At 40.8% G+C, this 133,035-nt stretch overlaps 2 protein-coding genes and 3 long non-coding RNA genes across 7 annotated transcripts; 3 read left to right on the top strand and 2 right to left on the bottom strand.

Annotated features, from left to right (window-relative positions):
- The first annotated feature begins 19,738 nt into the window (after window positions 1–19,738).
- Window positions 19,739–24,584, top strand: LOC137468495 (uncharacterized). Its single transcript, XR_010995969.1, has 3 exons — window positions 19,739–21,418; window positions 21,748–21,851; window positions 22,414–24,584. It is a non-coding gene; the product is annotated as an uncharacterized lncRNA (long non-coding RNA).
- Window positions 24,585–28,787: 4,203 nt separating this feature from the next.
- Window positions 28,788–30,718, bottom strand: LOC137465874 (uncharacterized). Its single transcript, XR_010994869.1, has 2 exons — window positions 30,621–30,718; window positions 28,788–29,140 (listed from the first exon to the last, which is right to left on the bottom strand). It is a non-coding gene; the product is annotated as an uncharacterized lncRNA (long non-coding RNA).
- A 2,078-nt stretch (window positions 30,719–32,796) lies between these two features.
- LOC137465866 (uncharacterized) lies at window positions 32,797–36,260 on the top strand. The gene is made up of 2 exons (XR_010994866.1): window positions 32,797–33,047; window positions 36,140–36,260. It is a non-coding gene; the product is annotated as an uncharacterized lncRNA (long non-coding RNA).
- A 27,413-nt stretch (window positions 36,261–63,673) lies between these two features.
- ECRG4 (ECRG4 augurin precursor) lies at window positions 63,674–69,184 on the top strand. Its single transcript, XM_068180290.1, has 4 exons — window positions 63,674–63,792; window positions 64,285–64,332; window positions 66,811–66,971; window positions 69,003–69,184. The coding sequence occupies exons 1-4, from the start codon at window positions 63,705–63,707 to the stop codon at window positions 69,162–69,164; spliced, it is 459 nt and encodes a 152-aa protein (XP_068036391.1). The 5' UTR covers window positions 63,674–63,704; the 3' UTR covers window positions 69,165–69,184.
- Window positions 69,185–76,126: 6,942 nt separating this feature from the next.
- On the bottom strand, window positions 76,127–132,686 carry UXS1 (UDP-glucuronate decarboxylase 1). Of its 3 annotated transcripts, XM_068180287.1 has the most exons (15): window positions 132,487–132,686; window positions 120,229–120,256; window positions 117,521–117,569; window positions 115,362–115,405; window positions 111,814–111,874; window positions 106,899–107,079; window positions 96,105–96,209; window positions 94,666–94,725; window positions 92,452–92,573; window positions 85,297–85,416; window positions 83,226–83,269; window positions 82,124–82,184; window positions 80,660–80,717; window positions 78,225–78,328; window positions 76,127–76,959 (listed from the first exon to the last, which is right to left on the bottom strand). In XM_068180287.1, exons 1-15 carry the CDS (start codon window positions 132,581–132,583, stop codon window positions 76,828–76,830), a joined length of 1,266 nt encoding a protein of 421 aa, XP_068036388.1. In that variant the 5' UTR covers window positions 132,584–132,686; the 3' UTR covers window positions 76,127–76,827. The 3 variants fall into 3 exon arrangements, with proteins under 3 accessions (XP_068036388.1, XP_068036389.1, XP_068036390.1); XM_068180288.1 differs by lacking the exons at window positions 111,814–111,874; window positions 115,362–115,405; window positions 117,521–117,569; window positions 120,229–120,256; window positions 132,487–132,686 and adding an exon at window positions 107,670–108,043; XM_068180289.1 differs by lacking the exons at window positions 111,814–111,874; window positions 115,362–115,405; window positions 117,521–117,569; window positions 120,229–120,256; window positions 132,487–132,686 and adding an exon at window positions 107,670–108,041 and having other exon boundaries at window positions 106,899–106,981.
- Between the last annotated feature and the right edge of the window lie 349 nt (window positions 132,687–133,035).

The raw sequence follows: 133,035 nt of genomic DNA, 5'->3' as shown, positions 1-133,035 counted from the left end.
ATGAGTGAATTCTGCAGAGAATGGAGGGATTTGCCTTCTAATACCTAGTTTTTTCTTTAGGTGAATCGAAGCATGTACCGGCTATGGCAATAATATTAAGAAAGTCAGCTATATGTTGTATGAGCATTTTCAGGTTTGAGTGAATTGCTTTTCAGTCTTGTCTCTTGGTAGTATTTGCAAAAATTATATACGGGAATGGTTTACCTTTTCAGTAAACAGATTACTCTAATTACTGTTTCATGCCCTGTGTTCATTTTTTCGTGAAATATTCCCTATGTTTCCTGTTTCAGGAGCCTTCATATGCCTCTTGCAATCTTTTTTCATTTTTTTCTAGAGTCCATTTTTACAAGCTTTCTTAGTTCCTAACTCCTTTCTAATCTTAGTAGCTTTGAACTAAATCAAATAGATATCTGAATTAAGGTTTTACTATATACTTTATATTTTAATGGATTTATCAAATTTTCTTTACTTGTTTTTGTTACCTCATCCTCTGTAAACAGCTTCTGTGTCTTGAGGTGTAAATTGTAAAGTGCTTTGTTTTGGAAGGAGTTAGTTAGTTTATGACCTTTAAATTACTAGCTCAGGTAATTTCTTTTCTTTTTTTTTCATGTAAGTCTTACCTTGGTTTTTCCCATGCTGTATTTTGTCAGCATGCTTTCTGTTCAACAGAAACATTTCTGCTCAAATAATAGCTCTTCAGTTGTTCCCATCATTATTGAGATAGGTTCATACGAATTTTGCCACCTTTTCCTGCCCTATTGATCTCATTTGTTGAACTTGGCGTAAGCATTAATAATCTTCAGTACTATATGCTTCATAAAGAGGCAATAGATGTGGATTTATTATTATTTTCCTATTTAATATTCGCCTTTCAATTATTTGACAAAATCTCACCTTTATTTTTTGACTACTTAGAGCCTCTTTGTCAAAGCTTGTGGCGGGGGTGGGATTTTTTTTTTTTTAATATGAGCAGAGTCATGGTGACCTGAATTTCTTTTCTTACAGTATTCATTAAAGGCTCACATAATTTCTGATGGAGTAGAAGTTGTGATTTTTCTTTAGGGTGGTTAGTCTGGCTTTTGCTATCCTGATTCATACAGGTGCATAAGTTGTACTTTTAAGTACTATTCCTGTACAGCTGTTTTCTTGCCTTGCTGGTGTCTTTGGAGGAATGTGAATGACTTGTGAATGCATAACAGTTGCTGTACTTTCCACACATTGGCAGAAATTTTAGATTCATGTTTATAATCTTTGCTCTGGGAGCTTGATGACAAGCTCCCACTTACGTTATCTTGACTGTTTGTGGTATCACACATTAGGTGGGGACAAATTAGTAGAGGATTAATATAAGAGAGCACTGAGAACATGCCAGGTAAACTCACATGGACCTACTGTGTTATAAAAGCAAAGGATTTGATTACTCTTTTCTTTTGAGGAGAGAAGAGGCAATAAAGACATGCAGTTGATTATTTAATGTCATTGACTGCGTGAACAAACTCTGAATTCCCACACTTGAATGGTTCTGCTTAGTGTTCTCCATTCAGATCTTCATGTCTCATGAATGTATTTTAAATCCTAAAAGTTTACAGCTGTTCCTCCAAACCTTTATTGCAGCTTTTCTGTACTATAAAGTTTGGTGTCTGGTTTAATGGTTTCACTATGGGGAAATAGAGGTCTTCCACACTTAGAACAGTAACTTCTGTTATAACACGAAGTTGAAGTACTTTCAAAATGCCACCATACAATTTCACCTATAAAAATGAGTCCGATTTTTGCTTAAATTATAAATAAAAAACTAGAAAATGGATTATAGGTCCTTTGAACTAGGTCTGACAATTTACTTGGCAGAAGCTACAAAATAACTGTAAGAGTTTTCATTTCTTCTTGGTCTTAAGATAGGTTAATTCAGTGCTTCAGAGGTAAATGAAACTTGGGCAATCTCTACAATCCGAATATGACAGGTTTTCTTTTCTTACTCCAGTGGGATGGGATGACTCATTTTTAAATGGAAACTTGCTAACATATAATAAGCTGTGAAAATTGTATTACTGAAGTAACACTGATTTCTTAAAATGCTCTAGGAACTGTGAACTTTCCTATTAATTTCTTTTCAGTACATTCAAAATTCAGTGCCTTTTTTATGAAGTGGAAAAGTGCAAGCCAGCAAGAGTACAGCATGCAGAGTCCTGAAGAGCATTACCTGTACCATGTGAATGAAAGGATGCAAGTAAATGCTGACATTCATTCCCTATTTTTGCTAACAAGTAAATCAGTTGTGCAGTATTCTTCTAGAAAGTATACTGCAGTTGCAACCCAAATGTGCAGCAGCTTTAGTATGTGATAACAAGGCCTAATGTATTTTCTTGTGCCAGTGTCTTGCAAAAGCAATAGCTTGCTGTCTTTTTCTCTTTTTTAGGTGGTCTTTCATGTTGTTCGATGTAGTTATAATTTGTTGGAGAAATCAACACAATGTTTTTTGACCTAAATTGACGTAATGTGAAAAATAATTTATTTATGCTATACTTAAAGCTGTTGTATTTTCTGGTCTTTTGCGTGCTGCTGGAACCCTATGCTCTTTTTTATTTTAAAATGTAATTTTTTTTCTGGCATATTCTTAGTGTGTCTTTTCTTGTTAGAAAATAGAATGTTTCCCCTGTTGTTACTTGAACTATCTACCCAGGCTGATATAGAAGCCTGATATAGAAGCTGACTAATAGAAGTGGCATGTAGCCATTGACACATTAGACAAGTATTTCCTTGCATTTTCTTTCCCATGTGGTAATATTAAATGGTTTAAGAGTGGGAGGTTAAACAAAAAGAAAGAAGAAAGAAGACTCTAACTTGACAGATTATCTTCAGCAGTGGGAGTCCACAGTTTTGAGGAAAGAGCAACAGGTAAGAAATGTTCTTTTCTATTTTTTTAATGGATTTTGTTTGAATTTTAACTTGACATCGTATGGCATGAATGCATGAAGTAATACAAAGATTAACAAATTAATGCTGATTTAGTCCATTTTATTGAAGAAATGGATGGATAAAGTTGTTGATCTCAATGTCTTACTATAGAAAATAGTCTTCTTAAAAAGGGGAGAACTGGGATTTTGGGGACTGCTTTGTTGGTGGTGGGCCTTTTTGTTTTGATTTTTGAGGGAAGACTTCAAAAGAGGTGCCTTACTCCAGTTTTCAAGCCAGATTTTGCTTCTAAGCTTCTTCCCAAAAACCATCTCTTGAGTGTGGGCCAGGCCACAGGGAATGTGTTAAGTGGTATTATTCTCCCACCTGTAATTGAAGCTGGTGGTGAATAATGGGCAACTTTTTTTTTTTTTAATTTTGATCTCCATTAGATTGGATCCTACATCTATATGGTAATTAATTAGTGGGTTCTGTGGGTTACTGACTTAGTTTTTCACCTGGGTTCAACTCTCTCAAGTTGAAATAAGCTTGATGAGGTTTTTTTTTAATTCATTTTTATGTCACAGAACCAGTAGTGCATTCAGTGCAATTATAATTGGTAATATAAAGAAGCCCTTCAGTTGTGGGCAGCTGGTATGTGTGGAATACTAAGTCCAGAGATGATGGTGATGATAATACAGCCATAAAGAACTGCAGGTAAGGGCACCAGCAGACAGTTAGAGAGAACAGGCTTTGACATCATTAACCAAATGTCTTGGTCGTTTCTCTTTGTAGAATTAGGATGTTTATTTTCATTTGAATATACATAGCTAATTTGTAGAAGTTAAACTTAAACCTTTTTTCGGTGTACAGTGTGTTTATACGTAAGTAAATTCTCAGGATTTAGCACTGCAGGAGAGGATGTGAATGTTGAGGCCCCAGGAAAATTAAGTGTTCTGGTGTTTATGACAGCTTTCCCAATGAAAATCCTTGCAGATTTATGTCCCAGTGAAAAGTGGGGTATTACTTCATGTTCTTTGATTTTGCACTGGCATTGACCTGTCTTTGTGCTGCCACAACCTGTCTCCACCAAAGACAGGGCAACTGATTATGTTAAAGAGATTTCCATAGTGTCAAGGCTCTTATGCAACTGGCTTGGGCTAAGCACAGAGTGCAGTAAGAGAAGCACAAGGTGTTGAAGAACCCACCAGGAATGGGTGGGTGCCACAGAGAACTCATTAAACCTAGTCATGTTTGTCCTTTGCCCTTACTAATTCAGCAGTGAATGCTGACATTGTCAGTGTTGGATGTTTGGTGTTAATATGTCTCAGGGTTTTTTCTTATGCTAACAGAGATCAGATGTGTCACTTCTCTGGCTTGTCTCTGTATAATCATTCTGTTATGAAGTTCAGAGTAGTTTAAGACAAATTATATCTTCATTTTAGCTGGCATTTCTGGTGCGGCATGTAACCATACCTATGTTGTCAGCCTTCTGATGCTCTTTAGTTAAAAATTTGAAGCCTGAGCATGTTTCAAAAGTTATCATTCTCAACTCAGGCCTTTGCCATGTGATGGGCATTAGATTAGAAGTCATGGGCCCCTCCATGGCAACATCCCATATTGCTGACAGTGGTCTTGGAGACTTGTCTCCTTAAACTAACATCAGATTTGTTTTTTGTTTGGTTTTTTTTTCTCCAATATTTTTCCTTAGAAATACATGTGCATCTGTCTTTACAGTCTTTTTAGTTCCTGGAAAGTCTTCTGGTCGTTGACTGCTGTTCTGGAACTTTGTGGATCATTTGGAACAATGGCCTTTCCATCCAGTGTTGGCTTCTTGGGAAATAATACTCTTCATGATGAATTGCATTATCTTGTGTTGGGGAAATAAGAGCCAAAGGTGCTTTCCTACTTCATGATAGTTCTGGGAAGCACTTTGTCCTAATAGAATGAACTCTGGCCATTCTTTAGAAAAGAAACAAAAAAAAAAAGGAGGAAACAGGTTACCCTTCCGGTTTAAATCAAATGCTTTATAAAAGCTTGCAAATCATTCTAAAGCAAATAATGGAGGAGCTCATTATATAATGCAATGTCAGAAACTACTTTGGTTACTTATGGAAGGAGAAGAAAGCTACTGCTTTCTTCAGCAGTAGCAGGATGTTAATTCTGCAATAGTCTGAGAATTTCTGAAGAACAAACCTAACCACCTTCAGTAATATATCGGAAATCAAGCTGTGCATATTACAGATCTGAATCTTTGAGGGTAGGGCACCACACAGTCGCCTAGCCTGAATTTTTATTATTTTACTGTTAACCGCAATGATTTTGCTTTTATGATTACTTAGATGAATAATTTTTCTTGTGTTTTTCCCAAGTGCAGTTGCATGTGATCTGGCATAATTTTCATTGAAGCTGGTTGAGCTTCCAGGAATCCTGCTTGTCTTGTGCTTTATTCATCTGCATTGTCTTCCTGCCTCATTTGTGCTTGGTCTCCTACTCTGCTTTTTTTGCTTTTCTCACCTGTTTTCTCTTGTGCCCTAGAGCTGCATCAGTTTTTCATCTCCTTGTGTTCAAGTATTTCTACCCTCCCTTCATTTGCAAGCTTTAATATTCAGAGCCTGTCTAATGAAGAGGAATGATTGCTTTGCTCCACACTTCTCCCTTACACCCTCAGATTGCAGAGGAGCATGCCCACTTCCCTGCATGGAGCTGTATTTTGCTGTGGGAACATCAGGGAACAGATAATCAAGCAAATAACTATATAGCCTGAGCAAACCTGTTCTTACAGAAGTGGTTGTTGGACAGTGCAATGCCCACTTGAATCAGCAGCTTGACTTCGGAGCTTCAGTGCATGTGTTCTCACTGTGGAAGGTGCTCAAACAGGCTAAGCGTCTGCAATTCTGAAAAGGTTAGTGGGAAAATACATGGCCAGTATTTCTGCATATTTACTACAAATGCCACACAGCATGCTCATCAAAACAGGGGCAGTGAAATTCTTATGTTGGTATTTGGGAGTGTTGGCCCATCCCTTCTTTCTTCCTTGCTGAAGTTTCTTCTTGACCTCCTGGCTGGTATTTTCCAGCACTGAACAGAGAGAATAGCAAGGAATCCTCCAAGAGAGTTGCAATTCAGCAGTAGCAGCTTTTGAGATGTGATTTGCTTGAATGCATCGATCCATGTTTAGGCCAATATAGTGGAGTTGTTACACTGGGATATAACTATAACACTGTGTTATAGCTGTAAATGCCAGTTTGTGCTGTTTATTGGGACTGTTAAAATTATGGTGTGTGCTATAAAATCTTCTTTCAAAACCTGATCTCATAAACAAAGCCCTTTAATTGAAAAGAAAAAAATAGCCTCCAGCCCACATACGAAAGGAAGGAACAGCTCAAACTTGAAAAGAGAAGCCAAAGTAATTGTTATGCACTGTACAGTGATGATGGAGAGCAGACAAAGAGCATACACCAAGGAGCCGTGGAAGTGAAGCAGCATGAAAGGACTGGTGACAGCACCATTGGGAGTGTGCTCACCCACACGAATGGAGTGATGTATGTGTTTGCACCAGTGAGCTGGAGTGGAGTTCAAAATGATTGCATTTTGAACAAAGCATTTGCTAAGGGACTAGGCTCAGCAGGCCCAGGCCAGAGGAACTTCAGTTTCACTCTAAAGAAGTTTGTGCTTTTTCCCTCAAGATACAGAGGCGGGATATAAATAGCAGTGGGCTTGAATAAGCAGTCGGCCTCTGCAGCAGGAAATGGAGACATCTAAGAAATCCCCTTTGTCCCAGATAGATGTGTGTGCATGTTTACTTTCCCTCCATTTGAAAGACTGCTTCAGATTTTATTTGTTTTAGAACTAACTCATTTCTCCATTCCCAATCTGTGCAAACCTTTCCATAGCTGACTGGTCTCCAGGGAAAGGTTTGATTACCCTTGAGCATGAGTGTAATCCACATTGTCCCAGACTGCACAAGATTGCCTCGATCCTTAGTGGTAAGGTATCCTTAATACCTTAGGAAGGGAGAACCAATACTTCAACAATTTTAGTAGGGTACATAATTGCATTAAAAGGCCTCTGCTCTTCCTCCTTCCCCACCATAGCCATGCCTTGGGGACACATACTCTTTTGGCTTCTATGATATGTTTTGCAGCCCTGATACCTGAGCAAGTTGTTGTAAGTCTGATACTTGGGAAAAAAACACCTTGAACTTCTCACACCAGCCTTTCCCATTGAAAATGGAAAACATCTGCACTTATGTAGTCATACCCATGCCAGGGAGTCTCATTGCCCGCTGCCATAAGAAGAATGAGAACAATGTGTTGCCTGCCATCAGTACACAGAAAATACAAGATTGCTCCATCCCTGGTGGAGGAGCAGTATGAAGCTATCTGTCAATACTCAGTCATTTCACATCATCATGGATATGAGTTGGATTGGGAGCTGCTGATGCATAAAACTTGATGAGGAGAGGTAACATATAGTGTGTGTCAATTCTGAATCATCTCTTTTTCAATGAAGAGGTCTTAATGTCTGTGCTGGCCCTCCTATTAATACAGTTGTAACAGTAGACTTACCGGTACACATACCTGAGGGGGATGCAAGGCCTTAAAAACACTGACTGACTGTGATGCTTGTTTTTAAAGCAAGAGAACATAATTGTTGCAAAAGCAGTGAATCTGAGCTAAAATACACCTTTCTTGTTAGTGATGCTGGCTGACCTGGTCTCTTTGCTGGTTCCTCATCAGTCCTTGTGAGGCTTTGTACTTTTGAATGGGATCCACCTCCTCCCAGTCAGTGTGGGTGCAAGCAAATTATGAGCTCTTAACAGGGTGCTCTGAACTGATTCTCCCCTGGGCTTTCAGCTGCTGCACTTCCCAGTCACGAAAGCCATCTTTTACTGGCCTGAAAAAGAAAGCAGAGAGTTTTTTCCAGAAGGTTTTATCTGTGTCAGCAGACATTAGAAAGAACAGTCTTGAAATTAAGTCACAGTAAATTGTGATCTAGAGAGCTGTAGATTTTTATGCTCATCTAAGATGATAGACAGGTACTGAAAAAAAGAGAAGTTAATGAAGATGTTATTTTTCTCTGAATGTCATTCCCCCTTCCTGTAATCCTTATCCTTGCCAGCTGATAGAGAAGTTTGACAGTACCCCCCCATCCCAAATTTCTTACCCTAGAACTCAGGAAACTGGCCAGTCTTGGTACTGTCTTCTGGTAAATGATTACACTCGCCACATGTTTTGAATATATATATTTGTTAAGCAAGCATGGCATACAGGCATGTTTCAGCAAGATTTGTCTGTCATTATGTGAGCACAGACAAAAATCACTGCTCTTCAGTGATGCTGCCTACACTGAGAAGCACACATGTACATTATCTGGCACCCTGATTGTTAGTTTGAGAATGCTTTTGTTTTTAATGGACAGTGGCCACAAACTGAGATGCAGAAAAAGGAAATTATTTGCAAAGAACCTCGCAACATTATGCAATAACCACAAAGAACATCAACATTTTCTTTACATGTTCTCCAAGGGCTTATACCAAGGCAGGCTGAAATTTAATGGAAAGATCAAAATGACTGGACTTGGCTTTGGATCAAACTCTAATACAATTCATTTCTTCCTGACTTCTGTTTGATATCAGAAGGTATTAAGGCACTTACACTTTGGATTTTAAGAGGCCTAATTTTAGAAGATATAGGGGATCAGAAATGTTAACTTGTATTCCAGAGCAGCTGACTAAATTATATATCTGTGTTTTCTAAACTATCTTAGGCAAGATATACTTACTTTACCAATCTTGCAAAAAGTATAGAGTAAAGATAATGCCAAACCTACAAAGAGAATGCTATATGAAAGGGGATTTCATGCTTACTTCAGTATGAACTATTGCACTGTTCTTTATCTGAATCTGACTTCCTAAGTTTTCTGTTGTAGAATTACTGTGGCTTTTCTCAGATTTTCTGGTTATTAAAATTCAGCCCTCCAACTTCAGAGCTCCCTTGTCTAATGTTATTTGATCCTACCTAGGGGAATGTGTTTTAAGTGTTAAATATTTTTAATGGATAAAACCTTAATAGTAAGAATTTAAAGAATATTATACTTTGGGACTTAAAAACCTCAAGCTGGAGAAAAGAAAATGTTATTTGTTTTCTCAGTTTATTTCACCTTTCAAATAATGTTCCAGTTCTTCAAGGAACACTATGATATTACTTGGACCTTACATTCCTATCCTATAGAGATTTTGCAAGTTTTCTTCATCTATAATAATCCAATATTGAAAATAAATTCTGCATGTCTCGCAGAATCACATAATGGTTTTGGTTGGAAGGGACCTTAAAGATAATCTCGTTCCAACTCCCCTGCCATGGGCAGGGACACTTTCCTTTAGACCAGTTTGCACAAAACCCCATCCAACCTGGTCTTAGATAATTGCAGGGGTGGAGCATCCACAACTTCTCTGGGGAAACCTGTTGCAGTGCCCCACCACCCTCACAAGTAAATAATTTCTTCCTAATATCCAATCTAAATCTACCATCTTTCAGTCTATAGCCATTTCCCCCTTGTCCTGTCACTACATGCCCTTGTGAGAAGTCTCACTGCAGCTCTCTTGTAGCTCCCTTTAGGTACTGGAGGGAGCTATAATGTCTCCCCAGAGCCTTCTCTTCTTTCTCCAGGTTGAACAACCCAGATTCTCTCAGCCTGATTTCCTAGGAGAGGTGTTGCAGCCCTCTGATTATGTTTGCAGCCCTCCTCTGAACTCCAGTGGCTCCACATCTTTCCTGTGCTGGATGCAGCACTCCAGGTAGGGTCTCACAGGAGCAGAGTAGAGAGGCAGCATCCCCTCCCTTGCCCTGCTGCCTACACCGCTTTTGATGCAGCCCAGAATCATCAGCTTTCTGAGCTGCAATGTGCATGTCACCCAGCCTGTGTTTGTGTAGAAGCATATTTTCCTCCAGTCTTTTGGAATTACAGAGGAGACAGTGTCACATATCTGCAGTTTCAGGACTTTCCTTTGAGATTGTAACTTGTTGCACCATTGTAGTGAAAAATTTTTCAGTGTATGAAAGAGCTTAAAAAGTAGATTAGGAATGATTGCTTTAAATTCCTTTATCTCATGGATCTTGATGTTTATCTTTGTGGTGGTATAGCACTACAACACAACTGTAGCTGAAGTTTGACAGTGTGTTCCTCTTGAGTTCTCTTTCAGCTTCTCTGTAAGAAGAAGCTTTAAGCTTGCTGCTTAATGATGTTCCTTTCTTCTCTACTGCTTGGAACTGGCTAGCTTCACAAGCTTCATATTGCAGTGATCATTATAAGATGTTTAGTATTGGAGATTGGCTACTTAAAAGAGCAGGAAGTTTCCAGGCAGAGATCAGACCCTGACAAGTGCTTTAGTTTGACAAGGGTTTTAGTAGACAAGGATTTAGTGAGGTTACACCTGTTTATCTGCTGGTCCTTTTTTTATTTTCTCTTGCTGCCATTTTCCCATGTCTTCAGTGATTCACAGCCTCCTACACAGCAGTCCACTGGGACTGCCAGAGATGACTTTGTTATTAGTTGATGTTTCTTGAATGACCCAAGTTTTCCTTGTAATCTGATCCCATCAAGGGGAGGGTGTTGGGCCTCTGGGATTTTCAGGAATTATTTGCATTGCACACACTCCAAGGAAGCTTGTTCAAAGTGACCTAAAAACATTAAAGTCTCAAAGGAATCACCATTTTTCAGTTCTGGGCTCAAAAACATGACTTCCTCAAATGCCTGTGCTCTTTTGGACAAGTGTGCTTGCTCCATGCTGAACTCTCCTTTTTCCTTTCCTCTAGTCCTAAACTCTGTGCAAGCAGGGTCACAGTCCTGCTTGGATGTGAGGCACCCATGTCAAATGGCCTCCTACGACCCCAGTTCTTTCACTGTTGTGCCCTCCTCTTGTATCTTTGTGCTCAGTATGTGAGATTTCTCTGTCACATACAAAGCAGAAATCTCAACCTTGGGCCCTACTTATGAAGCACCATTTAAAAAGCTTCTACAAACTTCATCTTGTCTTGAATGTGTAAAGGTCCATCCACCTTCTTGACAGATGGTACGTTTCCATTTTCTGAGAACAACAATGAATCACAAATATCGAAAAAATTACTTCTGTACACTGCTTACATGCTTTGTAGATGCCCTCAAAAATAGAATTAAATAAGGAATTAGAAAAATTAAATGGTACTGTGCATTTTCTGCCATTGGCTTGTTAGAGCTCCTGTTCTTCCACATGCTTTGCAGCACTGAGAAGTATAAAGACAGCTAGTCTCTTCCTTTTTCAGCACTGCTTAGATGGTGTATCCCTCTGCTACTTGAATTTATTGCCAGAGTTGCCAAGTGGCAAATCACATGGATTCATCACATGAATGGACCTTTGTTCCTGTGGAAAGGCCAGAGCCACACTTTAGGCTGTGAAGAAGGGTACAGAGGATATTCAATATAAATCTGAATTGTGCGATTCTCTCTTAAGGTACATGTTGTAAAGAAGGCAGGGAATTGATTCCCCTGCTGCTTCTGCCACAAGTGGGATTTAAGGTGAGCCAGGAAACTTCAGCTGATGCTCCATATTTTATTGTGTGTCAGGCAAGCCCAAAAACTTTCTTCATGAGGGCTGTGCACGCTCTTGACTGATGAAATATTTCACCTGCTTTAGCAGTGGGAGGTTGTTTAATTAAAGGGAATAAGTAGCATGTACTATATCAAACACTTTAATTCTGAAAACTTGGAAATGAGAATTAATAGATTCATGCAAAAGTATGCTTACAGGGGATTAATGACTGTTGTTAAGCTGGTGATTATTTATTTCCATTTTGAATATGTTGGTCTGAGAGTATTCTTGGGATCCAAAAAATTTTAAAATGGAGACATGGGGCCTTGGGGGTGGGAACTCTGGGGCTGAAGTGTATTTCCCTTCAGTGCCACAGCATTGAAACCCACTGGCTGATGCTTCAGGTAACTGTGACTGTCATTTCCACCCTTCATATGGCCTTGAGACTTTCTGCTCAGTTTTCAAGCATGCCATAATACTGAGGGTAAGGTTTAAAGAAAGCAGTGAAAATAAAGGTGTGGAATACTAGTAAAAACCCAATTTCATGCCGCTAGTCAAGGGGAACAACAGTGAAGGTTTGTAAGATTTTCACATGGGACGTGTGCTATCGCTGACATCCACAGTCCTCCAACAATCTCTGAGACTTGAATCAGACCTAGTTTGCCTGGATTATCAGTGCAACCTGTTTTCTCCCATCTTGCTTCATCCAGAATAAAAGAAACTGCTTCACAGTTCTAGGACTGGGATTTAAAACAAATGGGCAGTATTAAGAGTAAGCCCTTTTTAAAAAGGTGTCATGTGGAATGGTATTTAAAGAAAAACTGATCATGGGGAAGAACAAGAGAAAGCAGAGGTATGCAAGTGTGAGTTTTTCATGCAGCAAGCATAGGTGGGGGATGAGCAAGAAATATCAGGATGAAGAATGCATCTCCACTGATATTCACACAGAAAGGGAAGATAATTAAATCAGGTCTATTGATTGGCCCTGATACAAAAGTAATGCTTTTCTCTTAAGCAAAACTCTGCTGTCACAGCTTTTTGGTTACTGATGTGTGCTCCCAACAGAAGACATTACCTTTATACAGAGAGGTCGCTGTGAGCTGCAGGCATAACTGAGGCTGTGGCACATTCTCAAGCATGGTTACACAGACAATTTTTTTCTAGAGCATTTTTACATCTGTATTTTTCTCTCCTGAATGCTTCTGTTGATAGTGAGCAATTGTTATTGCTCACATTAAGTGGTAGGAGGAGGGAAGAGTAAAAACCTGAATGCTTATAATGTCCCCTTACAGTTGCAAAATCATTATTGACAAGTGACATCAACATAGGGGATTAGAGAACCCTCATGTACAGAAATAGTACATGAGGGGTTAAAAAGACAATATAAATGGCTGTGAAACATCATCTTCCCTTTCTCAAATGAAATGCTCTCATCCACTAACTCATCTATCTCAGTCCTCATTAAAGTTAGTGGGAGCCTTTCCATTAACTTAAAATGATATTGGATCAACCCCAGATCCTCTGTGCTGGGTTGTCCTGTGTCTGACTAACGGGCACAGTTGTTAAGCTCAGAGGTGAGCAGAGGGAATTTTATGACTGAAGAGTCAGTGTGAAATTTCAGCCCTCTTGAATCCACTGGTGAAACTCCCATTAACTTCATTAGTGCTGGGATTTTGCCACTAGACTCAGCACGGAGTGAAGTCAGTGTGGCAAGAGACAGCAGGATGTTTGACAGCAGAGATGCTAGCTGTGTTTTATCTGTGGCTGGAATGCTGAAGTGTAAACTGTTTTCTCTGTTAAAGTTTCATGCTGCCATTTCAGTGGCAGTAGGATAATTGAGCCTGACTGCAGCTGCCAGTCTTGTAAGGAGGGAAAATGCAGCATGGCACCTGGCATGGGCTTTCCTTCAGAAATGCTCCCTTGGGAGATTTCCAGTTTATCCAGAGGTGGCTGTATCTAATATGCAGCAGATAACTGGAATATAGTACACTTCCATCTAGCAACAGAGACCAAGTCCATAATCCCTTTCCAGGCAGAAGAAAGCATAAAGCTAGGGTTCCAATAAAAATATGGAATTTGGAAGAAAAGAAGCTTCTTAGAAAGTAATGAGCTGTACCCACCCAGCTGTGCTATCTGCAGGGAAATGATGTTTTTTTGAATTGGAAAGAGATACATGTGTGTAAGAAGGAGGAAAAAATGACTGAAAACACATGAGAATGGGAAGGATTTTCACCACACTCTCCCTGAATCTGAAGAGAAAGATGTCCATTATAATAATTGCAGTGTAAGCCTCGGAAATATGCTGCAGTGTGAGGCCAGATCCATCCCTGGAGGGCTTGCAGGCAGAGATTAATATAAAAAAGTCACAGGAGTTCAGGGATAGGTCAATACAATTATTTCAGTTTTAAAGCAGCTAGTACAGGGTTTCTAGAAAGGGCTGGAAATCTTATTTCCCTTCAGCAATTGTAGTTGAGCTCAAAGGCTCTTGAAATACCGGTTGCTTTCCAAGATGTTGGTGGTTATCAGTATCTAATTCTAGCTTGTTTCCCAAGCTGGGGCTGCCTTTGAAGTATCACCACTGAGAACTGCTCTGTGCTCCTCTCTGCCCTAGCCTACTCCCTGAGCAGGCTCTGAATGAAAGGGTTTGTTGTAGGCATGTGCTTCACCTTTTACTTCTACATGCTGTAGACTGGTATTAGCAATACCTTCCTCAAAAGAGATGAGGATGATAAAAAGGTGGCGCTTAACTAAGGCCCCTGAAAGGACCTCACTGGCTTTAGGCTCTGTCTGCAGCCACCAAAGATCTGTCCTTGGGGAGAACACGTAGGTGCTGCATTGTAGTGCCTGCATTTAGATGTGCTGCCTGTAAGTCTGACTCCTCCTGGGGTTAAATGGTTCATTCTTTCAAATATTATCTTATTGGTATTGCCATCGTGTCATTAATGTAGTGAATCATGAAATGGGGGATATTTTTCCTGTCTATTTTTCTCTGTGATAATGTTAAATGTGGTCCCCATTCCTGCCTCCAGCACCCACCCTCCACACCCCCCATCCATTTATCTTTCTGGAGCATTCAGAGTGCATGACTTCATCTGCTTGATTATCTCCAGCCTTGGGAATGCTGGCTTTGTCTCTGAAACCACCAGAATGTGCTGAGCAAACACCGCTCCCAGTCAGGCTGCATCAGGGCTGGCAGTTAAAGCCTCCCATGCAAGAAAACTTGCTAGGAGCTGCTTTTCGATGAGATCATCTTTAATGATAGGGGATTGTCTTTTTCTGGGGAACTGGATTGTACACGAGGGCAGTATCAGGGCCAAATAAAAGAGCTGTTGTTTCTGAATGTTTTTGTAGCTTTCTAGGATTGCATTTTTGCACAAAAGTGGACATTCATTCTTAGTTACGTTGCAGTTTCATCTTTCTTACTGACAATGTGGTTTCTGTCATTGGCAGCAGTGCCAGTAGAATCTGTGCCAGTAAAATCTGTGCCAGTAAAATCTACAATGGATTTTTAAAGTGTAGTTTAGGAGGGAGTGTTTTTTCTCTGAGAAGCCTGAAGAGCTGTATCTCTGACAATGCAAACTTCTTAAGATCTGTGCTGTTCACTCAAGTCTGTCTGGCTATAGAGCATTGTTTTTCTTGTGCATCAAGCAGCGGAAGTAGGCTGAAGCAATGGAAAGGGAACGATTGCTGTCAGGTATCTAATGGGAGCCATTTCATGGGAAATCTCATGATTGGAGTGCAGGAGCTCTCTGTGCAGCATCTCCAACTTCTTGAGGCGTGTATTTGCTGCCACAGATGTTGATGTGAAGAACAGGAAATTAGGATGGGTTAGATATCACTGGGATACAAGGAAGAATATTATGTTTCCATGTTAGCTGATAATATCTAAACTATTCAAATGCAATCTTTTATGGTCTGCAGATATCTCCTGCCCTCCATGAGAAAGATAAGTTTTTAGAGCTTGCTCAGAACTCAAGCTGCAGCATTACATTGTCAGAAGTGATCCAAAGGAGGGGGAGGTAGTGTGTGAAAAGAAATGGACAATGTGAGTTGCGTACCCTGACCCCACAGTCTGTGAAGGCACATCTTGAATTTCCTCCTTGAATATTCAAAAAATGTGGGCCTGCCAGTGTTTTTACACAGCAGAGGCAAATAATGTAGATGGCAATTACAACCACTGTTCAAATCTTAGTCAAGCATGTGCTTATTAGTTTGAACAGTGTCAAGGTTCCAGCTTTCTCCCTGTCAGGCAGTACAACCCCCGCAGGTTTAGGAGCTGCCAGTGCATGTGAGGACATTTGCTGTTTTCTGTCACTGTTCTTTGCATGTATATGAAGTTGAGTGTTACCCTGGTGTTACAGTGATTGCTTCCAGCACAGTTTTTTTGGGGAAATAAATAATGCCAGTCAAATTAGGAAGTGATCCAATATCTTGCTCATAACACAAATTAAGTAAAACAAAGCTTGTATTTTATTCTGGTTTAGAAGAGGTTTAACTCTTTGGCATGAAGCCCTCTCTACTCTCTTCTAGTCCATCACACAAGCATCAAAGAAATTGTTACAGCTTGGCTAGAAATGCTTAAAGATGTTCTAGAAAAGAGCTTATTCTCACTGAGCTGAGAAGATAAGCTTGTGCAGAGCTGAAACCAGCTTTCAGGAGCTTTGCAACTGGAAGCTTTGACTGTCCAGCCAAGAAGCTGGCTCAGTTTTGATTGTTTCTATTAAGATTAATTCTCAAGACAGTGTTAATATACAGTTTTGCATGGCCTAACAAATAGAAGATGTACCTTTATCACAGATGATGAAATTGAAGTCTTTTCCATTGACATAGAAGCTAGAGAAGGTTACTGTGGACAACTGCTGGCTCTGAACATTTTAGAATTCTTAAATCCAACAAATTTGTATCCATGAAATTTTAAAGACCTGGAGACAGGAGCTCAGTTGATCTCTGTATGTTGATTTTTAGCCAGTGAGTGGAAAAAAGTATACAGCTAACAGGCTATGAAAATGGAGGGCTGGTGCTAAGTATAGGTCTATCTGCTTGACATTGATCCAAAGCAAAACAATGGATCTACTGAAATTGGAGTTCTTTATTAACAAATAAAGGGAACAGCTCTTTGTTAGCATCTCTCTACCTGAGCCTAAGGAAAATGGATCTTATCAAATCAGCCCGATGTATTTTACTTTACCAAGAGTACAAGCTTGCCTGATAAAAGTTGTGGTAGTCGCCCAAGCAGGCCTTCTTCACATCTTGATCCAGAGAGAAAATGAGCAGTGTCCAACAGAAAGTGGTTTTGATCCTGATAGATCTCCAGGTGGAGATGGATGGAGAGAATCATCTCTGAGCTGTTGGTGTATATCGTAGGGTTCCTTAGGGGTCATTTGCTGGCTTTTTACTATTTAACACTTGTGTCAGTAGCTTGCTAGAAAACATGAAATGATTGCTGCTACTGTTTGTAGATGTGCATGCAGGCCAGACACAACTGAAGGAACAACCAAGTCACCTCACTGTTAAGAGCTATCTACATTATTTGATAAACTGTGAGAACATAAGAAACACTTATGTATTATTTGCCTGGTACAGGGTCTTCTATTTAAACTCAAAACAGCAGGTCTTGAAGGGGCCTGAGGCTTTGGTCCAGCAGAGCAGCAACCAAGGGGCCCTGGTGGATGGAAAAGGGAGCATAAATCCCAACACCCTGCCAGGTTGTGGGGTTTGATAAGGCGCCATTGTGGATGTGGAAGGAAACATTAGAAAACTAAACTCAGTATTGGTAAAAAGGAAGTGGGTTGTTTACAAAGTCACTGTACATTGGATAAAATCCACTTTTGTGCAGAGGGCTAGCACAGATGATATCAGGGCTTGGAATGAGATTTTCATCTTGGTCTGCCTTTCAGTGCAGAGGTGGAGTTTACCCTCAGTATGTTATTGTGCTACATCAGGATTTAAATTCCTTTTTTGCTGTTTTCTGGCAAACATTTAGGTAAATACTGCATTAAGTAGACATTTCTTTTTAATAACATTGATATTTATCTCGCTTTTATCCTGACATTTTTAGCATCTTCACAGATAGCTAAATAGCTATTTCTGTTCTAAAATTTGCAGTAATTAATTGCTTTTCTGCATATCTGTGGGAGCAGCATCAGCAAAGAGAAAGGGAGGCACTCTAGTTTCACATCCTTTGATTAAAAGTAAATTGAAATAATTAAAGGTGTGGTATTTCATGTAGAGGCTTTAGGGCTGAAAACTAGCATCCTGATACCTGCTAAGAAATAACTTACTCCACAAATAATCTCTGTTCTAGTGATTCCTGCCATGGCTAAGGCTAGCATTGGAATGTAGCCCACAATAATTACTGTTTTGAGACAAAGGGGACACTTTCTGTTCACCCAGAAATAAATCACTTTGATTGCTCTTCTCTTATGGCAGAGTGCTGTATGTATAATTTAAGATGTACAGTGCAGCAGTGGAGCCTTTTAGAACTGGATCATCCCACTGGTCAGCAGTAAGAAAGCTGATGCAAATGATGGGTGAGCAGATAAACACTAACAGTTTTGGAAGCTGGCAAGTGCCAAGGATGCTACACATACAGCTAAGAGCACTGCATGTGTTTCAGTCTCTGGTATCAGCCTGTCTGGAGGTGAGACCCAGCTTGCCCACGTGTGGCTGAGCTGCAGGAATGTCTCAGGATTGCTCCTGGGGGATTGTCTGAGTGCTGAGTAGAACTGCAGTCATGTCAAAAAAACCAGTCCATCGTGTCAAGTGCTAATAACAGGAATTAAGTAGTTCTGTAAACACATTTTATGAACAAGTATAATCAGTTTGGTGTCTCTTAACAGGTTGGTATGTGATGACTTGGAACAGCTTTAGGAAGAGGAGGCAAGGCGGAGCATCGTCCCCTCTGAGAGGGTATTTGCTGAAAGTGTGGGGCTTTCTTGTAGCTGTAAGTGGGACTGCTCCATGCACAGCTGGGGGCTGACCTCACAAACACAGGGTTGTTTGTTTTTGTAGTAACCAGCCATCTGGGAAAGGCTTCTAAAACCAGTTCTTTTTTATTACTTGGTGAACACTCAAAGCAATTATAATAATAGCAGAAATTGTGATGAGCTTGTATCAATTTCCTTTTGATAATTGTCTTTTCTTTCTTTACTCTGGGGTCTGAGATGTTTTTGGAATACCAGGATCTTTGTCCCTCTCTTCTGTGGCTCCAGCTCATCTCCAGGCTGTGAAATCAGCTTCAGTCTCTCTGTGTGAGAGACACACTCCCTCATCCTGCTCTGAAGTTGTTGAACTTCTAACCACTTCTGTAGTCAAACAGCCCCTTCTCACAGTGCCACAAAAGCACATCTTGCTCTACATTCCCCCAGTTTGTGTACTGGAGGCACAGCAAGAACTGGAGGAATTGTCTCTGCCAGCAGCCACCCACCTCTTCCAGAGCTTTGCACCTGAGCAGGCAGTTCTTGGTGCTTGGTGTCATCCCTGCTCTGGCTGAGAGGAGAGGTGAACAGTGAACATCAAGGTTCTGTGTCACAGAGCATCTGGCAAAGTCAGTGAACCTGGACTTGATACCAAGCTTTGTCTTCAGGCTTAGCTGAAAGGCTGACAGAGAAATTTTAGTAAAACATGTTATGTAGGCACCCAGAACCTGCTACAGACAAGATCACTTCATTGTCTTGCATGTGTTCATCTGAAAAAGCAAATATATGTAGTTTGCATGTCTAATGCAACTAGAAGAGACAGAAAAAGATCAGAGAAGAGGTTGTTCTATTTCATTTCTAGTCATTCTACTTTTGTGTAAAATCAGCATTGTGATTGAGGCATTCTTATTATAATTTTACAGACACTTGTTTGTAATGGGAGGCATTGCCATGTGGTATTCTTACACCCCCTTTTTGTTTTGTCCTTTATGTAATCTTGTGTTTTCAGTTCTGAGTAAATTGGAGGGGTTGGATTGGCAGTTCCAGATGTAGATGCTCTCTGTTCATAAATCAGATCCTGTACAATAACAGAATTAAACTGCCAGTGTAGGTGTGCTTGAGCACCTCTGATTTGCTCTGAAGAAACCTCCATGCCAGCAGAGAAAGTTAGCAATTTTGTTTTCAACACAAGCATGAACTTTCATGATGCAGAAGTTATGCAGCTGACTGAAGTAAACTGACTGGTGTTATTGCTGCTCTTCCATCCATGTCACTACTTACTGATTATGAAACCCTGCCTCTTTACTCCTGTTGATAGCAGGTTTCATACCTTCTGCTTCAGTAACCTGTTTGCTGAGAAAATGTCCTATTGTCTAATCTTGAGCCTGGTGTTTTTCCCTACATTTTCTTTGTAATTACATTTAAAAGAGAAAAAGCAGGTGGGGGAGAACTTGGATCCTGACAGTGTTATTTAAGCAATGAGTCCAACTTGAAGGCTAAACCAGACCTTTTGCTTTTGAATCACTCTGTGGGTGGTGCTGCTTCTGTAAAAGCACAAGGTGCCCTTATTACATTTGTGATACAAAATAATTTCCAGCAATATGAGTGCAGATGGAGCCAATAATTTGTGCTTGTTTCTAGCCTCTTTCTACCTTCTCATGTAGAAAAAAAGATCTTTCTGATGCTCTTTTGAAGCTGAACATGATACAAAAATCAGGCCGACCTTTCATCTTCCTCTCTCCTGATGCTTACCATCTTCTCTGTTGAAGTGTGGGGGCAGTGGCATGTGTCTAGCATATGAATCAAGTCTCCTGCACACAGGGCTGGAGACAGACCACGGCTGTCTCTGTGGAGGGTGCCAACAAAGTACTTGTCCCAGCCCCGAACTGTGGAACAGTTTCCATTAGGTCTGCACATATCCCTTTTGCAGGCCTGGATCCCCATCTCTCTCTGGTCCCAGGCAGAATTTGGGGTGGGCTGTCTCCACACAAGGAAAACAGCACCAGGGTGAATGGCCCTTGCCTGCACCAGTTGCTATTAAAACATGGGGGAGGCTCCTTTTCCAGAAGCCTAACAGGAGATGTTTCAATCTCTTCTAACTGAGCAGTGCTGCAATACAAAATGCTGTTTGAAAATCAGTGTTCCTTTGTCCGCAGCTCTTCTCTTTCACCTCTGTCACCATGACCAAGGCATGGAGCTGAATAACAAGCCCTGCAGCATCTGGGTACTGCCTGACAGCAGGCCATGCTCACAAAGGGCCAAAGTTTGGTCTAGACTGGGGAGCAGGTGTAGGGAAAACCATCTCCTTTAAAGAAACCTGGCAGCTCCAACAGACTGACACAGTTCCTCTGCCCCTCATCCAGACCATGGTTAGCCACTGGTCTGGCACACCAGCAGCATGGTCTCCACACCCATCCTCTCTCTGCCAGGCACAGTCAGTCCTTCTGTGCTGACCACTGGAAAAGCTTGTAGGGGTTATGGAACAAAGGTTTGCCTGTCCAGCTAGTGAAGCAAGAAGTGCTCACTCTTGGATAGAAATGACAACAGTTTTTGTGGTTTTTTTTTAACCAAATTATTTGAATAGATGAAGCAATAGCTGTGCACTGTATTCAGAGTAATTTAAAACCAAATTAATGCCATGCACTCATAAGCCAAGGTATAGGGAGGCAAGTAAATCCTTCTTCCTAGTCTCAGGGGAGTTGCTTTTGCCCTGCAGCACAGGAGAAGGGCTCAAGCATGCTTAAAATGCTGTGCATGGGTTACAGAGCCTGTGCTGCTGTTCAGATGACACCACTGGCAAGCACACAGTTTTCTTCCCTCTCGACCTAGTAATGTGTGTGCCCTCTCATCATCATCCCCCATTTTATTTTAATAGGGAGCAGACTACACCAGCAGCATAACGATTTGTTTCACAGGGTTCTTCCTCATCTCAGGATGATCGTTAGGAAAAAAGCTGGGGTCGGATTGACAGATGGAAAATTGTTATACTAAAGTTGGAGTGCATGAGGAGTATGGCCTAGCCCATCTCCATTCAAAGGTATTGATGCTCTTGGTTTTCTAGGATTTTGGGGATGGAAAAAGTCAAAGCTGGATGCAGCAATGCTGCTCTTTTCAGCTGGAGGTGCAGGGAGAGGTTTGCTGCTCTATTATGTACCATCTGCTGTTGGGCTCCTGGAGAAGATGACAAGTAGCTCCAGAAAACCACCTGGGTAGGGCATTTTTCAGAAACTACCTCTGGGATTGTCCTCAACCCAAATACCCATTAAAATCAGTGTTAGACTGATGAACAGGGATTTCTGCTCATTGCCATAAAGGCTGAAATGACTGGATAGAGAAAGTTATCAGTTTCCAGTGCTCCTTAAGCAGATATTTCTGCCCAGGATAACACCTCTCTGGGGGTGGAGAATTAATAGAAATTAGTTATAGGGAGTTCCAAGGGAAGGCAAAAATGAAAGCAATTTAATCATAAGGTAAGTATTTATGTTGCAGAAATAACTAATCAGTATTTAGCAATAAAGATCTTAGGATATAAAACAGAAAAATGAACTATTTTATGTGTGGAAGTACTTTTGATAGATTCTGAATACTAGATTGTATACGGGAGTAAATTTATACCATTAGTTCTGTGCAGAAAAAAAAGAGATTTTTGTAAGGGAAACAGTAGCAGGATGTTGTCTCATAGAAAGGGAAGAACGGCTTTCTCTCACCCTACATTAACATCTGGAAAACTTTAGTTTTTTTCCTGTTAGTATCTTGACCAAAACCCCAAACTTTTTTTTAATGCATACTCTGAATGCTGCTTTGCACTGTACTGCACAGAGTAGGGGCAAGTGACTGAAACAGACCGATGGGGAAAGCATAAGAGTTATTGTACAAAGAGAGATTGTTTAGATATCTTTATTTAGCAAGAGAAGTACATTGCCAATAGGAAGGAGGAAAATGGAGACTCGGCTGTGTTTACCAAGGTAACAAAATTTTCCTGAAGTGAGGCCAACTTTGATATGAGCTATTAATTTTGCTTGATTTTTGCAGGGCTACTTCTGAATAGGACTTGAATGTCATGTTTTTGTGTGAGGGCATAAACATCTTTCTTTCACTTTATGTTAGTTTTGCATCTATGTTTCTAAAAACTGATGGCTAGTCTGGCACTTGAAGGCCCATGGCTGAGGTTGTAGAATGACCTGAAACAAGTTGTGCCCTGTGTACTTTTGGGAAGGGCTGGGATCCTTGTGGCACCAAAACAGGCTCTTGAAATAAAGCCAAGTGCATTGTGTTAATCCTGTATTTTTTGCCCTTCTCTTTTTCCATCTCAGCAAGGTTTTTCCTTGTGGCCCTGATCCAACAAGCCGTTTAACTGTGTGCAGGTGCAGGCACAGGCACAGGATGGGACCTCCTGGCACGTCTCACTGTGTGTTGAACTGTATTGTATCTTCAATGAAAAAACAAGGCAACTTCTGTGGCCACCTGTCCCTGCCAGCCCCAGTCTTTGTTAGTGCTGAGTACAGGCATCTTCCCAGAGCACCAAGGTCAGGGTGACAAGCCAGGAAATACCAAGTGAAGGTACAAGTCCCTACATTTCACCTGCTGACCTTCAAAGATGGGTGCAGCTGCCAGGATTTACCTGCAGCACTCTGGCTTTGTCCATGAGAGCAGTTTTTCTGGGCAGCACAGCAGGCTGTGCCTGGGTCTCACTGCTCCCTGAACACGTTTGTCTGAGCACAGGTTGGCTCGTCATGCAAGGCCACCTGCAGCTCTTGCACCACCAGTGATCCACATTGTGCCAATTGTGAGTGGCAGTGCAGGTAGTGATATCCTGGAGATTGCCATCTGTGAAACACTAGAGGGGGGCGAACATTTTTCTGCAGGGTTTCCTATGGATCACATTTTTTAGTGTTCCCTAGGCACAGCTATTAGTTGGTGGTTTTGATACCAGCAAACCTATGAGATGTCAAGTCTATTTCTACCTTCATCCTGCCTCAGATAAGTACCAGGCATGAGTGCCAGCACATGAATGTCCTTTCTCATCCCACTAGGCCACTCACACTCCTGACCCATAGAGCATAAGCCAAGTCTTGCTCTTTGGCCCCTTTTCTACTGCAGATGTGAGAAGGAGCTCTGAAGGCTCTCCTGTATCACACCTGCACTGATAACTACCCTTCCCCATTAAGAGGAGCCCTCAGCCTTCGCTTCCCAACTGATACTTTCCTCACAATTTCACCCTATTATTCCCTCATTTTCCCTTTGTTTCTGCCCAGAAGAATTTGTTTAACTTAAGTATTTTTTAGATTTTTCACTGGACTCAAGTTGCAGTGCCTCAGAGTGAGCTTGCCCCTCCTCATCACCCTTCTTAGCAGACCCAGGTTGTAAAAGCCTATCATTACTTTACTTCCTTCCACTCTCTGAGTGAAGAGGACACTTTGTAGGTATTGTTCAGGTTTTGGGCATGATGAACTATCCCACTGATTCAGTTGAGAAAAAGAGAAGAATTGAAGGCTAGAAATTTTCTTGACCTGCCCAAGCATGTGTAGTGTGACCCATTTGCCTGAGCTCTTGCATGTGTGACTGCCCCCTGAAGAGCTCAATTGTTTTGTCAATACAGTGTTGAATTGGCCATATCCCAGCAGGGAATTACTTGGTGCTACTTAAGTGGAAATGTCAGCAGGCTTGCAAGTATGAAATTATGACCATAATTTACCTATGAGCAAGTTCTGGTAGACTTCTATGCACTTCAAGAAAATTATGAATTTGTCTGTGGATCATATCCCCTGGCTTGCACAACTGAGCAGAGGTCAGCCTCATGGAGTTAGTTTTGGTGTTCACCTCATAATAATATTTTCCTCCTTTTGAGCACTGTGAACAATCATTTTGTACAGCCAACTTTGTGAGATTTGGGAGTTTTATTTCAAAGGACTTCTAGGTAACATCTAAAATAAGGTTTGATTTTAACCCTGAGGAGATAAATAAAACTAATGGGCATGACAAAATTCCCACTTAGAAAAAAAATCTACGAGCATCCTTTGACAAATGGATTTGAGTGAGGCTTAACCAAGGACCCTAAGCCATGGGACCAGATGAAGGGGTTCCCAAAGAAGTCTTTATGCAGCTTGTTCTTTCCTTTGGCAACCCCAGGCTTCCTAGGCAAATGAGAGCTCTAAATTTTGTTCCTTACCCAACCCAAAACCTAACCCTAGGCACAGACTAAACCCTTTTCCAAGGACCACAAGCTGTAGCAGAAATCAAAAAGCTATCATGGGAGAAATATTTTTACATTCTCCCTTCTCAGCCACAACACAACTGGAGTTCAAGGATTTTCCCCCTCCTAACCCTAAACATTGGCCTTGGCTGGGTTATCACAAGCCACACCAGTGATTAAATTTTCAGAGACAAAATCCTAATGAATCCAGTCCCTCCCTCTGCGGGATCTCCTTAATAGATCCACATCACATGCAGTTCTAGGCTTTGACATTGCCCTGAACTAACCCTAGCCCTCAACCTTCTGTGTGAACTGAGCATTTGCCAAAGAGATTAAGGCTTGGCCAAGATAACAAACTTGTGAGGGGAGAAAGCTCTTTGCAGCCTCTCCTTTGCCTTTGGCAGTGCATTAACAACCCCATGCCAGCTGGAGCTGTAGGACCTCTAAGTGTTGAGCTGTAACCCTAAGCTCAGGTGTGGGCTGCTTCACAGGTAAGAACACTCAGCTGTGGCTGAGATCGAAAGTGTAGCAGGGTGTTAAATTTTTTACTGTTCATTCCAGCCTTTTCCAAACCCTTTGCAGAACTTTGCTATCTGGAGTGCTAGGCTTTGTCCCTCTTCCATCCTTAGCCCAAAAGACTGAGGACAGCTGATCCTCAGTCCGGCACACAAAGCAATGGTCCAGATGAAAAAGCAGTCAGAGGAGACATATTTCTGTGACCTGCACTTCCCTTTGGAAGTCCCTCACCAGTGCCATGCTCATTGTTACTGTAGACTTTTTCCCTTTCCCAGCGTTGAACTCAACTCTAAGGCTGTGCATGAGGTAATCCTTTGCTGAGGAACCAAAGCCTAAATCAAGCAATTATCAAAGGAATGACCTTCTAGGAGACTGCTGCTTCTCCTGGCAGCCTGTGGGAAATGCAGCATCCACTGAAGCTTCAGGGCATCTCCCTCCTAAAGCAAAAGCCTGACCTTCAGTTAACTATAATTAGAACTAACCTGCTGTGGTCCCAACGAAGATGTCAGAGGAGCAATCTTTCAGGAAACCCAAACCTTAATCCTAAGACTAAATCTGAAATGAGCCCTGGGTCATCATTTAAATGAAAAAGGTGTAGGGAGGAAACATTTTTCTTTCCTCCTCCTTACTTTGGAATCCCCTTGGCAGCCCCATACCAAAAGAGCTCCCGTTTCTGTCCCAAACCCAACCCTGCCCCGGATTCTCAATCAGCTTACCTAGAGCCCAGGGAAAAAGGTTGTCCAGGGGTAATTTTATTTTCAGCCTATACATTGCTTTGGCAGTCCAATGCTAACTGGGGCTTTAGGCTTTGTCCGTTCCTAAACAATGTTACTGTAACCTGACTTTTATCCCTATCCCTAAACTGGGCTCTTCAAGAGATAATCACATAACTCCAGAGTTGAAATGCTGACAGTCTCCAGCCTTCCTTCCAGCTACAGTGACTTGCTTTTACAGTTTAAGCCCTGTGCTCCTTTTTGACTCTTAATGCCACAGCCAGGCTCAGCACAATTGAAGATTAGTAACAGACATGTATTGCTAGTGTGTTTGTGAGCCCCATTTAGGGTTGTTCCTCTCTAATGGAAAAAACCAAACTAAACCCAAATACCTCTGCCAGGTAGCACTGTTGTGTCTAATTATGGGGAGGTTAATTTTGAGGAGGATTGAAGACCAGATGACATCCTTGTGAGATGAGCATATTTGTCCACTAACCTGTGTAGACTGTGTGATGAAGTCGTGGGGATAAGAGCTTCAGACACCAGCTATCTTCCTGCCTGTTCTGGTACAGGCCATGCACTCTTTGCCCCCATGCTGAAGACTCTCCCCTGGCATCCAGTTGGAAGAACTGAAGGATCAAACCAAACTGAAGGATCCCTGTTCTTTTGCATCCAGCTCTTGCTGTTCCTGTCAAAAGCACCCAGAGAAAGACCACGTGTTTATTTTCATATAGTTTCCCACCCATCTGCTGGAGCAAGCCATGGATCCCTGTAATCTAAATCCTGCAGGCATTTCCCTCTCCTTCCACCCCCATCAAATCTGTGTGCCCATGTTGGAAAGTCACTTACTAATAAAATAAAAAGCTTCCCATATTAGCAAAGATTATTTCTGTAACTTCTGCTATGTGTTCCAATATTCTCAAGGACCTCTGCATCTTCCCTATTGTGCTTTAATGCTGGGAAGGATGGGGCAATCCCCCCCCCCCCCCCCCCCCATTTAGACTTTCCATCAGGAAAAGGAATGAGCCACATGTGTCTGGAAAATGGAACAGTGAACGTTAACAGGTCCTCACCCTGAGATGTGCTCTCTGGCAGTTATTGTTTCAGATGGCTCTGGGTGAGGGTTATCTCCTGTAGCTTCTCAGATCTTTAGCAAAAGAATAAAATCTGCTCCTTGAGATCAGCCTAACTGCATCTAAAGCTGTGACTGTACCACATCTCAGAGCTGTAGGATTGAATTTAGACTGGTGCAATGGAAATCAAGGTAAATGTGCAGCATGTGTGTTGCTTTTTCAGAGAGCTTGAGGGTTTGAGGGCAGAAAGGGAGGATAACTCTGAAAGTTGGAAGGAAAAAATGGAAAGAGCCACTGATAGGAAAGAAAATTGCTGTAGTAAAGATTTCTGTAGGCAAATACCAGGTCGAGTGCTGATGAATGGTAACTGCCCAAGCATAATTCATGAGATATTTTGTAGTGGAAAGTAATATACTACGCTGAGCATCCTCATTCAGCAGAAAGAGCCCTGCTGCATGTTCATGTGATACACAAGAGCTTACCTACACGTTTTGGTAGTGCTGTAACTCCATTTGTAGCAATTAAATCAGGACATCCCTCTGGCATGGGTTCAGTTAGACTGATGGGACCCAATTCCCACACATTTAAAAGAAGGCTGTGTGGCTGTGAAAAACTCCAAGCTGATAGAGCCACCACCTGCGCAAAAGTCTGTAGCATTGTGATGACACTGCCACTCAGTCACAACTCTCTACCCAAAGGTAAATCGCTAAAAATAAAAAACCAAACCTCTCTAACAAAATTTAAAAAAAGAAAAAGCTTAGCTTTGTTTTGCTGCACGTTCATCTTCCCAGCTCCTTGACACCGGAGACCAGAGGGATGCATGGACCCGCAGGCAGAAGAGGTGAAAGGCCGGGTGAGCCAGGGGTGGAAGGGCTGTCCTGGCACTGCACACTGACACCGTGCTGCTGCCAGCACCTCCCAGCTGTCGCTGTGCAGGGTAGCAGCCAGCAGGAGCAGGGTCTGAGGGAGGGTTTGATGAGGCTGCGATTGCCAAAGGGCTCTCCAGCTGTAGGACAGCGAGGGGGAAGGTGCCTAGGGGAGGGTACAAAGGTAAAGCCATTGGTGAACTCATGAATCTTCAGCCCTGGCACTGATCTGGCCATTTCATGTGCTGGCTAGGTCAGTGATGAAAGACTTATTCATCGAATCATTGTATCCTGAAATGTGTTGCAATTTAGTAGAAATAACACTGTGGAGCAAGATATATTATTTATTCCTGACCCTTTCACCTCAGCCAGAGCACTTTTTCATGTGATTTAACTGAATTAACAAGTAGACTGTGATCTGATGAAGCAGTGAATTCTGCAGTGGTGCTGCAGGACAGAGGTCTCCTGTCCCCTGGGCCTGAGGCTGTGACACAGATCAAAGCATCAACTAGGGGAAAAAATAAAAAGAGCTTAAAAAATCCTTTTTTTTTTTTTTTTTTTTTTTTTTTTTTTTTTTTTTTTTTTTACTGGGTGTTAAGGTGGTGTGAATGGGCAGGCTGGGGTGAAGTCTTTAGCTTGTCTTGCCGTGATGTTTTCAAGCCTGAGTCAGTGACTATGCAAAACAGAGGAAGCAGCAGAAATAACAATTTGCCATTATTTGTTGCATTTTGGTTGATTGTGCCCACAAAAGCTTACAGAAGGTCACAAACTGATCATGGGACCAAATTAAGCTGAGGAACATTTTTTTTTAGATTTGAAAAGACACTGAATTTCTTAGATTATATATCCACAACAAACAATAAGTTCATTCTCATTATAGAAATCAGGAAGTGCATTCCCAGCAGGAGGCATGAAGGACATGCATGACCACCACTCATGCAACTAGCTGAAAATGTACTTTTAAATTATGGTCCTTTCTGGTCACAGCATTTGGGGTGACATTTAGAAAGCCCAAGGAAACCTCTGGGCCTCTAAAATGACTAGCTGCATGGAGGTGGATTTTATTCTTCCAGGAGTAAGTGATTATTGCTCCCTATAGTTACTCTGAGAGGGGGTTGTGTTTGGTGTCAGGGCAGTGCCTTGTTGCACACAGAGTTCCTCAGCTCAGGGTCTTTTGCCATGCCTGAGAGGGATGCATTGGATGAAATGTGTTTACAAGTCTTCCTGAAAAAGTACATCAGGAGGAAGAAGAGCACCCCCTTTCCTTAGAAAATGCCAGGATTGGTCCAGGATGTGGCAGATAAGGATTAGCTTCCTCCTTTTTCCCTCAGGCTCCTTGGGCTCATCTCTCACACTTTCCTGTTGAAACTGCTTCCCTTTGTTTCAGTAGTCACCTGGCTAGAGAAAAAAAGAGCAAACACAAGGCAATTGCAATAATAATATTGGTAGTAGTAGTAGTAGTTGTAATAATAATAATAATAATAATAATAATAACAATTTACTCTTGACAGCTGCAAGAATCACATTGGGTTCTGACAATTTTTCTGATTAGTTACTTGTATCTCTGAGAGGACAGGGGTCAGGAGATTTGTTGGCCCTGCTCTCCATATGTAGAACAGAAGGACACTAAGGAAGCAAACCTGTATCTGCTGTCCCTTCCAAACACTTCTTACTCTCCAACACAGCCAGAAATGTAGGGTTACTGCCTGTTCAGCTCTGCCTGGGAGAGAACGCAGCTGATCCTCAAAAATCAGGGTGAATAATTCCTTTTGCACAAAAAAAAATCAAAGTGTAGGGAAATGAAAAGATGGAAAGAATATACAAAATTGCTGAAAATTATTAGTATTAGCAGATGCAGAATTTGCCTAATCAGGAAGGTAAATGACTGGGCAAAAGCAGAGCCTGAGCTTGAATGTGAATATTTTTCCAGCTTTGCACATTGTCACTCTGTATTTAAGGAGGGATCAGTCAGGGAAGAACTTGCAGTAGTGATTATCATGTCTGAAAGCAAAGCCAAAAGAACCCTCTTACAAAAATTAAATCTTGATCCCCATCCTGCCTTTACTCTCCCTCTCAGATCACTAACCATTGGCTGCAACTTCTCCAGGCTCAAAAGAGAAAATGCTGAACTATTATTGCTGGACAACTCTTCCTCCTCCAGGACATTTATTAAACTAACACCTTTATTATTCAAAATATTTGAACAAGTGGTAGCATGGTTACCTCCCTCTTTCAGAGGTCTGCTGACGCCAGCCCTAACACAGAGAACAAAGCAGAGATTTTGCTCAGCACACCATTTCTCCTCTCCCCTGTTCTCCCTGCACAAAGTGACCCCTGATGAAGGGCAGGCAGAGGCCTGGGCTTTAGAAGAGATTATTTTGTTCAACCTTGGGATTGAAAGCAAACACTCCCAAGTCTCCTTTGATGCCAGCTGACCTGAATCAAAGCTTGCAGAGCCCTGGCTGATAATGTTTACCAGATGCAGCAGTGAAGAAGGGTTTCCAATCTAGCTTCTCTGTTTCTAGGCATCCATACCCAAAAATTAAGTGCATGGACAGGAGTTTGGCATCTGACTGTTTTGAGGGAAGTCTTGTTGCAGAAGAGAAAAAGCAAATAGAAAATTATCTTTCTGTATAGCCCAGTATATTCAGGTACTTGACTAATAGCTTCTAATATTCCAGATAAGTGCAAAAGGCCTGTTACAGGTTCTGCAGTGGTGGGGGTTGCTGGCAGCTGGATCTGTACTAACATTTGGGGGAGTAGGGGGAGTACTGTGTGGCAAACACCTTGGCAGGAAGGCAGAAGTGAGTGAAGGGAAGGAACAACAAAAGCAAGATTATTTTTGCTGACAGAAGCAGAAGAAAGTGGAAAGTGTCACCTGAGGGACTCTCAGCAGCAGATACGGACTCTGGCAGGGCCTGATGGTGCTGGGGACACAGCGATACCTCGGTCACTTGCCACAGGGACAAAGAGAGATTACCTGATCACTACATGTAGAAGAAAACAGTGATGCAAGGAAGATATTACTTCATTACCTGCAATCATTGTGTCAGAGAGTCCAGTCCTGCCAGCAGCTCATTGATGACAAAGCAAAGATACAGAGGGAGGAATGAGGTGGTCACACAAGAAACTCACAAATGCTTGACTGCCAGAGGCTCAATCTATTATGCAAGAACTCCAGCTGAGCCTGTTGAAAATGGGAGAAGGAGAAGGAAAGGGGGAAAATGTAAGCATTCATATTCTGGAGGCCCAGCTGCTCAAAGCAAATCCAAACAAAAGGCACTGTTGTCCCACTGCTGGAAATAAGCCTGCAAGATCAGGCTTTGGGGCAGCAGGAGAGAGTTAAGCATTGCATGACAGGACATGTCCACCCTTGTGACAGCTGTTGTGCTGTACATACAGCTTTGTATATGATACAGAAAAATATTAAACAAAGGAAGAATATCCAGGCCCCACAACTCCCTGTGTGTCTTTGTACACATGAGTTGTGCCTGTACTCCCAGGACATGACAGCTTGCCAGCCCTGCAGTCACATCAGTTCCCTGGGGCTCCTGGGAATGTGCTGGCCATCCTCAGGGATGGACCCTCCTTTCAAAAACTGCCTTAAAAAGCAGCAGCAGGATGGGGGAAGGGAAAGCAGCCAGAGGATGTAAACCTTGTGCAAAGTCTGTGCAAAGTCTGATGAGAGCAGCCTGCACAGAGGAGCACAGCTTCTCTAGGGCTTGGGGCAGTGGCATGAGATGTGCCATGGCTGCAAGTCCTGCATACAGGGAGGGAGAACAGAAAACAGAGATAGATATGCATCCACAGGAATGCTCTCCTCTTCCTCCTCCTCTTCCTCTGTGTGTGGGTGCCAATTGCTGATAAATTACCATCCTTGACAGACCATATTAGGGTAGCTTGACATGGGCTAAGACCTCTCATCTATCTTTTTAAAGAATTGGGTCATAATCACCTCCTGTGGGCAGTGAGCTTCACGCTTCCCTCCTTCACCTGAGGCTTTACTTCTGAGAAACCATTAACTTACTCTCAGCTCCATGAGCTCTCACACACTGATAGGTGTGACAGCCAGAAGGCCAAAGAGCATGGCATGGGATGTATACATCCTCTCCAGGGGCTGAAGCAGCCACTGCACAGTATCTGGTCTCTCCATCACCTGCCAGATCTGCACCAGCTGTGTTACAGCTGCTGGGGTGCTCCCACACCCCTGTCCTTCATACATTATTGACACACAGGAGCCTTTTCTCCATTACTAGTCCCATACAAGTCCTACAGCCTTGTCCCAAAGATGTTTTTCCCTCTGTTGTTCTGCAATGTCTTTGCTTGAGCAAGACCCTGACATTTCATGATTCAAGTAGTAAATGACTCATAATTAAAATACATACATGACCTGTCATATGCTATATGATGGGAATCATATGCTATCCTATGGGAATTAACCCATTCTTCTCAAGCAGTGGCAGCTCTCCTCAACAGAGCTCATCTCTTGTCTCCCTTGTCTTGCCTTCTTCAATTTCCACCTTATTTTAGAGCTGCTAAAACATCAGTGGGATGTCTGAGCCAAAACCCCATAGAAGACCAGATTTTTGTTCCTCAACTCCTTTGATGCATCCCGCTGCAGCAGTTCACATGGAAGATGCAAGTAAAAGGATGGAGTAAAATGGACCCTCTGCACAGTCTGGTCCCCCATGGGCAGGGGAGAAAGAAGGTCAGGGCTCTCCCATGTCTGATCCTGAATTCTGGGATGAGGCCTGCTTGTGTTTTACTGTATTCTCATTCAGTATATATGTAGTCATACTGGGAATTTCAGTCTCAAACCCACTATTACCCTGGCCTGATTCTGCTCCCCCACCCCTCCCCGTCTGTTTGTTTCAGTCCTGGACTGGAGTCTGAAGTGATGTAATAGGTCTCCTACACAGGAAACTCGGGCTCAGGGCTGGCAGAAGCTGTAGGTTTGGGCAGTGCAGATGTGGGGGCTGCACGCCTGGCCCTTTCTCCCTGTCCCAGCAGCGCCAGCAGCACTGTGACTGCAGCCTTTCCTTCCCTCTTTCCTCCCAAAGCACTTTAGGGATGCCACCCTGGCACAGACCTGCCTCCTAACCACAGGGGTGTTTAAGATGACATGTATATAAATATTATTTAGCATGTGGTTTGCATGCTGTCTAGTCTTTGCTTGAAAGAGCAGTGTTTAGGGAGAGAACCAACAAGTGATGCTTTTTTATAGTCCTGGAAGAGCTACAAACCCAACACCTCCAAAGTAACACAAGCCACTGATGAAAGGAAAAGCCATGTGTTGGTACCACAGGTGAGCAGCCAGGCATCTGCTTTAACAAGAAGTGTTAAAAGGCCCCAAGGGAGCACACCCTTGCTCAAGTTCCTACCAAATGGAGATTCAGTCTCAGGAGGATTAATTTTTTTTTTCCTTTAGATGTTTTCCAGCCATATGGTGCCAGTCTTAAAAATTAATGTCTGAATCATTTATTTTTAATAGGTAAATATCTTCCTTCTGTCTCTTCTTTATTCAGGTTTCCTTAGTAGGACGAGAACCATTTTTTTTTCTTTTTTAATAGAGAATGAGCCTCCCTGTCTTGCTTCTTCAGATCTGTAGAAGTTTTTCCCTGAGAAGTTTTGCCAGAAGGGGAAGGTGGCCATGCTTGTCCCATCCCATGGTGTGGCTCAAGGAAGTGCCACTCTCACCTCATATGCAACACAGGGCTATGGACAAACGTCTCTGCTGTGGAGGGAAGAAACTGTGTTTATGTGATAACATACTTTTTTGACAATATATGTGTCCAGCTCCTCTTACAGACTTCACTGTCATTTTCTTTCTGCTGCTGTATTCCAGTACCTTCAAACAAACCTCAAAATCTCTTCAGTAGCCCTGTTGTTCCCCAGGTTGTTTACCATCATCTCTTGCAAGCTGGAAATGAAACCTTTTATCTCATGAAGGCAATACACAGATGATGTGTGTGCCTGGATGGGTGTGGGTTTAAGTGGGTCTCCTGTTTGGGGGGACTCACAACCTATGCAAGAAAACCAGCACTGCAACTTCCCTTCCCTGGCTACTCTCACTGAGCTTCACTGTCTTAGTGCTAAAATATCCCCCCAAAAGTAGACTGACAGCAGTGGTGGGAAGGTGCTTCCATGTCCAACCTGATGCACTCAGTCTGGGCTATGAAAGGGTCTGGATTACACCTTGCAGCTGGGTTGTTAACTGCAGCAATTAGATATGCAGCAAGTGGATGTATCCAACTCTGTGAGAGATTTTAAATAGGCAGCTCTGGCAGTCCTCTCAGTTTCTCTCAACATGAGGATTTTCTGCTTTACTGGTTTATTTTTGGATATGCAGGCTGCAGAAAAAGGAATTTTGTTAATAGAGACATGCAGTCTCATTTGTGAAAATAACTCCATAAGTATGGGAGAACATTGTGCTATTTTACTTAAATCGGCACTTGTGTTGCTGACTTAGAAGTTGGTACTGCATTTCAAAGACTAACTCACTAAGCCTGATTGGTGTCCTTTATCTTTTGATGTTTAAGAAGTTTTTCTTTCCAAAGTCTTCCTTTCTTTCAAGGCACTTCAATGAAAAGTCTTCTTTCGCCCACCTTCAGAACAGCACGTAACATCCTTCAATTCTCCCTGATTTATCTTCTGTATTCTCTTGACTCAAGGCAGATCATAAATTTACTCTAATTTATGATCTGATGCTACTTTTTTTTTTGTTTTTAATTTTTATTCTGCATTTTCTGAGACATTTTTTTCACCCTAATGAAAATAATGTATCTACTTGGGTATGCTTGTCCAGTATACTGTGGTGTCCTACCATGCCAATAGGGACAATAAATGCATCAACTGGAGGCAGAATCAACTTATTCCTTGCTGATATTTCATCAAGTATCTGGACCTTTTAATTTTTCCCTTGAACTACTACTACTTACATGTTCAAATTCAAAAAAAGTGTGTTTAAAAATAAAGTGAAGGGTCAAACTCTGACCTTGTCTTCTGTGGGAACTGCACTGATGTGGTGCTCAAGACCATGTTCTGCTCAGAATTCCAGAGTAGAAAGAAGAATATTTTTTATTTTCTTTTGACTTTTTTTTTTTTTAGGTGCAGCAATAGCTACAGGCTAAAAGACCCACTTATGTCTTGTTTGAAGGCTTTAGAACAAACCACAGTTTTTTGTGACAGTTCTAGGACTTGTATATTACTTCATTTTTCTACTTTTCTTCTAGCTTTTTGTCACCAAAGGTTTTTGCAGGAAAAGAGGATTATTATTATTAACTTTAAAGAGGTCATCTGCTCCTGCTTCATATCTCTCTCTCCTTAAACCATTATTTTCTGTTTGTGACATCAAATTGTTGCTGTGGTAGCATCACAAAAATAGAAGAACATGACATCATGTCAAATAGCAGCATATCTGGGAACTTTTAAAGGTGTCCTCATTTTCACTTTTTGTTTTCCCAAACCCTGATTTTAATCTGTTTGCCTGAAAAAATAATTTTGCAGGAAATAAGCCTCCTACCTAGCTACCTACCAGCCATGTCCCTTGCTAACATGTATGGCTACCCAGAGTTTTCTTGTTTCAATATGAGATATTCAACATTGGCTAAACATTTAGACTTCTAAATCAGGGTTTATCACAAAAATACAGCTAGATCCTCAGCCACAGATTCCCTGGCAAAATGCTCCATTGATTGGGACTTCTGCCAGGGTGTGGGATAAAGGTTAGTTCATTCTGTGTTCCTGATGGTCTTTTGTAGGACCCAGGGCACATCCCATCATCCTGTAATGCTCAGTTTATCCAAATAGGGGGAATAGGGAAGGTTTGGACAAGATGTAGTTCTTCATGTCTCTGACCTTCTGGAGGTCAGAGACTGGCTACAGCAGGAGGGAAGAAGGTGGACAAGAGGCAAAGCTTCTCCATGTAGGACCAAACAACCTCATGAGTGATGAGTCATCTCTCTGATCCTCAAACTCAGAATTGAGATGATCGCCAGGTTAGAAAAAAGAATCAAATCAAGAACCAAATCAAGAACCAAAGAGTTGCCTCTAAAGATACCATCTGGGCTTTTTCTACTGACATGCTTCTTATTCTGGCATTGTTTTAGGCCATTAGGACCCTTATTGCTATCTTTCTGTGGTCCTTTGGGGTGGCTGTTGCATACTTAAATAAAGTATGCACCAAATATCTTGATTTTCTCATGGATTAATGAAGTGTTTTGTGGCTAAGCAAGGAAAGGGTGTGGGTCCTTCCTTTATATGGCTGCTTATGACTGCCAAAGACTGGATTTAATCACTCAAAGGCTTCTTCCAGTTGTATTACTGATACTAGTAGTTCAGGCTGAGCTTGTAGGAGAATTTGGATTACTGCCCTGCTATGCTTTACTTTGCAGTCAGGCCTGTGTTGGGAGCAGGACTCTTGTAATTGGTTCTGAAAGTCGCAAGCGACCCAGAGGAAGGAGCTGAAGGGAGCTGTCTACTGCCTGAAGTCCACAGATGTAAAAGATTTGAAACCTTTTGACTTTTGCATCACAAACTCTTCTTCTGAATTTTATTTTTTAGAGAAAGTCTTTCTCATTCCCCATGCAGCAATGTCGTCTCTTTGCATATCACAGTCTTAAACCTGCCTGAGGCCTCTCGACACTTTAATCATGAAACAGAAATTCAAGAATCAACAGGAAGGACTTTTGGCAGACACCACAATCCTGCAGATACAGTCCCTTCCTTATTTTCTCTATGAGTTTGCTGCAGAATTTGGCTGAATTGGCTGTGTGACTATTCCTTCATTGACTGCTTCTCTGCTGGTGTTTTGGAGACCTCATTACAGTTCTTCTTATCATCCCCTCCATGATCCTTTGTTTGTCATGTCTCTTTCATCATCTTTCATCAGGCAGGATAACGCAATCTCTCAGACACTGTACAGGTAGAGGCATCCTCACCTCACAGACATTTAACAAATCTGCAAGGCTGCATTAGTATTCTGGCCAGGAGGCATTGCCCTGGCATGGGAACTGGAGAGCAAACAATCAGGGCACATGAAGGGACTGAGGGAGAGTTACTAAAGCTGCTCTTCAGAGCTTCGTCATGGATTCACATGGCCCAATGGGTCTGAATGCCACATCAACTATGACAGACTAGAGGTACCTCCTGCACTGCCCCCTCAGTGCCTCTGAGCGTCTTGGTGGCTTTTCTGAAAGGGAAAGCACAGGGGACTGTGCTGCAGTCTTCTCAAGGTAGCCCCATGGAAGATCTAGGGGAGATGGGAAGGTCCATGCTGGTCCCATGGTAATGAGCTCTGCATAGCTTCTGGAATAACTTACAAGGAAAGAAGCCACCTCTGTCTACAAAGAAGAGAAGAAAATATGAGTCAAAATGTTGCCACAGCAATTTTACAGATATATTAGAGGTATATTGATAGAAAAAGCAGGAACTAAACCCACACAGTATAATAGGAAATAGAAAGTTTAGAAAACATCTATTGTCCTGCAGAGATAAAGAGATGCCAGTGAATGTGTTTTAAAAATAGGAGCCTCATTTCTTTATTTAATAGAAAAGCTGATTGAATTCTCTTTCATATGAAAAATCATCAAATCATAGAATGGTTCAGGCTGGAAGGGGCATTAAAAATGATCTCTTTCCAACCCCCACCTTGGACAGGGACTCCTTCCTCTAGCCCAGGTTGCTCAGAGCCCCATCCAACCTGGTTTTAAACCCTTCCAGGAATGCAGCATCCGCAGTTTCTCTGGGCAACCTGTTCCAGTGCCTCACCACCCTCACAATAAATAATTTCTTCCTAATATCTAACCTAAACATGCCCTCTTTCAGTTTGAAGCCATTATCCCTTGTCCTATCACTACATGTCCTTGTAAGAAGTCCCTCTCCACCTTTCCCTTTAGGAACTGGAAGGCTGTTATAAAGTCTTTCTGGAGGCTTCTTTTCTCAAGGCTGAACAGCCCCAGTCTCAGCCTGTCTACACAGGAGAGATGTTCCAGCCCTGTAATCATCTTTGTGGCCCTTCTTTGCACTCATGTCAACAGGTCCACACACTTCCTATGTCCCCAGAAGTGGATGCAGCTCTCCATATGGGGTCTTACCAGAGTGTAGCAATGAGGCAGAATCCCCTCCCTTGCCAGCTGGTCACTGACATAGAGAGCAGCACCACTCCTTCATGTCCCCTGCTTGTCCCTCCTGAAGAGCCGTGTCCTTCCATTCCAACAGCCCAGTCATGGGAGCCATGTCGCCATGGTGCTGATAAGGCTGTAGCTCTGCAGGCACGCACACAGCCCCAGCTTCTCTCATTTGGTCCCCATGCTGTGTGTTTGAGCAGAGGTATTTAAGCTGGGCCCCCCAATAAAGATGGGGTGCCACTGGCTGGGGTGGTGCTGCCCTTCAGTTGTTCTCCTGATGACCTGTGATCCTTCTCCAGGCTCTGGGCATTTCATGCTGGCCTTGGCATCAAACTGGAAGGGATGATTGAGGTTCTTCTCCCTGAGAAACTTTATTTTAACAAACTTTAAAAACTTTGTTAATCTTCAAGTTTAATAAAGTCTTTAGTTTAAATGAAACAAACAACTGGAAAGGAGGGAGCGGTAAATTGTTAGCTGCCTATCTAAAAACAAGGGAGCTGCAAACAGTTATTCCAACGGCATTTTCTTCATCCTGCTCACTAACTTGTAACTCAAGTGGAATAATTAATTAATTTGAGGCACTCTGAAATGTGCAAATGTGTTTCTCAGCATCTCCTGTAATCAATCACTCTACAGGGAGACAATTAATTTATCAAAATTAGGAATAACTGATAGGGTTGTTTCACAGTTCCTGTACCTGTAGAGAGGAAAACAAAACAATTAATTAAATAAAAGGAAGAATTTCTCCAAAGCAATGACTCCCCAGCCAAATAAAATTCAACCTTTTGTGGTAATGAATTTATTTTGGGCTTGGTGAGGAAGGTGGTGATCTCCAAAGGTAAGCAGCTTCCACAGACACCAGTGCTCAGAAACTGTATGAGCTCTCAAGCTGCAGTGCTGTTGCCAGGTGTCAGCACTTTCTCCTACGCCGTTCAGCAACATTTGAACACCAGCTTCATTTTAGACTCATTGGCTCACTGATTAACTGCTGAGGTGCAGTTTCATCAAACGCCTGGCCCTGCGGCCATGTGGGCATGTAGGCAGCTGCTCCCTCTGCCCCTTGGTGTCACCTCCAGGATGTGCTGGAGGTCACAGTCCCCACAGCAGCCCTTTTGAAAGACATAACTTTTTCCAGGCCCTGGCAGAGGGGGAGCTACCAGGCCTGAGGCTGCTGGGGGCAGCCACAGGGCTCTGCCCTTTCACAGGCTGCAGCAGCTGTTAGGTGCACGTTCACTTACAAAATTTGATGTCTTGATGCTTATCTTGAGCTAAGCTCAATGGAACCCCAAGTCTGGGGCTTTTGAGTGATCCTACAGTGCAAATATTAGATACTAATTTATAGAAGTAAGAATAGGAAAATGAAGTAACCAAAAGCTTGTCTCAAACTCTCTTGAGGTTTTTCTTTTGAAGACATTAGGATTTTGATTTGGTTCTTGAGAAAAATATTTTTCTTCCATGAAAGAAACACTAAAAGTATGTTGTTCCTCCATTCAAGTATAGGATTCTTCCACATTTTCTCTGTATAATGAAGCATTATAGACTTATTCCTAATCAGTTTGCAGCAAGGAGTGAAGAGCAGATCCTACACACTAGGCTTTATCAGAGAGATAATGAAACCCATATGACATTTCAGGGCAAGCTTTGAAAGCCTTTTCCTTAGATAAGCTATCATCCACTCTGTAAGCAAAATTCTTGTGATTATGGGTTTCCCCCCACCTTGATTTTCATTAACATAATCATTTGCATAAAAAGCAAGATTCTTTTTTCTGAAAAGTCCATATTCTCCTGCTGCTTGTTTCCCCCCACACCCCCAAAGTTTTCTTTCTCTGTTGGCAACTTGATAAATCACTTCCACTAACTCAATTATGGTATCACCAACACAGCTTTATCACTTCAGGTGATAAGGAATAAGCAGCAAGGACAGCCACAAAACCTGCAGGAATACAGATTATGTTTCCATGTCATTTGCTCCATTAACAGCTTGTATGGAGTGTTTGAAAAAAATAGAAGGAACAAAAAGAAGGCATGATAGAAAGAGATTATATTCTTTACATATCTCAAATGCTTACAGCTGAGGTAATGCATAAATTATGAGCCTCAGGTAGGGCCTTCTGAGAGCAGTGGAAGGACTTTCATCAGCTCCAGTGAGTTTCAGATAGAGCAATGCATTTGGAGTGAAGCAGAGTGCCATTATGTAATGACAAAAATTAGAGGAGGAAAAAAAAGATGCAAGTGAGAAGAGAAGAAAGGCTGCAGGCATTTTGCTGACATGGATATGAAGGTTCACAGCATAAAGCCAAAAGAGATCCATATCTAAATGGAAATGAGGAAACCACTACATCTGAATGAGATTTTGCTGATCCAGTCTAATTAACCTGGTAAATGTTCAGATACTTTAGTAATTAAACTTTAACTTTAGAAGCTAAATTGCTTCTAAATAAGCTCCTGGGGTTTATTTTTTTATTTTTTGCATGGAGATCAACAGTATTCTTGTCTTCTACACTACAAGAGTCTGGAGCAGAATTCTGGCAGCCATCATTATAGTCCAAGCCACCACCAGAGACAGATTTCAAGAGGAATAGATCCATATTTAATTATAGTGAAGAAGACCTATGCAAAAAGAAAAATATTAAAGAATTGTAACTAGCAAAATTTCATCTAGTATTTAAATCACTAAGTGCTACAATCAACATGTGTTATAAAATAAAATGCATTGTGGGAAAGTTAGGGGATGAAACTACAGTGATAACGACAGGTTGCTGTGAAAGAATAATGTCTGGTTAATAGTCATCACCCAAAACATGTTTAAATATTTCTAAAATAGAGGCACATTGCCACTTGGAAAATATAAGGAGTGCCTGTAAGACAGGTGAATCTGTCCCAGGCAGGCTATAAGAGTGATTATGAATAGCCTTCTCAGCACAACTTCCCAGGGCAATGTTGCACAAGAGGAGCACCAAACAGAAGTAGTCACATTGTCTGTGCAGCATGCAAAAGACCACTCTGGAGAGAGATGCCCGTGTATGAGGTTCATGCTGCATGAAGAACAAGGAAACTGGGGAGAGCCACAGGAAAACAGTGCAGGTGACCCTCAGCCTGAGACCAAGCCTTCCCAGGTATGACTTGAGGCAGAAAGGCTGTCATTCTCACCTAGAAGAAATCTTAGCAGCCTTATGTTCCTGCAGACATAAAAATCTATCTGATAAGGGAATGGTGGAGTGGTATAAAGTTACAGACAAGGGGATTACAAGATCCAGTGGGTAGAAATTTAAGTCAGGTGAAGTCAACCTTAACACAAGAACTAATCTCCTGCTGCTAAAGTTAATGGAAAGTTGCAGAGCCTGAATAGGGAAGAAGGTGGGTGCCTCTGCCAGTTTGTGTTAACACATGCCCTTTACAACACACTGCTCTCTTTGGATCATCTGCACATAATACATACAGAGCCACAGAGTGGTGAGCAGGCAGGAGAGGCCAAGGCACGGGGGGTCAGGTGCAGAGGGAATATTGGGGCAGATTTGATCTTGTATAGGCACATACTTCTTACTTGCACTGCTGCAGGTGGCTGTGTGGATGAAAATGCAGTGATTCCTCTCTCTGGTGCCTCCTTGCTGCATGGATGAAAATACAGTGACTCCTCTCTTCGATGCCTTCTTGCTCCACAGAGAGGCTGGGGAACACTGCAGGTCCAGGCAGTGCCAGCATGTGTTGACAAGGCCATTAGTGCAATGAAACTCCCTGCATCCAGGCTTTGTGCAGTTGCCTGGAAGGTTCTGGGGGGGTTGTTTTTATCCTGCCAATGTTTGCCTACTGTATATGTATTTCAGAAAAAGGCAGAAAGAGGAAATTTAACAGGGCACAGTAAATCCAAACAGGATGGATCATAGCACACCAAGGCAATTGTTTGGTGCTCAGATATGATATCAACACCTCTTTTGCATTTTATTTAGCCCATTGACAGATACAGAATTGGGCCAGAAGAAACCTTTGAGCAACATCTGCTGATGTCCACCACGCTGGGGAGAGGCCACCATGGGTGTGCTGACTCCTGCTGCCCACTCCTGTCTGACACCACCACAACTTCCTCAGCTGATGGACCCCAGACTTTGCTTCTGTCTCTAAAGAGGAGAGTGCCACTGGGATGCAGTGCCATGGAGGGAGTCAGCTTGGGTTTCCTGAGCTTTGGGTACCTGAATGCTGAGCAGAAATGAAGAGGTTTCAGTTGGGAACTGGACTTCTCCAGCTTCCTGCTGAGCCTGGGTGCAGCCCTTTAATTAATGGGAAATAATTGCATTTGACAGAGGAAGAGCCTGTCAAGCAATATGGGAAAAATTACTTTTGATTTAACAGAAGTCATTTTAACCTGAGATGTCCTGTAGGAAGTAGGTGCAGATATGCATTTCTAAGAGCAGGATATGTTGTCTTTTCAGAAACATTCCCCCTTCACTGGAGATATGTCCTATTTGGACAGTGGCTGAAAGACAAGAGATGAAGGCTGCTGAGCCTGATGTTTCCTACCAGCTGGCACCACTCCACCTTCTTGCTGCATCAGAGGGATGGCAGCAACCAGTGGGGTGAGATCTGCCAGGGCACGTGTAGGCTGAAGTTGGACCTGAAGAAGGCTTAGGATGTGCAAAACCTCTTGACTTATTTGCTTAGCTTTCTAGAAGAAGCTGGCACAGACTGAGCTCAGCTCAGCCCCACAGATATCCAGGAGGAACTGGGCTCCTCAGTTCCTGGACCTCTTTGAAATTCTCAAACTTCCTCTCCCCTCCTGCCTCTGGGGCAGGGGCCATCTCAGGATGCTTACTTGTAACTTATTTCATAACGTAGTGAAATAATAATGATATGGGAGATCTTAAGCTCACTAAACTCCAACAACTAGTGTAATGTGGAGTTTGAAGAGTTGGCGATCATAAATGGTTAACTAACAAGTGTTTACAGTGCCTCATGATAGTTGCTGGCACTAAGACAAGGGCAGTAAAAAGTGGATTAGATGAAGATAAATGTGAGACACAGGCAGAAACAAGTACTCTAGCAGATGTGTGTGGAAATTAATGGGGTGGTGATAATAACAAATTCTGATTCGCCACACAGTAAATGTGTCTCTTGATAATTGGTTTCCAGCAGAATACCAACTGGGCATGCAGAAGACAGAAACCTAAATGTGACATCTCCACATTGCCAATGCATTGGATGGACACAGAAAAGGTCAAAAAAGATGGCTGGAAAAGTTGTTTTGTCCCCTGCAGTCTTCAAGATTTTATTTTCTGGATCTGTGACCAAGTCTCTTGACAAATAAATCCCCAGGGATACCAGGGAAAGATTTCTCCCAACTTGAGCTGAGATCCTGGCCATGTTCCAAGCATTGCTGCAGATATCCTGTCTGATGTGGGACGGGCAGCCACCACTGACCCCACATGTCTGCTCATCTGCCAAACTGGGATGTGAAAACTCCCACACAGCACAATGCTTTGCCAGATGTGTTATTGAACTTCATGTGTTTATGTTTGTGAAGAGAACATGGGATGAAAGGCATTGCAGAAATGCAAGATATGATTTGTTATGATTTAAAAGCCATTCTGGTTTAGCAATGTTGCTTTCAAATATTTGCATCCTGCAGGCATTTCTAGTTAATGACTCAAGCCCAGCTTTTCTTTTCCGGTACCAATTTTTTAAAAAAGCAGAGTGGTTTCCAAACCCTTTGGAAATGGAACTTTGAGCATGCCTGCTGCAGCCTGTATGACCACATGGACCAGGCTGTGGCTCCACAGGCATGGAGGCATGGGAAGCCGTCCTGTTCTTGCCTCTGTTCCCCACATGAACAGACCCAGTTTCTCCCCCATCTTCACTCTACACACCCATCCTTGCAGGCATTGCAATGAAGGGAACACAAACTGAGCAGGGACGTTTTGCCAATGTGTGTGGAGTTGGGGCTGTGGCAGGGCAGGGAGGGCAGGAAGCCCCGAGACTGGTGTCACTGGTGCTAACTGTAAAAAAGACCCACCTCAGCGCTGGTAACCAGAATTTCTTCACACTTACCTGAAGTGAGGTTTGCATGAATGTGAGAATAAATCCTGTGGTATGTCTCTGAGCCCCTGCTAAAATCCAGTAATTTGAATAAATATAGGAGACTAAAGAAAAAGACAATGGAATTTACGGATTTCCATCTTACATCCTAAAATAAATGTCATTTTCCATTCCCAGTGGAGGTAGCAAGTACCTCCCTGCTCAAAGTTTTCCTGCTGAGAACACTCTGGCCACATGTGATGGTGCTGCTCTCCATATATTCTGGCCCATGGCTCCTTTCTCCTGGTCTCCCCCTGTTAAGCCACACCAGTCCTGGGCCTCATTGCCTTGGGCTTGGGTAGTGAGGAGTCAGCAGCTGAGTGCAGTGCCCAAAAAATCCCCAAAAGGACTGGGTGGGGATCTGCTGACTTCAGGCTACCAACAATGCAGCCCAGTCAAATGCATCTAATTTCCCAGTCACTGCTTCTTGCACACATGACCTGTTAAAAGGATTAAATTAAAAGAATTCCCAGAGCTAATCTAGTGATGATATGATGAGAGACAGGAGCTCAAGCATATCCCAGAGGTGACTGATCGGGTTTCCTAGGATGTATTATTTATGTGGCCATCTGCTTTAGACAAGTGTTGAAGTCTGAAAGGGGAGGAGGATTTTGATGGAATTCACTCATTTAACTGGGACAGGGTGATGGTGTAAGAGATGCTGTGGTTTCTCACCACTCTCACCATCCCTCTCCAAAAAATGATGCTGTAGTTATTTATGGAATAAAGCTGGCAGCAGGGTACCTCTGTGTCAATGCCCTCAACAAAATGCTGCTGAGCTCTGTGAGCTCACGTGTGTCCTCACAGAAGGGGCCATTCATAGCAAGGTCCATTAGCATAAGGGAGAGAGGTGCAAATATGTTCTAGTCTGAGCTACTGGTACTGTGAAAAATACAGGAGTACCAACAGAGCCATATCTGGAATGTGAGGAGGTACAGGGGGTGGCCAAAAAGAGGCAGAGTCAGCAGGAGAACAGGAAGAATTTCCCCAAGATAGATGATTTAGTTACTATATAGCTCAGTAACTGCAGGATCTGTTTACAGCAATTACAGACAACACAAAGCAAAATCACAAATGTAAAAAAGGACACTGTCTTTCTTTCTGATTTAGACTGAAATGCTATTTAAATAACATGGATCAAGCAATCTGAAATAAAATATCTTAATGAACAGAATTCCCTTCTGTCCATCTCCCACAGTGCTAAAAGTAGCCACATTCTGCTGACATTTCCCCATCACATGTGCGTTATCAGATTTTTAAATATTGAAGCTTCCTGGGGGAAATGTCTAAGCCTTTCTTAGTGATCAAGAGTGAAAGTCCTGAAAGTCTCAAATCTTTGGTTGGGAAAGTTCTATTAAATCTTTACACAGAAATTTGCTGGAAGCTACCTGTCAGTTTGCTGCCCACTTTCCAGTAATTCAGACTAATGACTCGTCAACACCCCTCTTTTTTTTGCCTTTTGCATCTGTCTAGAAGGAGCTTTCTGCTCCAGTTACTGGTTTAATAACACAAGGCTATGTACTGAGGCAAAATTCTCACCCAATCTTACTTGATTTGTCACATGACTGTTTTCCTAATCCTTATTTTTCAGTTTTTGAAAAACATTATCTGAGCAACTATTTCTAAAGATATAAAGATTTATACTTCTGAACTGGGGTATTGCTTCAGAGCTGTTCTTCTGGACACTGGGTTTATGCAGGAAAGTTTTGATTGCAAAAAATGCAGTGTTAGAGTCACAGGCTATAAGAAAGGTGAATGTGAACATCAGAAATCCTTCCATGCAGATTTTGCTTAGCTGAAATTTCAGCTTAAATTTCAGTTCCTGTATTATGGAAGGTTTGTTGCTACCTATCAGTGTTTTACCAGACAGACAGGGAATTAGACTTCTGTCTGATAGATGGTGTGTTGTATCATCCGTGTGCTGAATGTTCAGGCTGGGGTAGGCAGCCTGCAGAAGGAGCCTGGATTAAGCCATTTGGCAGGATTGCTCTTGCTCATGAGCTTTATTGAGGTGCCTTTCTGGTGTAGCTGCAATCTCACTTTACCCTCGGCAGTGGCACACTGGGGCATCATCGGCCTCTTCTGACTGGAGGATGGTCATGGATCATCATGGATGGTCATGGATTGTGACAGCCAGGAAGAGGGAGCAACAAAGCTCCTCCATGAGTGGCCTTCAGCCACAAGTGTAACATCAGCTACCCTTCCTTGAGGGTCTGTGGCAAAGGGCTGGGTGCCCTCAGCATCCCCTGCTCTGTGGCACCTGGACAATGAGGGTCAGGGTGCTACGAGCTGCCTGTGTGCAGTAGAGGGAGTCACATGGAACCCCCTCCATCGGGCAATGCAGGCCTGTGTCCCTTGCATACTGCCAAACATCCATGAAGGCAACTCTTTGGCACATGCTTCAGTCTCTAAATAGCCAGCAAGGTGTATGCAGACAGAAACCTGCATGAAGATGAGTGCCTGGGGACAAGCAAGGATATGCACTCTCTTCTTGCTGCAAAAGTTGGAGTCAGCAAGGTGATAAAAACCAATCAAGCCACTGGAGTCCCTTTTTGTTGCTGTTGCTGTAAAAATAATACTTGGGACAGATTTGTCTCTCCACCTCCCTGTCCAAAATTGTCTCAAGGACTGGATTTCTCTTCCAGATCACTCTGATTGGCAGCCCTTCCCCTACTTCAAGGAAATGGCTCACAAAAGACCAGACCTTTGGGCCAGATGGAGGGACAGGGATTTTAAAGCCCTTACAGGACAAAAAACTGGAGTGGCTTGTCATCTGGGTGGCTTTTGAGCAGGTATCTCTGCAGACACTTCATTTTCCAGGAAAACAGGCTGAAATGTTATGAGAACTTCTTAAGGAATACCTACAGCAAGAAAACCTCCCTATGGGTTGGCACAGCCCTTATCACAAAGCGTCTTGCTGCTGCCACTGTGCAGTTAAAGCAGGGGTGAATCCTCCATTATTGCTGGGTTAGTTTTTGCTGGATTATTCTTCTGCCAAATTATTCTTCTGGTGACTTAGTGAGTTAAACTGTGCAGGTGAAGACATGATGTTGCTAAGTCAAGGCGGTATAGGCGGTGAGAGTACCTCCTGGAAGGGATGAAGGGAGAAGAGAGGCTCTTCTTGGTGGTGAGACGTCCCAGTGTGTCAGTCTCGTCTGACTTGGCTCTCAACATTGCATGGTGTTTTCCTGTCCCCTGTGTTGTGTCTCATTCAGTCAGTAGGAGGGTGAATCAGGAGATCAAGTGAAATGTTGGTAAGGTTGTTTCTCTCTTTTCTCTTGGGGTATTTGCTGCCAAAGCTGCTTCCCTGATCTGGAGCACTGCACAACTCTGTGAAGGGCCATGTGGGCAGACACAGCAATGTGGGGAAAAGCAGGGCAGAGTTTGCTTAACTCACCTTTGCTGTTAAAAAAACATTCACCACATTGGAGCTTCACGCAGATCAGACATGAAGCTAAATTTTATTTTTCTAAGAAGGCATCTCTTGAGTAAGCACTGATGTTTTCTGGGGAGTCAGCAAATAAAAAAAAAGGCTTTTGGTGGCTTCCAGGTGCTGTTCCTTTAGGTTTAAAAATCTGTGCCAAATGTATTGGGTTTTGCTGAGTCAACAGCAAGCCCCAGTCATGGTGCTTTTGAAGTCTGCATGATCATGTTATTTCCAAGTGGCGGCAGTAAGTAAAGCCTCTCCTCCCAGTACTCCTACATGAAGGTGGACATGTGGCTGGCTGCCTGGAGGTGAGGCCCCTGTGCAGTGTCTGGGCCCTCATTGATTGCTTACAGCTGCTTTGCCACTGTATGTCCAGGTATGTCCCATGAGCAGGAATATTCACCCTGATGTGGCCAGACATCCTGAAGTATGATCCAAAGGGTACATCCATTTCCACTGAATGTCTGGATATGTATCTTAGCCATTCTGGCTCTAAAATTATGTAATGTGCCTCCAAAATACAGCTGTAACTGCATCAAGTGTTTCTTTAAATTGATTGCAATTCCCTTAGGCCATTTGCAACATTACCAGGATACCCCACTGAAAAAAATAGCTTTTTAATATACAGATGCCACACTCATTGTCTATTCCTCATTAGCTACATATTCAGATAATTTGATGTTATTTATGTCCATCTTGTTTATTCCTCCTGGATCATCTGTAACAATAAGTTGAAACCACTGCACTTGTGGTAAAACACAGTTGCTGCCACAGCCTTGTGAAGTTCTGAGCACAATGGGTGTTTACCAGGAAAATGGGCCTTTATGAATGCCAGCCTTGTTTCCTGCAGTAAGGGGAGCCTGCTGGTCATGCCTTTGGCCTCTGGCCCTCCTGCTGACCCAGGTGTGCTGTCCCTCCTGTGTCTCAGCACTGCTGTACCAACACACACTGGTTCCCAGCACCTGCAAGGAATTAAAGAGCTCTAAAATGCTCCCTGGAGCTGGGCGCTCATCATACAGTACAGCTGACACAAAAGCTGAAATTCCTTTCACATGAGAACATGGGTACATCTGCTTGCAATCATCTTCCTCCAGGCAGCCAGCCTGATCAAGGAGAAATGTGATTCTCCACACTTGGTCCAAGGAGTGCTGAGTAGATGCTTACAGCCAAGGGGCTGGGATTTGGGAGAGGCAGAATAAACGCGCCTTTCACGCCCGGCATCCCCACCGGTCTCGTGGCTCCTACGCTCTCAGCTTTGGTCGCTTCTTGCCCTGCTTGCAGGAGGCAAGGTATGCTGAAATAAAGAGAAACTTGTTCTGTGGCAGGAAAGGTCGTTTCTTCTGGCCAGGCATTCCCATCCTGGAAAGGAGACAGGAAGCATATTGCATTAAAGGTAAACTGATAAAATATTTGTCTGCTGGAAGATGGGGAGGAATGTCAAAAACATGTCAGTGTTCTTTTGAAAAAATTATTGTGGCATCTTACTCCTTCCCTGACAACAGCTGTGGGGTGTCATAAGAAATGTTTTAGCCTTCAGTGATCTGTAGCTTCATGCAGGGCATTTTCCTTGCTGGAAGGATGCTCTTTGTCTGCCTGTGCACGCCTGTGTGTGTACACGCTGGGGTGTGAATGCGTGCTCTGCAGTGGAGGAAATGACTGAAAGTATTAGAAGTGAGTGGACATAGAGGGGATATTAGCAGAGTGTCTGGGAAATCTAATGTTTGTTTGTTATTACTTTCTTTGTTGCAGCTGACTAATGAGAAAACAACTTTAAAAACCACTTCTTTGATGAAATGTGCAGTTTGTAACACAGATGTCTTATGGTTTATGTACTTCTGTAGATTTGTCACATTCCATGTTCAAACTTGCTTTTTATGCTACTACACAAGAGAACTGAAGAAGTAATTTATAGGTACAATTAAGAATGCCATGTTTGGAGAATAAAGGGAGAGTGTCTGCAACAAAAGCAAGCTTGACAATTGAGAGGCTCAGCTTCACTGTGATTCCTGAAAGCAAGCTGAAGGCAGCAGCCAGAGTGTAATTTTAGTCTTCAAATCTGATCATCAGTCAATATGTTTGTTAATATGTTTGCCCCACCTCCTCAGGCTGGACTTTACTCATAGTCCAGATATCTGAAGATTTGAGCCAGGTTTGCAGAAGACATTAAAAACTCAGTGATGCAGTTGTAGCCGCAGTGCTCCAAGGGCACGTGCATCCCAATCCAGCCACAGCATCCCTACAGCTGGACTGATTAAAATGGTCAGAATTGACAGCTCACCACAATCCTGCAGGAAAATGCTGTGCTGGGGACACAGGACCTGGGGCAAGGCAGCCTGCTCTGTGTATACTGTTTGGAGGCATGTGGTTAAATCAGGCATGGGCTGCTCCTAAACTCTTTGAACTGAACTCTTGCTAAAACCTCCTAAGGTCTTGGTTTCAGCCAAGCTATATTCTTGGCCTCAAACAAGTGCCTAATAAAGAAAGCTGTTCTCATGAATAAGTCTTACTTTGGAATTTTTTAAGAATCTGTCTTGTTTAGGGAAGTTTTGGTAGGGTGGAAGAACACCATCCCTTAACAAGTGCAGAGAACAGTGATGGACATATAATGTTTAAAAAAAATTGGCATGCAGAGGTTCTGTATATTTTACCATCACAGTTTATTCACATACATTCATGTACACCAGTAGAGTTTGAAGGTGACTGTAGAATGATCTGTTCTAGAGCATGAAAATTCAAAGGGAAACATCTGTCATTAAAGAACAATAGGAAAAAGCATTTATTTAGCACAGGCTGAAATACAGAAATGTTTGCATGTTGTGTTTGCCTTGATTTACTATAGGGAAGACTTAATGATATAAAGAAGCATTGTCTGTAAGACACTGTGTGAGGTCTGCAGTTTTCTGGGGCTTCTCACATGAATGTTCATTTGTGTGTTCTAACATACTGACACAAAATCCACCACGGCGTTTTTAGAGGCCTCATACTCAATGTATTTTTTAATACGGCTTCATTCCCTGCGAATACTAATGTGGATATATAGAGATGAGAAGCTTTCTGATGACAGACAGATGGGCTGCCTTTAAGGCTGTGTCAGTGAGCTCTGAAAATATTGATTGTCAAGTGTGGTTACTGAGAAAAGATGCTGAAACCTTTGGAATTGAACAGTTAACAGAGTGTGCATCAAACCTGGATTTTCAGTTATAGGAAGGATAAGCCCTTACATTAGTCCTTCCCGGTGGCAGCCATTAAATCTGATGGTTGGGTCTTAGTGAAGCTATGGGAAAATGCACATCTGCATTCCTTTTTGTGAGTTTGCTGGCCCCAAGCTGGGCAACTCTTTGGGGCCTCCCCTGGCAGGGGAGACTTTTCTGGAGCAGTTCTGTGGACTTTTTTGGTCTTCAGCTTTTGTTTATTGTTATCTTATCAAAACTTTAGCACACTGTTTGCACTCAGACATTGTATGCGTGAAAACAGCACAAAAATGGTTAACAACTTCGTGTTGCAAGATCTTTTTAAGTTTAATCAAAAACTAAACTATCTAATTAAGAAGTGACAGATTATTTCCCTTTTTAACCTAATAACTGCCTCTAAAAAACCTGCAATGTAGATTTTTCTACTCAATTACAAGATACCACCTAAACCCAAGAAGAAAGAGGAAGAAGAAAGAAGAAAGGAACTCGAGACAGCACCCTATACCCTCCATCTTGAACTCATCTATAACATACTAAAAATTCTAAAACTTAAATTTCTCAGTCATGTAACATACTATACAGCTATCTACAATCTCTACAATCTTTTTCACACTTTTGTGGTTTCTAGTTTACTAGAAAACTAAAAATCAAAGTCAGTATTTTCCTAAAAATCAGACCACCTCAGAGCAAACAAGATATTCCCCTTACCCTAGGTTCCCACACTTTGCTTTGTGAAGTCTGTGCTTACAGAGAATATTCTTACCACTCGCCACACAGATTTCATCCACAGCAGGAGGATGAGTTTTCATTCTAGGCAGGAGGCACAAGCACAAGTCTTTAACTTTGGGGAGTAAATGGAATTTGTCAAGGCCTTGTAAAATCACTCTTGCCCGTCGGCCTTTCTAATGTTACACCAGTGCCCTTTGCCTCCTCTGTCTCTTACTCGCAGCCTCTCTGTTCCTTGTAGTGCTGTCATCAGCCACCAACCTTTTTCAGGTATTGCCTGAAGCTACTGCTGAGCAATTGATGGGAAAACAATATTGGTTAGGTTAGAGGAAAGTTGGCTTCAGCTGGCATTTTTGTATAAATTTGGAGAAATACATTTTTAGGTGACTTGTGAATATACAAACTCTACACTATCACCTGTCTCCTCCTTCCTTTCACATCCAAGAGAGATGCATTGATTTTAAGGCTAGATGACTTCACTCTGAGCTGACCACATGCATAATTCAGGTCCTCTGACATGCCTGCATAAAGTCATATTTCAGGATCAAGAAGAGTACCTGTGACAGAGACTGTCTTTTGACAAGGAGAAGAAAACCTCTCATTGATTAAGAAAGATCCACGTAGTCCAAGACAATTCTTTAGAAGTTGTTCCAGTATTGTTAACATCCATCTGATGTTTCCCCTTAGACTCTGAGCCCATTACACATCCAATTAGGTTAAAAGGGCTTCAGAAGGGAGGCTGCTCCACTACCTGCACATGCATTGTCCATGCACAGAATTCAAATATCAGTAAGAAAAATACATATGTTTCATAAGTGTAGTTTTTCTTGTCATAAACTCAGCCTCAGATCATTTGGGATAATTTGTTCCTGAAGCTGCCTATATAGTAGAGGAAGGAAATAGGAAGATACATTTTCCATCATATTTGCTATGCAGAAAATGTGCTTAGATCTTTGATTAATGTTCCCAGTTTGTTTTGTTTATTTACATATAAGAGTTTAGTCCTACGTAATGAGAGCTTATTTTGAAATGAAAATATATGATATTTAAGTGGAGACTGGAGATGAATAGTAGAGAGACAGCTCAGATGAAATAATAAGAGTTCGAATTTGTTCATTATGATACCAAAGTGAAGGTATTTTGTCAGCCTTTGTTTTAATCTGTTTCTTTTTTTTTAGCCTTGCCTGGAGTTGCCTGTGTGCTTGCAGGGAAATCAATCTTTGCCTTGGGATCTCTCCATGGCTAGGGACACTGATTGATTGTTTCATATATTGAGATTGTAGGTTTGATGGGAATTCTATAGGAATGGTGACAGCAGTGGAGATTTGAGGGTTTTGGCTTCTTTACTAAAATAAATACCTTACAACATATGTTCCTTCCTATCAGATAAAAAGTCCTCTCTCCACTGTGTATTTATCCCTTCTTTCTGGTATGTATTTCTCATCTCTTGTATATTTCTCTCCTTCCTCTTCAAATATCACATTATGGATTACGTATAATATAAAATTAGTAAGTCACGTAAGATTAGTATTATGGAAAAGCTTTTCCACGGACATATTTAGTGGTTTTGTAATGATTCAGTGATTTGATTGTATTTTTTGGTGCTTTTTTGGTGCTTTTTTTTGGTGATTTTTTTTCTAAAGTGTTAAATAATTTCTCATGACATGGCCAACTCAAACCCCATAACAAAAATTTCATATGAAGTTATCAAGGGTAAAGGATTAGCTTTACTAAACCCAAGGACAACTATTGTATTTTAATTAGCACAACCACAGATTTTCTTATCCTAGTGCCTAAATTTTGCACAGCAGCTGGTCAGGCCCAATCTCTGAAAATTGTGCTCCCATGATGGGTATGGTGTTCTTCAAAGTATGACTGATCTATCATTTTCTCTTAATTGAAAAAAAAAACCCAAACAGCAGAAACCTTTCTATTTGCTCATATCTCCTCCCTGATGTCCAGCAAAGCATTGGAGTCACAGTCCCTGGAGCTTTTTAAAAGATGCATGGATTTGGTACTTAGAGACATGGTTTAGTGGTGGCCTCAGTAGTGGAAGGTTTGTTGTTGGACTCCATGGTCTTAAAGGTCTTTCCCTACTAAATGTTTCTATGATACAGTGATCTTACCATGTCTGGTTAACAACTGAAATTCAGAAAGTTCTTCACAGAAAGGGTAACAACATTGCAATGAACTCCCTATGGAGATGGTGGAGTCACCATCCCTGGAAGTGTTCAAGAAACAGCTGGACATGGCACTGCATGCCATGGTTTAGTTGACCAAGTGGTGATTGGTCAGTGGTTGGACTTGCTGACCTTGGAGGTCTTTTCCAGCCTAAATTATTCTATTTGATTACCAACATCAAAGTAATATTGCTGTCCCTACATCTACATTAATCAACATAAAAATGACAAGTTTAAGTGACCATCTTTAAGAAGATGCTTCTATTCCAGTTATAAGTTAGTAAAAATAAACAATCTAATACCACTGTGTGGCATTCCCCAATCTATCATAGAGTTATTACTGTGCCAGTGCCATTTCTGTAAAGTAAAATAAATTCTCAAAGGTTTGTCTGTGTGTTTACTTACTGTTGTATGGCTAAACCCTAACCTGGACTCACACATGAGAGAAAGAGATTGGTGGCATCAGGGCATTACCAAGCTCAGGTCCTCCCCAATTCCAAACACCATTCAGGAATATGTACTACACTTGCAGCCCATTTTAACAAATAATTACCAGGTAAAAGCGTGTTTGAGTTGTAGCCATTAGGTGGTAACATTACCTCATAAAAAGGCAGTCAATGTCCTTCACTCAGGAGCAGTTCTTCAGATCTGCCATGAAGGATGTGAAAATGTGTTAAACCAGGACAAGGTTCTTCAAAGCAAAAATCACTGTGGTCCTCTTTAAAATAAAAAAGGAGTCAGACATAAAGACTTGTAATGGCAGATCTTGAGAGAGGAGGAGGCAAAAGAATTTTGTGTTGGCTTTGGTAAAAGTGATTGAATTGCTCATTCCTACATGAAGAATTACATCCTCAGAATTCCTCTCTCTGAAGCTGATTAACTTTCAGATTAAAGTTGGTATCTAGTCTGGCCCAGAAACTGAGTGATCTGACCAAAACCACGGCTGTCTTGCCTGCCAGGATATTTCTGATGGAAGGGAAACAACATACTGGAGATAGATGGCAGCATCTTATCTCCTTTGTGCCATCCTCTGTGGCAGGAGTTCCAGGGCAAAAGAGAAATTACGCCAGTGCCTCAAGGAGTGAGCAGGGACTCCGGAGGCCTGTCTACATTGACAAGTGCAGGCAGGTTCTTCTGCTTGGTTGATGGAGAGCCAGCATGGGTTCAGGAGTTGTGCAGTCCTACTAGCACAAGGAGAGCGAACGTTAGCTGGGTCAGGCCCCATGCAGTGATTTGGGATCAGAGCCTTCCTTTCTGTCGCTCACCAAACACAGGCTCATGACAGCAAAGAGATGGGGATGAAATGCCCACCTTTCCAGCTGAGCCATGCTTCTGTACAACAGTGTTTTGTGAGATCCAGGCAGAGAGTGTGGTTTAATCTTTCTCAGATAAATGGGATTCCTTAGGGCTCTTGTGATTAAAAATGCATGTGTGCACGAATACTTGCTGGGTAGGTTCCTAAATGGTCACAATGGGCAAAAAACCTCCCCTCAAATTTCCATAGCTTGCAGCCACCCACCCTTTGAAGTCACTGGCATCCAGGGACAGCTGGATGCAGTGGGGCTTCATGGGGGAAGATTAAAGATGTCACTATCTCTTACTCAGCAGCAGCACAGAGAGACTACAGAGAATGCATTCTCCTGGAAACAAACTGAACTGTAAATTAGAGAGGTAATCCAACATCAGATGAGCAGAAGCATGGGCTTATTCACAGGCAGGGCATTGGTGGAACTGGGAAGCACAGATACAAAGCAGAGCCAGCAAGAGCGGCCACAGAGCAGATCAAGAGGGGTGTAAGGTCATGTGTGATAAAGCCGGGAAGAAAAGTGAGGTTTCTGCTCTAATAACCTGAGAATCATGCTCCAAGCTGTGATGCACTGCATGTTTCTAAGGCTCCCAAGGGCTCGTTTTGACCCAAGGAGAGAACAATCACCTGCCCTCTGCTGTGGGTGACTCTGCCATATTTTGTATTTTGACTGTTTGGGCAGACGTTTTGCATCCTGTGGGCCTGCCTTGGGCAGGCTGGCAGTGCTGCTGGAAACTGCAGCCCCTGTGATCCTACCTGCCTGAGAAGGCAGGCAGGGGAAAGCATGTGGTTTTGTTTATGCTGAAAATGCCTGGCACACTCCAGGCAATGTTCCAGCTCCTCTGCTTTGAAACACGGGCTTCAAACTGAGCCAAGGGTGGCAGCAGTTCTCTGGGATGTTCCCCTTTTCCTTCCCCATGAAATTGCACACACTTTCTCCTGTTTCAAATAAAACTGACATATTTTTACTGAGCATGTGCTCAGTAGGCACGTGCTGTGTCACTGCAGGTCTCTGAGGCTCATGGCTGTGCTGGTGAGGTGGCAGTGGAGGGCACAGGGCTTGCCCTGCTGCCCAAGCTGCCCAGCATTGCTGCGGGCTCTTGGCGCTATGGGGAATGAGGCACAGGGAGGGAAACCTTGGCTAGACCTATTACAGATTCACCTGTCACCGTCTCGGGCTCTTTTCTCCTCAGAAGGCAAACCTGTTCTGCTAGTAAACTTCCTTGCACAGGCTGAAATCCACTCTGGAACGTGCCCACATTTTAACCGCTGTCATCGCTAAGATTTAAGATTTTTGAGATTTTGCATTTTTGAAGTTTTGAGTAGGTGCAGCTTATTTGTTGGGTGGGTCTGGATTTTTTTTTCTTTTTTTTTTTTTTTTTTTAATGAGTGTGTGTACATTCTGGATGTGAATAATAAAATAAGGCAATGAACACAAGTAAAATATTGCCCAGAAATAAGAAACATAAAAACTACGTATCCCAAATGACAGCAGTAAAGGAAAGAATGATTTGAATGAAATCAGGCCATTTCAGAAAAACAGGTATTAATGTACTACAGTCCCTCTCCATTTCCCTTCCTGTTAAATCTGACATACAGACTTTCTATATACTTCCAGGTTTATCCTAAAAGTATGCTGGAGGCAGTGCAAGAGAAAAAGGAGAAAGATTTCTTAGAGAGAGAATGTTTTTGTCCCTCTGTGGAAAAGAAGCAGCCATGATCTGATAATGTTGCTGAACTAATCTGCTTCTCACTGTGCTTATCACCAGAGCAGTAAGGTAAATTTTGCAGTGAGGGCAGCAAAGTACTGTCAGTGAAGGGAGGAGGATGGACAGACCAACAGACACCATTTCTTATCTTGCAGGCTCAGACAGAAGCTGAGAGAAATATCAGCAGTAGCCAAGCAGGAGCAAAAAAACTCCCAACAACTTTATTTTAAGTTATTTTCTATGGAAAATATGAACTCTAATATGTAAAATGGACCAAAGAAATACTGCAACCAGTTGAGATGCAATGGCTGAAATGTGTCCCAAACCTTGTGCCAAGGACAATGAGACTCTCAGCTGACAACAAATAAATTTTTCCTAAAGAAAAGATATTTTCTCTGGGTCTCGGGGCTGTCACTGTCAGGACATCTCTGGGGCAGTGGAAGAAATAATATGAAACTCAAAATATTGTGGAAAGAACTTGGAAAGAACTCACTGATGATTTGAATATTCTTCCCTCTGTTTGGAAGGAAAACATGGCTCCTGCAGTTTTCTTGGAATAAGCTGCAGAAAATTACTTGGAGTGCCAAGTGCCTCTACCCTAAGGCAAGCAACCTGGACACTATGGCTGGGAGATTTATGGAAACCTTATTAGCAGAAAGTAATAATTTTCTGGGTGTTAGGGACACTGTTCAGTTCTGCCATGTTCTTGATCAAATGGATAATTTTAGTGGATTGTTAAAATCTACACAGTGCTTATTTGTAAAAGACGAAGCGTCATCTCCTGCACACCCTGGCCAATTTCCAACTTATCTACTTGCCTATCAAGTTATGATGACATTGAGCCTCATTATTTTATTCTAAATCCCATTATATTTGATGGGGGGGGGGAGTTTCTTGCAAATCCAACTTTGGGAGCCCTGTGTTTATATGAACATTTAATCTACACTGTATTTAAAAGCATTACTGTGTTGAAACACTTAAAATCATGAATCCTAATAAAGAAAGAGGGAAAGAAACCAAGATCAATCTTTTAGTGTGTTTTTTGTTGTGCTTCGAATTACTGAATATCCTTGAATAGCCATTACTGATACTATCTCTTACATTTTAATGGACAAACCACAGTTCTCTCAACAGCTACTGTGATGAGAGGCAAAAGCAGTGGTGTCTCTCCTATTCAGAGGTCTCTTTGTACAAAATTTTAGGCAAAATGTAGAATATTAACTGTACTAATAATAGTAGTAAAACACTTTAAAATTCAGGATGTTTTGAGCCAAAGATTCTACACCCCCCCAACCTCCCCCCCCAAAAAAGCTACCAGAATTTCTTCAGTGAGCTCCTTGCCTTGCTCCTGCCTGTATATTCTTGAAGTCGGGTTCAGAATGGTTTCCACTGGGTTGCTCCCAAATTTTTGCCTCAGGCTTGCAAGACCATAGTCCTCAGTCTAACTCCATGCTGGAAAAGTAATGAACCCAACAGCTCTCTCCTGCTATCCCGCTGCAGGCTTCCCTCCAATTCATGGTCTTTGTTATGCTGAGGGGCTTGATGGAGCTTACACCATGCGCTCACTGCTCCTCATTCCAGAGCTGTCTGGGGAACAGCGCTGCTGACAGCATTAATTAACATCTTTCAATGAAATTTCGACATCAAGGGTCTACTACTGTCAGCAGTGGTGATGAAAGACATTTAACCAAACGACATCACTGATGCAGACTTTCTTACCTAATGCCCTTAAGAATGCTTCCCAACCCTGCCAGCAGAGAGCTTCCAGCCCTGGTGTGCCAATGGAGGCAAATCAAGCCCTAAAACAAGGCCTTAAACAAGCCTTAAACACCTCCATACACAGAATCACACAGAATCACAAGGTTGGAAGAGACCTTCAAGATCATCGAGTCCAACCCATGCCTTAACACCTCAATTAAACCATGGCACCAAGTGCCACACCTAATCGTTTTTTAAACACATCCAGGGATGGTGACTCCACCACCTTCCTGGGCAGACAACTCCAGCACTTTATCACTCTTTATGTAAAAAACTTTTTCTTAATATCCAACCTGTAATTCCCTTGGTGCAGCTTAAGACTGTGTCCTCTGGTTCTGTCAGCTGCTGCCTGGAGAAAGAGACCGACCCCCACCTGACTACGGCCACCTTTCAGGAAGTTGTAGAGAGTGATAAGGTCACCCCTGAGTCTCCTTTTCTCCAGGCTAAACACCCCCAGCTCCCTCAGCCGTTCCCCACAGGGTTTGTGTTCCAAGCCCCTCCCCAGCCCTGTTGCCCTCCTCTGGACGTGCTCAAGCGTCTCAAGGTCCTTCCTAAACTGAGGGCCCAGAACTGGACACAGCACTCAAGGTGTGGCCTCACCAGTGCCGAGTACAGGGGAAGGATGACCTCCCTGGGCCTGCTGGCCACACTATTCCTGATACAGGCCAGAAGCCATTGGCCTTCTTGGCCACCAGGGCACACTGCTGGCTCATGTTCAGCCAGCTGTTGACCAGTATCCCCAGGTCCTTTTCCGCCTGGGCACTGTCCAGCCACACCGTCCCCAGCCTGTAGCACTGCAGGGGGTTATTGTGGCCAAAATGCAGGACTCGGCACTTAGACTTATTAAACTTCATCCTATTGGACTCTGCCCATCCATCCAACCATTCCAGGTCTCTCTGCAGAGCCCTCCTACCTTCCAACAGTTCGACACACGATCCCAGCTTAGTGTCATCTGCAAATTTACAAAAGAAAGACTCAATCCCCTCATGCATGTCATCAAAAAAATATTGAACAGAACTGGCCCCAGCACAGACCCCTGCGGGACACCACTGGTAACTGGCCCCAGCTGGCTGCAGCACCGTTCACCACCACTCTCTGGGCCTGGCCATCCAGCCAGTTCCTAACCCAGCAGAGAGTGCTCCTGTCCAAGCCGTGGACTGCCAGCTTTTCCAGGAGTGTGCTGTGGGAGACAGTGTCAAAGGCCTTGCTGAAGTTCAGGTACACAATATCCACAGCCTTTCCTGCATCCACCAGGAGGGTCACTTGGTCATAAAAGGAGACCAGGTTGGTCAGACATGACCTACCCCTCCTAAACCCATGCTGACTGGGTCTGATACCCTGGCCATTCTGTAAGTTCTGTGTGATGACACTCAATATCAACTGTTCCATAACCTTACCAGGTACAGAGGTCAGGATAACCGGCCTATAATTAACAGGATCCTCCTTCCCACCCTTTTTGTGAAGGGGCTGCATATTGAGAAGCTTCCAGTCATCTGGAACCTTGCCAGTGAGCCAAGACTATTGGTAAATGATGGAGAACGGCTTCACAAGCTCATCTGCCAGCTCCCTCATCACCCTGAGATGGATCCCATCTGGTCCCATGGATTTATGAACATCCAAGTGGCTCAGCAGGTCTCTGACTGCCTCCTCCTGGATAACAGGGGGGACCATTCTGCTCCCTGACACCATCTGCCAGCCCAGAAGGACAGCTGTCCTGAGGATGAGCTGTCTTCCCACTGAAAACTGAGGCAAAGAAGGCATTAAGCACTCCCGTCCTCTCCTCATCTGCAGTTACTAAGTTCCCTCCCATCCAGTAGAGAGCTGAGGTTGGTCTTACTCTTCCTTTTGCCATTAATATATTTGTAAAAAAAAAATTTATTATCCTCTACAAAAGTTGCCAAATGAAGTTCCAATCGAGATTTGGCCTCTCTAATTTTTTCCTACATGCCCTAGCAACCCCCTTAAATATTTCCTGAGACACCTGACCCTCCTTCCAAAGATGATACATCCTCTTTTCATTTCTAAATTCCTTCAAAACCTCATTACCCATCCAGGCTGGATGTCTGCCTTGTCAACTCATCTTTCAGCACACAGGGACAGTCTGTTCCTGTGACCTTAAGATCTCTGTTTTAAAGCACACCCACCTTTCCTGAACTCCTTTGTTTTTAAGGGCTGCTTCCCAAGGAACTCTCTGAATAAGTCTCCTAAATAGGCCAAAGTCTACCCTCTGGAAGTTCAGTGTAAGAGTCTTATTGATGTTCCTCCTGAATTCACCAAGCATCAAGAACTCCAACCACCACATCTCCCACCAGCCCATCTCTATTTGCATACAAAACGTCTCGCATAGTCCCTCCCTTGGTGAGCTCACTTACCAGCTGTGAAAAAAAAGTTTTCATCCACACAGTCTAAGAACCTCCTGGACTGCCTCTTTCCTGCTGTATTAAATTCCCAGAAGATGTCTGGTATGTTAAAGTCACCTACTAGAACAAGGGCTGGCGATCCTGGTGATGCTGAAGAAAGGGAGGTTTTAAAGAGAGCAGTGTCACTGCTGATGAAGAGATCCAGGAAAACGTTGCAGTATTCCAGCTGTACACATAGCAACTGTGGTTTTTCATGGTAAATAACAGAAAGGGGTACTGCAGACATGTCAATAAACTTGTATATTCACTCGGGGGTAAATACTTGGAACAACAATGCAGTAGTTGCAAGTGCAGCAAAATACAAGAAAAATACATGTCTTACTACAATACTTGGGCAACACTGCCTTAAGTCCTTATAACAACCTGAAAATAAATAGAGATTGCTACTGGGAAAACATCAGTCACCTTTGAAAAGAAGTGCTGTTATGCTTTTTTTACTTTATGTCAAAAATTTCTGTCCCCTGAACTGAGAAAGTGACCTCTTCTTGAAGACACTGCACTCACTTTAAACCTGAGGGTTATAGTCTTCTGTCAATCACTTCTTCCATCACTAGAGCAATGAATTTCTACAATAACCTTGTACTTGAGACAATCCTTTCTCTGGGTTTCACAAGATTGCATTTTATCCCAGCAGTTTCTTGAGTCACCATGGTGTATCTAGTATCCAGAAGAGGTTCTGTGCTTTGTATTTCCTTGGCTGAGAGGCACAAAGCACCTGAAGTTCTGCAGAGCCCCAGCTCCCACACAAGGCTTGTTACAAACCAACCAGCTGAACAAAACACCCTTTGCCATTACCAGTATAGCAGTAAACCATGAATATTCAAGAATTATTGCTCTGGTTTTATAAATTAACTCCATCACAGCTTTTCCATGCAGTCTTGCATATGTGCTCTTCACTTCTGTCCCTTCTAGCTATATTCTGCAAATAGCTATCCCAAAAGCTCTGGTGGTTTTAGCAAACAGGCTGTCAGCGTTAACCTGATGAAAGAGCACATTGATTCAGGAGAAGGGGCGTTTGCTCCAACACACAGAGCTGTCTGCTGACACTTGAAGCGTGAGGCTACAGGGAAAAACCACTCGAAAACAGTGACAGAAAAGACAAACAAGTTCTGGTTCACATTTGCATGGGAGTTGAGCTGGGACCCCAGCCTCCTATGGAAGTGCTTCCATGACAGGGATCAGGAAGGTGCTGCTCCCTCCCGCTCTCTCTCTCTCTCTCTCTCTCTGGGGGAAGATGTGGCTCCTGCAGAGAGCAAGAGGCACTTGGGGTGGAGCTTTTTTTTGACATTGACACTGCCACTTGAACTGGGATAATAGAATCATAGAATGGTTTGGGTTGGGAGCAATATTAAAGATGATCTCATTCCAAACCCTCCACACCATAAGCAGGGACACCTTCCCAAAGACCAGGTTGTTCAGACAGCCCCATCCAACTGGGCCTTGAACACTTCCAGGGATGGGGCATCCAGAATTTCTTGGGCAAGCTGTTCCAGGGCCTCACCACCCTCACAGTAAAGAAGTCCTGACTAATATCTAAACTAGACCTCTTTCAGTTTGAAGCCCTTATCCCTTGTCCTATCGCTTAATGATTTTGGAACAAGTCCTTACAAAAACAATGAGCAGAGATGCCTGAGCTTTAGCTCAGAGGTGCTGGGGGATGAAGGACAGTAAGGGAAAAGCTTTGAGTGCAGATTCAAGTGATTTTTTTCAGAAGAGGAAAGATGTGTGGGGCAAACAGGAGCAATTTCCTGTAGCAGCATTCAGGCTGGGGCTGGGATGCTTCTGAGGGACCAGCCCACTCTGGTGATTCTTCTGCTTTTTGTAGGGCATGGTGAAGCCAGCTATGGGGTCTGGTCCCACCCCCAAAATCTGCTGTGCCTGTCTGTGTTCCGCGTCTCATCACAGGGAGCTGGCACTGCACAGCTCCCCCACCATGCACTCTTGGCCATGTGTATATATACACATACATATTCAATGTACATATTTATATACAACTGCGATATATAGAGTATACACTCTGTGTGTGTGTGTTTATCCATCTGCAACTGATCTGGAACTGATCCTTCTTTCATGGAGCCAAGGCCCCAGCACCTGCCAGATTTCTCACAAGTAGTTTACAGAGGAAGCCTGGCTCTCCCTTGCTCTCTGCTGGCACAGGTTCAGCGGGAGGTGAGATGCTCATTATGGTCTCCTGAGTGCTGTGGGTCTCTGCTGCAAGGGAAGAGAGAGGTTTGTGTCTTAGGATGGGTAAGGAATTCATTAGGAATTCATCTGGGGTGTTTCTGGCATCTACAGGGGAAGGAACTGATAGAAGATTAATTCACCAAGGGAAGGTTTAAGTCCAAATTAGGAAAAGGCAAGAGTAAGTTTAGGCACCATTAGAGTTATGGAACTGCTGAGCAAGGGCTCTTAGTTTGTGAGTTTGGCCTTTGGTCCCTGAGTTCTTACAATAAACTAAAACTGTCCATATGTAGAAAAAAAAAATTCAAATTATTTTTAAAGCTAATCAGCTAAAATGCATTGTGATTTTCTGCGGGTTTGGGCAGTGGGAGGAAGGAAGGCAGAGGAAATCCTGAACTAAGTCACCTTCAGTTAATTCTGTTTAGTTTTTCCATCAGGACAATCTCTCCATTTCCATGCAGTGGTTCAAGGCTCTGACAAACTGGGTTTATATCAAGAGCAATGTGAAATGACACGCTACAGACATTTTTAATTTTTTTTAAACTCCCCTATCAGAAAAGCCTGCATAAACCGCTGAAAGGTCTTTACCGGTCGCACCGGATCGATTACGTGTAAGTCCACTAAAGAAGTGCTCCTGGGAAGTGGCGGAGCAGACGGGTGGCTGCCTGGTCCTGCCCGTAGGAATGTCCCACGGCATCCCCGGGTGCCGGCGCCCGCCCGGCCCGGCCGCCTCCCCGCCCCTCCCCGCCCGGCGGGACGGGACGGGCGCTTCCCTCCGCTCCCGCTCCTCCGTCCCGCCCTCCACCTCCATCCTCTCCGTCTCCTCCCGCACAGGTGGGACTCCTCTCCTCTCCTCGCCGCCCCTGCCGCGATGCCGCCGCCGTGTCCCCGCGGGGCCCTGCCCGGGGCCTCCCTCCTCCTCCTCTTCCTCCTCTTGCCGCTGCTCTGCGCGGCCCCCGGTGAGTGAGCGCGGCGTGCGGGATGCGGGACACAGGGAAAGCATAACCCGGCACGGCCTGGGGAGCGGGAAAAAACCTTCCCTTGGCATCCCGCGTGGGTGAGAGCCTTCGGACGCTCCAAGCCTTGCGCGAGTTAGCCATCTCTATAAAAGGTGCTTGTTCGCCGGTGACTGAAGCGTTTCGGAACAGCCGAGCGCTGGCAGGTCTCCCGTTGCGCCGCCGGCCTGGGGGTCAGCAGCATGACTGCTTCCATGCGCTTTGGGGCAGGATGCCAGGCACAATTTTGGAGCAGTCTGATAGTTAGCACAGCCCTCACCCAGTGAGGGGCTTTCAGTGTTATCGTGCTGCTCTGGGTGCTGGTACTGGCACCAGCTGCAGTTTTCTGTTGAAAAATATAGTAATTTAGCAGTTTTTGAGAAATAATCTTCTGTTGTTGTTGTTGTTGTTATTTCCTTCTCAGTAAATGTATGTGTTTTATTTTTATTTGTCTAGATGTTTCAAGGGGAAATAAGCTTAAACTGATGCTCCAGAAACGAGAAGGTAAGTAAAGAGATAGCAAAGTGCTTTCCCTTGTTTTTCCTTGCAGTCAGTTGCTGTCAGCTGAAGCTGTTGATGAATGGTCCCTGTATCTCCAGCTCCAGGAAAGCAGATGGAGCAGGAGGCTACAGGCACAGGGCCACACTCACTATGGGCCACACCAAAACCTCCTGCTCAGGCAGAGCCTCTGCCTGCGTGCCTGTTTGGGATGTTGGGCTGGAGGCTCTTCTCACCACAGCTCCCTCTGAAATCTGGGGTTCCCAGCCTCAGGCAGCACGACTGCCTTTTGCTCTGCACAGAGCACAGCACCAACCTTTTCCAATGCATGTACGGCAGACGTGGCATTTATCTATTTGGGGAAGTCACAGTCTTTTCCAAGGAATGCATGGAAATACTACTGGCTCAGGCACAGGGAAGAATACGTGCAAACCTGGCTTGCCTATGATGCCTTGGCTTGTTCTTTTTGTCTTCTTGGCCCCACGTGTGCTTCCTTTTTGGAAGACTGCTCTCTTACGGGAGAGATGATGGCCAAAGGCCCAGCAGTCAGAAGCATGGAATGGCTTGCTGGTTGAGGGAAGGTGGTGGAAACTATGCCAACTGGGAACAAGCTGCACCACAGCAGATGAAACATCCCAGAAGTTTTGGCCACCTTTCCTCAGCCTGCTCCATGGCTGAAGCAAAGAATTTATACGTCCACAGAGGGGATTTCTACTTCCTGCCAGGCTTTCTAATTTTGTTCTGGGTTTTTTTTCTGGCATCACTCCACACCTCTTACCAGAACTAAAATACATATCCCACCCACCTCTGTTTTCCTTCTGTGTGGGTTCCTTATGTTACTGTTCTGCAGTGCTTGTGTGAAGATAGGAGTGAACCTTCTGCACCACAGTAGTGGCCACTTGTTTGTTCAGGTCTCCTGAGGACAGGGACTGCCTGGGGAGGGCTCTTGGGGCATGCAGACAACATGGCTTAGATCAGGACAAACTGCAAAATTGATCATGGAGGGAATTTGCAGCCTCTTTAATTCTAGCCTTCCTCCCCTTTTCTGGTTGGTTTCTAAAGCGAGCAGGCCAAGTGCACAGTACTGCTTCCCTTGCTGGCAGTGTCCCTTGTGTGAGGGCTCATTCATGGGACATTTGCTTAGATGTCTCTCCCAGCAATAACACCCAGTTCAAGCTCATGGTGAGTTATCACCAGCTCATCATTGCAGGACAGCCTACTGTTTCCCATTTACTACAACAACTCATCTATCACTTTTATCTTCAGAATATCCTTTTTTCTGTAGTCCTTTGCCTTCCTCAGCTGAGTCTGCCCAGCTCCTGCTTCAGTGGTTTTCTTCACATCTTCACTTGACTTCCCCGTCTACCCCACTCTCTTCCCTCACATCCTCCAAAAATCCCATGCACACCCGTGTTCCTGATTTCTCCCTCATTGAAATGAACCATCTGAAGGCAAGACTTCTCCTACTCCTACACACTTCTTGTTTCACAGCCAGATCAATACCATATTTTATCATTTCCGTGTGTGACCAAGGGCTGGAACTGAATCACGGACTCTAAGTTTAAGTCCAACCATTTACCCAGCAGAGCCACACTCACCACTAAACCATGTCCCTGAAAAACCATGTGTTTCTTGAACTCTTCCAGGGATGGCAATTCCCACCACTTCCCTAGGCAGTTTGTTCCAAAGCTTGACTACTCTTTAAGTGAAGGACTTTTTCCTAACATCCAATCTAAACCTTCTATGGCACAACTTGGGGCCATTTCATCTTATCTTGCTTAGTCCTCTCATCCATGTCCTTGGGAGGAGCATCAATTCCTCCAGCAGCCACAGCATGCTGCTCTTAGGCATGGAGCAAGCCAGATGGCACATCTGGGTCTGGCAGGTTGAGGGCATTTCCATGCATCCCTCACATCCTATGAAAACCTGATGGGCTTTTATTGTCAGGCATACAGGGCATTGAGTAGTACTCATCTAAATGCTACTTTTTTGCATATCACATTCAAAAATATTTTAAAATGTTTCTCCCTTCACTCTAATAGGTTAGCAGTGGTTCTCCAGCTTCCTTAGTCATTTTAACTTCACCTCTCTTTTTCAAGCCAATTTCTGCAACTGTAGCACTTAGGGCCAGTCTCCTCACCTGAAAGCACAAACACATAGCTTATATAATACAAATACAAATACATAGCATGCATAGTGTAAAGCTCATTGAGTTTGGGTGCTTTTATTTAAATTCCTCAGCTAGCTGCTGTACTTAAGCTCAGGAATGCTTTACAAGAATCCAGGAGAATGAGGGTAGCAGAGAAATCCTATTACATCGGTGATTCTTGGGTTTATTATTGTTACTCTGCTACAGGCATTGCACTGGCAAGCACAAAGGTAATGGTATGATGTGAGAATCATTTTCTTACTTGCTGCAAGCAGTACACTTCAGGCTGACCAAAAATTTCCTGGCATGCCTTTTGTGGGGGGGATTAATTTCAGCCTCTGCTGCTGCTGCAAAGCCTGAGGTGTCAGTGAAAGAAACGGTGGCCAAGGAGTTCCTGAGCAGCCTGAGACGCCAGAGGCGCCAGCTGTGGGACAGAAGCCAGCCCGATGTGCAGCAGTGGTACCAGCAGTTCCTGTACCTGGGCTTCGATGAGCAGGTCAGTGTAAGAAATGGAGAAGCCTTATAAAAAAAGAGGGAGAATAGACAGGGATAGAACAAGGAGGATTGGGCTTAAATAAAAAAAGAGATTTAGATATTAGGAATACATTCTTTACTGTGAGGGTGGTGAGGCACTAGAACAAGTTGCCCAGGGAAGTGGTTGATTCCTCTAAGTGTTGAGGGCCAGGTTTGATGGGACGTTGAGCAACCTGGTCTAGTAGAAGGTGTCCTTGCCCAGATTTCTTCTTTAAAATGGCAAATGTTACATGTTACGTGTTAGAGATCCTTGAATTATTTTATTAGTAGAAAAAAAAAATTACATTAAGGTCTTGTTTGAAGTTCCTGCCTGCTATCAAACTTAAGCTTAATAAATTGTAACTGGACATATGAACAAAATTTGCTTTGTAGAATAGGTGGCCAGACTCAAAGCAATCAATCGTATTTCAGGAAAGTAATTTCCTGTCAGCCTCAATCTGATCAGCTTTTAAACATGCTGAGAAATCCACACCAAGCTGGCTGTGACTGGCACTTCTCAGTGAAATAGCACTGACATTATGCACCCAATGCACACTTGTGCCTCCACAGCGTGGGCAGCTCCTGACCATCATGAACACTGGCAGCTGCCCCTCCACTCTCTATGTGAAAGGAAAACCTTTGGATAATATTCAGTTAGCCTCCCTTCAAATGAGGAGGACAAATTTTCTAAAAACACTTTATTTGTAAAAACCCTGCAGTGGAATCAAACTCTGCACAAAGCTCTTCTAAATAGATGCTGGAATAAGGCAAAAAAGTGTGTTTGGTTGCAGTCCCACATGTAGAATCATTTCTGCTTTTAATAAGAGGTAAAAATAGTTATAGATGTTGAATTATTGGCTTCTGTCAGCTGTATGAATATGTTTAATGAGATTGCATTGGCACAGGGAAGCTGGAGTACATTTTAAAGCTTCATGGTATGTGGATTGCTTGGAAGATGAATGCACTCATTTTCAAAGCTGCAACAATTAGAAAAATAATCCTTTGCTTGAGCTGAAATAATGAAGGTTAGTTTTTTTCTAAATTCTCCTGGATATTATGTGGATAAAAGTCACTTCTCAACTGCATAGCTACATCCCCCTTCTCTAATAGAAATAGGAAAAATAGGAAAAGTGATTTTATACACCAGAAGCTGAAGACTGGGGGAAAATAAAAAAAGGAACAAGGACAAACCATGCAGATAAAGTGAATTCTCCTCTGAACTCCTGTATGCATTTCAAAAACCAAAATGAGGCCTGTTGTGGGATACAATGAATCCACTTAGTGGATTTTCTTGAGTATTAAGACACAATCTTAACAATGAAATAACTGTTTGTACCAGCAAAGGACTTGGTCCATACTTAACCATTGTGTATTTGCAAAACTTTTTTTTTTTCCCCCAAACCTCAGCCAAAAATATTTCCAAAGAGTCATTCAGATGGAAAGGCTTAGACTTGGCAAGTATTTGATATCCTTGCACACTATTTTTCCTCTGCTGTTGTGAGCAGAACTGAAGTACTTATTGCATTTCCATAGCTGGAAGGCTGCATTGTACCTCTGTTTTTACCTGTGCAAGGTGGTAGAGAGAGAAAGCAAAAGGCTTTTGCCCCTAGTCAGGGACATTGCAGCTAAAGGCACATGGCAAGGGAGAGCTAAACATTTAGATTTTTAACTGTAAAATATTTACATAATTTTACAGTCCACCATTGACAATATAATCGAAATTTTAAAGGTGCCTAGAGCACATTTCAGATGAAGGCACTCTCAGTTTAAGCACTTTGCAGTGGAGGGGGTGGGGGCTGTGTCCAGGGTGGGGCTGGGCAGGACAATTCCTGCACACAGGATCCTGATAATCCCATAGGTACAAGCCAAAAAACTCATTAGATCTAAAGATTTTATTTATGACAAATGTGCAAAGGATCTGAATTTCTGAAAGAGGCTCTTGCACCACTTCTGTTTCATCTCATCACTATAGTTTCAGGCTGGAAAGCAAATGCTCGCTTTTTTTTTCTGGCAGAAATTTGAAGATGACATCTCCTACTGGACAAACTTGGGGCGTGCTCGTAATGAATACTACGGTGGGTACTACCAGCACCACTACGATGAAGATTCTCCGATTGGCCCACGAAACCCACACGCCTTCAGGCATGGGGCAGGCGTCAACTACGACGATTACTAATGCCATTTATCCTTCTCTAGCTGGGGCCTGTAGGGCTGCACTGGGTGAGGCTGAGCCCTCCCTCAGTCAGAACGACCCTGCTTTTTCTTCTATTCATGTCAAACAGCAAGAGTAAAGGAACTGCCCGACTTTGATGAAAGCAACATGACATTTTTTAACTATCATTACTTAGTAGTACACTATATATAAAGTGTTATAGAAATAAAGCTTTTTTGATAATCAGGTTGCCATTATTTAGTAGACTTCATAACAGCAAGTTTAATTCCAACTGTATTACTACAGATTCCTTTTTAAAGGGCTTTTTCTCTAGCTAGCTACAATCAATTGCAAAATTGCATTATATCATCTACTTTGGCATATAGAATACATAATATTAGCCAGTACATTTAAAATGTGCCTTCCCACTCACATTTCTATTAACAAATAAATCCTATTATTCTTGGGAGAAAAGCAAAAAAAGGTTTCCTGTCAGTTGAAGTGCTGCTTTGTTGCCTCCTCTGCCGTTTCCATACCCACAGCTTACAGCCCTCCAAGCCTGACATGGCACTTCTGCAGCTCCTGTTGGGTCAAGGACACAGATATTCACAAAAGCTAAATTCAGTGCAGACGAGCTTGCCTACCTACACAGCCTGTGAAAGGATCCTCCAGGGAACAGGCTCAAGGCAGGAACTTGACTTCAGCAGTAATTGCTGAGGCACAGAGCATCCAACCTGAGCAGCCCCAACCCCTCCCAGGCATGATAACCCAAAGGTTATCTCTGCTGAATACTCCCCTTTGTGTCCATTCCACTTAGCGTCAAGCTTTCAGCCTAGCTCAAAATAGGGAATAAAACAACAAAGTAAGCTATTTAAAATTAAGTTAGTGTCAGACAGCATCCAACGCAATCACTTGACATCATAATTTCTTACCCCAGTTCAGACTGAAACATGCATGTTAGCCTGAGCATCAAAATATATCAGAGACCAGGCATTGTTAGTGAAACACAGCGCATTAAAGGGGGATTGTTGGTGGCATCATGTAAGCTAGGAATCCCAAAACACAACCAATTTTTGTATCACAGCAACATCAGCCTGGAAGGGAGATTTCATCTGTCAGGGGCTTCAGGGGAAGCTGGGCAGAGGAAAGCACTGCTGGCACTTGACAAATGTAGAGGACTGGGAAGGGACAGGTGAGGAAAGCTGGCTTCTCTAACTTCTGGAACTAAGAATCAGAATAGAGATTAAATGTGTTCTACCAACTGTAGCAGTCAGTCAGAGAAGACAGCAAGATGCTTTAGCTGTCTCTCATCTAAACAAGAAATTTCCAAAGCATGGATGATGGCAACACCATTCTTTATGCTTCACTACTTTCTTAACTCTGAGTGTATTTCCTGATCTTTAGCTTAAAGCCTTTGTTGTGTGATGGACTGGTATCTATGAGATGCAGACAACACTACACAGCTCCCTGCAGGAACACTTCCCAGGAGACAGCTCTTTGCTGAGGTAGACAAACTGAACATGTTGGTCACTTCTTTGCACACACAGATCCACTCTGGCCTAACATGCTCCAAACCCTCAGCCTTTCCTAGGCTTAATCTCAGCAGAATCCTTAAGCCAGTTTAACTGGTTTAAACTAGTGTGTTTCCAGAATCCTTGCCAGTTTAACTGGTTTAAACTGGTGCATTCCCTTGGTAGAAGAACCTTTATTCCAAATACGGAATAATCACATTCTGAGTCAAGCACAGACTCTTTTGCACAGTTGGAAAACACCTATTCCTAGAAGAATACTTTCATTTTGTGTATTATCCAAAAAGTGCACTGAATTTGGCAACATTTGAACCATGTTGGTAATTTCCATCATTTCCCAGAATTTACAATTGGGAATTCAGACACGCTGAATAAGGAAGAATAAAAAAAGTGCTGTAAATAAAGACCATCCCTCCCTAGGCCTTTGTAAACTCTGTCCATTCCTGCAGGCTGACTCAGTCTAGCAGCTTTCTGTGCCTCGCAGGCTCACAACCAAATCTATGGTCTCCGGCTCCGCTCCTGAATTCTCTAAGAGGAGGAAAAAAAAAACTTTTCCATTATATTGTGTTGCAGGGTTAAGGAGTGGGACAGAGTTAACTTTCTACATAACAACACATATGACAACATGTTTTAGATTTGTGACTAAACCAGTGTAGGCAGAACACAAATGTTTTTGCTTTTGGTGAACAGTGTCTGCACAGCCTGGTTTCCACACTGTCCCCCAGCAGGAAGGCTATGAGTGGGTGAGAGGCTGGGAGGGTACATGGTAAGAGAGTTGACCCAAACTGGACAATTCCTAATGATACAATTACTTGCTCAACACTAAAACCTGGGAAGAAGGAGAAGAAGAGGGTGGGGGCTTTGCCTTCTATGGAAGCCATTTCTCAGAGACTGTGTGAGCACCAGGCTTGTTTGGGAGAGATGGTGAGTGGCCTTTGCATCACTTGGGTTTTCTTCTTTACTTCACTCATTAAACTGCTCTTACCTCAGCCCTCATGAGTACTCATCTGATTGTCTAATTCTCTCCCTTTGGGGCAGGCAGAGAAAGTGGCTGTGAGGGCACTTTGCTGCTGCCTGGGGTCACTCACCACAAAGCAATAGCTCTGTGAGGTGAGGGCAGCCTCCTTCTTGCAGAGGGGTGCACCTGCCTTGCAGCAGTTGCGATAGCAAGAAAGGATGAGCAATCAGGCTTGGGCAAAAGGAGGAAGATTACTGGGAAAAAAAAATTCATCAGATACGCATGGAGTGCTTCAAGTTTAATTTCCTTTGACTATTTCTGTCCCAAAACATAGAGTGAATTGTGCATCTCCTCTCAGCATTTCCATTCTGCTGTGCAGACAGCACAGAGCACTTCACATCAGCATCACCTTCAGCCATCGCAGCACTGACATAACATAACCTCTCCAGCAAGACAGAAGAACAGCAACTGTTCATTGTGGCTCCTTTCAGAGCAGGAACAGCTTGGCCATGCTCCACTGCTTCATATTTCAAAGCCTGATGCTGCAACATCCCCAAGTTTGTCCACGTCAGCCAGGCAGATCCATCAGACTCACAGGGCAGTGCTGCCTCCTTTGCTGCTAACACCTGCCAGCAAACCATTCTGCCAAAGAATGGAAGTACTATGTTTTGGGTTTTTTTTTTTTTTTTGGAGGAGGAGGACAGGTCATCATTCCCTTTAAGGTCCTACTTGTGACACAAACATGTTGGGGATACGGGATTGAGCACTTCTATCCCAGGACTGTTTCTCAGGTGAAAGATGTAGCCTTCCTTGCTTAAAACAGCTTTCTCTGCAGTGGGGTGGACAGCGCCCAGATTGCTGTGCGTGCCCTTGACAGCACTTAAGGCCACTGTTCCCTGTGACTTTGTGCTTTGGGCCTTCCAGCTGCTTCAGCTGTGGCAGGCACCAGAGTATTCAGAGGATCCTGCTCCTTGCTGAAGAGCATGTCAGCATCTAGGGAAAACACTGCAAGAATAAACAAGCTGGTGCCTGTCCCAGGCTGTACATGGCAACAAACCAAGATGGATAAAGACTTGTCAGATCTGCTATTATGAAATAAGCAAGAGAAGGACTGAGACAAGAAACAGAGAACCAAAATCTGGGTTTTTTGCAAGAAATATGAATTGTTATTTTAGGAAAGCCTCCCTGTTGATACAGAATTGCATTCAGGAGCTTCCTGCCACATAGAAAAGAGCCCTGTTTTGCTTCAGAACTATTGCTGCTCTTCTTGGCAGCTCTACAGAGTCAAGAGCTGCAAATAAGGTATTCCCTTCTGCCACCTGAAATCCCCTAACAGGGAAATGCTCACAACAGAGAAACTATGAATTTGTGGAAGCTACATTCCCAGCAACTTCAGGGAAGGGATGTATAGCTGTTAGGGCTAGAAGTGTTGAGTATACAGTTCCCTTGCTGTTAACAAAGCATCTCTTCTTCCTGTGGACCAGCCCCTAACAACCCTCAGAGACCTCCTGGCCTCAAGTAGCATGAAACTCAATACTAGCAAGGCTGGGGACTGGCTCAATCCATCAAACTAATCAAAGCCTTCTTTTGCCCTCTGTAGCCTGTTCTCTAAGGCAATTATGCCTCTTTCAACTTTGAAACTCAATTCAAATCCTGGCAAAAAGTGAAGGTTTTTTTTCCCAATATATTACATTTCTAAAAATTTATTGAAAAAAATAGATTTAAGACACATAAATACCCAGATGGCAGTGAACTCACTGGCTACTAAACCCACCACTCTACATAGGTTAAGGGAAGCTGCGAACACCTCAGACACAGAAAGTACCAGATCATTATTTCCTCATATAGCAAAAAGTTAGGCATGAGGCTTCTCTAAATTACATATTCATGGAACTATTTAAAATAAATTAGGTCTGCAAGCCCCTCTGTAGCTTGTCTGACGACTACCAATGTGGCTGACAATGCTCCTTAGCAGGCTACATAGAGAAATAAAGGAGAAGTACAACATGCTTGAAATAAATAATAAAATCCAACTGTTGACCTCATGCTGTAGTAACCTCCATCAGCAGGAGTGGTCCTACTTGTGAGGATCAAAGGATGTGCAGAAATGGGTGCCTTGCACACCTTTCCTTCTGGAAAGCCGGTCCCACTCAGCAGCACCAAGCTGGCCGGTTCCCTCTGCTGCATTGTGTATTTCCTACAGAGTGAGGACCTGCACCCAGCACCCGCTGAGCTGCCCATTTGTACAGATCACTGTGAGTAAATAGGCACCTCAAGTTTTACCTTGTTTGCCTGATCAAGTGATAGCAGAAAATTACAATTCTCAAATTTTCTAAAAGAAAAAAAAAATCCCGAGAGCATGTCTCAGCTTCATTTACTCACAAATTCTGTATTTCCAAGCTTTCAGTGCTGTATTCTGCTACCCTCCATCAAAAGTGGCTCTTCCGGAGAGGAAGCAGCTCATTCTTACCTGTGGTCCGCAAAACACTTGATGCCTCTTTCTCCTGCTGATATGTCTAACCCCAGACAGGAGCAGAGCACCAAGATGCAAACCTCCATCTGCCTTTTTGAAGACTCAGTTCAGACCAGACTACTTCAAAGTACCCCAGACTTTCAGTCTCAAGCATCAGCAGACTCTGAATATGATTCATGCTGTTTGAATGAGCCCCACGTCACTGGTTTCAAAACCTAAGGGCAACAGCTACCTCAGCTCCTGTTGCTGGAAGACACTATTGAAAAAGAATATGGGAGCTGAATCAGGGCCCTTCGAAACAAAATCCAGAAACAGTACAAGCAAGGAAAGTGGGAAATCCGCAGTCTTGTCGTTTGGAACCAGTGGGAGGCATCACACATACTTGCAGATGGGTTTTACTGGTACCAGCCACTTGGCCTCTCTTCCTAAAATTTACTCCTTTTATGAAGAAGTCAGGCTGAGAAGTAACGTAAAGAGCTTTTAAATCCTTCTCTCTAGTATCTAAAGGTTCAGACTTCCCAGGGGATTTTTTTTTTAACGCACACATATAGTGCAAGTCTGTAGTAGCATTCTTGTACCTGTACAAATTCACACACTTTGTACTGAAGTCACTGGATTACAAAAAAAACAGCCCTGGAAGTAACTGCTGGTAGCCAGAGTTCCCATTTATTCTCCATGGCTGAGCTGAATGTTGGACCAGGGGTATAACCATGTCCCATCTCTTTATAGACTTTGGTATTCAATGGCACAATCTACATGAGGAGTGAAACCTAAGGAGAAAGAGCATCATCCCCCAAATATAATCTCCATCTTAAGAGTTTTAACAGTTAAAACCTCTATGCTGGAAGCTGATTACAGTTCTCTCCAAAGAACTATTGAAGAAGTGGGCACTACTTTCACCCATGTCCAGCTGTGGCTTCGAGTACAGGGAGAGGCTGTGCTTTGTGAGTGTTTCAGTAATGACAGGTTACAGGGACATTTGGAGCAGCACACCCTGGTATACTTTTCAGGCAATTTAATATGGAATAATAACCCAGATAAAGGACCTAGAAAAAGGCTTCATACAAAAAGAGCAGATCTCAAGCTGCTTGGCTGTGAAAAGATGGAGGTAATGTATAATATCTAAATTCCACCTCTGAATCCAGACAGGGAAATGCACCATGGCTCCCCATCTCAGCTGTATGGCAGATTTCCAATGGGAGAAAACGTGCACTTGTGAGCAAGGAAAAACCCATTAGTCTTAAAAGGATCCCTGCAGCCCCACTTCAGGCAGGGCACAGCAATGAATGCAGCATGCACTGCTGGAGTCACTGGGAACTTTAGCAGACAGTCTGGATGGGACTCCAAGCCATGTAAGCACTGTGAGGCTCTGGCAGACAGCTCAGACAAAGGGGCCTAAATCCCACACTGCTCTCAGAGTCTTCCCAGGGCTGGGCATAACATCACTGCTACTGGTCACTCCCAGTTTACCATCAACCTAGAGATACTCAAAAGCTAACATAAACGTCAAGCTCTAATAAGATGAAGTTTGCTTGATTAGATTTAGTATTTTCAATTTTGACTGGCACTAAGCCAAAATACCTTTTAAAAACTATGAGAATTATTAAAAATAATTGTAGTTTTTTGGGGTTTTAGGGTTTTGTTTTTTGTTTTTAACATGACAGGCATAATTACCAAAATTGAAAGCATTTACTGGCACTTTGCTAACTGCTTAAAATAGAAACACTTCCTCAGTATTTCCTCAGGAAGGCTGAAGTTAAGCTCCATGGTTTAAAGAAATATTATATTCCTGCATCACTATCAACTACCTGAATTGGAATAAATCAGGATGGTTTTGCTGATCTATTTCAACAGACATCCTGCAGCCCTTACTATACATCTGATAGGAGATAAGCCATGCAAGACCTAAGTTATTAACTTTGAGTGAATTATTTACAGTCTGTTACTTCATATTTAATACACAATAAATCCACAGATGTGCAAATCCAGACAAATGCCCACAGTGAAACCTTGAAACTAGTAAACAGAAGTTTCAGTATTTTATTAAAATAGCATATTCAACCACTGTAACCAATAATACATTAACTTTATTCCCAGAGTATGCACAACACAGTAGTGATTCAAAATATCCTTATCCATGGTAATCAATGAAAATATCTCAAATTCAAGTGTACAACTAAAACTAAACCTTTGAAAAATCTCTCCTTTAAAGAATACATAAAGCTCTCATACAGAATTCTTTTAAACTCTTCTATATGCAGATGTCAGTGTCTCTCGCCTGACCAATACCACTAGTTTTTTTCTTATGCATAGTAGAACATCTCATATTTTATAGTACCCATTTTATAAATAAATTGGCATTTTTCATCCTATTTGTGTTTATCATCAGCTTCACAAAGAAACCAGTAAATAAAACTGTCAAGGACAGTCACAACAAAATGATCTCACATCAAGATATAAAACTTGAAGATACTAAAAGATGCTTCTACTCTATTTTACATAAAAAGACAGATTTAAAAAGTGCAAGGCAAGATTTGCAGGGAAAGGGAATATTTATGTTATTTTTAGGCACATCCACTTCTTTAAAGCAAGCTTCAGAATGAAATTCCAGTTCGTTCTTCATAATACCTGTTTTAAAGTCTCTCTCAAAAAAAAATTAAAAAAAAAATTAAAAAAATTACATCCGTCAAATGTCAATCAGGGAATTTCCTGTCCAACTAACAGTCTTCAGTTATGTCTTGTTCTTCCTTTTTTCATCCTTGCAGGCTTTGGTTTGGGAATATACTGATTGTTCGCCTGATACTCAAGTTCTTTACGGAAGTAATGAATTGCTTTATTCAAACCTTCTTCCAATGGGACCTGTTCCCAAAAGTGAGGAGAGAATTGTATCACTCTAGGTTCACATCAGCTCATTTCACAACAGTATCTTTTATAAAACAGCTATCACAAGGGAGCCAGGTAATCTCACTCTTAGCCAATTTAAGTATTAACAGCACCACATGCTGGTTACATCTCCTCACTGCTGACACAGCTGAGCTTTTAAACAGCACATGTATTTTCTGACGTAAGTCAAAAAACCCAACAAATTTAAATCTCACACATGGTTATGATGGGTCTGTTTAGTAACAAAACAGACATGCATAATTCTACTTTCAGTTCCTAATGCATTGAAAGAGACAAACACCCAGCATTTAAGTCCCTTCTGTTTGTAAGGATAAAAGATCCTCTTTCGCAGCATGGTATAAAGCTGGCATCCAGTATCTCATTTGATATTCTTAAATCCTATACAAATAATTGTAATCCTACAAACTGCGGTGCTTAAATACAGGCATAGAATATGGAGACAAGAACAACAGAGGGGTTGTTTTCTCAGGAGCCATATGCTCTGACATGCTTGCTGACAACCATCATCAGTACAGGAAGATAAAAACAGCAGCACAGAAACTGCTTGCCTTGCTGTACCAACTCTGTACTGCTACTTCAGAGCAAGTTTTCTTACTGCCTGTGCCAAACACAGAAGGTCAGAAATACAAAAGTTAAACATTCTGTGTTTGCAACAATTTGCTATCACCCTTGTGCTGTCAGACATGGCCTACCACTATCAGGTGCCTCTGTGAATCCTTTCAGAAGAATCTGGATCTTTTTCTATTATTAGGCTTACATTTACTAGGTAGGTTCACATGTTTACCAGAATGATTTTTGTCTGCAAATTTAAAGAAGGCTACAAACCATTGTGCTAGTTAGAATGGAGAGCTAGCTATGAAAGTCACACTTTTTCTGGCAATTAGGCAGATCTTATCTCTCCAAGCAAACCAACTCCTATTGCCAGCAACAGGATTGAGGATTGCAGCAACACCAGCAAACCCATTAGCTACGGATTTAATAATGTAAGTAACTATGTACCATATACTTTAAATGACTCACTGGACTTACAGAAAGGTAAACATCTCATAATATGCAAATGAAAAAGCTGAAATGTTAAAACTGTTCTGGAGATGGCATTAGGCAGATATTCCAGTAAGGGAAATGTACTGTTATCATGTGCCCCCCCCTCCAGCCCCCTCTGCCACCTGGTGTTTTACCACACAGCAACATTCATCCGTATGTAATTCATCTGTACATACCACGGGTTCCCAGCCAAGCAGTAACTTGGCTTTTCTGATGTCAGGTTTTCGTTTCTGAGGATCATCCTGTGCTTCTGAGAGAAACTGGATTTCACTCCCACTGCCTATTAAACAAGACACTGTGATTTATTATCTGCAATGCACTATGCTTTGCATTTACATCTCTTCTACCAACTGGAGCATCAGGTCTTTCTGCAGCTCTCTGCTTCGTAATTCAATCACTGAAATGCTTTGCAGAGACGCGGTTTGCACTGCATGCAACAACTGGGTGATCCACCTGTCCCACAGCAACATGGGTTCACAAAGCATTTCACAAAGATTTCAGCATGGATTCACAAAAATTAAGTTACACCCACAGACCAGTCTATTAACCTTCTACAAGGAAATGACTGTTTCAGTAGTAAAGGGCAGAGCAGTGGATATCACTTGCTCTGACTTTAGTGATGCTTTTGATCCCATAACACCCTCACTGAGTGCTGGATGAGCCATGAGGAAGACTGAAAACTGCACGGTCAGGCCCAGAGGGTGGTGATCAGTTAGAGACTGGTAACTCGTGCTATGCACCAAGGGTCAACGTTGGATCAATACTGAATTGCTGATACACCAGAGCACTTTGCTGCCATCCAGACCTCGAGAAAGGCAGCTGGAGAAAGGGCTCCAGGAACCTCATGAAATTCAACAAGTTCAAAGTCCTGAATCTGGGGAAGTACAGGCTGGGGGCCAAACAGATGGAATACAACTTGGTAGGAAAGGACTGAGGGTCCTGGTGGGCTCCAAGCTGAATATGAACCCATATGTGCTTGCCACAAAGAAAGCAAATGGTATCTTTGGGCTGCAGAAGTGCTGCCAGCAGGACAAGGGAGATCAGCTTTCCCACTAATCAGCACTGATGAGATCCATATGGAGAACTGGGTCCAGTTCTAGGCTCCCCAGTACAAGAGAGACAGGGACATAGACAGCGAGTGCAACAAAGGGGCCATGGTGATGATGAAGGGATTGGAATATGAAGAGAGGCTGAAAGACCTGGGGCCCTTCAATCTGGAGAAGAAAAGGCTATGGGGAATTTTAACCCATGTGTATAAATGCCACATTGGGGGGGGGGGGTGGTGGGGATTAAGAAGAGAAAGCCAGGCTCTTTCCAGTGGTGCCCGGTGACAGGATCAGAGACAGTTAGCACAAAATGAAACACATATGGCCCAAGGAAGATGTGGAGTCTCTACCCTTGGAGATACTTAAAAGCCATCTGCAGATGTTCCTGGGCCACTTCTGGTTGTAGGCTGCCCTGCCTGACCTGAGGGGTTGGACCAAGTGACCTCCAGAGGTCCTTTCCAACCTCAATCATTCCATGATTGTTAGCACTTCGGCATTACAAAAGGGCATTAGTTTCTTTTTGCCCATAATCTCCAGTTTGATTTAATTAACCAAGCATTTGGCTTTCCTCAGAACAACACATAGAAAGAGGCCAATTCTTCTACCCAAATCTAGCAAATAGTTTACATGCCATTTTAGAACTAAATTGCCTCCCTGAGTGGACTGGAAGACATCAAGTTCTTTGTGACTAGACAAACAGAGGTGACAATTAATCAATGTGTCTGATGGGTTTGGTGCTATGATTTTTCCATTTCCTTCCCTGATCTGTGAAGTTACAAAAGTTTTCCAGAGGGAACAGTCTTTTATTAGAAACAACACATGCATCAGCTTCTGTGTTATATGTTTGAACTCATCTTTTTCAGATCTGTCAGAAGCACTTCTGGAATATACAGACTAAAAGCCCTTGGCTAATGGCAGGAGGATGTTTCATCGCATTAGGGAGCCACACTAGAAGATCAAGCACAACCATTTCCTTCCTTTCTTGAGAGCTCTGATTTGGTACAGGTGTCAGAGCTAGAATGAAGAGGAAGCCACAGTGTTTTCTTCCCAGGTGCTGTCAACCCTTTCAAGAATCATTGTTAGAAACAGTGAAAAGAAAAGAGAAAGACTGTTGACACAGCATGAGGTTTTTAATGACAGTTGAAGAATCACAGCCTGCGCAACTGTGAAGAACCACCTTCCTGAAGAATCCCTATTGCAGCTAAGATATTATGCAGAACATTTTCATTCAAATATTTTACATTTCATTTATGTATTGTCCTTGTGCCAAAACAAACCTAAAAAATTGTCTAAACATTATAAAAATTAATGGGTACCGACTGCACAGATACGCAGAAAATTTATTCATTCTACTCTTCATGCAATAGTTTACAGACAATTGAGATTACTTGGATTATCTTATTAATATTTAATTTAATGATATGATTAAATGCCTTTGATAAAATTATTAAGAAATCCAAAGAATAATTAAATTATCCACATATTACACACACTAATCAAGTAATAATTATCTAATGACAATTAGTACTTCATAAACTTTACAAAGAATTACTAATCATACTCACCAACAAGCTTTTTAATTAACTGGGCAAACTCTAGGATAGTGTGCTCTTCTGGGTTTCCCTACAAATATAAGAGATGCTCATTTCAATAGCAATTAAACACCTTGCAACATGCTAGACATGGTTCCAACAGGGGCAGGTTAAACTCTGAGAAAACTAAACTTTAAGCTTTATTCTACTTTTGTTGAAAAAAAAAACCTACTTTGACAAGTTCCTTACTCATTAGAAAATTTACCCTCCATTATATTCATGTTGGTAATTCAGTTTATGTAGGTGGTGCTCCCTGCCTCCCCTCACCCCACCCCCCAAAAAAAGTCTATAAAGAGCTGTCAATCACAGTAAAGGCCTATGTCACTGAGCAGTCCACACAGCCACATCATTTGGAAATCTGGATTCAAGGATTGTGCCCAGTTGAGGTATCAAGAAGAAGTATGCTAAGTTCTTGGTTCATCCAAAGTTAGGAACCCAGACTCATTTAGCTGCAAACAATTGCCTCTCAATCTACTACAGCTTACATATCAGTAAATAAGGGCTATTTGCTTTCCTGTACAATATTCCTTTTGTTTTTAACCAACTTGCATATAATTTCCTGATCAGTATTTCACAATCAAATGCTGAACACTTTCTGCTAGCATTAGCTCACCTTCACCAGACTCAATTCCCTCCATCCCTAGCTTTCCTTGTTTCAAAACTCTACAACATCTTGTTTGACCAAAAGCTGAGCACTTAAGATACATATAGATTTAAATACTGAGTTTTCTGAAGACAAAGCATGTGACAGAGTTTAAACATATCAGTATTTGGATAGAAACACAGAAATTAATTCACAGCCACATGAGAAAAGGAAAATCTAGTGACAATTGCCCTGCAGAGTTGAGTATCTGATTTGGCAAAAGCTGGCACACACCAGAAATTACTTTGGATATGCATCCTTTTTCTATTCTTAAATTCACTACTAAGAAAAAGGTGACAACAAACAGGACAGAACAAAAATCTTACCAGACAAGTTAAGTTCCAAGCATTTGAAACAATTTTAGATAACTATACAAAAAATACTATCACATTTTCCTTGAATCCAGGGTAGTATGAAATTATTTCTAATTATCTAGAGCAAAGTATTCCTTCAGTGCTTTTTTTCGACTAAAATCAGTCTTCAATCACTGTCTTGGTGCACTTTGCATGTGTCCCTCACACATTTATTCCCTTTGTATTCCAATTACAGACATCTTCCTAGAACAAATGAAAAACTCCAGGAACTTTATCCTGTTCTTGGAACTGTAAGATCTCAGTATCTAGGGTCTCAGTCTTCTTATTTAGAAAGAGAGCACATGGGAGAATACATTCTTCATAATGGAAAGACCTTTTTTGTTCCATTTATTTTTTTCTAGAAATCAGTAACAAGAAAGAAAACACAGGTGGTGTTGACCAGTGCACTGTAACTCTGGAGAGTGGAGCACTCATACTCACCAAATTGACAGGACTGCTGACATTGCTGTTCATCAATGCCACCAACCCATTCACAAGATCACTGTAAAAGAGGGAAGAGCAGATTGGGGCAATTTCCACTTCTCTATAAATAATATCCTTGGTCTAAAAAGAGAGCTGGCTCCTAAGAGCTCCAGTAAAGCAGATCAGGCAGCTGAGGAATACTGAAATCAGATTTATATGTGCGCATGTTTTTTTGAGTGTTTGTATGAAAAAATTATTAATATTTCCTCCTCTCTCCTCTATCTAAATATATCTGGAGTCTGATTTCCAATGAATTTCAAACAGAATAGAGCAAGTTGTAATGCAGAGGAACATAACACTGCCACCTGCTTTGCAGCCTGCTCTTTGAATTGTCTTCTCATTTTCAGAATTTCTTAAGCCAAGTTTGTTAAAAAACAGTATTTTGGTGTTACTTTCTCCCAGCAATATAACCCAAAGTTATGTTGGATTATTAGCCACAGATGTAGCACCTTGGCCCTAGACATAGAAATCCAGATCCTTTTCATTATGACTTATAATCAAGAAAGGAATGGGTACTTTGACCTGATGGGGATTCTTTAACATCTATTACCACTGATACTACCTTCAGCAAAGGGAAAGAATATTTCCAAGCCAAGAATGCTTAAAACAACCCAGAAGTCCAGCAAGGGTTTTTTTAGCTTTTTTTTTGTGCACAGCACAACCACAGCAGTCCCAAGGACACGAGGTGGCAGCATTGCATTAAAATGCAAGGAGTGACAAACCGTTCAGCACTAACGGTTCGTCTGTTACTTGCTGCCTCTGAAGGGAAGCGCGTGTTAGTATCTCAAATAAAATTCTAAATCAATTAATGTTTTTCTCCTTGATATTTTTAAAAACTTCCATGTCTCCCTTCTGAAAGTAAAGCTGGATCCTAAGAGCTCCAGTAAAGCAGATCAGGTGGCTGAGAAATGCAGAAATCAGATTTCAATGGGTGCATGGTTTTTTGAGTGCTTGTATTAAAAAATTATTTTAAAACGTAAAGCAAATGCACATGCATACAAAGCTGACCAGGCTAACCAAACCATGAAGTAAATTATCATCCAGAACAAACAAGGCTTACCTGACATACTGGAAAGCTCTTGTCTGAGTTCCAGGTCCATAGACCTAAAACCATATGAAAAATAGGGAAGTTAATAAATGCAGAAGCCCTCTCTAGCCCAATTATCTTCTCTTTACCATTCTAGAAAACTGTCTCAAGAAGAAACACTTGAGACACAAGCTCAATGTTACAGGAATGGAAAAAAAAAGTGCTTGCAGAGCCTTTGGCAAAGTATCAGTTCATTGAAGGTCATCTTCCTCTTGGATCTGTCTCCAGTAAACATATCCCTAGACATTTTGTTAACCAGAACTCTACATGAAGGAAACCTTCTTAGGGGTGTAGGACATAGTGATGCTTTGTCCTCTTCTGGAACACTGAAAGAAGGTGCAGCCTGCACTCACAGCCAGAAAAGAGTGCCAAACATTTAAAGCGAACTTCAGACTACTAAGATGTGGTTATGATGAGCAGTTTTGATTTGCTCATTAACAACAGCCAGCTTCAAAGAGACCACTAAATATTAGTGGTTTCTCAACATTTTTTTTAGAAACAGTGCTGTGCTTAAAGCAATCGGGACAAAAAAAAATCAAAAATCATGTAGCTCTAAATATTACTATCTAGGGAAATAGAAGCACAGTAATTTCTAGATGATACAACTCACAAAGTGACCTGTACAGATTTGTATCAAAACCTTAGAGGGGAAAAAAAGAAGTCTCCTTATGTTACATGCTAGTACTTTGGAGCAAGTTGCTTAAGTTCAAGGAGACATTAATGTATATTTGGAGTGTACAGAATGGTATTTGATACCATTTTTTTTCACAGTTTAACCGAGTGCAGTACTAAAGTCTCTAGAACATGAATACTTCCATTCTGAAAGCTATTGCTAGGCACATTTAAGTGGTGAAAACATTTCAGTTTAACTGGGGACACACACATTTTGCCATCAACCTGCTGCAACAGAAAGGAAGGACAAAAAAGAAAGCATGCTTGTTTTCCTCGAGGTCAGAAAGGGCAGTACAATGGTACACAGGCCATCTGTTACTTGGTATGCCTTGTACTCTCCAAGGCTGATTCAGAGTCCAAAAGAATTCCTATTTCAGCACACACTGGGTAAGATCAGGGGTCTAAGATTTTACCCAAAAACTGATTCAGAGAGGAATGCACCAGGAGCACAATGACAGCCTGATGGACTCCCAAACAAACAGGAAGCATATATATGTATTTATGTAGAGGTTCCTGCATTTAGCTTTACTTTTAGCTTGTGGGATAAGTTTTACAGAACTAAGTTTTTGTACATGATTTTTGCAAGGTCACTCATGTGGTTATCCTTCCCATATATAGGCAATGGCTGGAAAATACAATATAGTTTCTATCTTTCAGTTTCTCTTAATAAATATTTCTTTTACAATAACAAAACAACTATTGTCATGTTTGCATAGGCCACGATTTCTACAACTCAGTGACACTGTTCTCTCAAGAGATTATTTACTCCATTTGAACAAGTTCTCTGAACTGAGAGACCAAATACTTAGAGTATCTAAAGAGATCAACACACTTGATATTCCTGTCAGCCAAATTCTGTAATGATATAAGAGTGATTTTCTTTATTTTTTTTTAGGTCTCAATCACTGCTTATTGCTACTAATTAATTTTACTTGACCTGGTCAGCTAAAGAACTCTCCCCTTACTTCTTTTCTCAGATCCAGTAATTTTCAACATCAGTTATTTCTGACAGAACAGTGATGTTGTGCAGAATATTTTATTTTAACCTCTATTACAATTACATTCTTGCTGAAGTTCAGTCAGTATGGCAATGATTGGATTTTGTTTATATCATCAATACAAAGAATTCTGAAATGTTTGTGCAAATTGCACAAATAATGGTGGCCTCATTTCTTTCTGGGAAAGATCAACCCCATCGACAGAGCACATATTTAGACATGTACTTCCATACATTTAAGTTTGGTATACTGGAACACTACATTTTGGAGGAGGGGAACATCAGTATTGTCTAAAATCTATCCTCATTTGCAACACATCAGGACAAGATATAAAGGTAAATGGTTCTTCATATCAGCAGGAAGTCATCACTTACTGTTAGTGGTTCTCCCTGGAGAGCTTGTAGGATAAAATTACTGACAACTCTTCCATCATTCATATGCATTCGAGGACCAAAGGTATTGAATATTCTGGCAACCCTCACTTCAACTCCTTCCTGTAGTCAAAGAAAAAAGAATTGTTACTTCCCTAATAAAAGCATCTATCTCCCTGAAAGTATTAAAGTCTACCCTGACAAAATGCTTTTTAAGAAACCCTCCTTCAGCTTTAACATGCACTATTTTCTGATAATGAAACACTTCAAATCTCTCCTCAGCCCTCCTGAAAAATGTAGTGCATACAGCAAGGTAATTTATACTAGTTCTCAGTATTTGTAATGCAAATCTAAATCAGTGCTAGAACAGCTCATGATTTCAGCACGTACATTTTCTTCCACTAGGAACTTTAAAGATGTTTCAATAATACCCTTCCGATAACAACTTATTTCACCTGGGACTTAGCTATTTTCTTTGCACACAAAAGTGAAGTCTCACAATCAGCAGATATAGTACCAAGGTCGCATTTCCACAGATTACAGAAATCCATACTTTAGAGAAGCTGAACATGTCAGAGAAGTATCTTTTACAAAGGCCATAAACTGGTTTTGTAACCACAGTCACAATGTTTTCTAGCGCCCTTCTTAGTAGGCTGTGGAAATGCATACATTACAATCAAAGTCTTCAATGGTGTAGTTTTTTCCGAGAAAATATTTTCATCATTTCCAGAATTTCTTTCTACAGAATATTTTGCAAATCTTCAAAGCAAAGTGCATAAAATATGTGAAATTGGAACCTTTCTGGACAAAGCATTTTAACAGTTAGAGACTGCACACTGAAGTAATCTCTCTTGAGTTATTTTGATTGACACATCCATTTGGACAAGCCACAGTTTATGATAAGGATGTTTGGCCCTTGTAAGCTAAAATGGAACACTGCTGAGCCCAGAGCAATATGGTATGCTGTGAACAGATAGATGCTACCATCTAAGAGTGACAATCACAAGGTAGGGAAGAAGGTATCAACCTCAGTACAGGCCTATGTATCCTCCTCATATTACCCAGTCCTCCCACCTCCCAGAAAAAGACATCCTTGTATCAGTTACTGGAAAAAAAAATGTCCGAAGTAAACTTTGTGTGCTTTGATTCAACTGAAATCACAACCAGTGTTCTGGAGTTGCAAACACTCCTTTCCTAATATTCCTTCAGAGGATACACACAACATCTTTTATTTTCCATGTATTTTACTAAGGCTTAGACCAATGCTTGCTCTCATCTTGGAAGAGGGTGTATGTGGAAGAAGTGTATTTTGAGTACATCTGTGGCTGAAAGCTGCAGCTTACAGACACTTCACTCAGAAGAGACCTGGAAACACATTTTTCTTGGAAATAAATGTAGCTTCACATACAAGAAGCACTTGCAGGAAAATGTGACCTTCTCTCTTAGGTCTCCAAGTGATTCATAAACAAATCCTCAAAGATGTCTTGTGAAAACTAGCTTTTTACAGGTGAAAGACAGGCAAAAGGGACATTAAATACATCAGCTATTACGTGGTGTTGAGAAATCAGAAACACTAGGTAGTACAGGTAAAGCCCAACACCTCCCAGTGGAGAAAGTCAAACAACATTCAATTCCATTTAAATGCAGGTAATATTTCATTTGTCATGATCAAACCTTGTTTGCAACTAAATGGTAAACTAATAGTAACAAGGGAGGTAACTATTGTGCCACAGGAAAAGATACACAGTCTTTGTCTAATAAGCTTGTATCCACAACAGAGGCAAAAAAATAACCTCACAACATCCACTGGGTCCTTCCTGCTGAAAAAGACTCTGCAAAGAGCAGAAGTCCCTTTCCATGCAAAATGCATCAGCTGGGAACATACTCTTTATTTCTTGCTAGCTAAACAAGTGTACAAGTGTACAAGTTACAAGCAGTGTAACATTTCAAATGTATACTTCCAGCAGCACATTACAGAACCATTCCCAAAGCCTTCACAGCATTTGGAAATACTCTGACAGAGCTGCTCCTTCCTTTGTTTTGCCCAGCACTTTATCTTAAGAAGGCCACTGACTTCTTCAGGAAAGGGTTGTATTTCACATGGGCTTCCAAGGTACTGCCTTTAATAACAAGTGCAGAAAATAAGACACTTGGAAGCTAGTATTCAAGATAAAAATAACTCATTAAACAATGCTGACCAAAAAAGACTCTCTTGCACTGCACAAACTACAGCAGCAGCCTTGTTTTCCAGTACTGGTCGGAAACTAGCAAGAGATCTAGAAAAGAAAAACAACACATTCTCTATAAGCACTTACACATAGTAACAATGAACCCATTATTTCTTCTCCCTCCTATTTATTCACCTCATCCCACTGTAATGTTGTCTTTTAAAATGAGTAACCTTTTATTTATAGCACCATCTAGCAAAACTTTTCCCTGCTGCTTTGAAAAATCTATTTTCTATGCAGCTAATTTTTCATTTGCCCCTTTAAAACTAGAATCTGTCTCCTCAAAAGAAACTCTTCCACTGACAAAGAGATTTTGGAGCCAGTAACTTAAAAATTGTCTTAAGTCTCCTTTTGCTGTTTCATGAAAATCTCATTTAAAGTGATGCTTTTTATATGCTGAGTAACTCTACTCCTTTTTGTATTAACTGTGTCTTAGCTATGTCCTGCTACTCTGAATATTATCAATAACATGTAGTATTGACTGAATACCTCTACCATATTCCTACTATCGGAGTCAATTACTTTCCCAGATTTGCAGCAGTAAGTCATGTACAGTATTTTATTACATCCTAGAGAAAAAAAAAAAAACCCTCTTTGGCTCATATTTATAGTACTAAACATAAAAGAGCTTGAGATTTATCCCTAATGCTGAGATAAAATGTGATCAACTGTCATCTGCCCTCACAGTTTAAGACAATGCCTTCCCACAGCAGATTGATCAGAAAGAAAATTCCTTGAGCAATCCAAAAAAGAGCCTGAGAGCAAGACCATAAAATGCAGAATTGTGGACTAGCAAAACACTTCAGCTCACTCTATTATTTATCAGTATGAATTCCTTCACAGAGACTGTGCCTGTACAGATAAAAAGAAACAGTAAAGAAGCAGGAAAGGTAGTTATTGCTTACAGAGATACCTCCTCTGAATAAGTACTCAAGACTATTCTATAGCTGTCAGTCAAAATGTAGTATTAATTATGCAGTCTCCCTTGGGAAACAAAGCTGTCCATGGTTTTCAGCATGAGTCTTTGCTGGTGATTTAGTTTTAGAGATCCCAGGTCCAGGAACTATCAGGGGTATCAAGGATGCTGTAATAACTCCTTAATTTAAAAAGACATATTTTAATTTTATAAGCTTTTTAAGAAGGGGTATTTCCTTGTGTGGACTATCTTAGAAAATAGATCAATACAATTCAAATACCAAGTTTCTTTTAACCAAAACAATTTGATATGGTATGTTGTGGCCGTAATTCACAAGGTTATCAGGCAAGCTTCTCCTATTAATTACCAGTGCTTCCTTCTTTGTAAAGTCTGTGAGTCTATCTAAACAGCAAGTATGAGTTAGACCTCCCTGTATAAAATATCAGGAAAGGAAAAGCTACAAATGTCTGCTCTCCAGCAGACAACTGGAATTTAAAAAAATCTGCTAGGGAAGTCCAGGAAGTAGCAGAGGTATCACTGTGACCTGACACAAATCTTTACCAGTGTATCAGCCAAAATTACTTAGATTGTTATCAGCATTCCTTGCTCTAATAGTCACTTTCTTACTGATTCATATTCTTTCCCATGTATTTCACAGATCATTAACTCTCAAAATTGTTCCCAAACCTCTGAAATGCAATCACAGCAGAATTACTAGCACCGTGTACACTGGATCCATCTACAATGTGTTTAAGCTACAATACCCTACAGTGAGGTTGGGTTCAAGGAATTTTATTTATATGTGCTGTCAATTGTATAAAAAAATGCCATTAACACTCTGTTATGAATAGATTTTTAGAATGATTCTGCAGAAACAGTGATGCTGACATCTGAATTACATAAACACTAAAGCTCCTAAACAAGCTAGGAATGACAGCCTCAATCATGTGACTCTATACTTTGGGCATAATGCATGTTCCTGAACACAACCTACAATTTTACAGCTGAGATGTTATGCTTATAGTTCAACACATCAGCTATTTTAAGGCAATTCCAAAACTATCACTTAATGTGATAGTTGTATCACAACCAAGCCCATTTCTTACCACTAAAGCCTTCAGAGTCATATAGCTGGTGTTAAAAAATGGATGAAGAAAGTGGAAGAAGAAAAATTGTCCTATAACATTCCCTAGCAACCTGAAGTGTTGCTTCAGCTCTGGAGAATTTCCTTACAGGTCAGTAGTATGAGAAAAAGAAATCTAGTTCACAAAACACCCTTAATATACACAGCATTTAAATTGGTGTGTATTTTTATTTACAGCACACGTATGCACATGATGCAAATCCCTGCCATGAAGGTTGTATCAGATTCTAGTCAATATTTAAATTAATACAGAGTATTGGAGCAAACATTAATACCAAGATTTCCAGGTAGCACCAGAATGCCAAATGCAATTTTTTTAAGATTGAACAGATAACTGAATGGCAAGTCCTGAACAAAGCACATAATTCACACTGTGATACTGCATGCTGAAACTCCCCTCCCACTGCTTTTTCACGTGATAAAGTCAAGAAATGCTTAATTCATAGGGTCAAAATAAGAAAACAAAACACCACCACTAGAAAAGAATGCACTGAAAGTGCCTTGGCCAGGACAGGCTACTGAGGAAGTCTGGCAACAGTAAATAGTCAACTTTGACTAGATTCAAAAACTACTCTGATTCAAACAGGCTGTCTGGAAGTGTAATGCAGAAGTTCAGTTTTATTTCACATTTTTTGGAAACACTATTAGGTATTTAAGGTACCTAACAATGTGCATGATGATGGAAATCTTTGTAAGAAATGACCAAAAAATGCAAAATAACTTTTCTGTTTTTTCTTTTAATCGAAGCTGAGAGATTCTGGAAATATTTTAGCCTGAAATACTGCAAATCCTACTGTTTGTGCCTAGGTCACTCCTACTAAAAATCCTCTTAAAAGCACAATGCTTACCTGCATAGAGAAAATCAGACCTTTTAAAAATGTAAGGTTTCCTCCACTAGTAAGAGCATATCACCTAAAGACTACCTGATAGGTTTTTCTGTGAGCTAGGTTTGATGAGTTTTTAGAGAATTTATTGCACTTGAGATAGCTTATTTATCTTGAATGGTATAAAATTAGCAGGATGGCTTCTGAGGTAGTGTTGGAAACAGAAGAAGTTTTAATAAAAGGCAAAATAACAAAACTCTTACAGAGAAAAACTTGAGCTAGGGGCAAGAGGTTTTTGCTCTTGCTAAAACACTCTACAAAAGTGATGATTTTCTTTGTTCTCTTCTTTCTCTAGTGAATTACTTAGGTGGGACTTTCTGGTCTCTGTCTAATTGGGCAGCCTCAGGTCTGAGGTGAAGTCTTAAAGGTCTTATGAGGTGTCTTTTTACTAAATTGAGGAGAGAAACCTCTGAACTTTTTGCCTTTTTAAGCAGACAAAGAATAATTTGGTCACTCCGTCAACAGAGGGCACATTCCTACAATTACCCACCCCTCTTTTTTCCCCACACCAGCTCAACAGCGTTTCAGAATACATTTCAGCATAGGACAAGCTTGGGCAGACCTCACTAACCCATAACAAAATATAAGAAATATGTCACAGGGCTGCCTCTAGGACAGACAGGTCATTTGCATCATGAGTTTTTACTTAATGTACGTGTGCACTGCAGTTCCACCTTATAAACCTTTCCTATTCATTGTAAATCCTGCATAAAACTTTTGAGATGTTATAATGACTCACTCTGTGATTTTAAGATATAGTCATGATTTTAAAAATTACCTACTCATGTCCTTCTAAAAGAATACTGCAGTGTGTACCACAAACCTGCAAAAAATGCAACACCCTCTAGCACAAGAATTTCTCATAAAAAACTGCAATCTTCAACTGCAAATGGGTTTCCAGACTGACAAGGAATATTTTGCTACAGTGAAATACTGGAGACATCATCCTGAACAAGAGCAGTATTGCATGTTGGACCTTAAATGACTTAAAACAAAGAAGACAAAACCTCTGCCTTCTAAGTCTGGTAGAAGAGATAAGACAAAATTACTACTCTATACTAAAATACCATTTCTTAAAGTCTTACCACTTCAGCTTGATTCTGTTTTAAAGATTTCTAAAGGTACTTAGAATTTTATAATTTAAAGGTTTAAAATTCAATACAATATACTATGTTTGATTTATACTTTTGTATATTAAGGCTACAAATAACAAGAAATACTGATACAATTTTCTTTAGTGTGCTGCATTTGCTAATTGAATAGTCTCCTAGAGCTTAGCTGAACCACAATTAAGCAAGATTTACTTACAGGTAAAGAGTCAATGCTATGTTAGTTAATGATGAGTTTCTACTTGCTGGTTAGGAAACACAAGGAAACTGGCATGTATGATTTCTTAAATGTATTTTAAATTGCATTTTAATCCTCATGTTACGGTCTTTGTCTGAAAACAGGCAAAGCTAGGCAACATACAAAGCTAGGTATTCATTAAGGTCTGTAATTTATACCTACATAATTTTAAGACATTTCAAAAGTGCTTAAAATACATTGCTTCTAAATAAGTACTCATTAAAGATCTTCCCCATTCTTACCTATATATTCTGATTTTGATTATTTTCCTTGAACATTACACATTTATCAGTAATGGCCTTATTCAATCCCACTGACTTCTCAGCACACTAAGGTCACTTCAGTTTAATCTGTTTAAAAACTATTTACTATACTGAAAGACATATTATACCTATTAGGAACACTAAAGCTTATTTTCTACAAGAAGACTGCTCATCTAAAAACACACAACAGATGGGAGCAATAAAACCTTCCTATTAAAAAAAGAGATTTTGCAACAACAGGATAAGTGTTCCTACTCAAGATGCTCTCTTTTGCCCTCCTCCCTCTAAATACACATATTCCAGTCTTGCCATACATTGGGCCTTCAGTAATTACAGAAAAAAACACTGATACAAGAATCTGATACAAGTTTAATACCTGCTTCATGTATGCATAGCACATGGTCTCTGCAACCCGCTTTCCTTCATCATAGCAGGCTCTTGGACCTATTGGATTCACATGCCCCCAGTAATCCTCATTTTGAGGGTGAACTTCAGGATCTATGAGGAAAAAAAACCACTTTAGATTATGATATATCAAAAAATGATTATATATGATGAAACTTTCAGCAGAGCATTTGCGTTATACAAGTCAGCATAGCTTCTCTCTGAATTCTGTACTTTAGAAAATCCTACATTTTAACACAACTTCTTTAAAGTGCAATCACTGGAACCATGAAAACAGCAGTGGCAGAAGATAAAGACTAATAAAATAACTGAGTACAAGCAAACAGCCAGCAACTGCTTTCCCTAAAAGAGTGTGTGAAAAGAGGGTGAAATTCAACTCTTCCCTGCAAACACAGACTACCTCAAGGGCATAAATACAACTTTTACCTGATGTGCTTCAGAGGAAACATTACAGGTTACGTAGGCAGCAGTTATGTAAGAGGCATTTTAAGTTATGTAGGAAAGTAAAGCATATTCAGATTTCATAAAGTAGGAAACAAGGAAAAAAATGGAGAAAATAGAGATGCACTGCATTTCTGAAAGAGGTAAGAGTGATGCACCACAAAGTACTTACATTTCTTCTATTCTTCCCTAAGCATTTTTACTAGCTATCACTGGGCACAATCAGGTTAGACAATCCTTTGGTTTGATCCAGCATAGAAGTTCTTGATTATAAAAAACAAACAACCAAACAACAATCACCTAGGAACCCTGATGGTGCTTGTTGCTTGAAAAAATGCAAACACTTGGTTAAATCTCCTCCTTTGTCATCTTTAGAATAATATAATTTCTACTAGGTTTGAAGTGTGCATACATTACTGCAGAACTTCCTAGCGTTGAGAGCTAATTTTTTGAAACAACCTTGACAGTCCGTTCTGATTAAACCTTACAGATTTTCTGCTGCTCAGACATGATTATGGATGAATTTGTGCCATATGAGAGCCACAGAACGAGGACAAATGCATAGAAGTTTTACATTGCTATAAAAGCTCATAACAATCTTAAAAAGGCCTGAAAAGGTGCTGTGGGAAAGGAGGTACTCCAGAAGGGAGAATGTTCAGTTACAGAAGAGTCCTCAGGGCTACCATTTTTCTCTAAAGAGCCTGACCATTGATAATCTAAGGCTTGGGAGGCAGTAGGGATGATGCACATGCTCAGGCCACTTCGGCTGGCCAATCATCTTAGTGATCTCTTGCTTGGGTATTTACTTTCAATCTTCTGAAGTTGCTCCACCAAAAGTGAACACCTAGAGGTGTCTTGTTTGTCCTTCCTCACTTTTTTGCTCACAGAGCTTTGTATCTTGTATCTTTGACCATTTTTTGTTTGTTTGTTTGTCCTTCCTCACTTTTTTGCTCACAGAGCTTTGTATCTTGTATCTTTGACCATTTTTTGTTTGTTTGTTCCTTTCAGCTGAGACTCAAATCTACTTCCAGTGAGCAGAGTACTGTGCCTGTGTATCCCACTGATCTTGCAACACTGCTATTATTAATTATGCAATAGTTCAGAACAGAAGAAGTTTCTCTAGCAGGCACAGGGTCTGTTACACACCCGAGGAAGTGTGTAAAGATTCTTGCTGCATCCAGTCACCATTCTATCCATCATTTTTCACTCCTTCACTTCTAACACTAAGAGGAAGATGGAGAGCATTGCCAAATATTACATTTTAAGAGACACCAGAAGAACCTGCATGCACAACCAGTAGTTTCTTAGCTTGGAGGTTACGTCCTTTGTCTCTTACACACCAGGGCAATTGTTAAATCTTAACAATACAATCCCTATGTGATGGGAAAGAGATATGCATATTTACTAATGAAATTATCTTTCTTCTTGGGTTTTCATTATGGCATCTGGGCTTCAGAGCACAACACTCAATTTCCCCACAAGCCCTTTGGAAAAAGAGATGTAAACCAGGACACAGGAAAGATACAGACAACACTGCAAGTCTACTGCCACCACTCTTGATTAGATACATAAAGTAAGCACTGTAAATGCCCTTCTCACATTTTAAACTGTAAGAACATCTCCTAAAAAAGCAAGCTAAGACAGTGATGAAAATCTATCATTCTGGTATCTGATAAAATATGTGTAAATATCCTTTTACACAGTCATATCTGAAGAGCTCTAAACACTGTTATATTCTTCTTACCTCCATAAACCTCTGATGTAGAGGCCAGCAGCAGCCGTGCTCCAACACGTTTAGCTAAACCTAGATTTTGGGCAATGGGGAAAGAAAAATGTAATTAGAGCAAGTGCAAGAATCTTTCACTCATGCTAGCTGTTTTAGTGTGATCCTGTTTTACCTGATTTAAAGAGAATTCGATTCCTCTCACTAGGCAAATTTAGCTGTAAATCACATCCACAGCTTCCACTTCCAAAACTAGAAAACTTAAGAAACAGCAGAGCAGCACTTGCATGTGATGTGTTTGCTTCTGGGACTAGCAGTTGCACTGAACCAAGATCCAAGAACTTAATCTATCACAATCTAAATAAAGGTCACCCCATCATAAAGTCACCCAAGGACAAAAGGCCAAGGAAGCATTCCACTTAGGAAACCAAGATCTTGAAACAATATAGTATATTATGATTACCAAATCCTTCCTTACATAGATTAAAGACAAGCTATGTAAAGAAACTTATACAGTAAAACATCTTATATGACAAAAATCAATCATTTCTCATTTATTATGCCCTTTTAAACTGCTTGGATGACCCTACCCATCACTTGAAATTATCCTGCACTCCATTTCAATGGCTTTCTAGTCTTCAAGTTGGTATGGCAAATCAAACAAATCTTTCACCTCTGTCATTCTGGTACCTCAACAGCTTCTGAATCACTTGATTCTCTGAACTGTACTCTCTAGAGTATCACTCAAATAAGAAACTTCGCTATGCTAATGCCCAGGAGCTTTTCTGACTCATAACAATTCTTAGAATCACTGGTACTCAGACTGCATCACACCAAATAGCAGAAAGATGGGAGGAAAAAGTAGTGAAGGCCTGAGGTCTTCTTTTCACAGACCTATTCCCAGCATCAAAACTAACAGGCAAAGCTGAAAACACTGCCTTGTAATTATCCAGCATGATGCTCGACATTAAACACTCTTTTAGAATTTGCTAGCCAAGGCATGCACAAGAGGGTGCAGTATTCCTGATGTCTGGAGTTTAAACTAGGGCAGTTCTACCTAGTCCAACATTTGCTGAGGTGGAAAGGAACACTCAGGGTAATTGTGGGAATGTTCCACAGTCACCAAAGTGAACAGCAGTCATGAACACAACTGTGCTATAAAAATCCCATGCTCTTAATTGTTCCTATTACTTCTGTAATTACTGCACACTCCATAGCCAACTTACAGGCACAAAATTCTTGTGCTTTGACAGCCATGTTATTAGTGTTCATATGCAGATATATTTAAAGGCAAATGACAATCTTCAAAGAGGGTAAAAACACCCCCAACCTTATCTTGTGTAAAGAAACAACTTTTTAAAACATAGAACTCATTTGCTTCATCCTCCCCTCTCCCCAGCAACTCTGTCAGGATTGTATGATGTCTAACCAAGTAAAGTAATAAAAAAAATTCCACTTACCCAGCATGTTTAATGTCCCAATAGTGTTGGTTTTCAATGTTTTTATAGGATTATACATGTAATTTGGAGGAGAAGCAGGAGATGCTAGATGATAGATCTGGTCCACTACAGAAAAATGGAGGGGGTAGCATTATTATTTTCCCACATAAGATATTAACTAAAGTCAAGAAACAAGTATTCCTTTGTGCACTTCCTAGCACTGGAACTCAGCACTTCCTGTATCACTACCTACAGATGACATGTACACAAACCTGTTGTAAATCTAAGAAAAACTTAATTTTTAGTAAAACTAAATGTAGAGCATAATGCAATATATTGACACTGTTAACATGGATATAAATGTCTGTGTTGGTGCTCACACTTTTCCACTTATAAAAAATTTAGCTGAGTATTTCCAAAATGTTTAGAAGCTGCAGAAGTATTAGCAACATTCCGTTACCCTCAAGTTTTTAAGTGGCTATGAGCTTCAGAGTATTTTTCTAAAATAGACTGTGAAGCAAAAATGGCAGAAACATTTTTTCAATATGAGGAGAAACTTTTTGGGAAAATTAAATACTGTATTTTTATTTCTAGATCATCTGTCAATGAAACATTAATCGACTTTGTATCATTTATATATTAAATACATATAGCAAGATACAAGCATGCAACTTTTGTCCTTTTTTTCCCCTATTACTTCTGTTACATATATGCAATGCTTTGGATAATGCAGTATCTTGGCTTTCATTAAAAAAACAAACACACAAATCAAAACCCAATACAGAGATTTCAACACACTCCTCCACTCCCTCTTATGAAATACAATTAACCAAGGAACTAGCTGAAATTCATTGTTTGAGATCATTGACGTTTGGAGGTATTAGAAACAAGAAGACTGTTGGAAATACATTTGTTAAATTATAATAAAAACAAAGCAATGAAAACTGGATTCATTGTCATAGGTAGTATCTGATATTCAAAAACTCAACCTGCAAGCCTTTCATAACACGACTGTTGTACATATGTTAATGTCTTTCTGTCTTCTACGTAACTTGAATCACAGCAAGCCAGAACTATCTTAAAAAAACCACCAATGGATAAGCAACTGCAAAAGTAAAAATTAAACATAAGCTCAAATGACATGTTTAAGAAAGAACAAATCCCCTACACCAAGGTCATTCAAGAAAAGCAATCAAAAGGTGAAGTAATAATTAGAATGGCCTGATAAAATAAAGGGAAAATAACTCCTTTGTGCTGTAGAAGAAAAGATAGGGTTGTTTTTTTTTTTTTTAAAGACTTGACACCGAAACCAGAAAGAAGCTGGAAAAGTCAACGCTAGCTGCTATTCTGACAGAAGAAAATACTGCATGGCATAAGGCTGCCTTGCCCTAGAACAGAATACTACTGGTCAAACAAACGTTTTCCTTCTATTTCCTTAGGTGTTTTATTATTAAAAAGCAATAGAAAAAAAAATCACAGCATTAAAAAATAATCTGTACTTTGACCACATGTTGATTTCTCATAGCCTTCTGTTGGGGCTTTAACTTTCACATTATCTGTGACACAATGAACTTTTTCCTACAGTGAAATTACTTTTCCTACTTAAAACAGGGTAGAAGCACCCTTGACTTTCAAATTTAAAAAAAAAAAAAAAACAAAAAAACAAAAAACAAACCCAAAAACAAAACCAAATAAGTTTTTCTTTTTCTCCATTTAAATACAACTATACTTGCTTAAAAAGCACAAGCTGTGTATGAGTTACATCTATTAGGGAAAAAAAAAAATTCATAAATGGTTTGAATTGGAAGGGACCTTAAAGATCACCTACATCCTACCACACATTCCACTAGACCAGGTTGATTAAAGCCCCATGCAGCCTGGCCTGTACTTGAACACTTTCAAGTGCTCATCAGGCATCCAAGTTCTCTGGGTGCCTCTCCACCCTCACAGTAGAGATTCTGTTTCCTACCTCTAATCTAAACCTACCTTCTTACAGTTTAAAGACATTTCCCCTATCACTATATGAAAATATATCAACTATGAAGTTATCACCTGTTTTCAACTTGCTGAGAACACTGAAATATTACGAGGAATGTACCTTGTGTTGAAGACTTCGTTCTCATTCTCAAATTTCATTTGACAAAGCAAGTACACAAACCTCTGCTTTCTGACCTCTTATATATTAAAAAAAAGCAGACTAGTAGGGCAAGAGCATAAATAAGTAGCTTGAATTATCCATGTGAAAGTCATCCCTTACTTTTCAACAGTCTATTGAGCAATGAAAAAATGAAAAGTAGGTAATCCTTCAAAGCACAAGTATCTCCTTCACATTAAAATATTACATTCTTTTTAAGATAAGCACATATTCTGGTAATAATCCTTTAAAAATACCAGCAATATTGGCATGGTAAAATATTCAACCTACTTTCCTTTTGAATCCCAAATGAAGTGTGCTTGTATATAAGTCAAGTTTTTCTAGGTTAACTGCTGTGTCTGTTGTCTACTGGGCAAGCTCCACACCTGATTTTTATCTAACACAGCTTGAATAAGCAGACACTGGTTCATTTGAAGGAAACATTTCAAAGTTCACCACATACTGCAGCCCTGCATTATCACTGCAACACAAGAAATCCTGCAAAACAATTTTATTCACTGATTAAAATCACAAAGTCAAGTGACCAAAATAAGGAGAAATTATTTCAAGCCATACCTCACCCCAGAGAACAATTACCTATCAACATAAACATAAGATGAGCTCCTGGAGCAAACTTAATGACTGTTACTGCAAGTTTTACTGTCTTGACAGAGTAATGATATTTGACAGTATGCTCATGCAGATGCCACAAATACATCTACTTATATGTTGCCATGCTCTCTTTGGTGTATAGCTGTTTATCTCTACAGAGCAGGGATGAACTGCTGCCTAGAAGATGTTAAAACAGCCCAAAAACTAAAGACAGACAGTTTTGGCAGATATGTAATGTTGTTGAATACTTATTCTCATAAAAATGTGCAGAAGTAAAATTTCATGTAGCAGGTTCTCTGCTATTTGTTGCTGAATGATCAGGAAATAGTACACCCAACCACTATCAACTCTGGTGCAGCATCAAGAGAGAGTCTGTCACACAAGGCACCTGTCATAGCAACACAAACAGCACCCAAAGATGACCTGACGCAGTGAGAGCTGGTGGAAGAAAGTTTCCAGCTCAGGCTTGATTCCAAGCCCTACCTGCACTGCTGATGGAAATGAAACTTGTAGGAGTCTATCTGCAACATGAAGCTAGTTACTTGTTCTGCATGATGAAGTCTGACATGGAATAACTACTCCTTACTTTGGTCACTGTGACACTGTAAGCTTAAGCAGTGAATAAAGCTGGAGTCAATGTTTGTGCTGGGGAAATAATGCAAAAAGGTAGCATGGGGTAAATTTTAACTGGTTTGCTGAACTTCAACACACTTCCTACAGATGGGTTCTTAACATGAACAAAATACATGACTGTCTCCTGTTTTGCTTTAAGTATCCCTTTCCCACAGCATGCTACTGTCATTAAACCAAAGAGAAGGGGTAGACTGGAAGCTGGGCAAAGGAATGCTCTGTAAAGATGCTGACTGATGCTTGCAAGGAGCAAGCACAACTCAAGCACAGTGGTGCAGAAAAATTAACAAAGTAATTGCTGAAGTCACCTACAGCCAATTCAAAGCTGAAGTCTGACCTGGATTTTACATTGTTTCTTTCTACCTATTCCTTCACAACCCTTTCTAAATCACATTTTTGACAAGCTGTGGTGGAATTTTTGGAAAGAGAAAAAACTTCAAAAGCCTTTTGGTCTGTTAGTAATTAACTGCCCAATCCTAATCTGTCAAAGCAGAAATGAACTCTTTCCTGCCTACCTCTCCATCCACTTAATTTTGTTTTGTTTTGTGGTTTCCTTGTTTTTTTTGTTTTTTTTTAATACTGCTAATTTTTGACACACAGCAGCCCATATAAGAATGGTTCCTTTAATGGCATGCGGCAATCCAGATACAAAAGGGCAAAAATTACCATTCCTTTTGCTCCACAAGGATACAGCTAGGTTTGTGATTATCCAAGTGGTCATATAACTGTTAATGAGAAACAAATCCATATAAAATACAGAACCCCAAAAACTCATTATAATATGCAAGTTTATTTACTTATTTTTAAACACAAAACTAAGTGCAAAATACAGTGCAAAATAAAGACAGAAAGCAAGAAAGCAAGCAAGAAAGCACTCTCCTTCTTTTGGTCCTTCATTCTTCCCTTGTTTCCCAGCTAGCGATTGTTTTAAATGAAACAAAGAAGGAGCTGGGGGTAAAAGCAAGGTTTTCCTTGCCAGATGTACAGTCTTGCCTGTCTCATTTGTTTCAATGTACTTTTCCCCCATGTAAAAAGGCAAAAATTGACCCCTGTATGGAAAAGGTTCAGCAAGAGCAGAACTGGCAGAGAGACAGAAGATGGGGAATTTGCCAAGTATGAGATGGCCATCTTCTGGATCAGAAAGACAGACAACCAGTCAGCTACAGGACCTCTGCCTCTTGCCTGGGAAGGAACCTTTCGTATATCAAGCCTCAGACCAATGAAAAATATCACCATTTTCCCAAAACATTTGAAGAATGCTGGACATTTCAGTAGGGTGAAAAGTTTCTACCATAAACTTCTCATATTTGATCCATCAAACTGATAACGCTGAAATAAGAATAATTGTTTCTCATTCCACCTCCCCTCAATTAACTGTCAGGTCTGAAAATACCTACTTTTTTTTTTTTTTTTCTTTGCAGAATTTCAGCAGGCCAGCTAGACAAAGCCATCTACCCAGCCTGGCTGACAACCCTGTGCGTTGTAGCACAAAGTTAACAGTTATTTAAGACAGCAGGCAATTTAACTCTGTTTCAGACAGAGCTGTGGAAAGCTCTCCAAGCTACAGCTTTTCAAAGGATTAACTGTTTGGGTGCCTGGGACAGTATCTAATGAAGGACAGAAAGAAATAGTATCTAGTATCAATCTAGTAATTGACCTTCACAACTCTTTCTTGTTACACAAGGTAAAGAAAAGAAGTTTTACAACATTTAATACAAAGCCTTGAGCTACCTTTGCAATAACGCCACAGCACAATTATTTGAAAATAACCATGTGAACAGCTGTGCATAGTGTTATGTTAAGGACCACAACAGAAGAACAAATTATAACAATAAAATTCTGCAGGTTTTGTGTGTAGCTCACATGGGAGAGTAGAACTTTATTAACTGTAAAGATGGCAGCAAGTAGTTTATCAAGCAGAAGATCACAGACTACTAATAAATAAAAAATAAACAAATCTTATGTTACAATTTTATTGAAAAAAGGCCAAAAAATCAAATTCATTTCAAAATAGCACAGACACAGAAGTTGGCATAAACATGCAAGCCAGGTACATAAGGTACACTGTGGCAAATAAAGAAGTCTGTGCTCAACATAAGGTTTAAGTAAGATACTGCAAGATAAACAGCAACTAATGTTTGCCAATTATGCCCTTCTCTATGTGAAAAGCTAAAAAAAAAATCCCTAAAATTTATCACACATAGTATCTGCAATACCTAAATTTGGACACAAACATTCAAACTTGTGTCATCCTTAATGCTAAACAAGAATGATCAGTAACACCACTTGTCCTAGGGTGACTAGGACAAAATACTCCATAAAACTCCAAAATACTGCCATAAAACTACTTTCCTTCATATCATCTTTATTTTCTAGCCCTAATACTGCATATGGTCTCCATGCTTCCTAAGTGAATGGTAAGGGAGAAATCTACCACCTTTCCTATGACAGGAAATGACCATCATCAATTTCTGCCTTCAATATGTGTCATGGTCCCAGAAAGGACTACATGGGTCACTAAGTCCACTAAGCACCTGCATCCATCACTGTATTTGCTAGTCAGGAAGCACTGAGCAGAAAAGCTTTGATCAGAAGCGTACAAATAAGTTTCTACAGCTTGAATGTATGGACTTTTCTTGTAAAAAAAAAAAAACAGCTGTGCCGATTTCATTACTGGAGGTCAGGCCAGAGAAGCTGACACAATGAAGTGAAACATTTCTATCGCCCTGAACTAAAAAAGACTATAAATACAAGTTCATTTACCTGAAGCTAAACATGTTGTCTGTAATGTCAGGCAAACTGGAATAACTTCATAAAGATCTGCCATATTGCTCATAGTGGAGCAGTTTTGGAGAGCCTCTCACCAGACCAAGATCACTTGCACTTGGCTCTGGACAAACAAACTAAAGTAGCATTTGTTACCCTCTGCCTTGCCATAGACTTTCTGGACCATACAATTCAAAACCATCAAGCTGAACATATTTAGCACAGAGAACAAAGACTAGGAAGGGAAAAATCTAGGATGAAAGTATGGAAGCCAAAGGCACTCTGTGTTTGTATTTGTATGCATTTTTAAATACCTGTGAGGGGACCTGAAGACTTAACAATTCTGGGATACTGTAGAACACTGTTTAATAAAATGTTACCATCCTGACATCTGGAAGGTTGTTATTCACAAGAAGGCTATAGACTATTCTTTTGACCTACTTTGTTAGACTGTTGGTCTTAGCCTTAAAAATCAACTCAGCCTACAACCCAGCAAAGTCCTTAAAAATAAAAGCGTTTTTTAGTCCCGGTCAAGAAAATTATTTAATAAAATTCTATAAATACTGTTACTCTACTTACGTATGTGCATATAACTAGCAACTACAACACCTCCTACAAACTCTAAAAGCCAATATCCTTGCCACTATGTGTATCACATGCTAATATCCTGTCTCTCAACTTGCAAAATGTGTTTTTACTATACCATTTTAAAAAACTTTTTCAGTAAGAGTCAAAAAAGCCAAAACTACCTCTGTGTTCACAATAGTCACTGAAATTAGAGCCAACATTTAAGAAATGATTTCCTAGAAACTGGACTGCTGGCATGAAGAATTAAAACAGAACAACAAACCAAGAGCAAAACCAAACAGCTTCAGTTAACTGAAGATCAGTTAATCTCTCAACATAAGCCATAAAACAATTTATTATTACCTACCACTTACACTTTACTTCTCTCTCATTTCATAGTATATTACTTAGGTACTAAACATGCACTTGTTTTAAATAAAAGTTTTTGAGCATCAGAGTGGAACCACTCTTCACTGCTCTGCCCAAAAAGAGTTTGGGCAGCAGTTTCAGCTGCCACAGACTGCAATTTTAGAAGTATCATACAGTATTTTTCAAAACATACTGTGCACCTTTGATTAGGGAAGTGAAATCAGTTAAACTGACTCAACTGTTTCCACTGTTGACTGTAAATCTGTGGCATTTTCAGGCCTGGTTTTGTTTCAAATTTGTGAAAGGTGTAGTAAAAACAAAACAAAACGACACTACCAAGCAATCAAAAAGAAATGCAGGGCCAAAGTGTGTTCCCGTGAAGTGTGAAACAGTTCCGCTGAGGACATCTTTCAGATACAGAAGACAGCTAGGCTTAAAGGAAATGTGCACCTATCACTTTACAGAAGATTGTTTTAAGGCTTCCAAAAGTTTCTGAAGAAGCAGGAAGAAGAATCACCAGTGGGAAAAGGATATGGGCTATGTATAACTGTCTGATGTTTTCTTCCAGATTTATTCAACTGCTGTGTGTGCCTAAGGGTAGTTGAAAACCAGACCTCAAGACTGAAAACTGAGAGGCATTTTTTCCAGCTTAGGGGTCCAGTTTGTGGAATGATCATGGGCCATCTTATGATATCACCTTGAAAGTGGCTTGGATTTTCATGTGAGCATTTTTGGGGATTTTGTGGGGTATATGGGCCGTGTTTTTTTTTTTTTTTTTTTTTAATTGTTTACGTGTATTTGTGGTTTTAGGTTGGGGTTCTTGTTTGCTTGTTTTGTTGTGGGTTTTTTTTTTTTGGTTTTTTGCCTTTTTTAAAACACTTATTTAAGTATAACAATATTTCACAGCAGAAATAGAGACTTGGGTGGCTTGAAGTGGTATAAAAACAAACACTTACTTTTTACTACAAACACAGAGTCAACTTGAATGCAAAGGTGAGTATAAACAAAACAGCACAAATGCTTATGTCTCTATGTAAACCAAGTACACTACTAATAATGTTCATTTATTTAATACAGAATTTCCTTTGACATTTTCTAATGCAATTTATCTATTATCCTAAATTGGGTTACATCACAGTAACACCAGATAAAGCATTAATTCTCATTTGTTTTCCAATTAACATCTGTGTCCTTACAATATGGTTTGTAGGAACACAAGCCACAGTGCTCTCAAGTGACTATCTTGGAGCACTTGCAATCTTAATGAATGTAGAAAATGAGGCAGAAAATAAGTAAAGGTGTATTTCTATTTTTTTTCTGATAATACTAAAAAGAGTGGAGATTCTTTTCTTTCTAGACTAGCCTTCAGAAAAAAACCCTCTGTCTTCCTGTACCAAAAAGTACCCATTTAATAGTGTATTAAAGCTCTATGTGAGGGGTTGGGCTGAAATAAAAATATCTTTAAAAAAATAGAACTGAACTATAATAGGAAGAAAGGGTTAATATAGCTATTTTCAACTTTTTTTTTTTTTTACTATTTTTCATCTTTCAAGATTCCTGAACTACTTTCATTCCACTGAAGAATTCAAAACCTTTTTTATTCTGCTTGAAAAAAACAAAGTGAAAACTTGTGCATTTCCCACTAACACTTCCAAATGCGGAAGCAAATAAAATCCTAGTAGAAGAGAAAGACATGCAGCACTAGAGATAACCACAGTTGTCACAAGGCTAAAAAATAAAACGTGTTTATGTGATTTATTATTGTCTCTGGCCAACCTAGATCAAGATCCAAGAATGCTGAGTCCCACTTGGTGTCATGGTTCAAAGATAATGACGCAGCCATGGCAGATTGTGCGTAGGCATCACTGTGAAGCTGAAAGCTACCCATCTTGAGACTAAATTCACTCTTCCATATCCAAAGAGAAAGCACTGTTCTTTCTAGACCAAAAATGAGGTCTCTTTCAAAAATAAAGCACTGATTATCCTCTCTGGAACTGAACTGTCAAACAACCTTATATAACCTGGTTTAAACAGGGCAGCAAATACAAAGAAATTCTTTAGATGCAAATGTACTTTTTATCAAGACTTCACAGTCATTCCAATTTCTATTTACAAGTAAAAAGAAGAAACTGGGACTAAGAAAAGAAGTATCTGATCTATATGCAAACTTGCTGATCTGTTAAAAAACTGTTCCCTCATTGCCTCATTGGACTATATACTCTGCAATGAAATGAAATTTTACCATGTTCTTAGTGTATTCAAGTTAATTTTATTTTAACTCTTAGCCATGCCAGCCTCAATTTATACTGTTGGAAGATGAAAAGACATTCAATAAACTACCCACTGAGTAACATGTAATAATTAGCTGTCAGTACTAAATAGGGAATTGGTGTCTTAATTACATAGGCCATAGGAAAGGTAGCTGAAGGATCTCAGAATTCCCATTCATTAGTGCCTAGTTAGCTGGGCAACAATATAGCAATGATGGTAATTCTCTGAGAAAGTCTCAAATGTAATCAGTCAGAAAGAAGGAAAAGAATGGAAAAGATTAGAAAAGCTGACAAATTGATCTGGCTGAGGTATGAGCTACCAGCACCTGGAGTCAGTTAATAAGATCCTTGTACCATTATCCTGTCAGTGGAAGCAGAAGTTTGAAACAACTTCTAAATAACAGGCAGTAACTGAAGCAGTGCATTGTCAGAACAGAGCAGGAGCACGTGTTTTTGCAGGACTGTTTCAGTAGTGTTGCCAGGAATTTATCACAAGCAATAATAGAAGATATGCAATTACTAGAGATATTTCCTGTGAAATTCCATCCACTAGAATTTGTCAGGAATTAAAAAAAAAAAACAAACCACTCAGTCATTTTTTTTCTTAAAATGAACAAGTACATTGCTAAAGAGTTTTAAAAGGATGGAGCACACCCACCAGAACTGCAGTGTAATCTGAGCAATGCTTTCACTGACTCATTATATGGTTAGATACTCTCAAAGAAGTCTATAAATGCATGTCTCTTTCCAATGTTAATGGTGCCTTAAAATCTGACTATTTAATAGTTTGAGGTTTATGATAGTCCAGATATTGAGCTACTACTTTAAAGAAGAACACACTTTTGTTTGTTTGCTTCTTTCTTTAGGATTGGTGTATTTTTCTTGTTTTTCTGTTGAAAACTAGGGAAATTCAGTGCTGCTGTTTTCCAACTCTTCAGTTTGTAGGATGTCTGTACCTAAAATGGGAGCAATGTTTTCCACAGAAGACACTGAAGGCACCTAAGGAAAGTTAATTTCCTCTCAATTGACCATACACAGCTGCAGGATGCATGTCTAGTGTAACTGCAGCCCTCAATTACACTTCAGTTCATGAAATATCTGGATCACATATTCTGTGTGCATAAGCCTGTACAGGCACATAGGAAAGTGGGACAATAGATGGGACAGACAGACTGACCCACTGCCATCTTGCCTTCTCACAAAATCAGACATATCAGGACGTTTTTAAGGTCTCTTTCCTCTTGTCCACTCAGAAAAGAAGAACTAATTTCAAAGACAAAAGTGCTCTGAACCTCTTACTCCATACTGGTCACAGAAAACAGGCTAATAAATAACAATGCATACAAATATTAGATAGATGATAGATCAACCCAGAACTTAGCATGTAAATTTCATTTCTTTACAAACACACACGCTTAGAAGGGAAAGGCACAAAAAAGTGCCAATACCAAAGCAGACACTACCTACCTTCAATGTATAGGGGCTCAACGACATCATGATTTATCAGTTCGAAGTTCTCATGACCAATCCAGTGCTCCACATTTCTTTTCCTGCCCGTAAAGAAGTTGTCCACAACTGTAACCTCATGGCCATCCATCATTAGTTTGTCAGTAAGATGAGAACCCACAAACCCTGCTCCTCCAGTTATCTGCGTTAGGACAGTTGGTATAAATTTCTTTTTCTTTTTACAGAAACACTAGACAAAGTCTACAAACATGAAGACAGAACAGTAGGTTTCAGACCTTTGCTTACTTCAGGGGAAACAACTCCATTTCCATGTATATTTTTTTTCCAAGATTTACAGACTTTAAAATTTTGAGACATACTTGATATGTTTCATCACTGTCAGGCTAGAAGGTCAGCTATCTATTCACATCAACAAAATCTCTTTTTCAGATTACATTATTTTCCTTTTTTTCCTTCAAATTGGATTGTGCTCTTTTTTGTAACAGCAAAGGCTAAAGAGATGCAGAAGGGTAATAGGCGAAATTTCTGCAAATCCCGTTTTTCAGAAGAAAAAGGTATGACAGCATGCCAAGTTATTTTCATGTCAAAATTATCAGACATGTCAAACCCAGCTTCTGTCTGGTTTACATGGAAGACATGCTGGGTGTCCTAAGTAAGTACTGTAAGTTTTCACTCAGAAAGGAGGAAGGGTATCCTACGAAGACCTTTCATTTGAAATATCTCCTAAAACCAAAAACATTCTTTCTGTGTCTTGATGCATCCATAGAATACATCATCCTGGCCTGAGGAGGTCAGTCAGTTGGATTAGATGATCTTTGCAGGTCCCTTACAACTGAAAGAATGCTATTCTATACCATTAGCTTTGACATGCAGTAGTTGCCTATCTTGAAACTCTTGATGTTCTGCTGCAAAGAAACAAGCAGAAATAAAATATATAAAACCCTGTACTCCTGTTTAATTGAAGAAACAAGGAAGTTCATTAATTTTCCCTATTTGTACCACAGACTTTAACAGTAAACAAGCAAACAAAAATCACTTATTCAGTACTGAAGCAGTCGGCACAATAAGCAGAACTGCAAGTTGTGTGACATACCCACACCTATCTACAGAAGCAATTATTTTCTCTGCATTTCATAAACTGTTTTCAAAAACCAAGACACAACAATCACATCGCTCGAAAAGTAGAATTGTAGAAGACCTGTGTGGTATCAGCTACATCTGCATGGTCAAATTCACATTTTCAAAGTGATTCAGCTGTTATGTCAATTCTTCAGCTGTAGTGATAACCAACTAAACAATGAAAGGACAAGGTGGAATCAAGCAGGAATCTAGTGTACTGAAATGACAAAGTGCTGTGTGGAAAAGGATGAGATGCCTGAAGTTCTTTTACTTTGGGTTAATCAAAGACTAAACAATTATCCTGTCCACTACCCTGCCATCCACTGTTTTAAAAAGCAAGATTAGCAGATTTTTTTTTAAACTAGAAAAAAAGCAAAGTAAAACCTCCAAAGATTAAAAACAAACAAAAAAAAAACCCATACAAAAACAACATCTGTTTTCTTTTGCAAAAACTTTCATGTCCACTTCTTGTATTCTCATTCTTTCTTTTCTTATTAAAAATTCAGGGGCACCAGTGTGTCAAAACACTTGTAAATAGCAGTTAATGAAAGAATCATTTAGTTGGTCTATTTAGTATTCTTCTGAGCTTGTCAGGGCTTCCTTGTGGCAGATTCACATCTTATTCAGTTCCCTGACAAACTTGAAGGAGAAACAGGATTTAGGAGAAATCCCCTCTGGAATAAAAGAAAGAATCTTAAGGCTCACATTATGCTGCAACAGAGAGGAGGGAAGAGCAGGTTTCTGGCAGAATGCTGAGAATGAGGACAGAAGACCAGTAACAGAGGGAGAACAGCCCTTTGCCATGTCACCACTTCCCAGAGGGAAAAAACTAAACCCACTCATGGCAAACTTAATGCCATGAGTTTATCCTGACTCACAAGCAAGGTGAAGCCTTGCTGTATGTTCCAAGGTTTTCTTTTCTGTGGTGACCAGGACAAGACTTTGCTGTAGAAGACCTGAACCTACTCCTTCAACTGAGGCCCAAGGAAATCTCCTGCTGCTACTTCTATTTCCAAGATTCTAGAGAAGATAAACTCAATGCTTGCAATATATGTCTCTGGCGCAGTAAAAGGAAGTGTCTTCTTCCCAACACCCCTTTTGAAAAAAAAAAATAAAAATCACAAAGCCAACCAAAAAAGGCAAAAAAGCATAAAAAACACAGGAAAAAGGCACATACCCAATAAGAAGATAAAAAGCACAAAAAAGGTAAAAAAAGCACAAACCAATTCTGTCTGGAAAGAAGTTTCCAATTACTTTAAACCTACAAGTAGTTTTTATGATGAATCTAAGCTGGCTTTATTAACATATCACTTCCATGGGTATTAGAAAAAGAACTTAAGAAATGATTGAAAAAGGAGTTGAATTTCCCCTGGAAAAGTAAAAAAAAACTATATAAATCATGTTTTTTAACATTACTTGATGCAATATTAAAAAAAGAAAAGATGATTTATCACTGAAGTTCTTTGTACAACCTTCCTGTAATTACTCATACAAGCATCACTTCTAAATATTACTTCCTGCAAATCACGATGACATATTAATCTACGTAATTGTAAGCTGTACATTAATCATATCCATATCAGAACTGGAGCACCAGCACTTGGGTCTTAAAAAGGAATTCTTTATTAAGACAACATTAATGAAAATATTTAATTACTTAGTAGTGTACATATGCTTGGTAACTTCAGCACCTAGTAAAAGGCACAAATATTACAGACCATTATCTTCACTAGAGTCACTTACAGGTTTGTCTATTTATTACACAGTTCTGTTGTCTGCAAACAGATTCAAAACATCTTATACCCCATAAGGAAATGATATTTATCTTTTTGTATTCTGCTTTTATCACTCTACTATATTCAATTCAGAAAAACAAAACCAATAGATTGAACCAATGGCAATACTATCTTCCACATAACAGAATTCCTTCTCTTGCATATGAAAGCCTATGGTCTAGTCACTTCAGAGAACTCAGGAAAATAGATAAATCATACACAAGGTGAAGATCTATTTCAATGGAAGTGACAGGATATCTGGTCTCAGCTGAGATACCATTACTACTAGAAATCATCTCCAGAGAGATGCTGTTTAATAAAAAGTAATTGCTAGAACTGCTGTCTTGTCAGGACAGTGCTGTGGGGATCTCCAGGCTTGAGCTGGAGACTGCAGTCAGAATTAAAAAAAAAAAAGTTAAATCGAATTAAGAATGCATTATAGAAAAAATATGTAATATTAACAAATACAAAGCAAAAAAAATGATCTAGCAAGATTCACTTGGCTGGCCAATTTTTGAGAATTTTGAAGCATCATGCAACGTGTTTATGGGAACTTCGGCTACTCAAAAGAACATGTATTATTTCCCCCAGGATTACGACAGTAACACTGTAACAGAAGGGAAATGCCCATATGGGCAGGAGGCCGATGAATGCCCACCGGAGATGGCAGAAAACTAGTCAGAACAACCTGCCACTTTTTGGCCAGCTTTCTCTGTAGTCATTTAAACTGTACAAAATACACAGGGAACCAAAAATTATTCACCTCCAGGTCAGCCGAAAACACTCTTATTCCAACTACCTGCCATCTCTGTTGAAGCATGAAATTTCAAAAAAATATCCAGTATTCTTCAGTGGCAAAGTCTGGAAGTGAACATTAAGAGCTCCACAGCCTGTTAACAGCTTTCACTGACACTTTTGTCAGAAGTACATTCTCACTTACACAGAAAATATGACATTAAGATTACTTTACCCTTGCAAACACACAAAGTACGCAATTTAAGAATTTTCAAAATTAATCTCTCTGTTTTCCTCAGTTTATTTTCTATATTCAACAGGGGCACTGGGAGTCTACAGGTCTCCCTTCTTCAGACTGTCATAAAAATGACAGAACACCATTGCAGAACTAAACTAATTTGGTAACACCTTGTGAAATTTTGCAACAGCAATGAAGATTATTACCTAACAATGCAGTAAAATAATTTTTTCTGCATATTTTCAGTTTTTTTATTCAAGATTTTGAAACCAAATCAAATAAAGCACCCGCTAAGTTAGGCACGTTAGCAGGGTTTTGTTGTAGACTTTACCTTCATTACAACAGAAGCAGAAGTTCATAGTCTATTTTACACATGGCAAGTAGCTATACTTTCTATGCCTTCAAAACATAGGGACAATTTCCCGCCCCCCCCCCAGACAAACAGAAACAAGGAAAAATCTAGGTCCCAGACAACTTCAAAAGTGCTTGCAGACAAAACTGGAAAGCTGATTTCCAGCACAATTCACTAAGTTTAAGAATGCCCTGGACAACTACTTGCTGACTTAACTTGCCATCCTCTTCCACCTTCAACTGCTTATGATGCTTCAAAATAACAGAAACCACAGAGAAGATACAGGGAGATGAGCATTCCCTGCAGAGCAACTTCTTTTCTAGCCTTATGACCAGATTTTTCCCAATTTGGTCACAAAAGGTTCCTGTTAAAATGTGCTTAAAAATTCTCCCAGTCTTTGAAAGTTTAAGCCATTTGGGACTCTTTGGCAATGTGATCCTGAGAAGTCACAGGGGAGAGCAGTTTAGTTGGAAAGTCAAAATTTAAAAGCAGAGTCCACATGTATTGTTCATATGCTGAATTTGAGAACATCAACACAAATAAGTGAAGCAGCGCCCTAAAACTTTTGCAACACATATGACATCCAAGGTAATTCCCTTCATCCCTTCTCATGTCCTTAATCCTACAAAACAGATTACATTCCACGGATTTTTTTGGTATTTCCCCAAAACAACTTCTGAGTAAACACAAACTTACCAGGATTCTTTTACGATCCTTTTCTGATAAAAATTTCACTGGTGGGTATTTCTGGGTGAAACTACAGAACATTTCAAAACAAAGAAGAAAAACTAAGTCAGTTTCAGCCTGGTTTCTTTCACATACCTGTCTCTGATACATGAGAAACTACTCTGAAAACCTTCCATTCTTAAAGTTCTGCTAAGAGTATATTTAGTCCTTTATTCTAAAAAATAATCTGGGTCAACACAAGAAAATGCTTATGCATGGTGAAATATCAAAATTCATCTGCAAAGAGTACTTTTAAAATGTCTTCCTGTTTTTATATAATGAATCACTTGACTTTTGAGAGCAGAACTAATGTCAGGCATAACATCACAAGAGAATAAAACAATAAAACATTAGTAGTAACTGGACACCTTCTTTTTAAAGTTTGAAAAGGCAAACAACCCTCTTAAAAAAAGCTGTGGAACACAAAGCAAATTTTGTTGGCTTACCACATTGACTTCAAACACTTCTCCTTGAAGTTTCAATGTGAAACTTACAACAAAGTTTTAATTTGCCTTAAAGTTTTACAAAAACCAATATAAAGTTTACAATCAGGATGTTTAAAAAACACATTTTAAGATATTTCAACAATTTCTACAAGAGAGTTTATTCAGTATGAAAACTAATCTTAATTTTCTTAGACATGCTAGACTGCCATTTATTTGATGGCCTTCAAGATAGTAATTTAATTTTTGCATCTTCTTTACAAGAACTTCATCAAACCAAAGAAACCATAAAATAAAATTATGTAACATATGAATCTTAAGTGCTCTCTCAAGCTCTTCATGCTTCAAACCTTCGAAAAGAACTTCTTTCTCTCCCTGGCATGCATTCTGCCAACAAAGTCCTCTGAAAGGAGGTGTGAATTTTATTTATTTATTTCAGTAATTAGCCTCATAGTCTTGGCAATTTCATAGCTCAGGTTTTCCTTAACTAAATATCAGTGTGACACTGCACAAAAATTAAACTCTTCTCCTCCAGTACATACACAGGCTAGAGATAGCCTGGTGTAGCATGCAGGAGCCAAAAATGCCAAGAGTTACATCTTCTTCTACTCACCGACAGCCGCTGATTGAACTGACCCTACAACTGTGATCCTGAAGCACCACCCCGCCACTTCTATCCTGCAGTACTGGCTGAACAGGAATTCCTCAGCACCAGAGCACAGATGCTTCAGTACTTTATCCAGTTTTCATCACAGCATGAAAGCTGCTTTCAGTTTCTTGGATAGGGAAAATATGGCAATGGATCTTCCAATGTTAGCCACACAGGAAGGCTGAAAAAGAAGCCGCCTACACTTGCCTTACGTCACTAAAAATTTCTTTGATTTATGCTGAAGCAATGAAAGTCCACAAGCACAATGCAGATGTGTAATACACATCCTTTCTGAGGTAGGGAGGAAAATTCACCCACATCAAGAGATTTATGGAGTTCAAAGTAAGTTTAAGTGCCAAATAACTAGATGCAAGGCAAGTCTCTCTCCTCCATTCCACTATTTTAAGGTTGCAGTAATCCAGCCTGGGGATTACTTTTTTTTTATTATATAATTGCTGCCAAAGGGACCTCACAACCATTTCCGTTCCTTCTACTACACCAGTAGCAGTTTAGAGGCAGTGGGATAGAGTCTGGCAGCCAAATGATGACCTTTTCACAACAAAATGGAGTTTATCTTGACTTAATGCCTGCTTTGACGACTACTTGGCACTGCTTTTGCTGTGCAAATTCTTAAAAAAAACCTTGACATCTCTAGCTTCAGTTAAACAATCTCTTGTCATGAGACTAGCATTAAGGAATTCTTGTCTTTCCTGCTTCTCAAAAGCATGAAGATGGCTTGCTTTCAGGTTTTATCAGCTTATGAAGTAAGAAAACATTGACAGTAGAATAAGCTTTGCAAACAGGATCAGCTTTCAGGCATCTGACAGCGAGTAGTTATTTACTGCCACTTCACATAGATAGAAAATTTTAAAAATATTAATTGCAACAACCCACATTCAGCTAAACCACGAGAGGTAAATGGCTACATTACTAGAAAAATAATAATAAGACAACAATAAGAGTGCCCCTTTTGTGAAAGTGTAATTTCAAGATTGGTTCATACAGAGGTAAAAAAATATTTTGAGTCTTTCTCCTTTTTCCTAGAGGTCTGAAATAAGACTTATCAATACACATGAAAAGGCCATAGTATTTATATGGCTTGTGGGTGAAGTTTTAACTTAATGGTACTACTCAACAACTCACTGCTCATTTGGAAAAATACAACAATTATCAAATAAAAAAGAGCCAATCAGGATACCCTCCCACAAAGGTCTTCCATGGATGGCAGAAGAAAATACCTGAATCCACAACTGAAGCTGAAGGTTTACTGGACTATCAGCAAAGATTAAATAAATAAAGCAATTTAATATTGTAATTGGCAAGGTGGTGACACAACCTACAGTTTGTTTCACGTTGCCAATATACACCTAGTTCAACCTATGAAGTTCATGTGCACATTAAGGAATGAGCAACCAGTTCAGTATTCTCACTGAAGTAAACTGCATGTGGCAGGTCACTGAACCTTTCAAATCAATTGTAAAAAACAGAATTGAATTTTTTTCCCCTTTTTTTTTTCCTTACAGCCCAGGACGGGTGGGAGGAGGAGGGGCAGCTGCTCACTGACAAGACAAAACTCTCAACAGCAAAGTACTGCAGGTGTCAAGCATACCTCTGTCCAGCAGCAATGGTATTCTGTCCCTCTCCAAAGGAAGAGCACACAGCCACCAGTACACAATACCCCACAAGGGCTTACTGAGACTGCTTGGACAGTCCAAACTTGGCCATTTGCAATGCAGCACTCTCTGCTTTGCCTGGGACACCAACAACGTGTGCAGTGTCACCTGCAAAACAGTACCACTGGCAAAAGAAGCATGTGCTTGTCACAGTTGACAGCTCCCACTGTCATACCAGACCTCATTTTGTGATGAAATCATCTGTCCACGAGGACACCCGATCCGAGAACTGATGTGACACAAAGGCAAACAGGCAGAGTGAGGGGTAACACATTCCCTTACAAACCCTGAGAGAAGAAGGTCATCCAGGCTCATCCAAAGCACACACACAGGGCTAAGATGCACAAGCAAATCACTGTGCAGTAGCTGAAGCAGAGTAACCAATCACAAGTATGGGAAGAGTGTGGTAAAACATATTTTAAGCCTCTTGAAGATGAAACCAGTATGTCTTAGCAGACATAAACCAGGGTAATCCATTCATCAGCCAGACTCCAAATAGCAGATATCTCCACAGGATTTGAACTTTACTGAGTCCAGCACTCCCAGCTTGATTTAGTAAGATCAATCAGCCAGAATACCTTAACCATTAGTGTCTCAGCATTCAATGCCCTGTCCTCACTTATATATGACAACAAATCAAAGGTGCTGAAGGTATATACAAAAATTTATTTCAAGCCTACAACTACAGAACTGACTGCGACAGAAAAAAAACTGTGCCTTTGAGCTGCTTCCCAAATGCAGCAGATGACATACCTTTTTTCTAGATCTTTGATTTTCTCCCTTAGAGGTGCAACAGCCTAAAAGAAAGGAAAAACATTTAATCTTTGAAGAATAAAACAGGATTCACATCACGAAACACACACATAGGAAGCTGCCTTAGAGCAAAAGTCATGGCAAACAGCCACCTCTGCAGATCTTTACTGAAGACACTCCAAGAAACTTATATTTTAAAGCCTCCTTTACATAAAAAAAACCTTGAACCTTTTCCACCAAAAGTCAAATCACCTAGAAAAGTGTGAAATGAAATCCCTTAACTTACCACTCAAAACAAAACATCTCAAGGCTAGGAGTACCATAGTCTTGATAAGGACATCCAATGTTATGATTCCTATTTGACAAAGTGAAGTCATAAGTGACTCGTCTAAGGTTGTCAAAGGTAATGTATATCCAGCAACAGAACAATGGGACAGTAATTTAAACATCAACTATTTAAATGGACAACCAGTAAGCATACAGAGGACACAGACACAGAGGGAGGGGCATTAGCTCCAGTGAAGCAGCCGTAATTCTCTCAGAAATGCTATGCAAATTTAAAGAAACATCATGTTTAAATACCTAAATATGTTCTACATCATGAATTGAGGGTATATTTAAGCTTAAGAAAATATTTAAAGGAAATTTGTTAGAAAATACAGTTCATCTACCAAGACTTCTGTTTGCCTTTTCATAGCTTTAGAAGAATCACTTAAGCTGGCATCAGTTTCAATTTCTTTATCACAGAACCCAAATTTCTAACAGTCCTGCTGAATTTCAACAGGAGTCCCTGAAATCTTGTTTTTAAGATATTAAAGACTTGTCAAAAAATTTACCCTCTTGGACTATACAAAAGTTGAAAACTGTCAGCAGTTCTAACTGGTACTATGTGGCAGCACATCAGCAACCACCATTAATTTGTTTTATACAAATACTTCTGGTTAGAGCTAGACAATTCAGTAACTTCATAAACTGAATAAAGCTGCATATTCATGTTAAGATGAAATAATATGGTATTGTCATTTATATTAATTAAATATTTAGCTCTGTGGAACAACAAATAGCTCTTGAAACAGTTATTCTGATGGTCTAAGACATTATACAAGTACAACTTTAAAAATAAGATCCAGAAATGCCCAGCTTCTCAGACCTTACAGTAACTCTGATCTACACATTGAATTTCAAATATTTCACCATTCTTAAACAACTGGAATTTTCACAATGCTTGTTGCAACACTTACCAGATTTTTTTTTTAAGATAAACAAATCAACCAAAAAACAAGAGAGAGGAATGCAAAAGACAAACCAAGAATACAGGCACTCCATTGATTTTAAGCAATTTCAGTAGGCTGCTCACTGTGTCCAGAGGAACAGCTGCTATATAAACCTGCTGGAATACAAGACAACAGGCAGACTAGCCTACTAGTACAGAACACACACCCACACAAGGTTAACGAGTATCAACCTCAAGGACTTCTCTATCTATTTAATACATTTCAGCCTTCCAGTTTAATAACTTTATTGTTATTAAACTGGAAGGCTGAATCATTTGGAGAAAGATCAGTTGCACACATTCTCAACATTTCACAACAAACTGAGGCTGAAATGGAAATTCAGAGGTATTGGTACAGCAGTCCAGAACCACTAGTAAGTTCAGTCCCCATGTCTACTCCAGAAATTGCTAGGACTCGTGCTTAAAGCCTTGGCATTGCACACCCTCCCCAGCCAAAAACATTGCTATATTTGTTCATTAGTTAAGAACAAAGCAAAGCAATTTTGGGCACCTTCAAATTTGTAATGCATCTTGTATATACTTCACATTTTGTAAGGCAGACAGAGGAAAGAATTTGTGTACATCCTTTCAGTAACAAATAAAATAATTCTTGAGAGGATTCTACCATAGTCTCTGCAGCAAATGTATCAACAATCTATCACTTTCAAGAAAGGTTTTAATGAAAATAAAGTGGAGTCACAGATCAATGTTAGAAACTCCACTACAGCAAAGAACAGTTCAAAAACTTAAGTATAGACACAATTCAAATGCTTTGGTTTTAGCAGAATCAAGAGTAATGAGATAAAACTAAATATACCACATCAATATGAAATGAGTGAAATGAAGTCCTGAAAATAAAACAGATTAGAACTATTAGCAAACTAACCTCCTCTATTCTACTTTCCACCTTCTGATCCCCATTTTCTTGAAGAGACCTGTTGGCAAGAAAAGAAAAAAATAATACAAACCTATGCTATAATTGTTTCACTACACCTCCATCATATTAAAACAGCATCCTCAAAGCACCTCAAGTTAGTATTATTTCAAAAACATAATTAGAACAAATTAAAGAGGATGGTCTAATTTCGATTGAAATCCATCAGTTTGGCAGAAACTGAACCAAGCCCACAGGAAAGAACAGTACCAATAAAAATTACATTCATTTTACAAAGAAAATAAACTGCATTTTAGAAAAGTGTCTAAATAGTGGTTTTGAGTGTAACTTTACTGTGCAAAGGCCCAAAATGTCTCTTTGAGGGTCTCTGCATACTGTATGCTGACAAAACTTTTTCCCTTAGACAAATGTATCTCATTTTGACTTTGAACTTTTCCAAACACATGGGAAAAAATTCCAACTGCACTAAAAAACACCTTCAGTGACTGCCTGATGGGCAATACTGACTTCTCACACAAATGTTACCCATCTGACATGAGGCCAAAGATGAAGTATGTTGTGGTAACTTGTGAAAATAAAATACTGTCTAAAAGGCCAGTGTCTTGCACAAATCTGTGTGGTCTTTTTTAGCATCTGATTGTGTAAAGTGTCTCAGTTATGTTCACTTTTGAGTAAATTTTTACAACTGCAGAATATGTATTTTTAAATTCTACCTCTTTTATTAAGGTTATGCAATTTTCCTACCATTTGTGTTATCTTTTTTTTTTCCAATTAAACCTTCTGAAAAGGGAATTATTTATCTCACAGTAGTTAAGTTTTTGCATACTAGAGGAATCATGGGTATCCAACAAAAAATACAGTTCTTTCAAGTGAAAAACAGAGCTCCTTTACTTGGGACCTGAACTCATTACACCTAGGGAAACAGAAGATCCTTTGTTAACCAGATATATATATACACACACCACACAGTTAGAAGTTACAGCAACGATTCCCTTCATAACCCTCTGTAAAACTCACTTTTTAAGAAAGTAAACTCAGTCTATTACTGAGGCAAAGACCTTACCGACCAGATTAATTTGTATCTCTACAGAATTCAGTAAATTCCTACACTAAGACACATGTACCCTGAACCATCTGTTAAAATCAAGTTGTCATTTATTGCACTAGTGGCAAATAAAAACCCTGAAGCTAATGTTGAATGAATTTACTATAAGGAAGCGGTATTAAGCTATGCTGGTGGATTTTGAAAATGTTTTCCCAAGTAACAGAAATTTACAAAAAACTATGCAAACAACTGTGGAACAGATAAGTCTTTCCTCTCTTATAAGTGAACAAGGAAAATTTGGAAAACTCCTCAGAATTTAAAAAGGTCCCCTCAAAAATAGTTCCTACTATTTTTTATTCACAAATTCTGCAACTCAAGGACTGGCAACTCTGCAATCTATTTTTTCATGAGCATTTCCTCCTAACAAAGACAATCTTACTGGCTGAGGACCAACATTAGTCCTTCAGAAATTTTCCCCCTCAAAAGCTCTATGAAGGACATTTCAAATAAGAATTCAGAGGCAGGTACGGCAGAATTTGTAAGGACAGCTTATCAGGAAATAAACACTCTGGATCCCACACCCACCTGTCCTCCTCAAACCCTTCTGAGGTTCTTGTCCTTTGTTAAAAAATGCCCAGCTGCTCACGTAACAGCTGCTAAGCTGCCATAGTTCACTGGTCATGATAACATGGTAATCTAACCGGTATCTCCATCTGCAACCCACAGCAGCCCAGCAGCTGTTCGCCTGACAGCTGAGCACTCTTTGCATGAAGGGTGACAAACTCCAAGAGGAGTAGAGTGGACCACCCAGGATAGGAACAGACCCCTAGGGTAAGCTGTCCTGGGTGCATTAGAGCTAGAAAAAATTAATTATTCTTCTTATTTTGTCCCAAACTTTCCTTATTATGTTCTGCTAGGACTGGCAACAGAATACCAAAACCCTTTGCTAGCAAAACAACGTGGTAAGATATTTTGTCCTCCATACACAATGACTTTGCTGTAGGGAACAAGCTGTCCCCATATTCTCTTCAATTTCTTTTGCAGCTGTGTCTTCCCAGTGAATTTTCCTGCAGGACAAACTCACATGCAAGCAGAAATGTGAAAATCTGCATGTTTTGCATACCTATTGTCTTTCTATTTCTAAAGGAAAAAATTCTAGAGGACAATGCAAGATTTTCTACTTTCCAGCAGTTAAACCATCAGATTCACTACCAATTAAATGTGGAGGAGGAAAAACTCTCCAAAGCATATTTCTAATCCTAGGTACAGAAATATAATAATGGGAAGCAGTGGAGAATGTGCTGCACTTCAATATTTAAGCCCACATTATCACTGAGATACAGTCACATCTGTGCTGAGGAAAAGCAGAATCCAAGCCAATGCAAAACAACTGGCCAAAATCAGAAGATGAATTTGTGCAAAGAAAAGCAGATGAAGTGTGAGCAAAATTCCAGGTGAGATCTATAGCAAATATATAACCATTATTGAGACTGAACTTTTTGTATTTAAGAAAAAAATGGTATCAGCTGCTTAGCAACCACCCAAACAACAGTGTGAGCTGCTGTTTTTCTCCCTGCTTTATATACATTGATAGGAAAGGTAAGTTAATTTTATTAAACATAAGGATAGTCAGTACAAAAATTATATACGTTACCTCATATTGACAAAGTTTCCCCATACAGCTGGAAAATAAGAAGAGAAAAAACATTACAATGTCATATAGCACTACCTGAAGAAATTTTTCCCTATTATCATTAGAAGGAATTGAAGACAATATTAAGTATGCTAATCACAAACTATCTAAGTAAGTTGCGTATACACCCCCCATATATAAGTGTCTAGAACACAGTTTCAGAGTATAGGTGGAATTCTGATGAAATTACACGGGACTGTAAAAAATGTGCAGGAATTATCTATCTAACCTGTAATTTGTCACTGCACACAGATTAAATAAACCAGAACACTCGTTTTGTTTATTAGGAAAAAATGACAAGAGCAAGAAAGGAGCCCTGTGGACATGAACCGAACAAATTGGAAACTGCAGAGTGACAAAAGACTGGCCACTACAGGCTAGAGCTGAACAAGTCCAAAGAGGTGTCTCAAGAGGTCTGCATTAAAGGTAGCAAGTACCTGTGTGCACATATAATTGTGTCTAAACACATATATAATGTGAGGTAAACACAAAAGGTACCTAAGCAATGTAACTTACAATGCCTCAGTAAGCAAACAAAACTCATTTATTACTGTTTGTATGAAAAAAAGTTTTATAGAAAGATAAATCACAATATAAAATCAAAGACTAAAAGATGTAACAGATGTAACTGGTCAGGGCTTAGGTGATTATAAAAAGGCTATCAAAACACTGTCTTTGCTTTTAACTTTCAACTAGGAAACCGAATGTAGTTTAAAATGAAAAAATTAGAAGCCATAAACCAGACTACACTGACAAGGAAGACTTGACAACTTCACATCACCAAGGTAAACAAGGTTAACATGAAACAGTTATGTAAGGGATTTTGCAAAACAAGCAACACAGGAAATATACTCCAAACATCTCCAGAAAATCATTCTGGAGTTGCTCTTTAAGAAACAAGGCTCAACTAAGGACCAAATTACCCTGGGTCTTAGGGAGTAGACTATATGCAGTATTATCATACATAGAGAAAACTTCTGAAGTGTCCACAGATTTTGTAAGCTGTACTGCAGGTCTTGAGTAGCAGCTAGTAAAGTATTTTGCCTATCTTTAGGCTTTGCACCTACATTTCCATCACTATTACTCAATGAACTCAGGGAGACAATGAGGTGTTACAGAAACAAAACAAAAAACTCTGTTCCTACTACAGTCACAGGCACCTCCCAGGCAGGAGAAATGAAACATTCCCAGGAAGGAGTGGGGAGGACAAAAATGAGGATTCAGTAATGCAGTTGTTCTAGCCTTCAGGTGATGGGAATGCTGCTGAACTGTTTTTAAGTGCTGAGTGCCGCTGACTAATTCACGAGTAACTCGAAAGAATCCATGACAGACTAAGAAATAAGCTGTAGGAGGACTCTGTGGTGATACCATAAAACCTTCTGTCATCTTCTGGGGAAAAGACAGGGAAGCTTTATTATATTAGAACAAACGACCCATAAAATCCAACTGAATTTTTAAATAACCTGGATTTTGTGTTAACTAGATAAAGTAAATTTAATGCGGTAAAAATGAGATACAGTGTTGAGCACAGTTAAATTCAAGTTATTTATCCTCTGGCTAGAATTTTAGAATTACATATGGTAACACTAATGGAAAAACACCTTATTTTCTTTCAACAAATGTTGACGATCTGGAAGCCACAGGTACAGAATCCTCCAGTTAAATATGACTGACATATACTTACAAATAATTATTTTTCTGGGCTACAGAAATCCATACAAATAATGGAAGCGGTTATGCAGTGGCAGGAAGCATCTGGGTTTAGCGAAAAAAAAAAAAAAAAAAAAAAAAAAAAGAGTTGCCAGCTGCAACATATACCACCCTCCCAGTCTTGTTGTAAAGACAGTGAAGCCACATTGCATACAAAGAACTGGCTTCCCAAGAAAACACATGATTTGTGTGTGTTCAGTGTCCACAGCAGAGAAGGGATGCTCAAAAAGGCATTCACATCCTTCCAGAAACACTGTTTTTGATATCCCAGTTCTGTAGGAGCACATGACCTTGCATTAAACTTTTATGAAGCGTAATAGGTACCACTGCAAAAAAAAAAAAAAAAAAAAAAAAAAAAAAAAAAAAAAAAAAAAAAAAATTGCACAATTAACCACACAGGAACTATCACACAAAGAAATGTCAAGAACCCTGAAGTCTCTCATGTATAGAGAGATGTTGCAAAAACTCATTTATTACTGTTTGTATGGAAAAAGTTTTACAGAAAGATAAATCACAATATAAAATCAAAGACCAAAAGATGCAACAGATGTAACTGGTCAGGGCTTAGGTGAATAACAAGACTATCAGAACACTGACTTTGCTTTTAACTTTCAACTAGGAAACAAAATGCAATTTAAAGTGAAAAAATTCAACATACTGACTGAAAATGTCAACATATTGACTGCCCTCATAAAGGATTCTGAATGCGCAATTCTAAAAAGGATCTCTTTGGCTACTGGTGTTCACATGGAGCTTACACCAAGGTTGAAGGTATAAGAGCTAATATTTTTGTACAAGAGTGGAAATAAGGTTTGACTGTTTTTCTTCCAAATACACAGCTGTTTATATAATGGGCTTACCCAGGAGCAGAACCAGAAGCATGACTCTAGCTCACAGAGGATTTCCTTGCCCTAAAGGTTAAGTCAAGGCTGGTCCAACATTCAGGCTAGAATGATAGAAACATAGAGGCAAGTAGGTCCAAATCCACAAGCAGAATGATGAAAACTACAAGCCTAAATTCAAGATGAAAATCCTTACAGGTATCACAAAACCACTTGACAGGCCTATCAAGTTCAGGCCCCAAAAGCTGCAAACACAGATGGTTAAAAAAATCTTCCACATCAGCAAGGTCATGAATCAGGCACTACACAAAACCAGCTTTCAAAAGCATGAGACTCCTAATGGACCAAATTTGAGCAAACACTAACACAACCCAGAACTTCACTGTAAAAGCCAGTTTTAAAAATTCAAGTCTAAAGCCCAATCTTTTAAGCCAAAAGGTATTAATCCAGGATAATAGTCCTGTGCCAATTCTCAGACTGTAGAGATTTAACATCCTCACCCCTCACAGCCACACAAAACATACTCTGTGAAGAACTTCCAACTCATACAACTAGAGAGCATTCATAATCAGTCTTCCTGCCATCTACTGAAATTGTGTGCAAGGGAAGAATTCAAGTTTCATTGGACTAGACAGAAGCATGACTTGTAACCTAACAATTAAGACACCTACAAGAGAAAGAGACAGGGTTTCTACTTCTTTCAAAGAGTGTTTGTAAACCTCATCTAGTGACTAAGGTCATAGTAAATTGGCATAAGGGAAGTGAGCAGAATATCTGAATTGTTGTAGCCTGGTTTAATGGCTTGTAGGAAGAGTAAAAATAGGACTACACCTATCTGTTTTGAAATGTTGTTTCCTCTTTGCATCCTTTTCATAAAATAATGAGAGAAATAATTTTTATTGTAGCATTTTTGCAAGGATTAACTGCAAGTACCATGAAGAGTAAAGTACATTGGTCATTAATCATTCCCACATCATTCCCTTTAAAGTGAAGGCTTCCAGAAAAGGACAACCTGCCTTGAGTGAAATGATGAAGAACTCTCTAAAAGAGCCTCTTTTAGAAAAAAAAATAATTGTTTCTTAATGCCCTAATCACAGTATTGTCATTAAAGAGGTATTTACATTTGTCTGACTAAACATTTATCACTCAGGGTTTTTAGAAAACTCAAATGCTTTTTTATTTCTTTCCCCAGCCTCTGAGATTAAGCTGCAACTATTTGGCACAGTCTTGCAGTAAAATTGTTGTCGGTTTTCAAGACTTCTCAAACCTCCCTTAAAAAGCAATCAGTCATATATGAGTAAAAATGTGGTGTTGTTTTTTTTTCCTACTATTTACATTCCTGGAAATTTTGTTTAGTTTTTCTAGAGAAGCCCCATTCTGAAATGATGCTGAACAGAGAGGACTGCAATGACTGGGATATTGACAGCAAAGGAATACTCCAGGAGCTATCCTCTGGATACAAATCAATTACGCCTACATTAAGTTAAAAAAAAAAAATCAACCAACACCACACCCCCCAAAAAAAAAAAACAAACCAAAAAACCCACAAAACAACCAACAACACAAAATATAAAATCTGTTAAATCACACTTGAAAAATACAACAGAAATCCCAAGTATTTGGCTGGGGTTTTGCTGAGCTTCTACTATTAAACAGACACTTCAATATCACAGTCAGACTTTTAACTCTGACCAGCTGCACTTCATAGCAGGCAAGTGTTATCTTTCCAGATCCTCAGAACATAGGAATAGAATGCATGTTTTCATCTGAATATCCTTTGAATTTGTCGTCTGCAATAACACCTTTTGTACAGGTTTCCTTAAAATAGAGATTACTACACTAAGAGAACCTTGCATGCCATAATTAACTCATCCACAATAGGCTGGGGAACCAGAAAAACAACACTGTCACAACCTGAAGGTGGGAAAAAACACAATCCTAAAAGAAGCCTGTATCTTTATCCCTCTTCTCTGGGTCTCTTTAAATGACATTAAAATCAAGTCACAGACTATCACAGGCCCTCAACAGTACTATACAATCAATCTGAAATTATTAGTGACATCACTAGCTTCAGCATCACATACATTTTAGAACAGATGTTTTAAAAGCAAAACTGTGATGCCCACAGAGATCAAACTGTACTAAAAACAGATGCAATCTCTTTTAAAACCATATTCTTTCCCAATTGCTTTGTTGTTTGCATTTTCAGGACACTGTTAAAGAAACTTTTACACAAACTTTTGTCTAAATAGATTTAGCTGAAAGCCCAGGATTTTTCCCTGTATTGTCCACATTTCAACTTATGCTCCTCAAAATATAGAGATTACAACACAATGTTTGTTACAAACAGATTTCACTATCAACAGAAACAGCATGCAGGAATAATATGAATTGATATACAGTCATAATCAGAATTTTTAGAGCAAACTCGTATGCTCTGAACATCCAAAGTGAATTGCTTCAGTCAAACTTTCCATTTCAGAGAGGTGCAATGGCATTCAAAAGAGGGTTTGTTTTTTTCATGCTCAAACCTGACTCTCCAGTCACTCAGCAACCTCAGTCTCCTGGAAGAAATAAGGTTTTTGTTTCCAGGTGCAAACCTGACAAAAAAGGAAAGCATGCAAAGGGAAATCATAAAATGCTTTTTAACACAATTGCATTAAAGTTTTAATTTAATTACTTTACATATTTAATAATGTAAAGAAATCAATTGTTTTCTTTAGGAAACTATTATTTCCCACACAACACCTTGTGGCTAAATTGGAGAAATATGACTTTGATGGACTACTCAAGAGATGGCAGCTGGGTGGCTGCACGCAGGGCTCAGTGCCCAAAGGGAGATCAGTAACAAGTGGTGTCCATCAGGGGGGTGCACTGGGACCAGTACTGCTCAGTATCTTTATTAATGACACAGCACAGCGATTGAGTGCATCCTCAGCAAGTCTGCAGATAACACTGAGCTGGTAAGTGTATTGAGGGAAGGGATGCCATCCAGAGGGACAATGACAAGCTTAAAGAGTGGGCAAACATGAACCTCATGAAGTTCAAGGCAAAGTGCAAGGTCCTGCACCTGGGTTGGAGCAACCACCAGTATCAGTACATACTGAGTTACAAGAGGACTGAGAGCAGCCCTGTCAAGAAAGTCCTGGGGCTACTGGTGGAAAATCTGGACATGAAATGACAACATGCACTTTCAGCTCAGAAAACAAATCAAAAACAATGGGCAGCACCAAAAGAAGTGTCGTCAGCCTGTCAACTGAGGTAATTCTTCTATACTCCACTCTCATGAGACACCACCTGCATACAGCTCTAGGGCTCCCAGGACAAGAAACACATTGACTTGTTAGAGAGGGTCCAGAGGAGGGCCACAAAACATCATCAGAGGGATGAAACACCTCTCTTATGAGGACTGTCTGAGAGAGCTGCCTAGAAGAGCCTGGAGAAGAGAAGGCTCTGAAGAGACCTTATTGTGGCCTTACTTAAAAGGGGCTTTTAAGAACAATGAAGAAAAACTTTCTAGCAAGGCCTGTAGTGATAGGACCCTTAAGAGCCAATGGTGTTAGCCTTAGCCTGAAAGACAGTAGGTTTATGTAAGATGCGAGGAAGCAATTCTATAAAATGAGAGAGGCAAGCCTGGAACAGGTTGCCCAGAAAAGTTGTGGATGGCCTACACCTGTAAACAACATGAGGCTGGACAGGGGTCTAAGCAACATGTTATACTGAAAGACATAGACCATCCCCCCAGGGCAGTGGGGGTTGGATTAGATGATCTTTAAAGGTCTCATCCAATGCAAACCATTTTACGATTTGGCCAATATATTTCAAATCACCTTTTATAGTCTTGATTCCATAAGAATAAAAAAACCCTCTCAACTGTAGTCCATCTGTAATTCCAGCAGTATGTTAATTTGCTTTAGAAAATTATTTTACTGATGAGAGTATTTTGCAATATTAGTGGAGATAACAACACACAATTACTAATCATAACTTTGTATTAAGAAATGTCACTTTCCTGAGTGAAGTTTATGATTATGCCTTTGGGGAACATACAACAACTTGAATATTAAAAAAGATTTTTAAAAAAATACACCTCTAGTAAGTCTACACAAATCTCTGTATGGCAAATAGTCTTGTTGCATCTCCCAAACTGATGCCTTGTTCAACAGTGAAGTTCTTGCCCCAAATCAAAGACAGCAAACAGGAACTGTAGCTTTTTCCACATAAGAAGTATCCTAGACACAAAGACACAGAGTTTGCTATGGGAAATATGCTCTCTCTGTATCTTGGACAGCACCACTGCCGCTCTATGTCAACCCTTCAGCTAGTCATCAACCAGCAAAAAGGCAACATAATCACCAGGAAATTTCTCCACTCTCTCTTAAGAACAAATGCTTAAACCTTGGCAAGCCAATACCCTCCCACAGCTGTGAGATATAACATTATGATAATTTTCTTTCTTTATAAGAGCTAATGGAGCTTCATACTGCATGGGAAGGTAGCTAAGGGTACTTTTTCTTACATTTCAATTAGCATCGTCACTTTATAACTGAATTTTGTTCTTAGCTTCCCAGATGGAAAATTCTCTTTAAATTTTCTATTAAGTCTTTTTTCCAGTTCTCTGTTCACTGTTACTACTCCTTCCTGCCTCATATCTTCAGCATATCATTCTTACCACTGCTCCTCCACTGACCCATCTGTTGATAGCTAAGATTGTTTTCAGTGGATGCACAGAATATTCCAATGGTCAGCACTGTTACTGAAACAAACTCACTTTTCCCAGCTACCTTTCACAAACCCCTTCAGGTAAAGTGAAGCAATAACCCCAGCCTCTCCCTCTCTCCAGTCCACAAATGAGATGCTGAAAACTACTAGTTTCAACCAAACTCTGCTTTGGTCAACCAGCCTTAGAAAAAATAAACAAGCAATATCAATGTCAGAGAAATATTCCCCTTTGCAAAAAGAGAGGGTAAAGAAGGTGGAAGCTCTAAGAGTGTTTGTCCTTGAGTGGAACAATGACATGCTGTAGAAGAGACAAATACTAAGTGGAGGCAAAAGATTAAAGACAAATATTAAATGAAGATAAGAGAGGTAATATTAATTTCTCCAGGATGCCAAAAATTGTTTTAAAATATCATGGCTACCAAGGCATAGTCAGAGTCCATCTATTCCTGACAAACAACTGAAGCGTGAACAAATTTTCATAAACTACACGAGTACAGCTAGTGGCAAGCCTGATGAGCAGGGAACTGGAAGCTGTTACGACAGTGAACTTATTTGCATAAACCCACAAATGAAAGGCAACTTGGTGAATGTGAACCCAGCCAGCAAGCTTGATGTCCTACACAACCATTTTGAACTCTTCCATGGCAAATCAATCCTGACATCTAGTTAAAAAATGGCTGGGGAAGGAAGATTTCTGATGCTGAATAACATTGAGACAGCCTGCAGCAATAGGGCAGATCAACTTGGTAACTGCTCTTCTATTATGAAAAGTGGAAGTAAAAGCTCATCAAAACAAAATATTAAGTAAAATCTAATCTTTGTTTTGAACATATGCAAGGCAAGCAGCATGTGAGGCGCTGGTAAGATTCATACTGAAAACCTCACTCACACCTCAATATTTTGAGAAGAGAACATTGTATTCTTCCTAGCTGATGGAAACCTGACAAAAACAAAAGGCTAATCCTATAAAGCAAAGGATAACAACCATGGAAACTAACAATGCTGTGAAAAGTCAAGCCACTATACTACAGGATGTACTTCCCTCACATTACTTTGACATTTCATTTTTAAGTTGTTCTAATAGCTGTGCTATAACTTATCTTACAAAGGAAATGAGGTCTTAAGCTTGGATCTCATGACAGCACGTTACTATTCCATTTTCCCCTTAGAAAAGGAACAAGACTACTGATATACTTCCTGAGAACCATTTGATCTACAAAAGAGTAAAGAGAGCTGTTCTACTTTATCAAAAATAGAGCTTTTCACTTTTTCATTAAGAACATGCAAGAGCCCTGTCATACATCAGCAGATTATTTACAGTAGCATCAAGATTAAAGCAAACCATGCAGATTGATGAGCTCTGGTCTTTAAATCCTGGCTACAAGATTCTAAGTGTATTTCCAATAACTTAAATAGGTCCTGATTCTGCAAAGACAATACCACTGAAGCATGGTTGCATGTCCATATAAAGCTGAATGCACACTAAAAACTTCCAAGTGAATGAGTTTAACATGTCTATGTATTGACATTCTAACACACAGATGGGGTTTTTAAAAACAGAAGAACACTCTCAGCCTGCATATAAGTTAATCATATTGTGGTGACACTGAAGTTTTTTAACATTATCGATTTAATTCACTGCTCTTTTATAATCTGTCTACATTTCTCATTACCGACAACAAAAATCAATTAAACCCACTTCACTTCTGTTTATAACCACCTCACATTCTGAAGCTGTGGTTTCACAACAGCTTCAAGATCATGTAAGTGGAACTCACGACTGAAAGAATTTGTTTCAGTCCACCTTCACACACCCCTCCATCCCACTTTGGTTAGCATTAGCACTCCTGCACTATTTTTCTGGGGGTTAAATCAGAGGAAAGTTTGTCTCTTTAAAAGGGCAATGCAAATTCAACCTCTGGGCAAGGTTTCCCACTATATGTAGCTCACTATAGTCATGCAACTTTCACAGAAGAAGACAGCACTGAAGGTGAGTCAACTAAGCTAATTATGAAGAGTGTTAATAAAAAAATTGAGCAGCAGTCTGACATATTAGAGAGTGATTCAGACAGCTTGCTAGCTGCAGTATCTCCAAATTCATTACTTGGGCAGTGGGAACAACATCACCCCTTTCACCCAGGGCCTAATGAAAAGGTAAAGGTAAATTTTAAACTTTATTCACTTCCTTTTCCCAGGAAACAGTTGCTTAAGTTACAACAGCTTTTAATTGCCTGCTACATAGAAATGCTCCTTTTAAATTCTGTTTTTATACATACAAGCCATGCATAGCACAATGTTTCAACTGAATGTTTTTTAAACTAATATAAATTAAGATTTACAGAAAGGAGGCATCAAATACTACCTTAATTGAAATTGATCTTTCTGGCTCTAAGTGCTACCAGGGAACCAAGTGAAGTCCATAAAGGAGTTCTAGGGATCCTATAATATGACTCTAACAGCGTCTCATGTCATGACAGTACTTCAACCAAAGTAAACAGGACTCCTTCGGAGATGGGTTCTTAATTGCAGACCTGCAAACCATGTGACGGCAACACTGCCAGCAACACTTCCAGCTTTTATCCCATTTTATCACTGTGCACTACCTCCTCAAGCTGGACCCAAACAGCTGTTGAATACCCACAGTCAAATGGCTATAACACAAAAGGGTGATCTCAGTCCAGCCAATTCCTTCATCTGGGCACAACAAAGAAATTTCAGTCATTGTATGGATGGGGAACAGAGATGCTGAAGCCAGCCCAGCCATCTACCACTGTGTGAAACTACCAAGAGAGCCACTCAATGACTCTTGAGAGTGAAATAGCTCACAGCCTTTCAACTGTATGCAAAAAGGTCTTTCTCTAGTCTGCAAACTTACACAGAGAGGTTCTTCAGGCACCTTTGTAATCAATTTGCATTCAAAGGCAAAAGATTTCTATGAAATAAGACATTTTTCTAAATGATATTCCCAAAACATTTGCTCAGGGTTTCACACACAACAGGCTGACAAAATGGCACTATTTAAAAAGTCCTGTCCTCTAGTTCAGAAAAAAATAATGTACTTGTCAACTATTACATTCCCTGTAAAATGTGCTCCAAGTCTGAATGCCCATGCCCTAATACTGAATGGAAATTCATGGAAAGGAGGCGCACAGCCTAAAAACACTTAGTCATTTGGAGAGTACTTCAGAAAGAAGGAATGTAAGAAGTGCCAGCACATACACCTACACCAGCTGCTCAGTTTTCTCAGATTCTCTGCTATTTCAGTCGGGCATTATCTGACTGCAAGCAGAGCGTAGTGATGATTCAGTAACATTGTGAGGAGTACCCTTTTAGGGTAGGTGAATGGGATCATAAATAATCACTTCTGAGAAAAGCAAACAAAAAATATTCTCTCTAGAATCTGATAGAGCAGTGGTATCTGCTACCATACCATACTATGCAGCTGACACCTAAGGATTCCACAACTTTTGATCTCTAGTCAAAAGATGGGAAAGCACAGCATGTTAGATTTGCAAAAAACATGTCCCCACCAGACACCAACTTATTCCCTTTTCAAGCCACTTTTTTTGCCACACTGACCTGCAGTCCCTCTGCTCCTCCACTTTTTTTCTGAATCCCAAAAAACAAGCAGTCACAAGGCTTCTCCTAAGGCTAACTTTTACTCAGAGAGTTAGAAAGCAAACACCAATTACTATCCAGAGAATATAATCAATAGCTAGGTCCCAATGACCATGTCACCTGCCACTCCTATCCAGTTTTCACAGCAGCCTATTAACTTTCATCTGAAAACTATCACTCTTAGCAAAACATGTAACCCCCTCAAAATAGGAACTGACATTAAGCTGTCAGGATGCAAGGGACCTGAAGTCACTTGGACAAACAAACTGTCCTGAAAGTCAGAGTTGAAATACAACTTCAACAGTAACAGAAGTACCTAAATAGTGAGGTCCAGAAGAGACAATAACATATGGTAATGAAGGGAACTGCTGTGTTTCTGTGGTAGGAAACACCACCCCTCTGACAAAATTACTTCTGCTGTCTCTCCACCTTCCTGAATCCAAAGGGAGGATCTGAAATGCGATGGACACACTCACCCCCAAATCTACCTCACCTATATGTATGTGCCTTCAAGCATCAAGAGAATGGCTTGCTCCCTACCTGAAGTGACAAGGTATTGTGCTGTTCACGTAGTATCTACCCGAGACTGAAAACACAACAGGCTAAAATAAATTAAAATTGCAACAGAAAAAGCAAGTAGGGGAAGAGAGCTGACAGGACAGCGTTTTAAATCCATTTTAAATCTATCTGACTCACTGCTAGTAAGTGAAGTCATAAACATCCCCGTCACCAGCTATTCTAAGATTTTCTGAAGTACTTCTGCGCCTCTTTCCCGGCTCTTAAGATTTCAGCTACGCGCTGAGTTAATAAACAAACATTTATTTAGCCCCCAAAGGGCTTGGGAGGATTTTACAAAAACCAGACACGAGGCCTACCCTGGAAAAACTTCCCTGAGGGCTGCTCACCGCTACCAGGTGGCGATCGGGGCGGACAAAGCGCGGTTTGAGGACAGGAGCGGCTGCGGAAACACTCCCTGAGCCACGTCCCGTCCGCACCGCTCCCCGCAAGCCAGCGGGACGGGGCAGGGGAGCGACGGGGGACGCCCGGCACGGCTGCCCGCCGCACTGGGGAAAGTTTCGGCGGGCAGGAACCCTGAGCCCCGCGCCCGGAGCCGCGGGGAGCCCCTGCCCCGCCGGCCCGGAGCAGCCGCGCTGCGGCGCGCCCGCAGCCGAGCAGCGCAACGGGGTGCGGAAGGTGCTGCCGCCACATCTCCCTCACGCTCTTCCTCATCCTCCTCTCCCCCACGGCGGGCGGAGGGCACGGGGGGCGCCGTGCCAGCGGGCAATGAATGGTCGTGCCAGACCCGCCCCCACCCCCGCTCACTCACAGGCGACGTAGGCGACGAAGGCGAGCCCCATGAGCAGCTTCATCCTCCTGCGGTTGATGGCGGTCAGCAGGCGCAGCAGCGGCCCCTTGCTCACCATGCCCCGCGGCAGCGGCACGCAGAGCGCCGGGCACGGCCGCGGCCACCCACGGCTCCGCTCGGCCCCGCGCCTCCCGCCCCGGAACCGCCCGCGCAGGCGCAGCGGCGGCGGCGCGCGCCCGCTCCCCCGCCCGCCCCTTCCCTCCCGGGCCGCGGCCGCGGCCGGAGCGGTGGCGGCGCATGCGCGTGGGCCGTGCTGCCCTCATGGCGAGCGGCTCGCGCCCGGCCCCGTGCTCCCTGCGGGCTGCCCGGGGGAATGGAGTGTGCCCGCAGCCTGCCCCTGGCCCTCGTCCGGCTTTTCAGGGCTCTTCAGGGACGGGCGGGCTTGGCCACCTGTCACCTCCCACTGTGGTGGTCCTTGGGTGGTGACCTGCTGGAGTGAACAGGCGGATGTGGGCACACACGTGGACAGCACGTGTGTTGCGCTGGCACCTTCAGTGCCTGGTCCTTTGA

Source organism: Anomalospiza imberbis, chromosome 2 (genome assembly GCF_031753505.1).
Source record: "Anomalospiza imberbis isolate Cuckoo-Finch-1a 21T00152 chromosome 2, ASM3175350v1, whole genome shotgun sequence".
In the NCBI taxonomy this organism is placed as follows: domain Eukaryota; kingdom Metazoa; phylum Chordata; class Aves; order Passeriformes; family Viduidae; genus Anomalospiza; species Anomalospiza imberbis.
The sequence above is the reverse complement of the archived record's forward strand: the minus strand, read 5'-3'. Positions and strand labels throughout refer to the sequence as shown.

Excerpts from the sequence above, each read along its gene's own strand:
- ECRG4 (XM_068180290.1), top strand. The coding sequence starts at position 63,705 with ATGCCGCCGCCGTGTCCCCGCGGGGCCCTGCCCGGGGCCTCCCTCCTC. Across the intron at positions 63,793-64,284 it reads GCTGCTCTGCGCGGCCCCCG|ATGTTTCAAGGGGAAATAAG; the intron begins GTGAGTGAGCGC and ends TTATTTGTCTAG. Across the intron at positions 66,972-69,002 it reads ACCTGGGCTTCGATGAGCAG|AAATTTGAAGATGACATCTC; the intron begins GTCAGTGTAAGA and ends TTTTTCTGGCAG.
- UXS1 (XM_068180287.1), bottom strand. The coding sequence starts at position 132,583 with ATGGTGAGCAAGGGGCCGCTGCTGCGCCTGCTGACCGCCATCAACCGC. Across the intron at positions 107,080-111,813 it reads AGGATCGTAAAAGAATCCTG|ATAACTGGAGGAGCAGGGTT; the intron begins GTAAGTTTGTGT and ends GTCCTAACGCAG. Across the intron at positions 85,417-92,451 it reads GCTATGCATACATGAAGCAG|GAAGGAGTTGAAGTGAGGGT; the intron begins GTATTAAACTTG and ends CTTTGACTACAG.